The 138,794-nt window shown below is 37.3% G+C and overlaps 20 protein-coding genes and 2 non-coding genes across 31 annotated transcripts in view; 7 read left to right on the top strand and 15 right to left on the bottom strand.

Moving 5' to 3' along the window:
* The window catches only part of LOC103451928 (nucleobase-ascorbate transporter 6-like), a 5,440-nt gene extending 1,773 nt beyond the window's left edge, over positions 1-3,667 (top strand). For 2 of the 3 annotated variants that reach the window (XM_008391375.4, XM_008391374.4), the window contains exons 3-15: positions 374-471; positions 591-767; positions 862-962; positions 1,263-1,338; positions 1,455-1,514; positions 1,632-1,816; positions 1,911-2,007; positions 2,155-2,241; positions 2,343-2,401; positions 2,507-2,598; positions 2,667-2,744; positions 2,836-2,996; positions 3,118-3,667. In XM_008391375.4, coding sequence (XP_008389597.1) covers positions 374-471; positions 591-767; positions 862-962; positions 1,263-1,338; positions 1,455-1,514; positions 1,632-1,816; positions 1,911-2,007; positions 2,155-2,241; positions 2,343-2,401; positions 2,507-2,598; positions 2,667-2,744; positions 2,836-2,996; positions 3,118-3,336 — 1,490 coding nt within the window. In that variant the 3' untranslated portion in view covers positions 3,337-3,667. Of the gene's footprint in view, positions 1-373; positions 472-590; positions 768-831; positions 963-1,262; positions 1,339-1,454; positions 1,515-1,631; positions 1,817-1,910; positions 2,008-2,154; positions 2,242-2,342; positions 2,402-2,506; positions 2,599-2,666; positions 2,745-2,835; positions 2,997-3,117 lie in introns of all 3 variants that reach the window. The other variant, NM_001329020.1, reaches the window with a different exon arrangement.
* A 7,877-nt stretch (positions 3,668-11,544) lies between these two features.
* Positions 11,545-13,391, top strand: LOC103451926 (uncharacterized). Its single transcript, XM_008391371.4, has 3 exons — positions 11,545-12,659; positions 12,767-12,912; positions 13,008-13,391. The coding sequence occupies exons 1-3, from the start codon at positions 12,371-12,373 to the stop codon at positions 13,155-13,157; spliced, it is 585 nt and encodes a 194-aa protein (XP_008389593.1). The 5' UTR covers positions 11,545-12,370; the 3' UTR covers positions 13,158-13,391.
* Positions 13,270-15,660, bottom strand: LOC103451927 (protein PLASTID REDOX INSENSITIVE 2, chloroplastic-like). Its single transcript, XM_008391373.4, has 3 exons — positions 15,403-15,660; positions 15,214-15,312; positions 13,270-13,610 (listed from the first exon to the last, which is right to left on the bottom strand). Exons 1-3 carry the CDS (start codon positions 15,613-15,615, stop codon positions 13,416-13,418), a joined length of 507 nt encoding a protein of 168 aa, XP_008389595.1. The 5' UTR covers positions 15,616-15,660; the 3' UTR covers positions 13,270-13,415.
* Positions 15,661-23,588: 7,928 nt separating this feature from the next.
* LOC103451925 (cyclin-D1-1-like) lies at positions 23,589-27,354 on the bottom strand. The gene is made up of 6 exons (XM_008391370.4): positions 26,863-27,354; positions 26,399-26,485; positions 25,629-25,727; positions 25,264-25,465; positions 24,982-25,112; positions 23,589-24,869 (listed from the first exon to the last, which is right to left on the bottom strand). Exons 1-6 carry the CDS (start codon positions 27,106-27,108, stop codon positions 24,615-24,617), a joined length of 1,020 nt encoding a protein of 339 aa, XP_008389592.1. The 5' UTR covers positions 27,109-27,354; the 3' UTR covers positions 23,589-24,614.
* A 13,372-nt stretch (positions 27,355-40,726) lies between these two features.
* Positions 40,727-40,800, bottom strand: TRNAV-AAC (transfer RNA valine (anticodon AAC)). Its single transcript has one exon. It is a non-coding gene; the product is annotated as a tRNA-Val (tRNA).
* Positions 40,801-42,952: 2,152 nt separating this feature from the next.
* On the top strand, positions 42,953-45,698 carry LOC103451911 (uncharacterized). The gene is made up of 3 exons (XM_008391352.4): positions 42,953-43,332; positions 43,459-43,626; positions 44,964-45,698. The coding sequence occupies exons 1-3, from the start codon at positions 43,044-43,046 to the stop codon at positions 45,185-45,187; spliced, it is 681 nt and encodes a 226-aa protein (XP_008389574.1). The 5' UTR covers positions 42,953-43,043; the 3' UTR covers positions 45,188-45,698.
* LOC114820773 (U5 spliceosomal RNA) lies at positions 45,422-45,540 on the bottom strand. The gene has a single exon (XR_003768251.1). It is a non-coding gene; the product is annotated as a U5 spliceosomal RNA (small nuclear RNA).
* A 656-nt stretch (positions 45,699-46,354) lies between the features above and the next one.
* On the bottom strand, positions 46,355-47,802 carry LOC103451912 (protein PLASTID REDOX INSENSITIVE 2, chloroplastic). Its single transcript, XM_008391353.4, has 3 exons — positions 47,460-47,802; positions 47,283-47,378; positions 46,355-46,768 (listed from the first exon to the last, which is right to left on the bottom strand). The coding sequence occupies exons 1-3, from the start codon at positions 47,694-47,696 to the stop codon at positions 46,574-46,576; spliced, it is 528 nt and encodes a 175-aa protein (XP_008389575.1). The 5' UTR covers positions 47,697-47,802; the 3' UTR covers positions 46,355-46,573.
* Positions 47,803-48,145: 343 nt separating this feature from the next.
* On the top strand, positions 48,146-51,425 carry LOC103451913 (DEAD-box ATP-dependent RNA helicase 22). Of its 4 annotated transcripts, none has more exons than XM_008391357.4 (9): positions 48,146-48,651; positions 48,815-49,111; positions 49,269-49,382; positions 49,477-49,895; positions 50,095-50,413; positions 50,506-50,658; positions 50,840-50,891; positions 51,088-51,149; positions 51,261-51,425. In XM_008391357.4, exons 1-8 carry the CDS (start codon positions 48,370-48,372, stop codon positions 51,141-51,143), a joined length of 1,692 nt encoding a protein of 563 aa, XP_008389579.2. In that variant the 5' UTR covers positions 48,146-48,369; the 3' UTR covers positions 51,144-51,149; positions 51,261-51,425. The 4 variants fall into 4 exon arrangements, with proteins under 4 accessions (XP_008389579.2, XP_008389577.2, XP_008389580.2 ...); XM_008391355.4 differs by having other exon boundaries at positions 51,258-51,425; XM_008391358.4 differs by having other exon boundaries at positions 51,088-51,153.
* Positions 51,426-51,916: 491 nt separating this feature from the next.
* On the bottom strand, positions 51,917-53,294 carry LOC103451915 (cypmaclein-like). The gene is made up of 3 exons (XM_008391359.4): positions 53,094-53,294; positions 52,914-52,956; positions 51,917-52,288 (listed from the first exon to the last, which is right to left on the bottom strand). Exons 1-3 carry the CDS (start codon positions 53,190-53,192, stop codon positions 52,104-52,106), a joined length of 327 nt encoding a protein of 108 aa, XP_008389581.1. The 5' UTR covers positions 53,193-53,294; the 3' UTR covers positions 51,917-52,103.
* A 2,159-nt stretch (positions 53,295-55,453) lies between these two features.
* Positions 55,454-61,546, bottom strand: LOC103451916 (uncharacterized). Of its 3 annotated transcripts, none has more exons than XM_008391360.4 (18): positions 60,599-61,546; positions 60,262-60,529; positions 59,586-59,798; positions 59,154-59,212; positions 58,893-59,030; positions 58,702-58,776; positions 58,489-58,572; positions 58,327-58,388; positions 58,109-58,178; positions 57,641-57,716; positions 57,425-57,555; positions 56,870-56,929; positions 56,670-56,744; positions 56,475-56,579; positions 56,299-56,394; positions 56,126-56,206; positions 55,939-56,040; positions 55,454-55,845 (listed from the first exon to the last, which is right to left on the bottom strand). In XM_008391360.4, exons 1-18 carry the CDS (start codon positions 60,638-60,640, stop codon positions 55,777-55,779), a joined length of 1,806 nt encoding a protein of 601 aa, XP_008389582.3. In that variant the 5' UTR covers positions 60,641-61,546; the 3' UTR covers positions 55,454-55,776. The 3 variants fall into 3 exon arrangements, with proteins under 3 accessions (XP_008389582.3, XP_070667162.1, XP_070667161.1); XM_070811061.1 differs by having other exon boundaries at positions 59,586-59,805; positions 60,599-60,789; XM_070811060.1 differs by having other exon boundaries at positions 60,262-60,511; positions 60,599-60,789.
* A 736-nt stretch (positions 61,547-62,282) lies between these two features.
* On the bottom strand, positions 62,283-64,752 carry LOC103451917 (IAA-amino acid hydrolase ILR1-like 4). Its single transcript, XM_008391362.4, has 5 exons — positions 63,931-64,752; positions 63,556-63,681; positions 63,093-63,407; positions 62,871-62,999; positions 62,283-62,691 (listed from the first exon to the last, which is right to left on the bottom strand). The coding sequence occupies exons 1-5, from the start codon at positions 64,315-64,317 to the stop codon at positions 62,302-62,304; spliced, it is 1,347 nt and encodes a 448-aa protein (XP_008389584.2). The 5' UTR covers positions 64,318-64,752; the 3' UTR covers positions 62,283-62,301.
* Positions 64,753-67,013: 2,261 nt separating this feature from the next.
* Positions 67,014-68,583, top strand: LOC103451919 (peroxidase 6-like). Its single transcript, XM_008391364.4, has one exon. The coding sequence runs from the start codon at positions 67,197-67,199 to the stop codon at positions 68,412-68,414; it is 1,218 nt and encodes a 405-aa protein (XP_008389586.1). The 5' UTR covers positions 67,014-67,196; the 3' UTR covers positions 68,415-68,583.
* A 114-nt stretch (positions 68,584-68,697) lies between these two features.
* On the bottom strand, positions 68,698-73,087 carry LOC103451918 (chaperone protein dnaJ 16). The gene is made up of 12 exons (XM_008391363.4): positions 72,491-73,087; positions 71,739-71,862; positions 71,477-71,559; positions 71,263-71,374; positions 70,914-71,018; positions 70,755-70,805; positions 70,134-70,223; positions 69,897-70,005; positions 69,636-69,784; positions 69,504-69,557; positions 69,141-69,364; positions 68,698-69,044 (listed from the first exon to the last, which is right to left on the bottom strand). The coding sequence occupies exons 1-11, from the start codon at positions 72,625-72,627 to the stop codon at positions 69,146-69,148; spliced, it is 1,233 nt and encodes a 410-aa protein (XP_008389585.1). The 5' UTR covers positions 72,628-73,087; the 3' UTR covers positions 68,698-69,044; positions 69,141-69,145.
* Positions 73,088-78,294: 5,207 nt separating this feature from the next.
* LOC103451920 (zinc finger protein 5) lies at positions 78,295-79,269 on the bottom strand. The gene is given in 1 exon segment (NM_001329019.1): positions 78,295-79,269. A coding segment is annotated over 1 exon segment (792 nt). The 5' UTR covers positions 79,220-79,269; the 3' UTR covers positions 78,295-78,427.
* Positions 79,270-83,376: 4,107 nt separating this feature from the next.
* LOC103451921 (uncharacterized) lies at positions 83,377-87,483 on the bottom strand. Of its 3 annotated transcripts, none has more exons than XM_008391367.4 (7): positions 87,022-87,483; positions 86,601-86,737; positions 86,284-86,300; positions 85,593-86,152; positions 84,519-84,599; positions 84,066-84,128; positions 83,377-83,715 (listed from the first exon to the last, which is right to left on the bottom strand). In XM_008391367.4, exons 1-7 carry the CDS (start codon positions 87,073-87,075, stop codon positions 83,644-83,646), a joined length of 984 nt encoding a protein of 327 aa, XP_008389589.2. In that variant the 5' UTR covers positions 87,076-87,483; the 3' UTR covers positions 83,377-83,643. The 3 variants fall into 3 exon arrangements, with proteins under 3 accessions (XP_008389589.2, XP_008389588.2, XP_017192624.2); XM_008391366.4 differs by having other exon boundaries at positions 86,251-86,300; positions 87,022-87,482; XM_017337135.3 differs by lacking the exon at positions 84,519-84,599 and having other exon boundaries at positions 86,251-86,300; positions 87,022-87,466.
* Positions 87,484-100,764: 13,281 nt separating this feature from the next.
* LOC103451922 (protein JINGUBANG-like) lies at positions 100,765-102,379 on the bottom strand. Its single transcript, XM_008391368.4, has one exon. The coding sequence runs from the start codon at positions 102,242-102,244 to the stop codon at positions 100,937-100,939; it is 1,308 nt and encodes a 435-aa protein (XP_008389590.1). The 5' UTR covers positions 102,245-102,379; the 3' UTR covers positions 100,765-100,936.
* Positions 102,380-110,161: 7,782 nt separating this feature from the next.
* On the bottom strand, positions 110,162-111,628 carry LOC103451924 (metalloendoproteinase 2-MMP-like). Its single transcript, XM_008391369.4, has one exon. It carries the CDS (start codon positions 111,483-111,485, stop codon positions 110,355-110,357), a length of 1,131 nt encoding a protein of 376 aa, XP_008389591.2. The 5' UTR covers positions 111,486-111,628; the 3' UTR covers positions 110,162-110,354.
* Positions 111,629-119,271: 7,643 nt separating this feature from the next.
* Positions 119,272-119,607, top strand: LOC103452354 (probable esterase KAI2). The gene has a single exon (XM_008391850.1). It carries the CDS (start codon positions 119,272-119,274, stop codon positions 119,605-119,607), a length of 336 nt encoding a protein of 111 aa, XP_008390072.1.
* Positions 119,608-123,312: 3,705 nt separating this feature from the next.
* LOC139190761 (F-box protein At2g17036-like) lies at positions 123,313-123,795 on the top strand. The gene has a single exon (XM_070811230.1). The coding sequence runs from the start codon at positions 123,313-123,315 to the stop codon at positions 123,793-123,795; it is 483 nt and encodes a 160-aa protein (XP_070667331.1).
* Positions 123,796-126,362: 2,567 nt separating this feature from the next.
* LOC139190361 (uncharacterized) lies at positions 126,363-129,973 on the bottom strand. The gene is made up of 7 exons (XM_070810487.1): positions 129,421-129,973; positions 129,078-129,218; positions 128,627-128,992; positions 127,733-127,975; positions 127,383-127,475; positions 126,913-127,113; positions 126,363-126,806 (listed from the first exon to the last, which is right to left on the bottom strand). Exons 1-7 carry the CDS (start codon positions 129,742-129,744, stop codon positions 126,594-126,596), a joined length of 1,581 nt encoding a protein of 526 aa, XP_070666588.1. The 5' UTR covers positions 129,745-129,973; the 3' UTR covers positions 126,363-126,593.
* A 537-nt stretch (positions 129,974-130,510) lies between these two features.
* On the bottom strand, positions 130,511-132,235 carry LOC103452353 (uncharacterized). Its single transcript, XM_070811229.1, has 6 exons — positions 132,087-132,235; positions 131,823-131,869; positions 131,621-131,721; positions 130,920-131,039; positions 130,740-130,826; positions 130,511-130,618 (listed from the first exon to the last, which is right to left on the bottom strand). The coding sequence occupies exons 1-6, from the start codon at positions 132,233-132,235 to the stop codon at positions 130,511-130,513; spliced, it is 612 nt and encodes a 203-aa protein (XP_070667330.1).
* Positions 132,236-138,794: the final 6,559 nt, after the last annotated feature.

Below are 138,794 nucleotides of genomic sequence, written 5' to 3'. Positions count from 1 at the left end.
CAATGTCCATAGCTTTAACTTAATTCATTTTAAACTATAAGTGAGTTAAACCACTTATAAAGAGGACTTTAACAATCTGTTTGGGCGATGTGGGACTGAGTCCCACTCACAAGTTCCAACAGATACTTTGTTATGTGGCGCTAATGGTGATGATCATTTTCGCGTTAGTATTCCCTCGTTGAGTTATATGAATCTCTGTTAGGTTTCTGCTTTTGTATGTATGCTTATGTTCTATTTGTTGGGACACTTTTGGAGAAAATGAAAGTTCTTTCACCTTCATCGGTTTTTACTTATTTATTTATTTATACTATAACCAGCATTTGTATACCGATGTGATTATTGTGTGTGATTGTGGAATTATTTCTCAATGCAGCTGAAGCCATCCTACTTGGTTTCCAACATTACTTGGTGATGCTTGGCACGACGGTTCTGATTCCCACCTCTCTCGTTCCTCAGATGGGAGGAGGAAGCGTAAGGCTTTTACAATGATAGTAGCAATCAACCATTCTCGATCATTCTTCGCTCTGATACGCTGATCTGTTCCCGGATCATGACTCTTAGGTGTCTAACTAATTTCACCATCCTTATAGGGGGAGAAAGCAAAAATGATTCAGACTATACTCTTTGTTGCTGGATTAAACACACTGCTTCAAACATTCTTTGGGACTCGTTTACCTGCAGTGATTGGAGCATCCTATACCTATGTGCCAACAACCATTTCGATTATCTTGGCTGGTCGGTATAGTGACATTGTGAACCCCCAGGAGGTTGTTCCATTGGAATCTCACTAGTGCTTTTCAATTACTATTGTCCTTTATGACAACATAACAGCGTCTGACATGTTCTATGATGGATATCCAGAAATTTGAGAAGATAATGCGTGGAACCCAGGGTGCACTTATTGTTGCCTCAACTCTGCAGATTGTAGTTGGCTTCAGCGGTCTTTGGCGCAATGTGGCGAGGTTTGTTGAGACTCTGCCATATTAATAGTGTTAATAAATTCTTTTTAGTTGCGTTGTGGTATTTTGGCCTGGCTAATATTTTCTTCGGGGTGTTTTTAATATGTTCATTAGTGAGCACCTATGTTGATTGCATCTCTTTCAATGTTTGCGTTTTCATTGCAAACACCAAGTTACTTTACAATTTAGTGAAACATTCATCATGATATGGGTTGCGATTTAAATTTCATTTTTGTTTTATGATTCGCTAAGCCTATTAAACATGTGTTGTCGATTAATTATCAATTGTTTCTACTTGTCCAGGTTCCTAAGTCCACTTTCTGCTGTTCCTTTGGTCGCTTTGTCAGGATTTGGGCTATACGAGTTTGGTTTTCCTGTGGTATGCGTTTACATTTTCCTTTGTTGGTTACAAGATTACCTGTTAAAACGTTTATTTGCTTTCCCACCCTTCTTTTTAACTTTACTAGGTTATTAACTTTGGATTTGGATGTGTAGTTTGCGAAGTGTGTGGAGATTGGGCTACCGCAACTGATCATGCTACTGATATTTTCACAGGTACGCTTCGATCATTTGATATTTTTTTTCCTTATTTCTTGGTAAACAACATCAACTGTGGATCACCTCAGTTGAAATATTCATATGGAAGTGTATTAATCTAGTGAATTTTTCCAGTACATCCCTCATTTGTTGCGCAGTGAGACGCATGTCTTTGATCGCTTTGCTGTTCTATTTTCGGTGGTCATTGTGTGGATTTATGCTCATCTGCTTACTGTGGGTGGGGCCTATAAGAACACAGGACCCAGAACTCAATTAACCTGTCGAACTGATCGTGCTGGTATCATAGGTGCTGCTCCATGGTAATTCCCTTGTGGTGCTTCGTTCTCATAACTTATAATGCTTTATACTACGTCATTATGCATTTTCGATGCTGATTGTTCAACACTTTCTCAGGATAAGGATTCCATATCCCTTTCAATGGGGAGCTCCCACATTCGATGCTGGAGAAGCTTTTGCAATGATGGCTGTTTCATTTGTTGCTCTTGTAGAGGTTTGCATACCTCTATTCTTGTTCTCATTACTAAGATTTTTATAACTTCCCAGTAGTTATTGTCGATATGTTAATATTTGGAAGATCGAATTGATGTATCATTCCTTTTGATTTGCTTATCGTAATGTAAATTTTATGGTTGAACAGTCCACCGGTGCCTTTATTGCTGTGTCAAGGTATGCAAGTGCAACTCCGCTGCCACCTTCTGTTTTAAGCCGCGGTGTTGGTTGGCAGGTAATCACATATGATTTCATGTTTCATACTTAGAACTCCAAGATTATTCTTTATAAACTTAGCAAACATATTTATTCTTTATAACGTTATTTTGAGTTTAGGGAGTCGGAATTCTTTTCTGTGGTATATTCGGCACTGGGAATGGAGCTTCAGTATCTGTGTAAGCTTCTTTTGCACCCGTACATATCTAGAAATAACTTTTAGCAGTAGTTTACCTGACTATCTTCCCAATTGGCATGAAAACTGTTGTTGAACTTGTCTCCAGTGAAAATGCTGGTTTGTTAGCATTGACACGGGTTGGTAGCCGAAGGGTGGTTCAAATTTCAGCCTGTTTCATGATCTTCTTTTCCATACTTGGTAAGTGACTTACAATTCCTGCATTATATTTCTGCTTATATATGTGCTAAACAATCGTTGGTTTTCAGGAAAATTTGGAGCTGTCTTTGCCTCAATTCCAGCACCCATCATTGCAGCATTGTATTGCTTTTTCTTCGCTTATGTCGGTATGCGTTGCCAACTGATGAATCCGCTTCTGATAGTAGACCTTGGTGGGATGGTCACTTAATGTATTTCTCCATAATTTTGCATGAGCAGGTTCTGCAGGTCTTACCTTGCTTCAATTTTGCAACCTCAACAGTTTTCGGACGAAATTTATCTTAGGCTTCTCTATTTACATGGGCTTGTCGATTCCACAATATTTCAACGAATACACCCTCATTAGAGGCTACGGCCCCGTGCACACCGGAGCAAGATGGGTACGGAACAAAACCATTCCTGTCTTCCTCTAAACTCCTTAAAATTACTATCTTTTCTTGTTCGAGTCCCATGCCTCATGCAAGTGACTAGTGATTCATTTTTCCCCATGTTTTTTTGCAGTTCAATGATATGATCAACGTTCCTTTCTCGTCCGAACCATTTGTGGCCGGTTTCTTGGCAGTATTCTTGGACATCACGCTACACCGCAAGGACAGCGCTACAAGGAAAGATCGCGGCATGCATTGGTGGGATAGATTCCGATCTTTCAAGACAGATACAAGAAGCGAGGAATTCTACTCCCTGCCTTTCAACCTCAACAAGTTTTTCCCCTCAGTGTGATGATATTGAAACTGTCTCAGATGCTCCGGCATGATCTCATTGTCTGTACCAAACTAGAACATGAATCTTGTTTTCCCTCCTTTTCTTCTGTTTACTCTAAGGAAGGACACAACATATCATATATATGAAAATCTTTGTCCTACGCCTTCTGGCAGTCTCATCCAGACTCTGACTGAACTGTGTGGACGTAAAGAAGTAACATGGGCTTGTATTTGGCCTTAGGGTTTATAGCGACATAGATCAGTTAGTCAAGACAGTGTAAAAATAGTTATGTATCTTCTTGTAAGAAAACATAAAAAGAAATTCCCTTTTAAGGACTTCATTTATTTCATCAGCTTTTAAATACTTAATTGAACAAAACAAAAACTCAAAAATTCAGGACTTACCCATATGGACATGGCAATGCCACATGGCTCCTACCACCATCAACAAGAAGGACCTTACAGAAACTTTCATAAACTATAAACAACTTTGAAATTTTAAGAGGACGGTTCTATTTACACATATTTTTTTATTTTTCATAAATTTCTTATTAATTTTTGTTCTTGAGTCTTCTCCGGTTCATTTGATTTGATGATCATAAGAGGATGAAGGTAAAAAAAAGATAAAGTGGATATCACCACCCTTTTAAAAAGGAACAAGGAGTCCTGGATTTTAGTTCCATTCCACCATTATTTAGGGCAAATTAGACAGAAAAATAAGGGACTGGGACACTACACACTCAATGGGGGCCTCCAGCATTTGCCGCGTTGGTCATGCCGACAACCTCTCCTGCGCAAACCTCTTTGGATACGTCATATCTCTAACAGCTCGGTCATGAGCCCTGGTAAGTTGGGGGAGATTCTTGGCCACCTCGCTCTTCCTATACATATTCTTGGCCGTCACACCGTCACATATTTTCTATTATATGTTAGAATGATAGAATATCTCACGAGTCACACATATTTTCAATTATATTTTAGAATTTCTCTCTAGCCACACCTCTCGTCACACTACATATTTTCAATTATATGTTAGATCTAATCTCCCACGAGCCGAAATATAAACTGTAATAATCTTCGTCACATTCATGAAGTAAAAGAACTAAGAAATCCCAGTTGTATATTGGGCTTTGAGCTTACACTACCATGTACATACCTCTGTAGAATAAGCTTAGCAGGGTAGACAAACCCATTTTGTAAAAACAAACCAAATGGACGTTGTTTTCCTTAAAATGAGAAAAATTACATATAAACAATCTAATTATGTGTTTTGTCATATCACTCTTAAAAAAGACAAGTGAATCAGTATAAGTTAAAATCATTCCTCGAGATCATCAGACTACACTAATCAAATTTTCCTGCTTTATTTACTTCAAAAAAGGCATGTATACAAAGAAAGAAGAAAAAGTCACCAAGATTTTTAGGAAGAACGGATGAGGAGGTTGTTCCTGTTAAGGGAAGGAATCAGCCTGTTATGTTCATAATATGTCTCCAAAAACTAGGGCAGCCCCAGGTGTTGATGTGATTTAAGCAAAAGAATCAAAAGGGTGACAAGCTGGCCACCACAAAATGGTTGTGTCAATTTCTAGTTTCTCAACACCATGGATGGTATCTTTCTGCCTAATCAAATAATTCAATTTGATCTCAACTGTTCTTTCTGACATGCAGATTTATACCAAGGAAAGGAACCATTTGCACTCATAAATCATAAAGTTTGAAAGAAAATAAGGATAAAAGTGTAAACATCAACAAAAGATGCATGCAGCAAGACTGTTTCTGATAAGTCTCAAGAGAACATATATATGTTTATATCCATATTTATCCAATTATTCTTGAGAGTGTGACATAAAGAAGGAAAAAAGGAAAGGTGGTCGAACATTGAGACCTCTTTCAGTAAGTAAAATCTGAATGCTGCTAAACTAACTGCCACTGGTCATGCGTGTTGATATTTACAGATTTAAAAACTTCTTGAGTCGATCAACCATTGTTGACCAATTATGATTTCTGAAAATATGGCTTTAGCCCCTAAAACTTAATTTTCATTACATAAAACCCGACATAATTTTTTTACTTGATTAAAACCCATTGACTAGGCTCCACACAAGCAAATTCATTAACTATGTTTGACTTCACCATTGTACATTTTTTAATGCCTAATATACCCTTAATTACATTTTTGACCTATATAATTAATTGTATACGGATTAAAAGGTGGATTAATGATTATTGAAAAGAGAAATAAGCATTACTATTCATAATATATATGATGTAATTTAACAAATATGTGGGGAATCTGTAAATGTGCCTAATAGTTGTGCTAACATATGGAGAATAATTTACGTACAACATAAATAAATGTTATTTGCCTCAAAGTTATTTAATTTACATATTTATATAGGTAAATTATTTTACACACATATATAATAATAATATTTTACATATAAATATAGGCAAATTATTTTACACGCACATATAATAATAATAATAATAATAATAATAATAATAATAAAATGTGCCTTATATATATTAATACATGTAAAATAATTTATCTACAACATATAGAAATGTTATTTTATTCAAAGTTAATTACCTATATTTTACATATAGATATAGGTAAATTACTTTACACAGACATACATATGGTAACAATAAAATGTGTCTAACATGTGTACTTTTTTTTATCCAAGCCTAACATATGTACTAATACATGCAAATTAATTTACCTACAACATTAATTTACCTATATATTACATATAAATATAGGTAAATTATGTTACACAGTATAATAATAATGTGACGAATAGATATATGTAATGGTGTACCTACAAAATATAAAAATATTACTTTATTTCAAATACATATAATTATAAGTGGCTAAAAAACGTCAAGAGGAGTAATTAGAATTTAATGCCCATATTATGTGGGCATGATTGAAGCCAAAATTGGAGGGTTGTGTGTGAGAAAACGTTAGAAGGGTTGTGGCATATGTTGTAAATTATATGAAGTATTAGGTCATTTAATTTCTAATGTGGCAACATATTTGAATTTTGGGTTTATATTGGATGTTTAAAGATAGGTGGGTTTTAATCTAAAAATTACGAGTTGTATAGACCTATATCTAAAGAACCCTTATGATTTTAGAATTAAAGTTGTAAAAATGATAATACTGATCTGATTCGAACACATCAAAATAAAAGCTTAGTGCTTAATTAACAATATTGCTGCATCTTTAATAATTATTGGCTTGATATATATGGCCACCTTTGGAAGAAAAAAAATAATCTCATCCTCCGGTCCTCGTTGCTATTAAGATTTATTATCGTTTCGGAGTTAAAGTTATATCCACTAAGAAATTAAATAAGTTAAACTAGTAAATAAATATAAGTTTAAGGGCTCGTTTGAAAATGTCTTTAAAATGATTGAAATAGTTTTTAAAGAAAATGTTTATGGGTTCTAAAAGCATTTTAAAGTCTGCAAGAAACACCAGTTATGTGCTTTTTGTAGAAAACACTTCAAGTGTTTTTCTATAATTCACTTGCATTGCTATTAAAGATTAGTTCAAAAAAATTTTTTACAAAAAACGATTTCAACTATTTTAAAAGTAGTTCTAAATAACCCCCAGATCCACTAAGTGGAGTGCAATGATGCTGCACTTACACGGTCTAGTTGAGAACAATTAGATGCTACACTACTAGATTGGACCATTAAAGGAGAAGAGAATATAGGATGATTGATTAGTATAGGAGAACATTAGATGCTACACTACTAGATTAGACCATTAAAGGAGTAGAGAATATAGGATGATTGATTATTATATCATATGCTTTTAATAATGTGTTCTTCAAGAGTCCTAGGAGAACATATGACAAACAAGCACTCAAGTTTGGATTATGTAGATAAAAGCATCTTATTCTAAGATTTTATTGTAAATTTCGTTACCACTTATAACGTCATGAAAGCTGATATACTAAATACACTCCGAAGCTTGAGTTAGTCAAATATAATTAGAAAATTTTAAAAGTGTTTGGCTAAGTAAGATGAGATTACATTGTTAAGGCAAATAGTGAAATGTTGTGGTGTCGATGTGTGTCTTTGAACGTCATTGGGATGCAATTAGGGAAAGAATAAGCGTTATATTTCTTACGTGGAGGGCAACCGTACATCAATCCATGGAGTAGCTCTTCACTTCATGGTGATCGGTAGGTTGCTAGTCGACTAGGGTTGATCGTTGAACAATCGATGTTGATTTGGTGATCTTTTTGCTCATACGTCCATGCTATAAGGTCCCTTAACGATCGATCGCCAGAAACAGGTTGCTATGCTTCCATTTTTGTATATCAAGGGGACTTGGGCGGATCGACAAGGCGAAATTGAGCATGTTGACCATCGGTCAAGCAAGCGTGCCACCAACAACATGCAAGTGCATGACTAGCCCTCAATGTTGACCTTTGAACTGAAGGGCACCCAGGAAGAAAAAGACCTTTCCCATGGTCCTTAAATAGCATTCACATGCTTCCCTACGTGATCGTCAATGAACAGTGTTCCGTACAGTGCTTTTGCCACAAAATTCCCAAGTTCTTTTTTTTTTTCAAACTAGATAACTTTCGTTAATTAAAATAGCTAGTGCAAGATATGGAAAATTCAAAAGGCAATCTAAATACAAGCATATTTTGAAAAGAAAATACAACAGACAGGTCCAAACAGAGCAAATTACAAAAATCCTGATATCTGAAAGACTGCTGCCTCCACCACACCAGCTGCTTTGCCATCGCAAATCCACCACCACGACCAAGAAGAACCCATGAACAAATTGAATGAACAAAAAATGGGGGTGAGCGAGTCACCCGCGCAATAACTGCTCTTATCATCCTACCAAATAGTGCTAATAGCATTTTAACTATTGAAAATGAATCCTACATTGATTGGAGGAGGGACTTTTCATAGGCTTATAAGGGTTGATTTGGTATTGCTATGCTTTGAAAAAAAAATGTTTCTGCCGTGATGTGAGAATAAGCTCATTTTTGCTGTTTCACGTTTTCAGCATTTTTTCCCCCAAAACTGTGAAAGATAAGCTGTTTTTAAGTGTTTACCAAACACTTTTTTGAGCTCAGCTTTTTTTTATACCCATTTTGTATAAAAACACCTTAGTACCAAACCAGTACTAAGTAAGTTGGGCTAGTCCTATATTGCCAATTGATTTTATGGTGAAACCTCAACTTTCTTCATGGTATTAGAGCAAGATGTCCTGTGTGTGAAGCCAAACGGCCACACGACCTCCACGTCACCCATTGTGTTGTTCATGTGTTAAACTTGAAAAATTCGTCACACGTAAAAGACCGTGTTGAGAATGAATCACATATTAATCAGAGGAGGGACCTTGCATGGACTTATAAGTAAGTTGAGTTACTTTCCATATTACGAATTAATTTTATGATGAAATATCAACTCTTTCTATTAATAACTTCCTAACACTAAAGTGTGCCAAGGAAGAGAAGCACCCGATGGGCCTAGTAGTAGAGGTTGGCGGTGGATGATTGACGATGTGAAGAACATCTGAGGAAGAGAAGAGCTTAAAAGCCTAGAACTAAAACAAGCTCAGATGAGATGAGAAAGAAGTAGTTGAAATTGGCAAGTAAGGGGAGTTGCAACTGACCCCATCCCAAAATAGGAGCCGGGGGCAGGGGGAGGGGGTTGGGGCCTTTTTTTTTATTTAAATTTTTTTTTCTCGCTCTGCTATCTCCGTGAAAGAGAAGCCGTTGAGGATTAGGCTCGTTAGAGATAAATGTTTCAGAATGTTAAGAAAACGATTCGGTATACCAAATGTCGCTGTATAATCACTTGTATTACGATACTTAGTGTATCAAATTGTGTATCGGGCACACTGAAAAATCTATGCATCAGAGAGGGTGTACCTTCAATCATAAGCTTTTCCTAATTAAAATACAATTAATTATAGTTCCTCCGTAAAAATTGTACTGACTCCGTATTCGATCGAAGATGATCCTGATGCATGAACAAAAACGGAAACCAAGTGACATCAGTTACAGTTCCTCTTCTTTACTTAATTGTCCTTTTTTGTTACCCTAATGTCGTTTGGATCTTTGACACTCCGATTCGATCCATTGTTTAAAGAGCATAAATTTAAAAATTTAGTTAGAATGGATAGTTTGTGTTTAGTATTATGGTGGGGGGAAGAATGTGGAGAAAGACACATTGAAACCCATTTGTAAATAACAAGAAGAAAAGAACAAGATGAACAAAACCCTACACCAATTACACAAGACCCTGTCAGAATCCACTGGTTGTAGACAAAGGTTTAAACTTTAATTAGATATAAAAATGTATTCCTTAATACTAGACAACATTTTTAAGTTCATGATTTCAAAAAGAGTAATGTTACTCATACCATGTTTTTGTACCATATTTTCATACCACCTTAGGTGGCATTTGATGCGAACAACCATATCATTTGAATGAATCAGATTTTTAAATTTAGTTCATTATTTAATAAACTAATAATTAAGAAAAACTAGTTAATTAAATAATGATTGTGGTATACGAGAAGTCTTTCTTCTTCATTTCCTTGGGTTTTGTAAATTTTTCAAATGATGTGGCTGTCCACATCAGATGCCACCCAAAATAATATAGAAATGTGATATAAAAACATGGTATGAATAACATTAGTCTTTCAAGAATGTTTAAGGGCCAACGAAAGGAGGAACAGACATTCAGGACCTAATCTTTGCCTTGCCGCCCCCACAAACTGCAATCTATGAACATCAATATTATTAATTATTATTGAAAAATTTGAAACCCATCCACTTCTTATATTTAAAGCCGTCCAAGATTATAAGAAGTGAAGGGATTTATAATTTAATAAAAACCAATTATTAAAAATTAATGACTGTCACAACCAACGCCATAAGAAGTTAAGGCCATTTTGTATTTAAATGAATTGGGTGTCAACTCCTACATTGAACAAGAAATAGTCCTTTTTTCATATAATATTTGAGCAAAAATAAAAAATCTCCCAACACCTCGCATGGCATACACATACTGACATTAGCCAAAAGGGATGTTTATTAATCTCATGTTTATATAGCTTAATTAAACCAGATTTACATTAATTGTCAAAGACTGTCAGAAAGATTAACACTTGTCTCTTAACTTGGTCAGGATTTTTGCTCATTATCCAAGGATAAATATTTTTAATATACAGACCAGAAAATTGTACAATTTTCGTTCTTCATTTGGTCAAATTTTACGTTTGGCTTGTGTAGCTGATTTAGGGTTCCAAATCGACTATGTGACAACAATTGTAAATTTGTTATGTCTCGTGTCAGAATTTGCTCCCAAAATTTTAAACATGATTTGATATGGCAGTCGACTTCAGTAATCATCTTTTTCTGTGGGTAAGATGTGATATTTTCATCTTAATCCTTAATACAAAGAATTATAAGTTTATTAGGGGGTTGAAACGATTGTTTTTGTTGTACATGCATGTCTACGACCTAAGTTCTCATTCTTTGGAATAGTAACCATGACCAAACCATTAGAAGTCAAATTAGAAAGTGGGTTACATATTTTGAATTATAAACGAAAACTTACGACTCATTTTTATGTTTTAAGTAGTGAAAATATTTAGTAGGACAGTTTGAACAGTCGATTACAATATTAAAATATGTATTTGTATGGCGTCTATTATTACATGAATACAACCGAATTTATTTCTTTGTGAAAATGTCTGATCATTCGACTAATGAGGCTACTTTACCCAAATTTTTATCTTTAGGTATCATCATCATGCAACGTGATATGAAAATAATCACCTAGATTTTCGTAATTCTAATTGTGAGAATATAATTTTAGAAATAGAACAAAAAATAAAGATGAGCAAGTAGATAATTTAATAAATAAAATGAAAATTGCCAGTATGAACGCTCACATATCTAATTAAGTATTTTTAGGTATCACTTTGATCCAATCCTACTCAAAATTGCGTTGGACACTGAAGCTTGTACGAAAAGTTGTGCATAGTGCTTAATAATATTTCCCGCCCTAAACACACATTAGTGGGTTGCTTTTTACGCATAGCTAGCAGCCCCCATGTTGAATGAGTACTACCCTCCTCATACAGAATTTCAAAAGTTAATTACACAAAATAAATCATGCATGATTAGCAGTGGACGCAACGTGTATAAAGAGCTCCGATCGCTCTGAATTTTTCACATTCCGGAATCCATCTTTCCTCCCATTTTCTTGGCAACCAAACACAAAGTTAGAACCTCACCAAGATAGTGTGTGATGGGATGTCGTAGTCGACTGTCCATACTCAAAGCAAAAGAATCTTAGCACACGCACGCCCTGCCCCATCTGCCGCCTTGGTCACATAATACTTTTCTCACATTAATTAGTAGCTTCGGTTTTTCCTAAGTCCCTAAACCTTGACCCCGTCGATACCCCCGAGCGTGTCCTTCCAAACCACTACCATATAACATCTCTCCACGTGGCAGTAAACTCGCTTCGTAATCACCAAGCCGGTGCCCCCTTGCTACTAAGCTCATAATCACTGTTAGTACTAATTAAAATAATCGGCATTGTTGCTTGGGAGAAATTTTATGTTGTAACGGGAACACGAGTAGTACACTACTTGTTTTTAAGTAAGTGGTTGAAAATTTTATTTTTTAAGTTATTAACCTTTTAACACATATATCATACTATTTATATAGTGATACCATCTCGTGTGCCGATCATTGAAAAATCTCTCGTTGCTTGGACATGTTTCAGTGTCAATTAGGTTTTAAACTAAAGCACGCAGCATGAGTTGGTTGGGGAAGTGAGAGAGAGACGGGGAAACATGGTAAACCTTTGCTTATATCTTTGGGTTTGTGGGTTGTGAACTTATGGGAGGAGAGCTGTACAGAAAGTGACTTCCTTCTTCTTCCTCTTCTATTTCTTCTTCTATTTCTTCTTCTTCCTCCTTATCTCTCTATCTTCGTCGTCGTCGTCTTCTTTCGTAAGTTTCTGGAGAGAGAGAGGGTCTAGAGAGAGAGATGGGGAACTGTCAAGCCATTGATGCAGCAGCTCTGGTGATACAGCATCCGAGTGGGAAGCTAGAGAGGATGTATTGGCCTATAAGTGCGAGTGAGGTGATGAGGTTGAACCCCGGTCACTACGTTTCCCTCATCATTCCGTTGCCGGTTTCCGAACAAGATCACGAACAAGTAGCAGAGAATCACGAGGAAGAGCACGGCAAAGCGGTGCGCTTCACTCGCGTCAAGCTTCTTCGGCCAAACGAAACTCTCGCTCTCGGCCATGCCTACCGGCTGGTTACTGCTCAAGGTATGGTCTTTGTGTTCATGTTTTTTGAGGTTGTTGTCGGGTTGTTGTCGGGTTTTGAAAGTTTCTGTGTGTTGATGTTTGTGTTTTTTTTTGGGTGGTATTTGTAGAGGTTAAGAAGGTTTTGAAGGCGAAAAAGAAGAAACAGCAGCTCGAATTGCTCGAGAAGTTGCGAACTGGGCAAGGGAAGGAGAATTCGGGTTGCGAAGAGGCAGCAGCAGAAGTGAAATCTGATGAGAAGGAGAATAACAAGCATGTATGTAGAAGTTGAACAACCCTTCTCATCTGTTTGTATCGACAAACTTCTGTTATCGGTCTGTAATACTAATGCTTAGCTGTGTGGTAATTCAGGCTTCAAAACGCGAAAGGCACCGATCAAGGACATCATCAGCGAATGCTGCCGCTGCTGCCGCTGCTGCTGCTGCCGCTGCTGCTGCTGCCGCACTGAGGTCCAAGTCTTGGCGCCCCTCGTTGCAGAGCATCTCCGAGGGCGTAAACTGATCAGCGGTTTCCAAACTTCGATAGCGAACAGAATGCAGAGTAGACAATAGAGTGCAAAAATGGATCCCATGTTGAAAGCAATAATCCATCTGTATAGCAACACACAGAAAAAAAGCGCTGAATCTGACATTGTATTAGAAGTGTGAGTTTCCTGGTAGCCAATGGGTCTCTTCCCCATTTTTTTGTGTTTGAAATATAAATGATCTGGAGAAATACAAAACCAAAAGTTAAATTTGTGTGGATTACAAAAATGATACATCATTTCGGTGTTTTCGAGTTCCAAGTTTCCCAGTCTCGATCGAGGTAGCTTTGAGCCCATAACAGAGATGTTCTTGCAGCCAAAGGTGCTCCAGGTAATTCCTTCTCCTTCAGAGCAACCAACATATCAGTGAAAGGCTCTACCAACAATGTCCCGGGTCCTCCATACTCCCTGTGCAAGAATTCACTGAATATCTGGTTTGAAACAAGAGGTTAAATTAGTTAATTGAATTCTGAGTGATTCAAATAGTATCAAACGAGTGTGTTCTATCCTCTGCACCCGAGTTTTAATGCACCACATATTGAAATTGTAGGTAGGAATAAGACAACATTTGCCAGAAGGTTAACGTGCAAAGATGGAAAGAACTATTTGATGGAAGCTGTCTGGAAAATAGTACAGGGGAGTGAGGTCAGATTTTTGTCCAAAGGCTCAATTATTGTACTGTTTTACAAGTCAGGCAAAACTCATAGCCTCACTGGCTCACTCACACGCCATAGAAATTAGAAAAGAAAGGAAACATCCGATTCACATAAAAGGGTTGGCTTGCACCATAAAAGTTACAACTCCTTAGGCCCCCAGGCAAAACTCTTTTATCATACAATTGGGAAAAAAAATTAAAATTTGAAGAGGAATCCCTCATCCCTTTCCCCCTCCAGCCGCGCACGGCTTGAATTTGAAATTAAAAGGGGGAGAGGGATTCCAGATCAATATTTTCGGTGCCAATAAAACCATCATTCCAAAAGACATCACAACTTCAAAAATAGGGCTCGTCTGATAACCAATTCTATTTCGTACGTTGTTCATTACATTGTTGCCATACACACTTCGAAGGAAACATTTTTCCCCACCACATTGATTGCCGTTAAATCACACTAACGACAATCAATACGCCAGGTTATGTGGTGACCGAAAAAATGCACTCCTCTTAGAATGAAGGGTCAGTTTCAGATTACAGGTCCTTGTTCATATTTGTATATAATTATACACGTTAGTACGTTACTTGTGTAATAAAAGTAGACAGTTTTTCCAATCTTCACAAATCACATAGTACCAGTGGGTTGGAAAAATTAGGTGACTAGACCTATCCATAAGTGAGTCAGAAATCAAATCCAACACGCAGATCACCAGACCACAGATGCCATGAATGCTAGGACCACATGTCAAATAGGTAATCAAAATCTATGTCTCCACCGGCCACCAGGAAGTCCAGAATAATAAATGTAAACCAAACATGAAGAAAAGAACCCACTTGCTCTATGATGCAGAATCCGAATGTTCTCATTACCATATCATAATTATATTCTCTCTCTTAACTCCTCACTAGAATAGGCCGGAATCTGAAGTCCAAGCCCAGTAATTTTGCCCTAGAGAGTTTTGAGTGCACCAGAAGTTCACAACCAAGGCCTATTTCTTGTACTGGATGGGCCAGCTACTGCTCATAGACTCATGTACATATTCATTGTTCATCAACCTTTTTATTATACAAGCAAAATTGGGTAAGGGATCCAAAATTTCGAACTCGGGTCTTTAGTTGTAGGATGAATACTCTTATCTACTTGAGCTACGAGAGCGGGTGCATCAATCATTTGCAACTCCAAATTGGTGAAACAATGGCATTCTATTAGCTACCCTCAAATTCATAACTATGAGCCTAGAAGCTAACATGGCGGCATATGGTTTTGTTACGTTAGGACACAACTCCCTCAAATTACACGACTAATGTTATCATTTTTATCAGTCAACTGTTCACCACAGAAAACGGGAAAAGAAAACCCATTAGATATATGAATAACAAACCTCTGCACAGACGTCTACCACACTATGGAGGTCATGCCCAAAAGTCTCCTTCTCCTTAACTAACCTCCTGGAAAGCTCTGCCCTGAACTTCTGAGTCTCCTGCAACAAACAAGTCGAGCTAATAACACAACATAAACATGCATTCAGATCAACTCCACAAAAAAGGCATAAATTCTCAAGCATACTTACAGATTCTGCGAACTGGGGAATTGGGTCAGGATAAACATACTTCTGGGGCGTCGCCGCCGTGGCTCTCGGCGGCTTTACGGCGGAGTTTCTGAATATGGGTTTTAGTGGCGGACGAAGAATATGAATAACGGTGGACATTGGGGTTTTGGAGGGAGGAGTAAGTGCTGGGCTCGAAACGAGAGGGCCACAGCCACAGGGTTTGTGGAGCGCCATTGTTAAGGAGTACACAACGACATTCAGAATGGCGGATATGATTCTAACGAAATCAAAACCACTGCAATATTATTTGAATTGGGCCGGTTGGCTTTGTCGTAGAATTGTAATGGGCCAGCATTTTAAGATCGCTGGCTTAGGCTTGGGTTTCAGATCTTATGGGCCTCTATGTAAGTTGAGTTATTCCTCATATTACTAATTCGTTTTATGGTGGAATCTCAGTATTAGAGTGGGTTGTCTCACGTTTGAAGCTCAATGATTACATGCACTCCATGCCATCTCATTTGTGTTGCTCAAGTGTTTGAGTTGAAAATTCGCCACATGTGAAGGGCGTGTTGAGAATGAACCTTGCATGGATTTATAAGTAAGTTAAACTACTCTCTACAGTACCAATTGATTTTATAGTAAATCTCAACTTTCTTCGTATTGAGAATAAGCCCCACTTTAATATTCCATGCTTTGTTTAGGATTACTCTATCAATGACGTAGTCCGGGCCAACTACACAAGTCTTTCCACATGACAGTAGCAAAGACGAAATTTTTTTAGGGAAATAAAACCAAAGAAAAGATGTGTTATTGTGCGTACAAAATAAGTAGTAAAGTGAGAGAAGTTTTGGATACAAAAGGAAACTCAAAAAACTTAAAATAAAATGAAAATAACAAAGTTTTTACCTTTAAAATAATAAAGTTTTGGATCCTGTATGTTATTGTACTTTGCTTAAACCACAAAAGTTCTAAATTATTAGTTTACTACCGCGTTGGGAGGAGACGGTCAAATGGGAAAAGGCAATTAACATAGAGAGAAGTGCTTCGTATTAATCCCTAATGCTCATTAAAAATTGTGCCTACAATTAAACACGTTCATCCTCAAGCAATGTGAACTTTCTTTTCAACTTAATTTGCATTAATAAATCAAACATTCTGGAGGAAGCTTTCTGCTAAACAAAAGCATCCACCCCAATTAGCGATTGTTGGTCTATGGATAAGTTCACATCCAATTCCAAATCCTATACATTATGTTTTTTTTCCCTCATTTTTTATGATTCTTTTCGAAAATCAATATTTTGATAAGGAAGAGTTGAATACAAAATTTCGAGTGAATTCTTAATAAGGTTGAGATACAAATCTTCTATCATGCTCTTGACGTTTCGCTTTAAAGATTTTTTTGTTTCTTCTTTCCGTCATGGGTTAATGAAGTGGAATGCACTAGAATCAATTGTTTATATGCATTCACCCTTTTTCTTTTTCTTTCTGTAACATATTCCCACATGCAAAGACAGAGAGGAGAACTGCCATGCCACTTAAGAAGTAGCTAGAACATGTTCATGAGGATAAAGAAACTAAAACGAAATTAAAACAGGAAATATTTGAATTCTAGTTTTAATTGTCGTTAACCATGAGGGGTATATATTTCAATTTGCACCCAAGATAAAAGGGATCTATGCCTTTACCCCTAAAAATTTTCAACGACCACAACCTTTCACAGTTGGTGTTCTACACCTAAACATAATTAGGCAATGTTCTAATCTTGTCTGTGTCCTGGTTATTCTTTTAATGCAGTCTGAGCAGAAGCTTTCGGCTAACATCCTTTTCGGCTAAGGCACACTACTTACTAAACTCAAGTCACATTTTCCATTCGTACTTGGTTAAGTATTCTTTATGCAATTTACTTGTCTAGTGATTTATTAATTAGTCTCATATGTATGATAAGTTTCTTTTGTCACACTATATATGACACGTGAAATTGTTAGATTGTTTACACACATCGTTGATTAGGGTATTGAGTGAGACGATCGTTCAATGTATTTTTATGCAATCTACTTGTCTAGTGATTTGTTAATTAGTAAGTTCATTTTGGCACATAATATATATGACACGTTAGAATGTTAACATGCATCGTTGATTAGGGTTTTGACACAACCATGGCTCAACAAATCTTTTGTGCAATCTACTTGTCTAGTGAGTTGTTTAGCCTCATATGTGCGATAACTTTCTTTTATCACTTAGTACGACACTTTAAATTGTCATACTGTTAACATGCATTGTTGATAAGGTTTTGAGACAATCATGCCTCAGTACATGCTCGTTAATTTCAACTATAGCAAAAGACATTTTGTTTGCTTTTGATCAAATTATGACAAGAAAACAAAAATGTGTTCTGTTATGTGTACATATATAATTAATAAGATGCATATACATGATATGATCTAAACGAAGAGATGATGGCTGTTTAATGTATATTGATGATTAAACAGACGACCCTTTTGTCTCCACTCTTGAAAATGGAGGTCCAGCTCCAGGCACTATCAAAAAAGCAAAAGAAAGAAGAAAAATATCAGACACACACGCTCCCTCGATAATAGCCAACCGGCCATCGTACATCAGCTCCTACCCCTTTCAACTTCTTTTCGTGGCATCCAAAGAGTCCTCTCCAATTTTGATTTGATCAAGTTGTAAAAATAAAGCCAAACACATGCACTAGGCCTCCCCATACAGATACCACTTTTACATATATCTGCATGTCATCTGTTCGATTGAGCTGGAAGATCATTTTGAAGAGACACAACATGAATTTTACAGGTGTTGGAGGGGTCTTCGATCAAATTTTCTTGAAAAATTGGCTTAGATTACCAAAATCAAATTTCAATTTTGACCAATGACATATTGATGACTTATCGATCAAATATCGATAACATACTGATATACTAAAAAACTTATCATTTCAGCAATTTTGTCTGATTTCCCAATTTTCTATTTTAATTTGAACAATCTTTTCTTTTAATTGATTTAATTCTCTTACATGTATGGGGGATGGGGACAATGATAGTATTTCAAGGACTTGAGAATGGTGGTGTCTTGCATTCAGCATAAAATCAAAACCTGATATCTGAAATATTCAGCATCATTCTAGCTTTTGAACCCTTTAGTCTAAGGGGCCTGACTTTTGCAGAAACCCCACGAGCATATGGTTTTTACAACGAAAGATGACCTTTAAAGGATGAATATTTAGGGTCCTCTATCTTTGTCATTGGCCTCAAAAAGTTGAAAATTCCGCAAGAAAAAGAGTAGCTAAAGAGCAAGATTCTGCTCCCTACACCTCCAAACCTCTTACTTTTGAGCACTAAGAGAGAAAAAGAAATTTTGGCTTTAGGGTTCATACTTAGGATTCCTCACTTTAAAATCCCATTTTGTTTAGAGAAAAAGAAGCATGCGGACAAGTTTTCACCACTGAAAAATAAGAGGGTTGGGCCCTTGCAATTCCATTCCCTCATATACAATTCAAGATAAACAAATTACATGGCTATATATTGATATAATCGCTTACAGTTTAAGTGATAGGTCAAATATTTTCATTCTCAAAATGAGTGATCGATCGAATTTAATAGCATGAATCTTAAAACTTGATTTGTACTTGGGAAAAAGTAATAATCATTTGCCACTAGTTACTCTAATTATTTGAGTTGTACCCATGTGATCTCTAGCTCATTGATCTATGGTCTACAGTAATCTCAAGTTTCTCAAAAATTCAACAGTTGATGCATGATTGTCAATTACCACATCTAAATTTCAACATATGCGTGGTATATAATAGGTGAATGATAGCAACATGTTAATCATCCCCACACTTTACTGCTTGGCCTTGATCATGATGGGAGGGATAAATAATGTTGGAAAGAAATTGCCTACAAAATCCAAATTCACAGAGGCACCACACCACCACCTTCCTATTTCTATTAAAAAAACCAAAGTGTATAAAGAAAACAAAACAAAACAAAACGTTTTCACCTTTTTATCTCCAATGAGAAGGCGTCACGTCACCATCGTGGGTTCGATATACTGCCATCGAATTATACTCAAGGGACCCTGAAAAACCCTATTGCTCAAAGCTCATATGAGTTAGGGCACTATAAAAAGCATATGATATATTTGTATCTACTGGTGTAAACAGCACCATCTATGGCTGCTGTTGTGGAAAAATAAAAGTATATGATCTTGGATAAAGATAAACCATCTGTATTTATTTTGTGTGGTTAAAATTGTTTGATAGCATTGTCATTGCGCTCCACGATTTGTCCTATTTCCCGTCAGATTTATGTTTTAATTAAAGTTAAGTTTTTTTTGTCACTTTTCATGCATAGGTCTAGGAGGTGGGCTAATTGTGAATAAATTAGGTTTATCAATTGTTGATCACCAAACCCGCGGACCTGCATTTTGTCTAATGGGTGACCTTTTTGGTGGGGGAAGAAGAAGAATATGGATCCGAATTGGCATTTGGTGACGGATCCGTGTGGTCCAAAATTAATCTTCATGGCTCCCACCAAAAAAAAAAACCCTAGCTAGCTGGCCCTAATGAGGCAATTCCATGTTGCATGAATTGATTAATTAGCAAGTTCCATTCATAATTAATTATGAATTGATTAATTAGATTCATTTAATTAAATTAGAAAGTGGATTCCGACAGCATGGATCGATCAAGGGATCCACATTGTCGAAACAAACTTAATTAAATCCTTTTGTAAAGCAGCAAGTAATTAACTAGCTAAGCTTCATCAATGTGAATAAATTATCTAAACCTATGTTTTTCTTAACTCAGAATTTAATTTAGGGTTCTTTAGAAAATGGCCCTTGAAACTCTTATTTTCCAAACAAAAACCCACCTAATATTAAATATCCAAATAAAACCCAAATTTCAAATAGAGTACCATGTAGACAAATATGTAACCAATTATTATCACATATTTACAACTTATGCCACAAAACCCTAATTATGTCAATAAATATTATTACTTACCCTAATTATGATTAGTAATTAACCCCATATGGAAAATTTCACCTTTCTTGTATGGAAAATATTAGGAATATATATATATATATATATATATTAATTTAACCATGTTCATAAACAATTATGGGCACATTTTTCATATGAAAAAAAAAATCCTTGTACAATCAGTTATTTTGCATCAAATAATATTGTTGGATAAAAAACAATAAAGAACCAATTAATATTCTTTTATGTTGTAGGTAAATTATTTTACCTAGATTATTACATACGTTAGGCATTTTTTGTTTGTTATCATATATGCTTGTTAAAAATAATTTATCTATATTTGTATGTAAAATATAAGTAAATTAATTTTGAATCAAATAACATTTATTTTGTAGGTAAATTAAAATAGTAGTTCCATTATTTTGGTAAAGTTAAACAGTGCCTAAATTATTTCGTAAGAATTAAACCAAGACAAATTATCTCTACTAAAATAAAACAGTAGATATTCGACAAAAAATAAATAAAAAATAAAACTGTAGATACATTATTTTCTTATAAGATTAAACAATAGGTAAATTATATTGTAGGTACATTATGTTTGTAATATAAAAAAAAGAAATTGAAATTTATAAACAAAAAGTAGTAGATATATTATTTTTTAATCAAATTTCCTTTATTTGTAGGTGAATTATATTGTAGGTACATTATGTTTGTAATATAAAAAAAAAGAAATTGAAATTTATAAACAAAAAGTAGTAGATATATTATTTTTTAATCAAATTTCATGTATTTGTAGGTGAATTATTTTCATGCATTATTATATATATTGGCCACATTTTACTACTAATATATATGTGTGCAATAATTTACCTATATTATTATATAAAATATAGATAAATTTATTTTGAAATCAAATAACATTTTTTATTTTATAAGTAAATTATTTTACATGTATCATTACATATACAGGGCAAATTTATTACTAATACACATGTCCAAATAATTTACCTATATTTTTTAAATATAGCTAAATTATTTTATAGTGCTCTTTCATATTTTCATTTGGTAAGAAAATGACAAGATTAAATTAAAATTGTCTAATTTTATGCAAATTTGAAAAACAATTACGAAATCTTAAGGAAAGTATAACATTATTAGTTCTTTTTTTCCTTAACATACAATTTGTTATGACATATTATTATTTTAAACATTAATGCATTTTTTTCCATTAATCTCTCCTTTCAAATTTGCATAGAATTAAATGTTTACATTAAAACGGTAATTAGGGGTATTTTAGGCATCTGCAAAATGTAAAATGTGTAAAGGCAAACAAAATTAATGAATTTGCTTATGTGGAGCCTAGTCATTGGGTTTTATTCAGATAAAAAGACTATGTCGGGTTTTATGTAAAGAAACTTGAGTTTCAGGGGCTAAAGTCATATTTTCAGTTTAATTTATTTGTTCAACACTTGTTCATCAAATTTAAACTTTCAACTTTCTCAAACAAAGTAAAACCTGAATACACTGTAGAAACCCTAAATTTAATAATACGGTAGCATGGATGCTTTTTCTCAATGTCCTCGATGGATGATGGCATTATTATACCCTAAAAGGCAACCATCCAAGAGGAATTGGAGAAAATGTACTTTCTTTCCAACAATTATCACTACGTTGGTTGTTTTATTTCATGGTGGTCCATTTAAACAGCCATATTGACATAATTTAGATGTGTATGTGCAAGGGCGAAGCTTTAAATAATGTTTATGCGAGCACAACTAAGCAATGACAGATGCAAGTCTTCGTGAAATTTTAAAAAGAGTGTAGTGTCAATTTTTTAAAATTTTAAGTGAGGCATTTTGTCGAGCACTTGACCAATTCATACCCATTGTGTGCTTAGCCATTTTAAGTATATTTTAGGGTCAATATTGTACGTGAACAAATAAATAAGTTATATACGTATAGGGCTAGGAGGTCAAATTTATTAGACATACGAGAGATAATTCTTTTTCTTTAGCTACCAGAATAAACTATACAACTAAACAATATATATATTAAACCCGCCTTTTGGTAGTTCTAAATGAGGAACGAGAAATAGAGTTGATGATGATAGTGAGTTGATTATTATTCGTCTTGACGAAAAATAATTGCGATTTACTTGCTCATACCATTTTTTCACTGGCCAAAAACTGGGGCGCACGTGCCTTTCTGGCCTTAGTAAGTTTCGGCCCTTGTGTGTGTGAGTAAAACTAAGAAAAATAAAAGTGATGTAGGAAGATTTGAGAGATGATGGATACTCGATCGGTTTGCATATTGCCACCTGGAAAATTAATCGAGAAGTTGATGATAAGATTGCATGACTATGCATGCAGTTGCTTTAAATGCATATGGTTACCTTTTACAAGCCATATGATATGTACATAAGGGGCCATAATATATGATGCTACTACATGCAAAAATAATATACCCCATGTCGGGGATCTGTGACTAAATGACATGCTCTTAGTTGGCCTTTTTCTATTTGTAGTGAGAAGCTGTAAGTACTTAATTAAAAGCACCTTTTCAAGGCCTTGGCTTTTTCCCACCATATCATCTTATCTCAGCCTAGCGCCCACCACAGTATACACCCCACCTTGTTAATTTTCATATTAACGAACTGAAACCCTACTTGTTTAGCTGATCATCAATAAAATACAATTGTGAAGGTGAAATATCACTGCATATCAGGCAGAGTTGTCTGATATCTGGTAGAGATATTAGAACAGCCATGGGCCGGTCATGAGATAACTTGCTCTAATATCAAAGATATACATATGTATGTGTACAATTATATATATGTTTGTGCATACAACTAGAGATATCTCCACTAAACATCTATCATGTGACTTACTCAAAGTGACACAACAGATTTTTTCATTTGAGTGAACAACATCCATCACGTGACTTGCTCACAATGATTCATCAGATTTTCTAATCGTTGGTCACGAGAGGGGTTCATATATGTGAGGACGTGAAATCAAATTCTCTTAATATGAACAGTCACGCTCGATGAATGAACGGTCTTTATTGATCGCGGGACCAAATGTGGTCTCACTTTGCAGAGGAGCTAAAATCACTCACAAACTTCCACACAGAAAATAAACATAAAGCACCAAGCTGCAAATTGTGTATTGTCAATGATGTGCCAGAGAGATAGCTAGAGAGATACGAAAGAAGTATTGATGATATTTTATTGATGATGAATCAAATACAGCACACATGAAAAGGCCCCAAAGACCTTTGTATTTTTTTAGGACAATACTAAGGAGGTTTCTCCCCCTCGTGATTTTTTTTTCTTTAAATAAAAAAATCAAATAAATGAAGAGAAATAAAAAAGGCGTAGACACGAGTGACCATGCACCACCCGTGTGAACACCAGAGTTCATCAGTATGGTTATAGGCCCACTCAAGGCCAATAAAACAGGCAATTTCCCGCCAAAAATGCACACATAGACAGGTGTGCGCCACGCACTCTGCCACCAAAGCAGTGTGGGAGAGCACACACACCACTCAAAAGTCCAAAATGGGTGAAGCCACCGATCGTATTCAGTCTTCACCTCCACCCGTTCATTTGGTTTTCCCGTCAAAAAACGCACACAGTTGAGGAGTCAGAAGCAATAATCAACCTAGATGAGGAGAAAAACTTAAACAACGGCACACGAATCATATTATCTTTGTTCTCAAACTGCGTCGTAGCGCTCACAAAAGCATAGATTCTTGTATTCCAATTTCATTTGACTCCATATTGGTCTCATTCAGCAAAAACTGCTCAAACTTCAAAGCTGGATCCCTAATTTTGCCAACCCTTTCTTTTCTTTCCTTGTTTTCATGTCCCACCAACTTCAATGAGGCCTTTGAATTCAATCCCACTTCATTCGCGCTTCCATGACTCCACTATTTTTATAAATCATATCTCTTTACTAAAACAAATCCCCCTCCCTTGGGAATCGGCAAAGCCATTATATAATGAATAATGGCAATGCCCACCAACAAAAACAACAAATAAAATAATAAAATATCTCCAAAACTCACCAAACTCTTATACATACAGACATTATATATACTATAATCTACACAAAACCCCACGATCAGGTATTTTTAATCCCAAAACCCCTCCTAAAAATATGAGGTTTCTAGACAACTTTTGGACCACCATTTTCATTTCCCTTTTATTTATAATTCCCATATCCCCTTACTCGGAGTTTCCTTTGTCATCATCTACCCACAAGCAGTTATTTAGTTTCCTCCTTTTATATGATATCGGTGATGATGACGATGGCGAAGATAATGAGATCGATGACGAGGACGATGAGTCCGAACTCGACCTCATTCTACCCCTAACCGTAACTCGGAGTTGGAGTGGTAGCACATTGGGTGATGACTTTTTATTCCGACTATTTCCAACCACTAGATCTTGCATTAATCGATAGCATCCGATGATTTTCTCCTGCAAATTAATTAGAAAATGGATATATTTCGGAATTTGCAAATTAAAGTAAACATGTAGATTAGAATAATTTAAAATATCATGTTGCAAAGCAATCATAATGTGTACTTACTTTGCTTAGTCCATCACACCATGATTCGGCATGTTCAGGGTTTTCAAGTGACAGATTTGGGATTTCATCGGCTGCAGAGAGTATTGCTGCCGCAGCAATGCATGATGGCCAATATTCAAGAAAGCTAGATTCTACGGATCGACATAATTATGAATTCATTAACAACAAAAGTCAAGAATAACAGCTACAAGTTATCACAATGCATATACGTACGCACACCTACACAACTGTATTACGTATAGATATACAAATCTGCATGTAAATATTACGTACAGTACGTACCCTGGATATTGGATAAGATGATATCCGTGGCGCGTGAAATGAGAAAGCCAATGAAAGTTGCCGTTGGATCGAGCTTGCATGCAAAGAAAGCGATGAAGCAGAAGGGTGTTATGGATCGTAGCCTCCAATCCAAAACGCTCAGCACCAGAAGCTCCATCCTGCGGACTGTTCTGGGTTCGAATATAAACTTGGCACCTTCCACCTATGACACGTGTACATCTTACATTATAGTGACATGCTAGCTGTTTTATAATATTATTGCCATAACTAAACATTAAATCAATATTCCAACAAAAAAAACACATTAAAATCAATAAGTCTAGATTAAGAAAAAATTAGGGTTGATTACGTATAATAATTAATACCTGAAGATCCAACAGCGAAGGAACCAGAGGTTCCTCCATCTTAGCAGCTAAGGACAAGCAAGCAACACTTAAAAGTTGCATCGGCCACCCATTTGCTTGCTGATCAAACAATAAACATACAAAACGCGTATTATTAGAAAAAGTACTATCGTCATCATATGGACTTAATTAATTAAGATTCCTGTGTAATTTGTTGGTTTGCACTCGATACACAATGCTAGACGTATTAGCACGTGTCAGAGAAAAAATAACAAAGTTAATATTAAAAGGACATGTAATAATTAGTATCATTGTACTTTAATACTGTAGTAATTATAAAGTCAGATTAACCTAATAAAAAATTTGGAGTTTAGTTTAGAGGATCGTAGAGAAATTTTTAGTTGTGACGGGAACACAAGTAGTACATCATGTGTTTTAATAGGAATGATATTAAATTTTATTTTTTAAGTTATTAATTTTTTAGCACATATATCTCATCATTTGTTTAGTGATACATGATGTAACATACGAGGTATTGGTTATATGTAACATACGAGGTACTGGTTATAGTGAAAAAATCTCTCGAAATTGTAATGGAACAGTACGTACAACGAATCACCTACTGTCCACATTGTACAGTGAACTTTTTGTTTTGTTCGATTAATTTTACGTACGTTTGAAAAGTCTATACGTACTTAGAATAGTCAATAAAGTAATTACGTCTTTCACCAATAATTAGGATATAATCTTAAATATTATTCAGCTTAATCGCTAATGAAGATTAAATTTACCGGCAGGCGGTGGGAGTATAAGAACCGATCCAAGTAGTTAACGGAGAGATACGCCGTCAGTGGTTGAAACCCATAGTAACTTTGGACCTGCATACAGAACGTAATATTGATTAACTGATATTACAAGGGAAGTAATCCAATTGAGCCGCCGGTATTCGTCCGAAACTGAAAAGCAATTTACAGATAGATCCGGCGGCTGATAAACAGCGTCTTCGCCTGACGCTAGCAATGCAAGAGACACTATAGATAATAGATCTAAAGCTCTCACGCGCATGCGTTTCAAGAGAACTGATTTTTACACTATCCATTTGACTTGAATCGAATTTGATTAAGTTAATTCCATGTAAATGTCAGAAATAGAAAACGGAGGAGAAAAGGATGTGCGACGATCAGTTCGTTCACAATGGTCTACATTAATTATATTAAAGTTAGCCGCCGATTAAATAAATCGTTTGACGTTTTACCTTGAGAATCCATGCAACGGAGTCGGCTCTGGCGGTGACGTCGAGCGACTGAGAGTGGAAGCGAGACAAGTAATCGAAACCGGGGACGAAGTGGCGCTCCCCTTCGATGAATCCGGCGATGGATTCTTCGCTACACGCCGGAGATTCCACGTCCGACGAGCATTCCGGCGACTCTCCGGACAGTATTCCGGAGTTTTCCGCGCACAAGAGGTCCGAAAAACAGTCCGAGCTCCATACAGTCGACATGATGATGATGACGATGATGATGATCGCCGTCGTCCCTGATCGCTTGAGTCATTGGTTCCCCATCACTTATCGTCGTCGGAGATTGATCCGAGAAGTCGCCGGAATGCTTGTCTCTGTGGAGAGATTGTGTGTGTGTGTGTGTGTGTGTGTGAGAGTGAGAGAGAGAGAGAGAGAGAGAGAGAGAGAGAGAGAGAGAGAGAGTAAGGAAGATGAGTAAACTTGAGATTTTGATTTGGAGACTCTATCAGTTTCGATGGATATAAATATGAAGTTTTTGTATTTATTTTTATTTCTTTATTTTTCGTTTTCGTGAAATTTCGAGAGTAGGAAAAAGGAAAAACAAATAGTGATGTGATTTTTCCGGGAATTATGTGTGGTTCTGTTTATGGAGGAAAATATTATAATTACGTAAAGAGTGCGTGATGGCAACTGGAGTTTCATCACGTCACCCGTGCGAAACCCTTGCTATATATAATTCACAAGTAAATTATGATGATGCCGCGTGGCCCGTTTGATTGGTTGATAAAATCTAAAATATTTTATTTTTTGTCAAAAAAAAAATAATTTTGTTTGTGGGGAGGGATTTTTCAAGTATCAAGATATTGATGTCAAATTGCTACAAAATGTTAGGTATAAAATATTGAAAGTACATACATGGATTACAAAGACATGCAAGATATATTGTAAGTTCATACTCGAAAAAGGTCGTTATCTCTCGTACATGCTTTTATATTATCTCATATAATATTTTATAATCTCTTTTAATTGGGCATCAATCCTCTAAAATTTGGGAATTTCTCAACCGAAACATAGCCGATTAAGTTTTTGGTATCCTCCCATTTCGTTATTGCTTATGGCTATATATTCCGGATAATTAAATACTCTGTCACTTAAAGTATTTAGATTAAATTCAATTGTGGTCCAATTTTCTTTCGTAGCTATACTTTAGATTGAATCTCAAGACTTTAAGTGGAGAAATATTCATTACTCAAAGTATTGTAGATTTTTTCGTTTGCGATTTTTCATTTCAAAATCAATATTTTGTAGTTCCTTTGACGACAGTGATGGAGTATAAGCAAGAAGTTTGTTGGAAGTGTGTAACCAATTTTAGATCAACACTTCGCCAATTCTGGTCTATTCTCTAGTATTTTTTTTTTCTTTTAACAAAACGATATGTATTTTAAACTACTTTAATTCGTGTGTAAAAAAAAAAAAAAAAATGGATTGAAGAAGACAGACATTCTGCCCCAATCAAATGCTTTTATTATTTAGAAATAAAATACAATTCTAATTTTTAGAAAATAGAAAATCACAAACTGGTTGGTTTTTCGGTGTATGATTCTCTCCCCTCTTTTTTCTCCTCCCTTTCTCTTCTCTCGTATTTGAACAGTCATTGTTAAGTCATGTCAACATCTTATACTAATTTTATATAGAAAGAGAAAGACAAAATAGAGAATGTGAGAGGAAGGGAGGGAAGATGATGGAAAGAGAATGAGAGAGAATCCTAGTTTTGGAGTTTTAACGAAACGCTACCGGTACTGTTCATTTTTAACGAAAAACTACATTTTACCTTTCTCTGGTACTATTCACTACACATTTATTTATCATTTTTCATTAAAACTAAAGTTTTTTGGACTTTTCGTTAGTTTTTTTTTTTTTTTTTGTCTTTAAATTGTTTTATCCCCTCCCTTTAAACCTTCAACAATTGCATATATTAGTTATATAGTGTGCCCTAGAACGTGTAGCTAGTCACGTATGGAGGAGGATCAGGATTGACAGGACATAGAAGTATATTGGTGGACCTTGTGGTACGGTACTGTAATTATATATTACCATTTTTACAGTATCTAATAGGGGTGTGATATCTACACATCCAATTTTACTTCTCACACACCATTTTAATTTTCGACCGTCGGATCGGATGAATTGAAGAAGATCAACGGATATAAATTAATAAGGGTGTGTGAGAAATAATTTGGGGTGTGCGGATAGCACACCCCTATCTAATATTGGCCTAACTTTTCCGTTTAATCTAATTAAATAATTAAAGGAGATAATTTGGATAAAAGAAAAGGAAGCAATACTGCCCCAGTGAAAGAGAATGGGTCAGGTGGTACTGTGGCACTAAGAAACAGTAAAAGGAGAAGACTGCACACCAGTTAGACTTGGGATACAAGAAACCAAAGGATCTCAATGCGTAAACTCCTTGTTAATAGTGTTTGTCCTTTGTATTTAAGTTCGAATATACCATTTTTAATAAATTATATACAGTAAGAAATTATTGTGTGTAATAAAAGGGGGCAATTCTTTGTAGTAATCAGGTTGTTATTGGTTGGCAGCAAATTAATACATTCTTTTCCCTTCTATCAACACCCGCATCCGTTGGAGGATTAACTCGGGATTTTTTTCAACTTTAGGAAGAGAAACACCATTAAAATCAGAACTAGGTGATAAGAGGATAATCTGATTTGTACGATAACAAGAGAAGAATTATTATATGTGCCGATTATATATGTATAATATATTCTTAGTTCTGTACAAGTAAAGTCTATTGTAAAACACTGAATGCGCCCAAAGTTTAATTGTAACTTTTAAGTGGAGCATAAGAGCATGCAAGATGTAACATTGAAAAGATTGTGGATTTCTTTGATTTTTTTTTTAATTTTTTTATAGGAAAGGTGGATTTCTTTGTTTTGATAGGTCACAAAAAGAAGAAAAAAAAAAGTAAAAACGAAACTCTCTCTTTCTCTGTGACATCATGATTTAACTTTTTGAACTTGTAAAAGGTTGCAATGGTATAGGATATTATAGATGGCTTTTTTTTTGGTAGGTTACTTGAACCTCAAATTAATCTCACTTTTTCTTTGAAAAAAAAATATATAGTCACTTTGCACTCAGAAACTCGATTTTTGCTTTACTTTGCCGAGATTTTGACTATTCTTTCAAAATGTGACGGATGTGATGATGTGATAGAAATATTGCTTATGTGGCGTCTATTCAAGCATATAAGAGAATGGTATTTTGGTAAAATTATCATGTCTTGTTCCTTCTCTTCAATTTACTTCCATTACCAGTCGAATTAAACAATGATTCAGTCTCTAATTCATGAATGCTGATGCTCGCAACTTCATACTGCATGCCGAAATTCGTCGTTGAGTCTTCTTCCTTCACTTCGATTTTCTTCCATTGACAGTCGAATTTCAACAAATACTAAATTACACTATAATGTCAATACATTCTGTCACATTTTGACAGATTCTCAATAAAATGTTGTGAAATTGAATTTCAGCGTGTAAATTGCCAATATTTTTTTTAAAGAAAAAATGGTGAGATTAAGTTGGAGTTTAATGACATAACAAAAAATAAGCCTATATAGATTATAAAACGTCAATAATTAAAGTAGCCATTCTCGGACTGCCATGATATAATGGGAATGATTTTCCAATTAGATGTGGAATTATTAAATTACCTTTTTCATGTTGATGATGACAACCCCGTCCCATTCACGAATTCACAATTTCAAATTCGTGTGAAGGTGAAAAATTCTAGTGGCTTAATTCACAAAATGTCTAGATCAAGAGAGGCTGCTGCAGAAGATATTGTCCAACGAGAAATGCTTAAGAGACTTTTAAAAGTTGGATTATTTATTAATTATCTGTTACTTTATATTTTTAACAAAATATTCTACAATATGACATAAATAACATTAAAGTATAAAATGACATAAATTTATAAAAAAAATTACACTTTAAAAAACTCGCTGTAACTTTTCTCTTGTCAAACAGTATAAAATGTACGCTCATTCGCAGCAATAATAAAGGTATTTAATATTTATATTTATAATGTCCGCTCGTATTTGTCTCCGGTCAGAACTCTGAAGTCACTTGCCATTTGAGAACAACCAGGCAATGAAATTGTTGGGCCGGGTCCCAGCTAAACCAATTAAATATGATCTCATGTCAGCCCAGCTCTGTGGTTATTGACTAGTCAACAAATCAAGGTGGGAACTGGGAAGTACTGACGGTCAAAATATTTTAGATCCAGAAACCCTACCGCCAGTTGAAAACCAACAAGAAGTAGCCTAACGTTGGCCCTGCGGGTTAATGTGAAAGGTTGAGATAAAACATCTGACATTTGATACAGGTTTATGGACTACATTTGAATTTTAAGAACGTTAGGGTTAATCGTACACAAGCGCATACAAACCGTATATATTTGCGTGGGATGATTCAAAGTTTTTTTTTTTTAACAAACAATATTATTTGCGTTAAGGAATGAAGGAGTGGACTTAGTCTCATAATGAGTTAGCAATAATGTGGTTCAATTCGTCTTTAACGATAATCGAATTTAAAATTTTTGACTTGCAAGTGAAGAAATGAAAATGAATATTACTAAATTGTAGTACTATGTGAAAGATGATTCAGAGTTATGATTCAACACTATTAAGTAAGCAACCGATCATAGCATTGTTCTATACTCTGTCGAAAATGACATTAAGTCTCATCAGGTAGTTGGACTGCATTGTGTTTTCCATAACTACACATAATGGGTAAGTTGACTCCCTGCACATCCAACACTGTGGTTGCTTTGGCCATTTAATTGAGACTCATATGACACCGATATATGTGTGTGGAAACACAAACTGACACACACACATGTGCATATATATATGGGCTAGTACTTACGATACAAGAATAACGTTATATGTTTTGACATTATTTTATAGGACCAACTTTTTAATGTATTTTAATAACTCAAATTGACTATATTTTAGTTATGTATTTTTTTTGAAAAAAATAGGACAAATTCAAAAATGATTAAAACATTTATTTTGCTGTAAAGAAAATAGACGAATATAGTTCTACAAAGAAATATTAAATTTAATTTTACAATCATATGGTTTTAGATTTTAGTGATTTTATGCTCATTTGGGAAGTGTTTTTAAATGACTAAAAGCGCTTCCAGAAAAAAAGTATTTTTGGATTTCAAAAGCGCTTGAAGGCTTCCTGGAAGAAGCACCCGTTATGTGCTTTTTGCAGGAAACACTTTTAAGTGTTTTTCCAAGATTAAATTGTTGTAAACATTCATAGTTTAAGTATGATTGTGTAAATCCTATATAAGATTTGATTCTAGTTATCCTTTCCTATTACAACTTGTATTACTTGGAGGAGAAGGAATATCTTCTCTCCCTTTACTACTATAAATAAAGGCACAATGTAGGAGGGATAACAACACACACATTCCCCTACAATTCTACAAACACACATCTCTCTCCTCTCTCTCTCTGCCGCCGGCCCTAGTCTTTCTCCTCTCACGCACGAAATTACACTTTGGCATGATCGTTTGGGACATCCTGGACGAATAGCAATGCGCCGTATCCTCAAAACTTCACACGGGCATCCACTAACCCGAAGCTTAGGTTCGATCCATGAAATTGCATGTCAAACATGTTCTATGGGAAAGCTTATTACTAAGCCTTCTTATGACAAGATTCGTTCGAATCCTCCCATTTTTCTACAACGGATTCAGGGGGACATTTGTGGACCGATTCAACCTCCCTGCGGACCATTTAGATATTTTATGGTTTTGGTTGACGCTTTTACACGTTGGTCACACGTGTGCTTGTTGTCCACAAGGAACGCTGCATTCTCCAAACTGTTGGCTCAGGTTATCAAGCTCAGGGCTCACCACCCTGATTATCCGATCAAATCTATTCGATTGGATAATGCTGGAGAATTCACATCTAAAACTTTTGATGACTATTGCATGTCGGTTGGGGTTGAAGTTGAACATCCTGTACCCCATGTTCACACCCAGAACGGCCTGGCAGAGGCTTTCATTAAGCGTTTACAAATGATTGCTCGATCGTTGGTCATATGTACCAAGCTCCCGATCGCTGCTTGGGGCCATGCAATATTGCACGCAGCAAAGTTGGTCCGCCTGAGGCCTGTTGCGATACAACCATTTAGTGCCCTTCAGTTGGTCACCGGATGCGAACCCGACATATCGCATCTGCGCGTTTTTGGTTGTGCGGTCTATGTGCCGATCTCGCCGCCCTTACGTACAAAAATGGGGCCTCAGCGAAGGATGGGAATGTATGTCGGATATGATTCTCCTTCGATTATTCGTTACTTAGAACCTTTGACAGGCGATCTGTTTATCGCTCGTTTCGCGGATTGTCACTTCTATGAGACAGTCTTCCCGTCGTTAGGGGAGATAAGAACGTCAACGTTCCTAATGAACGACGCGAATTATCGTGGACGACTCCCACTTTGTCTCATTTAGATCCCCGCACCGCTCAGTCTGAAGCTGAAGTGCAGCGCATATTAGATCTCCAGAGCATGCCAGATGCTTTCACCGATCTAGCGCGCGTGACAAGATCACATATTCGAGCTGCGAATACGCCTGCAAAGATGGATGTACCAAATGTACGACGGACTACCCTCCTGGAAGCCCGGGACGCCAATTCTGGTGATCCACGTACATTAGCGGCTAGCCAATCATCTGCCCCTACACAAAAGCGTGGCAGACCCCTTGGTTCAAAGGATTCACACCCCCGGAAGAGGAAAACCACGGCACAAGGTCCTGAAGAGCCTACCGTGAATCCGACTATCGCTTACTCATTTTACCCAACTCATGAGGAAATTCTAGATTATGGAAGCGTCCTTGAAGAGACGAATCCTCCTCCCGAGAATCGTGAGATTTCGGTCTATTATGCTAGCTTAGATGATGTGTGGCGTAGAAATGAGATGATTGTCGACGATGCATTAGCATTTGCAGTAGCTACTGAGATCATGTTGAGCGATGACATTGAACCGCGTTCCGTTGATGAATGTCAACGTAGAGCTGATTGGTCAAACTGGAAACAAGCAATCCAAGTCGAACTTGATTCACTTGCGAAACGTAAGGTGTTTGGACCTGTAGTTCCTACTCCTCCACATGTGAAGCCCGTTGGCTACAAGTGGGTTTTCGTTCGGAAGCGTAATGAGAAGAATGAAATTGTGCGTTACAAAGCTCGTCTTGTAGCACAAGGTTTCTCACAACGCCCCGGGATTGACTATGACGAAACTTACTCACCCGTTATGGATGTGATTACTTTTCGATACCTTATCAGTTTGGTAGTTTCCGAAAAACTGGATATGCAGCTGATGGACGTAGTAACCGCGTATCTCTATGGGGATCTTGATACGGAAATTTATATGAAAGTTCCCGAAGGACTTACATTGACTGGTTCAAATATTTCCAAACCCCGGAACACGCTCTCAATTCGGCTGAGGCGTTCACTATACGGTTTGAAACAATCCGGAAGAATGTGGTATAACCGTTTAAGTGAGTATTTGACTAGTCAGGGATATGTGAATAACGAACTATGCCCTTGTGTGTTCATTAAGAAGTCACATTCCGGATTTGCGATTGTTGCAGTATATGTCGATGACATGAATCTCATCGGAACTCCTGAAGAGCTCGCGAGAACTGCTTCGCACCTGAAGTCGGAATTTGAGATGAAAGATCTAGGTAAGACTCGATACTGTCTCGGTCTCGAGATAGAGCATTGTTCGGATGGAATCCTAGTACATCAATCGAACTACACCCAGAAGGTGTTGCGCCGTTTTAATGAGGATAAAGCGAAGCCTTCGAGTACTCCTATGGTCGTTCGTACGCTAAATGCAAAGCGAGATCCCTTCCGTCCGAAGGAGGATGATGAAGAGATTTTGGAGCCTGAAGTTCCTTATCTAAGTGCGATAGGCGCTTTATTGTACTTAGCTCAATGCACTAGACCCGACATCTCCTTCGCTGTTAATCTTTTGGCAAGATACAGCAATGCACCAACACGCAGACATTGGACTGGCGTGAAAGACATCTTCCGTTACCTTAAGGGTACTACGGATTTGGGCTTATTCTATCCCTACGAATCCTCGAGTGATGTCGCACCCTATGCTCATCGGGTTGATTCTCGCCTTGTTGGTTATGCCGACGCTGGATACTTATCTGATCCGCACAAGGCGCGTTCTCAAACGGGTTATGTCTTTACCGTTGGAGGCACCGCAATATCTTGGAGGTCAACTAAACAGACCTCAGTTGCCACTTCGTCTAACCATGCTGAAATTCTCGCCTTACATGAAGCAACTCGGGAATGTTTTTGGTTGAGAGCAGTAGTGGGCCATATTCGAAGCTCCTGTGATCTTCATTCCGCCGTTAATGCCCCGACGACGATTTTTGAAGACAACGCAGCTTGCATCGAACAGCTCAAGAAGGGTTACATCAAAGGAGACAACACCAAGCATATTGCGCCGAAGTTCTTCTTTACACATCAACAACAAGAGCATCAGAAGATTGAAGTCACGCAAATCCGATCACAAGACAATCTGGCCGACCTCTTCACCAAATCACTACCGAAGGCGACGTTTCAGAAGCTTGTTCATGGAATTGGTATGCGTAAACTTTCTGAGTTGTAACTTTGCTATTTCTCTGTGGAATTATGTCAAACTCAGGGGGAGTATCTTCTAGATACTTGCTTGATCTTAATGTACTCTTTTTCCCTACGATTAGGAGCATTTTTCCCACTGGGTTTTTGCTACCTAACTAGGTTTTAACGAGGCACCCACCTTGGGCTGGTCATATCCCTGATGACGTCCTGTAGACGTTTCTTTTGACTTTGCATTTCTCACGCATTTTTCCTTAGACTATGGATTTTGTCCCTACTTGGGTTTTTGCCATAGCCTTAGGGTTTTTAGTGAGACTTACTACTTATGCAAGTTCCTACCTTATTGAGAATAAGCGTTGTTCCTTGGAATCAATGCCGACGAGTCGACTTCCTCAACTTCTGCATGATGCTGAATCTACCTTGAGTATTTACCCACTCAAGGGGGAGTGTTGTAAACATTCCTAGTTTAAGTATGATTGTGTAAATCCTAGATAAGATTTGATTCTAGTTATCCTTTCCTATTACAACTTGTATTACTTGGAGGAGAAGGAATATCTTCTCTCCCTTTACTACTATAAATAAAGGCACAATGTAGGAGGGATAACAACACACACATTCCCCTACAATTCTACAAACACACATCTCTCTCCTCTCTCTCTCTGCCGCCGGCCCTAGTCCCTCTGTCAGATAAAATAGACCACAACATAAATTTCATTTTACTAAGGATTTTCAAAAATATTATCTATAAAAACGTTTTTAGTCATTAAAAAACACTTTCCAAATAAGCCATTTAATTTGTAAATATGATTTTTAAAGGAAGACCTAAAAGATAGATTGTTCGAATCGTTAAAGTACATTGCAGAGTGAACCCTACAAAAAAATATGTGTTAAAACTGTGTGTATTCAGAACCTAACCATATATACACACATACAACTATGTTTCGACATCAAGCTTTGGAAGGGAGACAATGGCAATTAAAGTTGGCTTTTGATGGTACATGTCGTGTGGAGGGGATTGAGTAAACGATCTACAAAGCTGTATATATAGGTGTTTCGATTAAAAGAGATTGTAATGAGTCTCTGTCATTATTTATGAATAACGAAAATTCAATGGATATTAAAGACCAAAGAACGTTTGAATGAACTGTAAATCCAGACAGGTTCATTGATCATTTTACAAGTTGTAAGGCCGGTTCATAGAACCAGAAATTGTCTTCTTTCCTCTTTGATGTACAACAACTTTCGGAGCTTGTTGCTCGAAAGACTAGGCTAATTACAAAAAACAAAAAGCTTGGGGACTGGCTGTCATCAGTGTCATGGATGTGTACTGCACTTGCAATAGCAATGTCGCGCGATCGACTTTTTCCAATGTCAATGCTAACATTATCCCCCCTACTATGCATCACCATAGTCACGAACCCCATCATCATGACGTACCACCGTCGTTTACATTTTCACGTTAATTTCCTTATATTTATATATGTATGTATATAGGAAAAAAGGAACTGAGCAAGTAGCTGGTTGTAAAATGGTCACTGTGTGTGACCGGAATGTTAGGTGGCCACTTGAAGTTTTATAGACTTTTGTGAACTCGCTGCTGTGCATGCATGCCCCATATATGTAGCAGGTAGATGTATATATCTAGTTCACAGCCCTACTTTCCATGGCCCAACCCTCCCTGAAAAATTCAGCTCAATTCATCTGTCTTTTATCCAAAATAATTGAACCCTTGTTTTCTTCCTTTTAATACTTTTCTTATACGTACAGCTTAACAGTTATACAAATTTATTGTATGATCCAAAATGTCAGAAGACTTCACTCTGAAAGTAAGACTATGAGTTCCTATAACGCTTGTTACATGCATTACGTAACAAGTGTTAAAGAAGAAGATACATCCCAATGAAATCAGTATTATCAAGAATCGCCGTGTTTGGGATGAGAAAAAAAAAATCTGATGAGTTCTCTTGGTGTACCTTATTTCTTCTATGCACTTGGTAAAGGTTACAGCCTCAAAGGTACCACTGCTAGTCTGCTAGCTCTGTGTGTATGTCCAACTCTGCTGCCCCATGACATGTCCTAAAATTGTTAATTAAACACAAAGTGGGTTCAGCACTGTTTTTTTGCTTTTGATTTTTTTCTCCCTTTTATCTGCTTCGGCCTTGTATTATCTACCACTCTCAGACAAAGATTATTGGAGAGAGGGCTTTATTTTTCCTTTATTTTTTTTTTTTGTTAGAATGATTGAAGACTAAGCTAGATTTTGGATGAATAGACTCCATTGATGCTGAAATTAATTAAATAATTAGATCAAATCAAATAAAAATCAAAAGAGTTTGTTTTAGTGCCTTTGAATTCTGGTATCAGTTCCTTTCGTGGCTGTGCTTTTAGCTTTAGACTCTCAAACACAGGACCCATAATAAACTTCCCTTCGAACCTTTTGGTCCTTTTTTTTCACCCGATGATATTTTATTCTAAATTAAAAAAATGAACCTACTAGGATACTAAAGAAAGCGCACAGTATTTTAACCATTTGACTTAACAGACTTACCTACGTAAAACCATATGTTTTGGAATATTAGCTAGGTTTGTAAGAATTTTGATCATTGCTTAATTCTAAAATCTAGTGCAACTAATCATGATTTTGGGGAATATGTATCAATAAGTAAATGATTCCATAAGGACTCTCAAAATTAACAAACATGATTAACAATCTGTCTTCTTTGTGAAGTGGCTAGAACTAGGTAGTAGATTAATTATGTTACCTTGATTTATTTTAATTTATATTTGAGTTGATGGGGTCAAAGCCCCATACGCCAAAATAATGGATTCACAAGTTGCATCTTTGTCATGCAACTGACAAAACCGGCTTGTCCTTGATTACAACTCTTCTCATGTTTGATAGAAGACAATTAAATAATGAAAATTGCTAGTAGTGTTATAGTAACTAATTAGTTGTTAACTTGCTTGGTGGATATTGGATAAGAAAGATCAAAACTAGCTTCATTTGAAACGATTAGTTTTCAGTACATCATTGATATGTGAATGTTATTTTCATCAATATTACACCTCTATGTCATTCATATTCGACCAATATGTAGTCTATATTTGATTATGATTAGGTCAACAATAGAAATTTGATTTCTCATCGTTTTTTACCGATTTCAGATAAAAACTATAGAGCTAGTAGTGCTTCATTTGAAACGATTAGTTTTCAGTATATCGTTGATATGTGATGGTTATGTCATCAACATTTCACTGCTATGCCATTCATATCCAACCAATATGTCATTTATATTTGATTTTGATCAGTTCAACAACATATTTGATTTATGATCGTTTTAACTGATTTCTCAAATAAAAAACTAATAATTTGGTATATAGAAAAGAACAAAAATACTAGACTTCTAATTATGATTTATCAATATTTAGTATATGGATGATCAATCATATTCATACGTTTCAACTAAAACGTCAAACAAGTGATAATTAAAGATTGGAGAGCGATGGAAAGCTGTCACTCACCTAATCCTAATGCCAACAAGTAAACATGTTTGGAATGGAAGGTGGAACCATGACCCTCAGCCCCGGGGGAGCATCTTGCTCTATTTTTTCTATTGCCAAGTTCATGCTTGATGTTGACTTTCGTGTTGTTTGAGTAAATTATATCAATAATCCATCAACTAAAAATTCATTACTATTGTTGGTCCCTCAACTCATCAAAACGTGCAGCTATGATCCCTTAACTAAAAATTCATTACCATTGGTCCCTCAACTTTAATCCAACTGGAGAAATTGTCCTTCAACTTTAACCTAATTGGAGCAATGGTCCCTCAACTTTAACCCAATTGTAGCAATGGTCCTTCCAACATAACTCATTTCCACAAAATTCTGACGAAGTTGACGAAAATGACCATATCTACACATTTTGATGAGTTGAGGGACCCAAATTGTAGCAATAGTCATTCCAACATAACTTATTTTGGCAAAATTCTAACGAAGTTGACGAAAAGGACCATAGCTACACATTTTGATGAGTTGAGGGACCAAGCATAATGAATTTTTAGTTGAGGGTCCATTGTTCCAATTTGATTAAAGTTAAGGGACCATTGCTACAATTTACTCGTGTTGTTTCTACTAAACAGTGTTTGAAATATCATGTATATGTTCAATATTTCCATGAAAATATCTAAAAATTCAGGGAATGATATGGAAAGAGGGGGAACTTCACCTCATATCCACGATATTTCCGGAAATCAGTCAATTTCCTCGATATTTGTTATATTTTCGGGAAATATCTAGTGTTTGTAGACAATTTGCAAAAAGTTTGCAGGAAATATCAATGAGCCTATGCATTCTTTATTTTTTTAAATTTATTTCTTTATGGTATTAGCTTACTTCAATAAAGCTTGTGCTGCTTTTATGACAAATTTTTTAATGAAGTTATTTATAATTTATTCTTTCTAGTGAAATGCTTTATTTTATTACTTGTTGTTGTAAGGAAGTTTTTCTTCTCACATATCACATACTTATTGTTTACACATTGTCTAATCACTAATTCTTGATTCACACATGTGTTGTGGCTTCATATAACATTCCCTAAAAGATAATTATAAATTTCCATGTTTTTGAGCAAATTTTCAGCATTTCCATCGAAGGCAATTGATATCGATATACGATATATCCATTGATATTTTCACAAATTTGCCTATTGATATTTCCACTGATACTGATATTTTAAACACTGCTACTAAATAATGCCTTTTGATTCTCCGATGAGTCGACTTATGTTCATATCAAAAAAATAAATTTGAGAATAGAAAATATTGCCAAACAAGGTAGAGATTGCGAGGCCTGAGGGGTAGAAAATAATATTTTCCTTAACGTCTTAGACATTAACAAGCTTGCAGATGACGTTTTATCACAGTGCAGGAAAGTAATGATGCATATGTACTCTGGTGCAAATTCGATCTTTACTAATTCTCCTTCCTTCTATCAACTAACAATTTAATCTACAAACAATGTCGTTTGTCAAAAAACAAAAAAAAAACAAACCTTGAAAAAAAAGGCTCAATTGGTTGGGAACCGTATGAAAGTGCAACCAAACCCAATAAATAATTCGTTTGCTCTAAACCCAGCCCAACTGAAGACAGCCTCAAAAGAAACTCAAAAAAATTGATTTGGTTTCAAAATTCATGGCTTCGCCCGGGTTCGAACCGGAGACCTTCAGTGTGTTAGACTGACGTGATAACCAACTACACCACGAAACCTTGAGGCAATTTTTTCTCAATTTTATTTGTTAAATTATACATGTGGCTAATACCAAAGCGGTTGATGAACTAATCCATTTGCTCAGTAGCGGGAGAGCAAAGAGGAACAGGAAGAAGGGACTGAGCGGTAAAGATGATAAGCACCGGCAGGTTTCCACCTCCGTGCACTTCCAAATCCCTTCTCGCTGCCGCCCTCTCATTCCCACGACACAAATCCCGATTGGGTTTCGTCTTCCCGCACCATCTTCTTCAACTGCTTCCCTCCACACCGCCATTTTCAAAACCAGCTTCTTTCGACAAACCCACCACGCGCATCGCGGTTTTCTTGCCGTCCACGCCCGGAGAAGTAGCGGGTTGGGAGTCTCCGGTTTGGTTAGTATAAACCCTGCGGTCTCCGGAAACAAAACTAAGGACCCCATTTGTAGGGGTTTTGCTTTCGTTCATTTCAAGACGGAGAACGATGCAACTAGAACTAGGTATGTGTGGGTTTAGGGTTTATGAAATGGAATTCTAATTTGAGAATGCAACCATTGAATTGTACCCGAGTTTGAATCCCTTTAATGTAGATATAGAGTTTGAATCCCGTCATTGGGATATAGTAGTTTAGAATATCGTCTCTTTAAAAAAAGAAACATGAAGAAAGGTAGTGACTGACAAGATGCGGAAGTTTTCGGGCTATGTGGTGGATATGTGTGGTTGTGAAATACCAGATAGGGCACGGTTTTAATTATGAATGTTGAGAGTTGAGAATACTATCAAGCATATGCATATCAGCATTTACTTTTGAATCTTGGTTGTATGCATCGTGGTCTAAATTTTATTACAATGCCGGTTTTCTGTTATATATGAGTTGATTGGTTTTTCTATCATGGCAGATTCGTTGAGATGTTTTCTTCGCAGAGTGTTACATTTGGTAAAATTCAAAAGCAGATAACATGTGAGCTGGTAGATACGCCGCCGCTGAATTTGGATAAAATACAATCAACGAATAACCGTAGTGCTCTCCCACTAATTGTTTCTGGACTCAGATAATTGTTCCATGGACACATCGGAGGAGACTATCCTTGATGAATATGTGGGCTCTGATGTTGAGATTGATGGACCAGAACTGGAAGACGCCATAAAACAATCATCGGATAACCATAATGCTCGTCAACTAACTGTTTCTGAATTGGAAGAAGATCAGAAAGCTGCTTCTGACTTGGATGATTCTTCCCTGGACACATGGGAGGAGAGCACAGTTGATGAAAGGGAAAGTAGAAAGCTCCCCTAAGAAGAAGAAGCAGCTTACTGGCGGATCCTCCAAGAGGTAATCAGCTTCAGCTGCATGTTTACTGAAAATTTTCAGTCTGGTTTGTCTTTTAAGGACAAAATTAGTAAATTACATCAAGATTGTTTCTTGTGCTGTAGGTTAAAGGCGGAGGAGAAGGCTGTGCTCGCTGACGCGTTCGCAAAATATGGGTCCAAAGAAGCTGCTTTGGCTTCGGAGGGAGATAGCTAACCAGTAACCGAAGTTGACTCCAGGAAATCAAACGGTGAAGATTGTTTAAAAAGTCGGACTATTTAATAGATTGAACTAGACAAAACCCAAATTACTGAGGCAGGAATCAATACTACATAAATTTTTGAGGATCATTCAAGTGGTGAGGTGGGTGGGTAGGTGGACAAATGGTTTAAAATTAAGCGAGTTTTCTTCCATTATAACCAAAAGAAAGAATGTATGTACAACATTTTGGTTTATACATTAAAAACGAAAAAGGCAAAAAATTTCTGTGCAGGATGTTCCTACGCTTCATCATTTTTGTTGATAATGACAAATCCAAACCCAAACCCAAATATTAAAATTAGGTTAGGATTGTGTTTACCATCCAACTTGTCCAACCCGTCGAGTTGCACTCAAATTGAACCAAACAAATTTTTTTATTTATAGAAGCAATTTTTTTAAGAGTTTTAACGAAAAGATTATGGTACTGTTCACTTTAACGAAAAATCATATTTTTACATAAAAAAATCAAACATATACTATTCAATTTACTCTTTATTTTATCTTTATCGTTAAAACTCAAAGTTTTCAAATCATTTTAATTAGTTTTTTTTTTAACACAATATATTCACACAAAAAAAGAAGAGAATAAATTAGTTTTAAACAATTATTCTTATTCATCATCACAGTTGAGTGGGAATACAAACTTTGAACGACAGTCGGGGCCGCCGCTAAAAGCCCTAAAAACCCAGAGCCAAAGATGACGGCGGCAAGGCTGATCAGATTGCTGCCGAAACTTAGAAAAGCAAGAGCTTCACTTTCTTCTCCATCTCCTTCGTTAAAATATCTATTTTCTTCCAACTCACCGTCTCCCCGCGACGTCGTTTCGAGCACTGCCGCCAACGTCGCTGATCTGGGCGAAGATGAAGATGATGACGTGCCCGTCTACTCTAACCCGACTGCTTCCGCGGCGGCGAAGATCGTGCAACCCACTCTCCTTCAGCCAGGCGTCGTGGTATACGATGGGGTCTGCCATCTCTGCCATGGAGGTATTTCAGAAACCCCATTTCCCCTTTCTCTTTTCTTGTGCGTTTTGAGGGATATGAATTTCTAGGGTTTTCAATTTGATAGGAAATGGGAAATTGGGGTTTGGTCTGAAATGTTGTTGAAAACAGGGGTGAAGTTTGTGATCAAAGCGGACAAGTACAGGAAGATCAAATTCTGTTGCGTTCAATCGGAGAGTGCTGAGCCTTACCTGAGATTATGTGGTCTGGATCGGGAGGACGTTCTTCGTCGATTCTTGTTTGTCGAAGGCCCCGGGCTTTACCACCAAGGCTCTACTGGTTAGAATCTTTCAGCTTTCTTGAACTTTGTAATTGTGCTTTAGAATTCATATGATCGCATTGCGTATTACAAATAGTTAGCAATTTTCCATTTTGGTTCTGGGTTTGAAAAATTAGTTCATTGTTCCGTTTACCAACTCGGAGTTTATGAAGTAACAAACTAGAATTGGGTAATGCAAAGTGATATGAAGCAAATAAGGCTTGGTTTTCTTTTTTGTTTATACGCACAAGTGATATTCGTGGAGGGGGATTTGAACAGAAGACCTCGAGTGCAGGGGTATGCGCTCCTAACTAATTGAGCTACAAACCCTTTTGCAAATGCTTGGTTTTCTTAATATGGTGCAGTGAGGAATAATGCCAAGTGATTATGAAGTATCTTCATAAACAACCCGTACTAGACATCCATATTCTTTGAGTGTTGTTTCTGGATTGTACATGGGGAATCCATTAGATTGGTTTTTTAAGCAACTCTGTTTTAATGCTGTGTCATAATTTGTCGACGCTGTTTGGTAAATAAACTTGATTAAGGAAATTATGATGAAAGAATGTATATCATATGAGAAGATAGACACAAGATTGGAAACATGCTGCCTAAGGCCAGTTAAGTAACTTAGGTTTGTACTATTGAATTTACAGTTTATAAACTTTGGATTGTACGGAGTTCCTTTGGCTCGGACCAGTGTATGGATCATGGGTTATCTATTTGGTAGATTTATTCTGTACAGCTATGTTTAAAACAGAATGAACAATTTCTCTTCCCAGATATTAGGAGTTAGCTAGAAAACTTTGGTTTCTCGCTATTCTTCTATAAACACATATGTGATGTTAAACTGTCCATCTTGTATGTTATTCTTTTCCTTTTTGTATTAGTAACAGAAAATCCAGTCGTGTCGGAACCTTGCCATAGTCCATCTTTTCAAATCCAAGGATCTATTAATAGCATTAAGACTCCCTTGGGATGGTGTCTTTAATCTTCTAGGAATTCTTCTGTTTTTTTTTCTGATAGTAAATAGTAGCAACAAACTTATTGGATTTTCGAACTTTGTTGATCGAGAATACTAGTTCTATGTCTCCACAGAATACTAGTTCTAAGCCTTGTTGATTTAGACGAATTTTCTGCTCTCAGCTTTCAAGGAACAAGACTTTAAACATGGGAAGATTTTATGCATACATATTATACATTTACGTGAATGTCAATCATGTCAATTGCAATTGCTTTTCCTGTTGGCCTGCATCTCATATTTTCCCCCTGTAATTAGCTTCTTAAAATATAGTCTTAAGTTTTCAGTTTATGTATACAATTGAATTCCAAAATTTCATTTGATATGATTCTGCAGCTGCACTGAAAGTTTTGTCGTACTTGCCTCTCCCTTACTCTGCTTTGAGTGCTTTCATGGTGATCCCGACTCCTCTGAGAGAGATGGTTTATGATTATGTTGCCAAGCGGCGCTACGACATCTTTGGCAAGTCTGAAGATTGCTTAGTTTTGCGAGAAAAAGAGTTGTTAGAGCGTTTCATTGATAGGGAAGAGATTATGGATCGATCTCCACCGGATTTGTAATTAGTTTCCCCAGAGCTAACCATAATCCACGTATGTTTTGCTTACGAAATGTTGCATCGGTAAAAGCATTGGTCCTTGTCTATTCGGCATCATCAACAGTTACTGCTGTTCGGGGCATCTCAAGAAGAAAGATAGGCAGCTGCGAGGGCGCGGATATTCTCCGGTTATAGCCTCGTATCTTTCCACATTGCACTTGTCACATTTTACTATCAAATATTAGACTTTAATTTGTAGGGCACTTCAATATAGAAATACCCTTAAAAAATAGGCGTATGCTATTATTGGCGGTGCGCACACGGTATTCTTTAGTAAAAGGCGAAAGAATAGTTCGCTTTGTGCTCACCGCACAGCTCCATGAGTAAACAGTTGGCTGGAGAAGCACTATGTAGTGGCTCTCCAGTGGTTTGTGCGCTTCTTCTAACCGATGTGGGACATCGTGGCAAATTATTCCTCAACACTTATACTCTGTCTACTTCTATGTTCACCGAAATCACATAGGCAGTTTGAGACATTTATTAATATTTTGATGGTTTTCGAAAGGGGAATTGTTATTAGCAGTCCTAAAATCTCATTTGGCACTCCTTACAAGTGTAAATTTCTTTCTAAATATAGAAAGTTTGGAGTGCAAAATGAGAATTTTGGAGTGCCAATAACGATTTCCTTCTAAACGAACTTGTTTATTTCACAAATATACATCCATTAAGTGTCTTTTAAGCTTAACAACTGTCTATTTAGACCCTTAACCGTGAGTTCGTCCAAGAGAAAGAACGAACTATCAGTCTTCCATTAGTTGACAAAGATAAACATGATTGTATACAACCGGTGATTAAAAAAATTTACTTGCATGCAACTCCTTGCACGACATTAAGTGAGAGCGGCTCAAGAATCAACCGAAAGCCAGGCCTCTGTTGCTATGTTGAGTTTGCCCAAGATAGGCCGAAGTTTCACCATAAGAACACAGAAGATGTCCCACCTGACTAAGATGTAAAACTACACCCATGCTCACAGAGCAAAATAAATCAGCGAGTGAATTCATTTGCGGAGAACGATGATTTCGATTAAACTGGATTAAGCCTTGTACTTAGGAAAAATCATTCGAAACAAAAAGCTAAAACTAACTCGAAAATTTCAACAACGAATAACAAGTAGAAGATGATCATGGGATCATAAGGCAGAAGGGAAAGCTCTTCATTGATAGACCTCAGGAATACATTTTCACAGCATGATGTTACAACAAAAGCAAACTAACACACGTTCAAATTTCCCTTGCCATCAAGTTTTACAAGCACAACAGATATCGAAACTGCTTGACCAACTCTATAACCTAACCTTCAACTAGCAAACTTCAACGAAGCAAGCTCGCATAACATGAGCTTGAGCTTCCTGTTAATTTTCATCACCGCCAGTCCATGCGTTCCAGTCCTTGTCGACATGATTTTGTGCCCATTTGATTGCCGCACGAGCTGCTTGGGGGCCTCCAGGTAATCCCCGTTCATTTAGGGTATCGGCCATGTCAATGAACGGAACTACCAGGAGTGTCCCCGGACCACCATACTCGGTGTGCAAGAAAGTACTGAATATCTGTTCAAAGAACGATTCATCATAGGGAAAAACAGTGTAGTGCCCTTGTATTCTACGAATCAACAAGATTCTTCCCTAGATATGATATCGAAAACAAAGTATATAAGTCCATATACAACAGAGGTGGCTTCGAAAATCAAAGCTCCTTAACGACAATAGTTCAGGGCAAGAACATTTCTATAAGCAACCTAAGAACTCGGTCACAAAGTGGTTCTGTTATCCACAAACTGTAACGTGCAAATCCTGCATTTTGCTTTGGATGAACTTTTCTTAAACCCACCTAGCAGCTATGCAACTGCAAAAAGGTGCTTGGGGGGCGGGGATTTGGTCCGTTGTTGCGCATTTCAATAAGTTCATCAAACAGCGGCCAGAACATTAGTCTAATTTAATTGAAATAGTCCAGTCCGGGCCGAGCCACCCAACGAGGCAATGATGTAATGTACATATATTAAGCAAATTAAACAGCCTAAAAAGAAAATTAAGGCAAGTTTAAATCCAAAAGTGGTTTATGTACCTCAGTGCAGATCCCTACGATTTCTTCAACCGAGTCTTCATACGTTTCTTTCTTGGAGAGCTTATTCAAGAGATGGGTCCTCAACTTTTCTGTCTCCTGCACCCGAAAAATCGACAAATCGAATAAAAAATCAAATCTTTTGGGAAAACTAACGAGTAAAATTACACAGAAACTTACGGAATCAGCGAACTCGGGAATTGGGTCGGGAAATTTGTATTCCCCCGCTGCTCTGCATATCTGCTGCTTTCTTAAAGACAAAAATGGCGAAGTAGAAGAAAAGTGTATGCTACTGGTTGTTAAAACCCGAACCCTTGGAATCGAAGACGTCGACGAAGAAGGAGAGAGGAAGGAGGAGGAAGGGTGGAGCTTTGGAGGAGGCAGTGATAGAAGCGGAGTTACAGTAGCCCAGCTCATTTCTTTCCCCCTCCTCTTATCTAAAACCTCCTCTAAATCCTGGTGTCGTATACACTCGTGGAATTGTGGGATTTCGATTTCTCCTGAGGGCCTTTGACTGTTCGGAATTTACAGTTGAGCCCCATGACTGAAGGGGTCAGTGTGAGAGAAAGACATCATAAGACATGTGCTCTTGCGTCATTAATTTATCACGTGTCAATCATTTACTTTAATATATAGTATAAGTGACAAACATTACCAAAAGTTGACGTTACTAAGACTAAACTTTTGATAGGTGGCAATCAAGTGAAACTACACTACGTTGAGACGTTCTATGTCAATAAAAGAAAAACACATGAATAAAAACATGCATATGTACTTTTATTGGAAAAGAATATCAGCCTTGGAGGGACGAAAGCCATTATATTTTTTGTTTTTGTTTTTGAATAGGGAAACCATGATTTTCGTGTTACAAATTCATTCACTTGAGTAATGTTCTAAACTACTCGCCTGATTAGCAAATGATCCAACGGACCAAAATGCGTCAGTCACGAAACACGCCTGCTTGTTGCTGTCACCGTATACGCTCTTAAACTTCTCCCTCCATCTCCAAACCAATCTTCACACAGCAACAAGGGTTTATCTCCATATTCCATAAACCCTAATCCCCAAAACCCATCGCTCCGCCACAATAATGCTTCCGTTCTGTAAACTCTCCGCATCTCCGCCCAGATTACTGTCCCAATTCCGGCACTCCTTCTCTCTTCTCTCCAATTCTTCGTCTTCGTTTCGGATCAGCTTGCTCTGGCTCAGCCACCCTCGCCGTTTCGGAACTGCCACCACCGCCGCGTACCGGAAGGACGGCGGAGATACGTTTTTCACTGAAGAAAGCGTTTCGTGGACGTCCCTCGGCGTATCCGATAAGGTTTCTCAAGCTCTTTACAATGCCGGCCTTGGCCAACCGTCTCTGGTTCAGGTGACAAGTTCAGTCCTACCCATAATTTATTCTTTCATTTCTCAATTTTCTCCATTTGGGCAGTGAAAACTTGAACTGGGTTTTAGATTAGTGATCCCAATTTGTGAAATCGCTTCGAAATTTGAATTTTTATTGATACATTTTTTTTGTATTGGGATTTTAGGCTGCTAGCATACCATCTATACTTTCAGGGAAGGATGTTGTTGTGGCAGCTGAAACTGGTAGTGGGAAAACGCACAGCTTCCTTGTCCCTTTAATTGATAAGCTGTGTAATGCCAATGAGCACGATGAGTCTGCGAATGTTGCTTCTTCTGATCAAGGAGTGTCCCAACCCCGAAAGATTTCTCTTGTTCTTTGTCCAAATGTGACACTTGCAGACCAAGTGGTTCGGATGGCCAACGGTCTTTGTGGCGAAAATGGCGAACCACTTCTAAGTGTTGTATCTCTTTGTGGGAGACAGGTATCGATGTTATTGTTATTCGGTTTTGGATATAGAATGATGCACTTGTATGGTGTTACTTGTATTACTAGATGGATGTGGTTCACCTTCTCTTTCCCTGTGCCTATCAAATGTTTGTGATACAGTTCTCTCACAAAAAAATAAACTTTGATTGCAGGGATGGCCAGTTAATGAACCTGATATTATTGTTTCGACACCAGCTGCTCTTCTGAATAATATTGACCCAAAAAATTTCCGCCGTACGGATTTTATAAGGAGTGTAAAATATGTGGTATGTTTATTTCTCCATTCAAAATCACATATCTATAATTGCATGCATATAGAAAAAGGAATCACATGATTTATGGCCAATTTGGCATTGGCAGGTATTTGATGAAGCGGATATGCTTCTCTCTGGGGGCTACCAGAATAAGGTTATCCGTCTCATACACATGCTCCGGTTTGATGAAAAGCTATTGTCACGGTCAAGTGAAGAGAATCCATCAGAACCCACTTCATCACATTTCAGTTCAGAAGATGAAGACGATCTTCAGACTGAAGACATATTTGAAGAAGAGGGAGATTCTGAGAAAGATGGTGACGTACATGAGGAGGTTGAGGCTGGGCACGTAAAAAGTTTAGACTGGAGGAGAGTGAGAAAAGTTTATAAGCGCAGTAAACAGTACATTTTTGTTGCAGCTACTCTTCCAGCGAATGGAAAGAGAACTGCCGGGGCAGTGTTGAAGAAGATGTTTCCAGAGGCCGATTGGGTTAGTGGAAACTACCTCCATTGCCACAACCCCAGGTGGGATACCTTTTTTTTATCTACCAGTTACCGTTTATATTCTCCTTTGCTCCCTAGATAACTGCTGTAGTGGTGCTATATTGTGCACATTTTGCTGCATGTATGGGGATTTGTTTGGAGTCAATTCTGTTAATAGTAGATGTTTTAACATTGATGTGTTTGTAAGTGTTGTTAATTTGTTGCTTCTGTTATATTTCAGATTGAAGCAAAGGTGGATTGAAGTTACTTTTGATACTCAGGTGGATGAACTTGTAAAGGCTGTGAAACATGGAATTGAGACGAGATCCGCTTCTGGTCAGTGCCGAACTATGGTGTTTGCAAATACTGTTGAGGCTGTGGAATCGGTGGCAAAGATATTGATGAGAGCTGGGATTGAATGTTACCAATACCATAAAGATTGCTCCTTGGAAGACCGTGCAAAGACATTGGTTGATTTCCAAGAGAAAGGTGGCATTCTCGTGTGCACTGATTCTGCCGCACGTGGTGTTGACATTCCAAATGTATCACATGTTATCCAGGTGTGTCTGAGGTTTTTTTATTGTTTCAAGTATTCATCGGGTATTTATTAGTATGAACAGCGCTAACTCTTGGCATCAATTACTCATTTCAGGCAGATTTTGCTACTTCTGCTGTGGACTTTATACACAGGGTTGGTCGCACAGCCAGAGCTGGTCAATATGGACTTGTGACTAGCATGTATACAGAATCTAACCGTGACCTGGTTGCTGCAGTTCGTAGAGCAGGAGAACTTGATCTGCCTGTGGTAAGTATAAAAACATACAATTCGAAACAAGATATTCTTAATTATGATTCAACTGTTTTGCTTCCACCTAATCCTCAGTTTTAGACAATGGATTGCATATTGCTGTGTTTTTACTGCTCTGATTGACGATGGAGTCTTTTTGGTGCATCTTGGTAATTATTAGTTTGCTTTCTTATTATAGGAGACGGCATTTAGCAGGAAAAGAAGCTTTCGAAATAAGCTTAAGAAAAAAGGTAAAAGTTCAGATCTTCAACTGTCCAAAACTCAGGAATACAAAGTTGAGATAGAAATCAAGTGTACATGCTGAAAAGACTCTAGTGCGGTAGAAGTTCATTAGAATTTTGGTTAACTTATTCGATGAACTGTTATGGTTGGAAACAGATTGGTTATGATATATGGGGCCTGATTCTATCATTTTTGTTCTTATAGCTGCTTTGCAAAGAATCAAGGATTCATCATCGAATGAGGAGAGCGTTCTAGCATAAGACTGGGTAGGTTAGTAGGATAGAACTTTGCATCTTGAATAATTTCGTTATGATTTGAGTACGTATCGGTTATGATATACGGGACGGTACTGATTATGATGTTTATACTTTTAGCAGGTATGCCGAAAAATCACTCTCACAGATGTTGATGAGGATGTTGTAGCATAAGAAAGCTAGGTTGTGAGGAAACTGATGTAAAAAGAAGCACACTCGATTCATATTTATAGATATTTAACGTTTTACGACTATGCCATGGTGCTTCTGTAAGATTAATTGACAACATCTCTCTCTCTCTCTCTCTCTCTCTCTCTCTCCTGTGGTGATCGATAAGAAATAAAATAAGCTCGTAAGAGCCTTAATCTAGTTCATAAACTCCTTTTCTTTTGCCGAGTAGATGATATCACCGGGCAGCTTACTGCGTTCCGATTCTCTTGCCACCCACAGGAAATGCGCTCCACTTTCTCAGTCCCAATGCCAACTACTCCATCTGCTTCGGAGTCAAAGAAACCATGCTTCCGAAGGAAACATACAAGACCGATTTGGGTAGCTATGCTTCTAACCATCTGGTGCATTCTTCGCTGACAGCCTTGCATGCCTCTCAGCATCGGCTCGCTCCATATTATAGTGAAATCTGACTAAACTAATCTTAATGATAAAATTTGTGTCCCCCAACATGCATTCTAAAATTTACAAACTTAAGTTGTTAAGAGCATTTAAATCATGCTTCGCGTTTTGAAGTTACTCCAAATGAAATTGCATAACGAAATAACATGTATTAACAATTTTCGGCACATTGAAAACTCACTCTTGCAGTATCCATACACTTTTGCTAAATTAACGTACGTTCACATGCAAATACAAATAACGAAATACATATACAAAAACATCATACAGCATTTAAGTTTTCTGAAATTTATTTATTCCCGATTATTTAAGGCCGTAATTGATAACTAGTGGTAATTAAGGGCACTTGATGCGGTGGTGGTGAGTAGTCATATCAGTGTAGCAGGTCCCGCAGGCTTCTCTGTTGCCGGCGGTGCCGGGAGGAACACACTTGCACCTCATGCAGCAGGTCCCACATGCCCTCGTGCACACGTTTGGCCTCGAGTGCTTACTGCACCTCTGATTGCACAACCCTTCACAGTCTGCAAATTAAAACAAACACACATGCGAACCCAATTCATTAACACTAATTAACAATTGATCACTCTGTACTAAATCAATTGAATTAAGTCACGCACAAATATATATGGAAGTTTTAACGAAAAACTCATTGTACTGTTTACTTTAATGAAAAATCACATTTTTACACTAAAAACTTGAACCTGGTACTATTCAGTTTACCCTTTATTTTATCCTCGTTAAAACTCAAAGTTTTCAAACCATTTTTATTAGTTTTCCTATATATCTATGCACGTTGTTTAGAGCTGATATGCTTCTCGATTCGAATACTCCTTCTCACACAATTTAGATCAATATATAGTAAATAAAATAATTTACATACACTATTTTTCTCGTCAGTACACTAAATGCTATTTATCTTTTACGTTAAGAATATTCAATCCAAAGAAAACTTAAAAGATGAAAATACACACAATTGTGCAGAAGGAAAAAATGAGCGTTCAGAAATCATTTCCTAAGTAAAATATTGATTATAAAAAAAAGAAAAGAAAAAGCAAGTCATTGATTTTTAAGTTAAATTAACTACATGCAGCAATAGAAAGATTGAAATTTTGAAAGCAAACGAAAATTAATGCCATGCATGCATACTCAGGAATGGTAAAAGCCTTCTGTTAGCTCCTTTCACCACCGCCTACAAAAAACACATAAGTAATTAATAACTGGTAAGAAATACTTACAGAAGTCCCAGAAACAGAACCCAAGGAGAAAAAACGAAAGCAGTCATGCATGACTAGTGGCTGGTGAGTGGTGACTGATTAATTAGTTAACCTGCGTTTCATGGTCTTCAATGGTAGAATGTTCAGACGAAACCACCGCCATGCGGCCGAAGAGCAAAACCGCCACAACGAGAAGCAAGCGTGACGACATTTTTTTGAGACAGTATATATATTTACTTTCTCTGTTTAGCTTACTCACAGGCTCACAGCAGTCAAAACTAGTGTTTCTGAAAACTTAAGTCTTGAAGTACATAGAGAAAGAGTTCTCCCCTTTTGTTTATATAGTCGTTCTCCTCTTGGTAGAGTTACGTTATTGCCCATGTCTCGTGTACCGTATTTGCATGCGCCCATGTCCTGCTGTTCGGCATGTCTTGAACTAATACGACGCCATATCGGTGTCTGAACCATGACGCACCACGCACTTTGGTGACATAAAATATTTGTCGATATTTCCCAAAAAAAAAAAAAAAAAAAAAACTCGATTTCAATTACCACTTCAGTTCTTTGGCGTACGTGGCACCCAGCTAGCTTCTTGCTTGTTTAATCATTCATGAACATCGCATGCAGGTAGAATGCGGCTACTTCTTTCGATTAACTTGTGGCTTAGCCTTGACGGATGCATGCGAACCTAGCAGATCCACATATGACCCTGTTGGTGCTGGACCCTTTTAGTCGGGAAAAGCGTTTATGAAGGTCTTTCAGGACCTTTATTCAATATGTGTTTCATGAAATGTCTTTTAAGAATATCTCAAAAACATTTAACAGGACGTGTACCACACTGAACATATTGCTTTAGCATTTGTCGACATCAGTGAAGATGAAGATATGCCCACTAATTAAGTGCTGGATCTTCCGGAACTAGTATGCATGGCATGCACACGGGCATTACACTTTTCTTTATTCTGCTTAAATGTTATTTTTATCTCTTAATTCTGTGTATCGGTTTTTTCACTCCAAATACAAGAAATCAGTGCAGAAGTCAGTATCGATAAAACCAAGGGCAAAAGGAAGAAGGGGCCATTACATTTCCATGAGCACCAACACGCATGGGTCGTGGGATAAGGAAGGACATGGCTTGTTCATGGCCAGTGAGGGGATCGAGATTCTATGAATGCATGCATGCATGAATGAATGAACGAGTCGGTTGGAAAGCAGTACTGAAGCCCAGCTGGATGGAACTACTTATCAATAATAATAATAATAATAATCTGGTTTCGTATTCAGCAGAGGACAGCTCAAGTCCAGTTGGATGGATTGATATCAAGAGAATGAGAAGTCACTCTCCTTGTACTCGTTATAGGCGTCCGAGAAAAATCGATACATGAGGATGAAATTGTGTCGATATGTCAAGTCAATCTATATTTTGTACATCAAACTTTTTCATATAGTAATGCATCATTGATTTGAAATACCATAAGAGTATAACAGCTCTTGACACACTGCAATATTAATCTCATGTTGAGCTGGAGGAAGCCTTCACCTTCTTCTTACTAAACGGACGCCCAAAAAATTCCTGCATTTCTGTTCAGGACATTTTTTCAAGGGTGTTATTCACTTTTTTCGTACTCTTCTTTCTGAAAAATAACTTGCATGAAACGTGTTTGTCATTATGTAAATTTAATTTAATAATACAATATTATGTATTGAAAAATTTATTATAATGAGACGCTGCGATGATAGTGAGTGGGTTACATGTAAGTTCATTTTCTTGAAATAAAAAAAAATTGTGGGTCATGGGTAGGCACGGGAACTGAAACAGTGCGTCGTCGAAGTCTTATATTTCCAAGGGGAACCAGAGGCAGCAGAGTAAGCTCAAGTAAATGAAGGAGGTGAGTCTGGTGACACATTAGTCTGTATGGTCCATCGTAATATTATCAAAACCAGTCCGACTGCCACGACATGAATGTTGTTTCCAAGGACAGCCACGAACTCTGTTCACCGCTTCCACGTCATAAAATAGACAATATGGACAGTGGGAGACAACTTTCATGGCCTCATACACCGCCACCATGTCACCGGAATTTTCACATGTCATGAAAGTTCTTCTCGGATAGTAGCACTTTCAAATCGGTTCAAATATAATTTAAACATTATTTGGTTCCTTAGTTGTACACAAAATAAGACATTGAAAACACGAAAATATTATGTGCACGTGTCAAACTAAAATTTACGAGGAATGAATCAATACGGTGAGGAACCAAGTGTTTTTGTAGAGAAATGCTAAGGAAACTCTTAAAGTAGAACTCTCTATAGACCATGTCACCTCATAGTTTAACATTAATTCACATACCAACATAAAATATTACGCCAAAAACATGAGATGGTAAAGAGTTCCACTCCGTAGAGTCTCCTTGGTCCTTAGCATTTCTCATTTTCCTACAAGACGCTAGTCATCGTTTACACAAAAATCTATACAAAACTTGTCTGATTATTTATCAATTCATTTGACAGATACCACCTCCCACCCCCACCCCCAAATTCAAAAAAATAAAAATTTAAAACCTTTTAAGAACAAACAATGCCTATCACTGAAGAGCTAACTATGATCTCTCAACGTCAAAATTTCCAATTGTCAATTGTTCCTGGTAAGTTGAAGTTGATAAGAAGTCAAAAACTTCAACCAAGTGCTTGGACTTTCGAGTTCCTGCCGATGCTTCCAAGGGAAGGAATGAACCGCGAGAACGGTGTTGTTTCGAGTTTTTGCATCCACATTTCTGGTCTAAAAAGTAAGCCTGCTAGAAAAAAATGTTGATTTCCTTTTCACTCATCTCGTACACATGGTCTCTTGCATCCGTCAAAGCACTCTGCAGCACGATCCAAAACACCGTTACATAGCGAAAACAAAATGGCAAACATAAATGGTGAAACTCGAAGATCCTTGACGCCGAAGGGGATACCTGTCCGAATTTGGTGAGGAAGTTGCTGGCTACGTTCAGAGATGTAACCGTCACGTCTTCATTAGCCTTGAGTGCTTGAGCGATTGCGAAAGCCCCGTCGTCCTGAAAACAAAACCATTGTCAGATGGTGTGCAAAAGACCACTAACATGTGAAAGGGTAAACAGAAAACACAACGCCAATACATACCCTAATTTCGTTGAACCCTAGATCCAATGAAGTTAAAGCTTCATTAACCACTTTTAAGCTACGAGCCAGGCACGATGCACCCTGCATTTTTAACGTATAAAATAACATAAGATTTGAGTGATCATAAAGGGTTAAATGGTGTATGAAGACATTGATTATCTACATTAACGCACTTCATTTCGAAGTCCATTCGCCCGCAAGTCCAGAACACGGATGGTGGTGTTATATTTCAACATATCTGCGATGAACTCTGCACCTTTTGCACCAATCTGCAAAACAAAATTTACAATACACGTTAAAAGCTCAGATCTTATAAATAGATAAGCGCATATGCAAAACTATAGATTACCTGGCACCAGCCAAGCTTAAGGGTTTCTATGTTTCCATTAAATTTGAGAACTTCGGATAAAGCCTTCACCCCATCAGGTCCCATGGGATTGTAACCGAGTTCCAACTGAGAGAGGAGAGAAGTGTATGCCATTACATTCATGAATAAAAACGGAAAGATAGAAGAAAAGGTAGAGGATAAAGATTAAAGACTTACAAATGTAATGACGGAATTATCTTTCAATGCTTCAGCTATTGCAGTGACTCCCTTGGCATGGATGTTGTTTCCCCCCTGTAAGAACGATCCCCATGTTTACTAAACTAGCACGTTAAGGACACCGTTTTTCATTTTTAAATAAAAAAAAACACAGATACATTAAAAAAAATGCTGCTAAAAAAGACACATGCTCTTCTCACCATGTCTATGGTTGTTATCGTCCGGTTTTGCTTCAAAGCATCTGCAATTTTTTCAGCTCCCTAGATATGAACAGGATTTACACATCAGCAAGGAACTTGACTTGGCTTTTTAAGTTACAGTCTCTAAACATGCCAATGAAGTACTGTTTAGTCACTTCGTATGTTTTATAGCACAAACAATGTACCAAATTCCAGAATGGAAATACTAAAACTAAGTTCAAACTTCTTTTTTCTGTTTTTTTTTTCGGTCGGTCAAATTCTCTGTTCTGTCTTAAGACTGTCAAATGCCAGAAAATCCAAACAGTGATAGCTGTAGCAGTAGGATGGTTCAATGCAAGCTGATAACCTTGAAATGAAAAACATATGATTAATGACTTCATTCATCATAATCGACATCTTTTTGGGGTACACCATCATAATCTACTTTGTATACAAAATTCCCAAATATTCTAGATTGGCTATTGAGTAATTTTCACAATTGAAAAGGAAACCAGACAAACTGTGAGTTCAGATAATTGTGTAGCAGAAGTGATCAACAACTTGAAAATACTATACCTCGTCCCCTATATCATTCATGTAAAGGTTCAACCATAACAAGTTCTTGGTCTTTTTGATATATCCACCAACATGGAAAGCACCTTTTGCAGTAAAAGAGTTGTTGCCAATGTCCAGAAGTGTAAGTTTACCTAAGAAAATATTCATATGAGATAAACTGCAGGAAACCGAAAAAGTCTGACAAAAAAATGGCAATTAATATAGTGAAACACAAACCTTTATGTAGTGATAAACCTGACATCAAAGCATTCACTCCTTCATCTCCAATAGAATTTCCATGCAAATGAAGTTCCTGCATATATATATATCATAGCTATTAATATCAGAGCCCTCTCAAAAACTTAACCAATTCTGTTGCAAGCTCATATATTTTTATGCAGCAACATTGTGGCAGCTAAAAAGAAGAAATATAACCGGCGTTTCTTGGAAACAATAAATAGGGTTCCATCAATCTTTAAAATTGCTTAAGAGTAGATTTTTGTTAACTTTTGTAACTGAATGTCTTCCTCAGGCTTATTATTGTATGAAAATTCACTTATCTAACTTATTGTATTTCCAGTTAACACAGATGTAAAATACCTTGAAAATTTATGCAACATTCAGAGTCATCATCAACATAGAGTAGTAATTTAATTTTGTCGCATTGCAAAACAGAAAGAATAGTGGTAGTGAAGAGACAGGTACCCTTAAAGACTTGTTCCCCTCAAGTCCTTTAGCTAAAGCATTGGCCCCCAGGGCGCCACCATAATTGCCACTGCAAACAAATAAAAGATTGTCAGAAGAATTTCTTTAAAAGAAGCCAAAGCCATAGCCAAGCAATACGCACAAACAAGCGTTACATAAAATGATAAAAACCAGAAAGTTTGTATTATATGAGAAAAAAAAAAGGGAACTTGACTAACTTCAGATGTATATTCCGTAGTGTGTTATTCTCAGCAAGAGCTCCAGCAAGACTTGTAAATCCCTACCTCCATTTTGTAAATTATAAATAGAATCAGTTTAGAGAACTATGACTGAACTCATTGAAGATTATTATCTTAGAATATCTGGAAGCCATTCCTTACAGAGTAGTCGATCATATTGTTGTTAAGTTCGAGAACACGTAAGGTTGAATTTTTCTTCAACATTTCAGCAATAGCCCTTGCACCCTGCACAGTGAAATGAACAGCATGCATCTTAAGTGTACCATTCATGAACAAGCCCTTCCTCTTCCATCTTTTGAAAGCACATGAATGCAGTCAATAGGACACCAGCTTGAATAGAAGAAATAATCTAACCTCATCCCCTATGTCAGTACTGTTTAGCTGGAGCTTTTCAATACCATCATTATTCACCAATACATCGCATAGGCACTGTTGTACACCACACAAACAATCAGCTCTCTAATTTAGGAAAGCACAACAATGTACAATTGTAAGTTGTGCCTGAGGTGGAGCGAAAAATGTTAGCGGGAGGAATTTGTACTGACCTTAGCTCCCTCATCTCCAATAGGGTTTCCAGAAAGATTAAGAGTTTTTAACATGACGTTAGATTGAAGAACACCATCAAAGGCTTTCATTCCAGTTCCAGTTATTCCATTTGCAGCAAAACTTACTTCTTCAGCAGTCTGAAACACAATAAAGCATGCAATTATAGTCCACAGTAACAGTTTCTTAGTAAACTAAAAAGATAAACAAAAATATATATAACAAAAACAGAGAGCTTTAGTGTCTGACTGATGAACTCAAACCTGATTGTAACCCAAGCTCCCTGAAAGAAAAAACAATCCTTCATCTCCAAAGTTACGACCTGTCAAAACAAAGCATTGCCAAAACATGCATGAGTTATAACATTTAGTTAGTAGATATATTAGAACCTTCAAATGACTGGCATACTAAACCCGGTTTGCCTCCAACAAAAAGGAAGGTACAATCAATGAGGAAGTTAACAAACAATAATAAACCTCTAACAAAAAAAATTATCAATACAACATATGATTTCAAATATCAATTGTTCCAGAAATTAGTGCAATTACAGTTGGTATTCGGATAAAAACTAGTATAAATAAGGAAAAACACGAAAATAAAGCAGAATATGATTTATTTATTTTTTAGCTGGCTAGTGTTCTCCAAAAGGCTGGCAAAGATAGAGAAACTACGTTCATGAGTGCTACAGCATCTACCTGACAGGTCAACACTTCTGAATGACTTAAGTTCCTTGGCAAAGTCACTGAGCTTCAGCTTGGACTCTCTTTCAATCTTTGCACCCAGACCCGATAATAAATTCGTACCAGCGGCAAAAGACCATTTCATTCCTTGTGCGGGCGTACTGCTCTCTACCGATGAAGTCCTCTGCCGCTTCGGAACAAGGATTTTCTCCACCAATTTCCACAAAACTGTCAGCTGAAGACATAAATTAGTGCACCAACTTGAGCGACATGGCAAATATAATGACGAATCAACAATGCCGGACCACAAATGACTGATAACACAAGCACAATAAAGGTATCTATTGATTATGACAAAAATTTAAAGCAAAAGCCATTTTCCAGTAGAAATTTTCTAATAAATAAAAATAAATGCATCCTCTATTCGACATTTCAAATTTTCAACCAAGTTAAAGTTTTCAAATTTCTATCCAACATTTAACCAAATTAAAGTTTTCCAATTTCTACCCCACATTTTAACCAAGTTAGAGTTTTCAAATTTCTATCCAACATTTAACCAAATTAAAAAATTTCAATTTCTACCACGCGTTTTAACCAAGTTAAAGTTTTCTAATTTCTATCCAACATTCAACCAAGTCAATTTTTTTGCTGAAGAGACGGTAGAAAAAGGAATTGAAAGCAAAAGCAGTACCAAAAGTGACGGCGAAGAAGGAGGCGACGGGAACGACGAAGGAAGCGAGCTGCTTGACGGGAGCAACAGACAATGAGCTACCACTCTGTGATTCTCTGTACACTCTTCGAGCACCGGATGGCCTCGAAGCAGCTTTTACCGCCAAGCATCTCCTCCGTCGCGGAAGGATAGGAGGTAAAAACACGCCCTGCGCACGATACCCGAGCCGAGCACTTCCTTGACCTTGGGATTCGAATTGAGATTGCAACCTCTGCGGCCGCAGTAGTATCTTCAAACCCAACAGGAATTTCAGCACTCAAGTAAGAGAGAGAGAGAGAGAGAGAGAGAGAGAAAGTACCTTGGGATGAGAGCAGAGAAAGATGGCGGAAGTGGAGCCCATAGGGTGAGAGTGAGTGGGAAGTTAGAAGGGCATGGAGATATATGTACGGATACGGCTATGGAGGGTTTGTTGTAGTTGCAGAGAGCGAAAGCTGCGGCGGAGACTCTGAAGATTGTTATCGAACAAACGAGCGAGCAGACGATCACTCTATCAACTACCAATACACCTTTCCATAACTTTTGCTTCCGCTTCCTGAAATTTGTTGGGCTTTCTGCCTTTACGGCCCAAAACCCACAGTCTCAATTTTTTTAGATACCCAAAATGATTTAATAAAATTTCAAAAATACCCTTCTTTTCTTTTTCTTTTTTTGTAAATATAATTTTCTCTAAACACCTATTTTGGCCAATCAACAAAGATCTGAAGAATAACTACTTAGTTTGAGCCTACAAAAGGAAATTTCATTAGAACACATAACAGAGGCGTGAATGGGGGAATACGATACCATAAGAAGGAATAGAACTTCATATTCTACTACTTGAAGGAGGAGGTATATGACAATAGCCAAGTTTACGATAAAAGAATTGGACAATGGTATGTATTAGAAGTTTGAAGTCACTAAGTCTTTTATGGTAATTGTATATGTAGGTACAAGAGTTTCTTTTAAATAAAATTACTAGGTGTCTAGAGATGAAATTTGAGTGTATAAAGAACCATTCTTTCTCTAATTTTTTTACTAGTCAAGTCCAATCGATAATTCATCTATAATGTGTACATTGTATTTGCTACTATAATACCGAAACATTATCAATGACATATTGACAATTGGCCGATCTAACCCCTTCATCTTTTATATATAGTCTCAGTCCCTGTATTGTTGTAAGCCATAAACCAAATAGTCATGGCCTCAAAGGCAACGTATGCTCTGTGCTTTGCCCTACTAGTTGTGATTGCTACTGCAGCTGACATGCCGGGTATGCCCGGTATGGCGCCCCCCCCCCCCCCCCCCAGCATCACCCCCCTCTGGCAGCAGCTTCACATATCCATCCATGGTTGTTGGATTCCTCGCTTTCGTTGCCGCCGCGGTTCTTGTCTAGAGGGAGGGAGGAAGGTTCTGATCGGCTCTACTATTCTTAGTCTTTTGTTATCTGTATTATTATGTAATTTGGGGGAATTTCACATGTCATGGTTTATGTTTTGCTTTTGTGATTTTGGTTGACATGTTGGTGTAATAATGTATGCTCTCTAAACTTGTTCAAGCATTGATCATTGAATCCTTCTACCGTAAAATAAAGGTCTAAAATAATAAAATCTGGAATGTGTTAACTTGTCATTATGAAAAAGTAAACATAAAAGGGAAAATCTCATTTACCATCCGACTGATGTGATTAGACCTGACAACTTATCGTGTTTTACTAAATTCATATAACGTGTTTTGAAAAACCCAATACTGACTCGTTAACTTATCGTGTGCAAACATATAAATAAAAATCATGTACATATCAATGGAATTGTATTGTGTTGACCCGAACAACTGCAAATTTAATTGCCATTTTTGCAAACTTGGTCATCAAGCAAGTAAATCCAAATGAAGTTAGTTTGTGATCATTGATCCTTTAAATCATAAATCACAAGATCCTATACTCAAGACACTCTGGGTGAATCGAGATTTTTTTTTTTTTAACTTTTAAGGATGACACAAAATGAACATATAATAAGGATTTCAGAAATTATGAAGGTGCAACTTTACAGTTGAATCTGATAGGAAAGAATGGGCAAAAGCTGCATGTATGGCAGCCCCAATGGGAAACACATCCTCATCGATGATGTAGTTAGGACTATGTGGTGCATGTATGGCTCCTATCTTCTCATTTCTTGTGCCTAAAAACAGCATGAATCCAGGCACCTTGTCTAAGTAAAAAGCAAAATCCTCACTCCCCATGGAGGTATGAGCTAGTTGTATGTTTTCTTCTCCTACTATTTCGCTCGAGATTCCCCTTACTTGTTCATAAATTCTCTCGTCGTTTACAGTAGGAGGGATGGTAGGATGTTCCTTCCCTAAAAACTCGACCTCAGCGGAGCACCGGTGCACGGCTGCCTGCCCTTTTACAACCTGTCAGCAAGAATGAATTTCAGTTGTCTGTTTACGCTTATCTGGACGCGGTTACAGTTTGCTAAACAAACAATAAGTCGGACATAATAAATCAGGTTAGCGTTTCTTCGATTCTGTTTATTTCATATGCAATTTTGAATTTTGATAAAAAGTTGGTAACCGGTTCTATATGTGCCTACCTCTTCGATTCTATTCATGAGTCCCTTGAAGTTCTTCTTGCTAAAAGCTCTAAAAGTACCAGAAATTGTAGCTGATTCCGGGATGACATTAAAGGAAGACCCCGCTTTAATCACAGAAACAGAAACCACCTGCATTAATGTTCAAGCAAAATCCTGCATCCTCTTCAAAATAATCACAGACGAAATTACACAAAAAAAAAAAAAAAGGAACAGTATACATACCTGGGAATCTAGAGGGTCTGTTTCCCTCGAGACGATGCTCTGCAAACTGATTACAGATGTTGATGCTGCCAAAATCGGATCAATGGATTGCTGAGGAATTGCTGCATGACCCCCTTTCCCGTGAATTTTCGCCTTGAAGCTCCCACAACCGGCTAGAAATTCTCCAGGCCTCAATCCAACAACGCCAGTCGGATAATCAAGCACTATGTGCATCCCAAAAACTGCCTCCACATTATCAAGCACCCCTTCTTCAATCATGTCCTTTGCGCCTACACCGCGTTCCTCAGCCGGTTGAAATATAAGTACAACAGTTCCCTGCAATAATCTGATAGATTTAAAATATGACATACGTGCGGATAAATTGAGTGGTTAGCGTCACATTAATTAGTTAGCTTTCAGCGTTCGAGCGCCTGTATATATCAGCAAATGAGTTTTTATTAATTAACTTAATATTTCACTTCACCTGTAATGTGTCTTGCAGTTGTTTTAGTATTTTTGCAGCGCCAAGAAGCATGGCGACGTGGCCGTCGTGGCCGCAAGCATGCATTTTTCCCTCCACTTTGCTCTTGTTCTCCCAGTCCACCATTTCCTATACTCATATGCAGAAAAGTGCTGTCAACATGACAGTGCTTTTTTAAAAAGCATCAATTTTTTTCAACATTCCACTTTTAATACCTTGTTACAAACACTTTGATTAAAAACCAGTGACAAGGAATAAAGTAGCAACAGAATATATATCTATCAATCTGATCAAAACCCAACAATTTAAATTGCCTTTGAGAAAAGAAGGTTAAACAAACAAAATTAAATTAAATATAGTGAGAAATAATTAATTAACCTCAATAGGCAAAGCATCCATATCAGCTCTCAGAGCAACAAAGGGAGGAGAGCCAGAGCCAATCGTGGCTACAACGCCAGTTTTAGCCACAGGCCATTTATAAGCAACACCGAGTTTTTCGAGCTCCCGGCGAATGAGTGCACTTGTTTCGAATTCTTCATATGAAAGTTCTGGGTTCTCATGCATTTCCCTCCTCACACTTTTCATCCAATTCACTGTGCTGGGTTCATTGGCCAGCCTAACTATCTGGTCTTTCACTGAATAAGTCTGATATGTGGAGAACGAGTTGAGATGATCGGTTGGGTTACTTTGGAGTTTCAGAGAAAAGCACAAGGGCATGGCGATGGAGATTATTAGGAACAAAAGTTGCAGAAGAAGAAAGTCCATGTTGCACAAATTGCAGATGGAATAATGAGCGAGTAGCTTTGCTAGGTATAGTCAATTATATACACATATATATATACACAAATTAAAATTAAAATGATACAGTGATTTTAAAGACTTTTCAGCTTTGAAATGAATGAAAATGACACCAGCACCGGAAAAAAAAACGGAGAAAAAGAAATGCTCTTTCGTTGAGGAAAATCAAAACTTCAAAAGCTTCTGAAAGTAAAACAAAATATTCCTAATTTTACTCGATCTGAAAATATCAGAGATTATGTAAGCGTGGATTATTCTACTTGGTAATAGTAATACGGTTTCTTTTTCTTGTTTCTCTGACTTTATCCGCCATCGGTCGGCTGAGGAATTGAGTGATGCCTGGGGTGGATTGGACCCGACCGCATTATGTGGAGCAGATTGGAACAGCAGGGAGATGCATGCAACTGTACTGACAAGTGACTACCTACCTAAAAGGGCAAAATAGGTCACGTGTTGGAATTTAGATTAGTAGACTACTCAAATGTAAGAGAATTTTCGTGTTGAAATTGAGGGAATTGGATCCTCTCCTGGGCCCAAGGAAAGATCTTTCTAATCAAGAAATTTGGTTGGTTGGATTTTTATTTAATGACTATAAATAAAGAGATATTTTTAAAGTTATAATAATTATAATCGTTTGATGAAAATCTAACAATCTATGTTCTTTGATTAGGAGGATCCTCTCCTTGGGCTCAGGAGATGATCCAATTTCGAAATTGAGACATTGATCGGCCGTGTTACTATTTTATTTAAAGGGAATACATCTATGACATATTTTTTTACATAATTTTGTACATACATTTTTGTAGAGCTTATTTTGTACTGTATTTTATTGATTTGAACATTTTATTTTTTAGTTCTTTTTTAAAAGATTATGTTTATTAAAAATCACTCAAATATAAAATTATATGACTGTTGAATTAAGGGTTTACAGAATCTTTGTAGAATTGTATTCGTCCATGTTCTTCACTACAAATAAATGTCTCAATAGTTTTTTATTTGTCTAATTTTTTGCAAGGAAAATTCATGAATGATGTTTTAAAATATAGACGTTCAGGTTGTTAAAATACATTAAGAAGTGGGTCTCACAAAAAAAGTGTGTAAAAAAAATTATCTAAAAAAACGGTGCCATGAATCCGCCCTTTACTTAAATTATAATGTACGCATATATTTTACTTTTAAATACATGAACTATGTCGATCATGGATCATATTATAGATAAAGTAATGCTACATTTACTACCTATTTGTATCATCATTGTACCATCTCTTTAATAGAGGCAGAGTTTGCCAACGCATGTATGTCTCATCTCCATTAGAGAAATGGTATAATTGATAGTACAAATATGTGATAAGAGTAGCATTTTTGTTAGACATAACATGTGGAATATTGCTATGCAATGTAACAATTGTTCCCTAAAAATATAATTAAAAAACGTGCATTACATGGATTGGAAAAATCGCACGGAATTTACCTGGAAGAACATATGTAAGTTAGCCTAACTAATCCAATACGCAAGCAAGATGATGTGTTAATTTGTAGGGTTTTCAATCTCTTGTTTCTCTTAATTTCAGTCATAAAAAAACGTGCGATATTTTCCAGTGCATCGATCATCCGATGAGTCAATTGCCAAATCTTAAGTTGGACTTTCTTTCAATTTGCATGTGAAGAATCTGATTCACGTGCGCATTTTATAAGAGAAAATCGTCTGCCCCAGGTCTATTTCAACAATTCTCAGGTGTCACGGCAAAAGAATAAACCACGGGTTGCATATTTAACAACAATGAATCATGCACCATTTTCTTAGATTTTTCATCGTCTATACAAGTCATCCTCCTAATATGTAAAAGGTTCGAAATAAACTCAAAACCAAAACTTATCATCACAATTGTATTTAGTTTCAGTAATTTTCAAATTCTATCACAAAATACATGTATTGTGATTGTATATCTGTTAGAATCATCGTACAGTTCCAACTTTTTTTAAGGAACTTTAATCAATGTATATGTGTGAGTACTATAAATTATAGGGAGTCTTAACGAAACACTTATGATACTGTTCACTTTTAACGTTAAAGACATTTTTATTTTAAAAAGTTCATCCTGATACTATTCACTTACAACATCTTTTTGTCATTTTGGTTAAAACTCAAAGTTCTTAAACATTTTTCATTAGTTTTCCTAAAATTATATCATCTATCTCAATGTTGTTGGAAAATATTAGTATTTTGGTTTTGCTTGTTAGTTTAGGACTTGGGTCTAGTCCATCATAGTTAGGGTTTTTTAGGTTTAGTTTTCTACAAATATAGTTTGTTATTTAGTTTAAGGAACAAGTCATTCACAATGTAACATCTTAGAGTTTTGTAGCTGTTTTGATATTCTTATTTGTTTAATAATATTCTAATTTTTAATCTTATTCGTGGCGCACTCTAATATCAACTATGGTATCTCATTTTCTTAAATAGAGGTAAGATCCACATAACTTTATTTGTCAAATATTCGCACGTAATTGGGTCTTATATTTAGTGGAGAGATAATGAAATGCATCTTTTAAGAGCATTCATTTTTGCGAAGAGTTGGAATTTGAATGTATTACATTGAGTGCAGGAGTTAATACTTTTAACCACTTATTCAATACGTCATTCTTTTACTCCTACTCAATTTTTCTTCAACTTTTGATTCGTTTTATTAAAGAGTTGAAAAGTAAACGTGGACCAAATAACAATTCCGCTTTGTCAAACAAATTGTTGGGCCTATAGACCTATAATCATAGTGCACCAAAAATGGGGACTTGCTGCGAAAATAGAGGGAGTAGAAAATCATGCCCCCTCGCGAGTCCAACCCAAATCCATGCCCATAGAACAGAGTCGACCGCATGCATGCACAGCCCTCCCTTCACCTGTAATTCCTCTCTTCCACAGAAAACAATTCGCAACACTCTCTCATACCTTCTTCTCCCCACCCTCCATTCCCCACCCCGCACAAACACAAGAAGGAAACCCAACATACATTCCCCCCATTGATTCCTGCACTTCTCCATCTCCAACATCCCTCTCACTACTAACCATGGCATTCCATTCCCATGCCCTTTTCTCCCTTCTCACCCTAGTGTTTCTCATTCCCACCCTAACAGTGACCCATGCCCAACTCTCCGAAAACTATTACGAGCAAACATGCCCCAAATTCCACGAAACCGTCCACCATGTCGTCGTCGAAAAGCAAATAGCCACCCCCACTACTGCCGCTGCCGTCCTTCGCCTCTTCTTCCACGACTGCGTCCTCGAAGGCTGTGACGCCTCCCTCCTCATCGCCTCCAACTCCTTCAACAAGGCGGAGAGGGACGCCGAGATCAACGCCGCCATCCCCGGCGACGGCTTCGACATCATCACCCGTATCAAGACCGCCCTAGAGCTCCAGTGCCCCGGCATCGTCTCCTGCTCCGACATCCTCGCCGCCGCCGCCCGCAACCTTATCAACATGGTCGGGGGACCCCACTACACCCTCCTCTTCGGCCGCAAGGATGGCCTCGTCTCCCGGGCCGATCGCACGGAGGGCCACTACGCCAAGGCCAGCATGACCGTCTCCGAGCTCATCAACCTCTTCGCCTCCATCAACCTCTCTGTCCAGGATCTCGTCGCCCTAAGCGGGGCCCACACCATCGGCTTCTCCCACTGCAGCGAGTTCGCCAACCGCATCTTCAAATTCAGCCCGACGTCGGAGATTGACCCCGCCCTCAACCGCATCTACGCTGAGGGGCTGAGGAAGCTATGCGCCAATCACACGACCAACCCCGGGATGTCGGCGTTCAACGACGTCATGACCCCGGGGAAGTTCGACAACTTGTATTTCCAAAACTTGCAAAGGGGGCTAGGGTTACTGGCGACAGACCATGCCCTGGGGACGGATCCTCGTACGAAGCCGTTCGTGGATCTCTATGCCACCAACCAGGCAAAGTTTTTCGAGGATTTCGCCCAGGCAATACAGAGGGTCAGCTTGATGAACGTGAAAACTGGGAAGCAGGGCGAGGTCCGCCGCCGATGCGACGCCTTCAACGACCTCAAGACTTGAACAACAAGAAAAGAAAACCTCAGCCAAATTTGAGCTCACCTATTGCTGTTGTAACCGATGTAATTTGTATTTTTTTATTTTTTTTTGTAAAGTTTACAAACACGAAAATGTTGCATCTCCCAGACATGTACCTGCAAATTTTGCAAGCAATTGAGCGTATCTTATGAAATTGCAAGCTTACAAATTCATAAACAAAAGGAAAACTGCTTCTAACGTGATGTCTGTTTCCTATGGCGAAATCGCGGGTACAACAAAATAAACTTAGCAAAGAACAGTTGGGAGCTTGTGCAGAAGCAAATACAATCCTGCCCTACTTTTTCATTCCTTAATCCAAAATGACTAGTACCCACGCAACGAGTTCATCGAACAAATTGTGCCAATTTACATGTGTGATTTGATGACAATGCCGACGGAAAAGGAACAGGATAAATAACAAGCGCATTAAGACAAAAAATTAAAGAATTTTACATTAACAATGAGCTGCCGTCATCATGCCATGCTTGACTAATGGAGCCAAATCATATGCTTACGCGGGTTGTTTAACGCAATTCTGGTCACCTTGTACTTTGCTTAAATGGATGCCAAAACCACCAGAACCAAGAACTGGAAAGAGATTGCCTGATTGATTCCCTGTAGCATTAGCATACAGAGCGCCTCTTAAAGTAAAATCAAGGTATCATCGATATGGAAGGCTGCAAAGCTAATAGAAGAAATTATGACACTCACCCCGGTCAGCAAGGTTTTCTTTTGTCAACCTTTAAGTGAAGGTTGAACCATTTGCTCTTCTTGGATCGATCTCTAAACGAAGGTTTCTTATCTCTCAACTGACCATCTTCTTTGACCTCCTTAGGCTGACCCTTATTTCTACTCCTACTTGAACTCCGCTTCATTGGAGGAGCAATAGTATAAGAGGCATGAATTTCATTCCTCTGCCTGAGAAGCTCGTCAATCTGAGAAACCCAACATAAAGAGGGGGGAAAAGGAAACAAAATGAAAACAATGGAAACTGAGTGTTGTTCAAAATTATCAATATGCTTGAACATCGACATCCAAATGGAGTTCACATAAAATAGGTATAAAGAGTTTCACCTCTTGCATTTCTTGTGTGTATCTGGAGGTCATCTCTGTAAATTGTGCTAGAACCTGTCAACAAAGCCATGCGAAAATCAAGGTGAAGGTATTTACAATTTACAAAGGGCATATGCAGTGTCATGTACAGACCTCTCTGTACTCAGTTTCAAATTTGGACAACTCCACTCTTTTTGAAAGTATTTGAGCTTCCACCGCCCTTAAACTTTCCTTTTCTTCTGCAAAAGGTCCACAAGAAAGAACTTCTATCGTGTAGCTTGCACTTTTAAAAAAATTGTCACCTACAATCAAATTTGCGATGAAACCAAGGTGATAGTGAGGTTTAGCAGAGTACGGTATAACTAATAAACATAATAACCCGGACATACAAGTCGTTAAACAGAAGTAACAAACCATAAACAGCAAACACATGGGTGCCTGCTTTTAGTTCGGTTAATTCACATGGCTGAAACCCATCCAGCTTTTTGAAGAATGCAGCATCAGGATCCTTTGCACTGGCCATCTAGAGCCAAAAGATTTCCAGAAACCATAATAAGAACAATTAGGATAACAAACCTGAAACCATATCAACAAAAACTAGAAACATGGAATTCAAAGATAGAATTAATAATTACAACTCCAACAGCTCACCGAGTTGGATGTTTGATCCAATCGATATACAGGGAAACCAAGAAAATACATCCCAGCAGATGTAACCTTCCCTGTTTTTGCACTATCCTCCTGCACCAGAAGTAAATACAAATGAGCAACTTAGACAAACATGATAAAACAGGCGTATGCCCCAGCCAACATTATAGACATGAGAAGTTGGTAGTTAGGACAGTATTGTCTAGAATGAAACTAACAGTGGCCATAACAATTATTCATAAGAAGCATCGTGGAAAGTTCCCAATATAATATTGCAGCTGATATGCAACTGTAATTCTTACGCATATATTAGTCAGTAATTGAAAATACTAGCACTGTAGCCCCACTTTCATTCTCCCTTCCATGCCTCCAACTCCAAAGAAAGATCAATTAGGAAAGAAGATGATATTAACATGCAAACCCTTGATTTTACATGACTTTAGCTAAAAGAAAAACCATGTTCTTATAAGATAAGAAATCGTCCCACTCTTCAATTCGTCCTATCTGCCACCTCGCTCTATATCTATATTATATAGTTCAGTCATAGGAAGAAGCTTATTGTGGTGCCTGGCTACACTAATGATTCATAACCCAAACAAAATTAAAGGTGAAAAGTCTTGCTACCTGTAGGCAAAGGCTCAATCCACCCGTCTCTTCCTGATCAAAATATAATAGCTACAAAAAGACAATTTCGTCCACAAAACTTGATAAGTTAAAAGAGCAGAACATAAATGAATAGTTACTTTCCAGGTAAACCATGTGTGAAGAGATCTAAGATTTAACCTTGAACTTGCTTTTGTCCGACGATTGCACTTGGCACACAAATCCAGCTCTTGCTTCCGCTTCCGTTATTGTAACAGAATAGAAGTGAGCACATTGCTTTTCAACCTGTTAAAAGACAGAAATATAAATGAATAAATAAAAAGGAAAACTAATGAAAAGGGCTTGAAAACTTTGAGTTTTAATGATAAGGACAAAATAAATGGTAAAGTGAATAGTACCAGGATTGACTTTTTAGTGTAAAAATGTGGTTTTTCGTTAAAGTGAACAGTACCGGGTGCTTTTCGTTAAAGTTCCCTAAATAAAACACTATAATTAAAATAATAAACCAGGCCAAAAAAGGATAGCTTACCTTTTTCGTTATAGAGTGCCCCAATGGAAGTGGACGAGCAGTGACCCTGCCATTTAGTGCCTCCTCCAAGACAGTAGCTGATACGGTGGTCTTTATTGGCACTCCAAGTTTACTGATGCGTAAAACATTGTTACATCATCAGGAATTCTTTCATAAGTTCAGAGAAGAGAAGAAAATTCTGAAGAACAAAAAGAGCAGAATAAACCAACCAAACCTAAAAAGGGCAGCAAAAATAGTATTTACAGCACCCAAACTTGAAAGATCTAGCTCCAAGTCGTGGCTTTCTGTTTCAACAGCCTAGACAACCAACAAAGAAATCATGTTCAGCAAAAAATATTCATGTTAACCAAAAGATGAAATGCATCGACATAATCCAATAGTTCACAAAAGCCCTAAAGTGTGGGATGAAAATTTTGACTCTGATTAAAACAAAGGTGACTGAATATCACAACAATAAGCACCCCAAAAATTCTCACCTGAAAGCCGGCAGTGTCATACTGACGCCGTTTGTCTGGATCAGACAATATATTATAAGAAAACGTGACCTCCTTGAAGATATCAGCTGCTTTAGGGTCATTAGCATTTTTGTCAGGATGGTACCTGAATGATACATTGTAGCATTTATCAACAATTTTTCTCTCTTTTACTCTGTTAGATTTGAACCCATTCAAGCCACCAAACTACCACACGGAATCACGGACCAAGGCCCAGCACATTTTCAAAATCCTTTACATTATACAAGATTATCAAGCAAAAACATATAAGAAACTGCAATCTGATGCCTCAAACTAACCCATCACATAAAACTGAACATTCGATTTAAAACCATATTTTGGATACCAAGCGCATTGACCTCACGCAGCAATGTACCTAGGAAGATTCCATCTTTCTACTGTAAATCCAACACCTAAACATCTGAAATTCATGCCTTCGTCTTTGTTTGCATCTAAGTTGCATTTGACTTTGGAATACGCAAATTACCAGCATTTATTTCAATCCAATTAACAACAAGAATCTGTGCGGCTAATTTCACACTCTGATATTCTCAATTACATTAGCTACAGCTCAAATTTAGGAAATTAAATAGAAATTAGCTTCAAAAATTACAGCAGCCACAAGCTCGAACTCATCGAAAAATAAACAAACAAAGTCTAACAAAGTACCTCAGAACTCAAAAGCTGATAAAAAAAAAATCGAAAAATAGGAATAAAATGGAAGATGAACATACTTGAGAGCCATTTTCCGGTAAGCACTTTTGATTTCCTGGTCGGTGGAATTCCTATTGAGGCCGAGGACCTCATAAGGGTCTCGCCGGAGCTGCTTCTCAGCTTCCTGCTTCTCCGATTTCGATCGGCTGCCCTGCATTTTGGAAATTGACGGCCGATTTCTTCACAAAACCCTAGAAATTGCCTCTCGATTACCCCCGAAACACCGAATTCACGACTCCAGGTTGAAATTTTCCCTCATTTCAAAGAAGTGGCGGAGGCAAATCAGCTGTTGCACAGCACCGGAGCATCAGGAAAACCTAGAAAACCAAGAGGCAGAGAGACTCCATGCACATCCAACCTGGAGCCTTGCAGGAGAGAGCAGAGAGAAAGAGACAAGAGAGATGGAGGGAGGAATTGGGTGTCATATGGTTATTATTGTTATAAAGAAATGTGAACTCCTCGCAAATTTGAAAAGCTGGGGTTTGCTGATAACGCACGCCGGGGTGCGTATTACGCACGGGCAAAAGTTGACGTCCTTTCCTTTGCACGGTAGCGTTCGCACGCGATCGGCGTGTGTGGTGTACAAATCCCGCTTGTTTTATGTTCCCTTTCAAGATTGAATTTTCTTAATGCGACTACTGAATTTGTTGAAAGCAATCACAAATTCACAATCACAATTAGGTGTGTTGAATGTGAAATATCCGTGATGTCATTTTGATGGACAAGAATTGTCTGCCCTCCTATTTTCGGTGCCCTTCCGTGCCTTTTTGTTTGTGTGGTTACAGTTAAGTCACGTCAACATTTTATATTACTATTCATTTTTATTTTATTATCTCTATAAAAAAAACAATTAGGAGGGCACGAGAGGGTACTGGAAGTGGGAAGGCAGACAATCCTTGTCCCATTTTGATAATATTTCAAGTAAATAACGTGTCGTTGAAAAACAATTAAATTGCATAATAATTTTTAAATGACTTGGATACCTCAACAATATAATCCCGTTTTGTAAGTAGATTTCTTGCATCAAAGGAAGACAATCATCACTAAACAAAAGACTAATCGATATTGGTATAAATTCTTGATGTTCAGCCTCATCGTTCGTTTGTATTATGATATTTTTCATCTGATACAGACGATAGTAAGAGATGGAGATTTGAACTTAGAATCTTGCCTACGAGGGGAATGTTATTGGCCAACTAAGTTACAAACTCTATGCAAACTCACATTATTGGTGAGAAACTTCTAGGTCTCAAGGGATTGAGGTCAAAATGTGTAAGGATTTGATTACAAAACGTTATAAATGAATTAGAAATGCACCACTTGAGTATCACAAAAACTAATCAATTTTAGTATAGAGAACTGTTATTAGCACTCTAAAAATCTCATTTCACACTCCTCATAAGTGTATTTTTCTTTATAATTATAGAAAATTTAGAATGACAAATGAGATTTTTGGAGTACTAATAACAATTCCTTTAGCATAAATTTATTATGTTTCGTTTTATGACATGTGCCAATACAATTGATGACTAAATGTACAATCAAAGATCGTTTCAATTGCAAAAATATTATGCACACTATACGTCGGTGCATACTTCTGCATAATAAATTAACAGTCACACAAAACTTTGTAACTTTTTAAGAGTGCGCGCTGCGCACCAAAAGCAAGATAGACACACCTCTTCTTGAGGCTCATAGAGAGCTGGGTTGGATCATTGCCTCATAGGCATAATCAAAGCTAAAAAGGCTATTAAGGTATTCAAATCGCAATCAGTGGGGTGGGAATTGAGTTAGAAACTTGACCTCACACTTTTATAGATTATTTATTAATTATAATTAAAAATTTATCGTATAAAGTTGATAAAATATTTATTCTTCCTCTTTCTGGGGAAAGTTTAAATTATTAGTATGATTTATGGACCCTTCAAACTCAAGCATATGATATCATCATATGATCCGCTTGCTTCATACATTGAAATATAATAATATATAATCTATCATCACCCTTTTTGTTGAAAAAAATTGAGAGTGGAACATTTTCCTTTTATTTATTTATTTTATTATTTATTTCTGGAATTAGAAATGCCGATATGATTAAACATAAATATGACAGGCTTGAAATTTCTTGTTGTCTGCAAATTACTGATTCGTGTGAAACTGCAATTTTGTTGTTTATCCGATTAATATTTTCTAATTTATTTTGGTTCCAAAAATATAAGTACAACGGTTTTGAAAATTCTTGCACGGCCTGTTAACTTGATACGAAAATAATATGTTTCGGGTCAACCTTTTAATGAGTATGATTATTATCGAGTCACACGTTAATGATAAATTAACAAATCAGGTTGTTATCAAGAACCAGTTAAGATAATGGATGTGATACAAACACAACCCGTTTGTAAGGTCTAGACATTAGTCATGTCAATTTCTTGTATGACTCATTAACTCGACATGAACTAACACAACTCATTAACGAGTCAGATCGTTATTGAATTACTTGTTGATAACACGTTAACATAACGAGTTTGACACAACAAAAACTATTAAAATAAAGGATATGACGACAAACACGATCTGTTTGTCAGGCCTACGTAAAACAAAGCAATAGGTATGAATGTGTGAGATATATTTGGGCAAAGTATCGGAGTGGCACCAATAAAAGGTGTTAGGAAGCAAGAAAAAGTTTGATGAGGGTGGATGGCTTGCACAATATACGCTACATGCAATGCCCTGCAAATTTTAATTACTTGAGCATATATGTATGGTAAGAAAATCATAACGACAACTGAATTCTATATGCAGCTGAGAGAACAATGGAGAGATATAATATGAAAGTTTATTGTCATGACAGAGAATAAAAGGTTAAGTAACAATAGCCAACATCGGCTAGCTTCATGATGGATGCGTATTTACCTACTAAGAAATGATAGATACTCTTAATTATTTGAGTTATAAGTTGCGGTATTTTTTATTTTATACGTGCGTTTGGCTATTTCTTAATTATTTATGTGCTTGGGTGGTTTAGTTAGAATTTTGTGGGTTTAGTTAACAAAGAAAAAGGCTAGCAGAAGAATACGAGTTGAAAGAAACATAAATTGTGTTCTCAAATTTTGTATGGTTTTGTTATATATATATATATATATATATATATATATATATATATATATTATATACACATACATTTTTTTAATTTTTTATGAGCTTTAGCATGAAGGTTTCTTTCTTGTATGGAGAAGTCAAACTGTTAAGAGGGTGACCCATTGCCTAATCAAGCACTAAGGAATCAACTACTATCACTAAATAATTAAGCAATCAATTTTGTCTTATTAGAATTAATCTAATGTGTTAGTGTGAGAAAGCGAAAATGAGAGATGTAATGTAACACCTTCTCATCCTTATCCACGTCGCATTGATCCATTCTTTCGATAACTCCGGAAAAATATATCATATGAAACGGCGCATTTATCTATACATTTATATTATGTGTTCAGTTTTTTGTCTTTTTATTCAGAAGATAAACAAAAAAAAAAAAATATATATATATATATATATATATAAACACATCTCTTTAGCTTTTGACACACTCACGTTTAATCTTGAGTGTTATTTCTGCTTGACTTATTCAATACCAAAAATCAAAAGAGACGTGTGAGAGCCTAAAATACTGTGAAAATCATCTTCTAAAAATAAAAACTCATGAGACTAGTTCGTTTAAGTTGTCCAGGCCCACATTGTAGCAAAAAGGTTTTTGAGGCCCACCAGAATTTTGATACCAATTTAAAGATTTGAGGCCCATTAGGTTATCATTCCCAGTTTTTGTATTTGTTGGGGTCTGGATTTCATTCAAAAACTTGAGTGTTAACTTTATATGGACCATATAGACCACATTCAAGTTGAATATTATTCGTGTCGTCAATTAACTAACTGGATATTTTAGTCATTTCAACTTTGTCAGCCGAGCTAAAGCTCCAACGTCGACACCTCTTCTTTATGCCCAGCCGCACTCATGACTCAATTGTAAATTTCCTTCATAAGGATAGTACTAATTAGATTCTAACAAGATGATAGGAGCTAATTGGACGGCGAGCAAGGTACTTTTTCTTCTTTCGACCATATTAAGAGCCTCAACAAGATTTTAGCAAGGTCATGTTGGTGCTTCGTATCTTCTTACGGGTTTTTTTTAATAAAAAATAAAATAAACACAAAATACGGGATCAAAACCGGTAAAATTGAAACCACGCCACGACACTGAATTTGATATTTGTGACCAAACGTATGTACCATAAATAACACAAATGCTTATTTATTTAATTAATTAACAACTTGTACATACTTATTAAGATATAAAATTGCATTCGTTAATACTTAATAAATATTAGAAGAAAACAAAAGGAAAAGGATTCGTACGTCACGTGGGTGTTTTTATATGCAATGTGCATGGAACGCGTACCAGGCTTAGTTTCTCATCTCGTACGTACGTAACTCAATTTTAAATGCATAATTGCATTACTTAAGATTAAGAAGGCAATTAAGTCAACTATAGATAATTAATAATTTAATATATATGCTGCTTTAGGCACTAGTGTGAGCATATCTGCAATTACAAAATAAATTAGGTGAGGAGGGTTATTGGACAGATCGACTACCACCACTACCAGTTTTAAATTTTATTAATTAAAAGCATGATTAATTTTGGGATTTAGTTTTGATTAATTTACAACTATATGAACTATATGATATGATCAGACGGACGGAAAACTTCATCGTAACCGTGAATCCAACTCCAACTTTTTATATTAGCAATGACAAAATGTCAAAGAAAAGCCATCGAATCAAAGCCTTTTATTTGCCACTAGAAAAAGCCATCAACCTTATTTCAGTGACAAGAATAATTCAAACAAGTTGTTTATAATTAATTGCAAAGGTTGTTCAAACTACCACTTATGTTAATAATTAATTAAGACATAATTAAGTGTTTTTAATTACTTAATTAGTAGACGACTAAGCAGTGTTCTTTGTTTATTATAACATCCATATATTCCATGATCTGAATTCAAGATCCTTTCTAGAGTATTATGATTCTACTGGAATGGGTCAAAACCAATAAATTAGAAGAAAGAAATTACAAATTATCATACATTAACCTAGTTGTTTAGAATTTTTTTCGGTGTAATATACAAATATGCAATGTCACTAATCCATACGTTATAATATTGTACGTAGACGGCAATTGATATGCTTCATAGATCTGTTAGAGAAATAGACGTTTTATAAAATGAGAGTGTTGCGAAAACACCACAATCGCACTAAAAAATTTGTTGTTATGCTATTTGAAATATTTCACTTCGAAGTTTTTTATTTTTGTTGAAAGAAATTACTGTGCGGCGCACGATTTTTGTTTGTTTGTTTTTGCTTTGTTGTCATTAACGGAGATGAAGAACTTCTAGCGATAGAAAAGAAGTATTATTAGACTAAGACCTAGTTCATCACACTTGAAATTAAAAGAAAATAATTTTTGTAATTAGTTGACTCCTTGAGTCATATATAGAAAATTGAGTCGGATATCAAGTGACTACAATCAACTTTCACTTTTACACTAGGTTTTTTTGAAAAATTAGATCTGTTTTAGGGATGCTAATCTAGATAGTTCAGAAAGAAAAAGAAAACCTATATATAGCACGCACGTAACAAATAAAGAATATCAGGTTTTCTCCATATCAACATATCAAATTTAAACGATAAGAAAAAAAACCCCTTTAACATTACAACTTGAGAACAGAATTAAGTGTAATATCCAGTTATATATCCACGTACACAAGAAATCTGAATTTAAATTCTGAGTTAGTATTCAATCCATATATTTTTTTTTGTTTCAAGTTGGAAGATGTTAAAATAAAAAAATAAAAAATCTCAAACTACTGGAGAAGAAATGGCAGCGTTTGTAATGAACAACCATGCTAAACCTCACTTCTAGAAGATCTCTGAATCTTCGCCGGCGAGCCGAGCCCTAACTGAAGATCTAACGGCTTACAGCTCTGATGAGTCGAAGCAGACAAAGGGGAAGGCATGAAGACGACAGGCCTGCTTTCTCCCGATCTGTCCGTTTGCGTCAACGTAAACTTATTAGGGTTTGTAAGATGATCTTGTTCCCCTGTCTGGGAAGAAGGAAACTGCTGCTGAGGTGGCATGGAATACCAATTGGAAACCTTGGAGTGGGACCCGCTCGACGACCCATAATTTTGATCGAACGGGATGAAACTGATCCGGGACTCTTCGTGAAGGGTGAATGGATGGTCAGAACTGAGATACGAGGAAGGGTCGTAGAACCACGACGGTGCCGCTGTAGAACCATGGTGGTGGAAGGTTTGGAAAGGCTGGAGGTAACTGTTGATGCTGGCTTTTCTGGCTTGAAGCTGGAGCCTTTTCTTCTTCATTCTCTCCTTTTTGTGTGCATTTTGATGTCCACCGAGTGCTTGTGAATTTGCAAACTCCTTGAAGCAATATTGGCACTCGAATTTCTTGTCATCTGGTTCACTTGTTGAGCTCTTCTCATTCTCTCTAGATCGTTCCAATTTTATCGGATGTGAGACAGAGTTCGATGAATTTACACTTTCATCCCCACCACCTTCTGCTGATGACCCTCCTCCTTTGATGGAGGCTTCTTCATTCCTACGTGGATTCAGTTCAAACCCGAAAAGCCTGAGCTTCTTCTCAACACAGGATCCTGCGGAATAGGTTTTCGATTGCATTTCTAATTTTGTAATGTGGGGGAGGAAAAAATATAGGAAGAAGATATTTTGAGTGGTTGTTTTGTAGGGATTAGTTGTTTGGGTTCTCTTCCTTTTATAGTAAACGCTATGGGTTCCAACGATGCATTGCATCTCAAATTATATTGGTTTTTTTAATGCTCATGAATGGTATTAAGAAATGCACACCAGGCGCCAATAAAAAAGACAGAAAAAAGAAAAGTCAGATCGGAGAAGCCGTCTCATGCAAATATCAGTTTTTTAATCCCTTTCAAATTAAGTTAGATGTAGAACAGTAGGAGTAGATGCACACTTGGAAAAGTATGCAACTTTTCTCCAATATCATCATCAAAGGATTCATACTGTACGTTTTCATTGTTAAGCAAGAAAGAAGTCTATTTGTTTGGTTCTGATTAATTTATGTGCGTTTTCATTGTTAACATGAAATAATCTATTTATTTATTTATTCGAGCAATTTTTTAATTGAATTTTTGAACTCTGGGGAGAGCGATTTTAAAATTTTGACATATAAGAAAGATATATTGCGTAATCAACTTAGTTATGCTCAAGTGTTTATTCATTAAACCAGAATATAGCACTTAGAATATATAAAACATGCCAACATAAACCCCCACTTGAGGCATTTTAAAAATGTTTTTTTTAGCCAAAATGGCTCAAAGATTGACATAACTTCTCACTTTGGTATTTGACATTAAAACCGATAGAAATGATCATTGAGTTTGTCCACCGTCAATCATTTAGTTTTTCTACGAAAAATCTCTATTAAATTGAGGGTACTTTTTGTCCAATCAACCCCTCCACTTGTTTTTCTATTTGAATGAGATTTTTCATAGAAATACTAAAATGATTGACGGTGAATAAACTCAAAACTATGAAGCAAGGGTTAATTGCACGTGATTTGTTGAAATGGAAAATCTTTTCGAGGATAACTTCTATCGATTTTTAATGTCTTATATCAAAGTAAAGAATTATATGTCTTTTAAAAACCTTTATTCCATGCTTAAAGTTACAATGAACATAATTAACAAAAGTCAAAGAAAGATGGGAATTTTTAAAAGAAACAGGAGGTTAACTTTGCAACAACCAACAAAATCTTTTTCACTGTACTCAAATGCATATCTTAGATTATGTTACAACGACTTAATGAGTCATGAGTGGATTCATGTATTGTCATCTACCCAAGAACCCTAATCATAATATATTTTTTTTTTTAAAGCGCATTAAAATATAGTTTATTTTACAGGTGTTGGTGCCCAGTCCCATCCACTCCAGGAAACCAATAATGTAATTAATATACAATTCTGGGATCTGTAGCTTTGTGATTAATCAGCTCTAAAATGAAGCTTCTTGGTAATTAGAATGATTATCCTAAATCAACAAACACAATTAAAATATGTGTATTTTGAACATGTTTCTGAATTAATATATACTTAATAGGAACATAGCAAGGCAGATTAGTTGCTAAACAAAGGGAATATTTAAGAAGTGGGCAATGAGGTCAGCATATATACTAATTAGGGTCTTGGATGAGATCTGGCCATATCTTGTGAAAGCAGGCAAAACCTTAATTTTTTATACCCAAAAAACATATGTTTTCAGGTGAAGCAAGTCATCATCTAAATATTATTTTTATGAATTAAGAGAAGCATTTGGGGTGGACAGGTGTTCTGTTTGGACCCCAGATTTTGTAGCTTTGGGTTATACAGATTTTATAAACTTATATTGTGTTGTTATTCCGTTGTCTTTACTTGAGATCTTGTTCATGGTGGACTTAGTCTTCTTCCACCAATTGATATTTTTCTCATGCTCATCAAATTCTCTCTCCTATTTCTTTCTACTCTCTCTCTCTCTCTCTAAAATCGTATTCTCTTGTTACTCAGTACTATGGTCTAAGGTATTCCTTCTCATTTGTAAGTGAGATGTTTTATGTTCGAATCTCGTAGATGACGATTCGATACTAAATTATGTTGTCCATTGTGTGGCTTCGTCGAACTCTCTTTCCTCTTAATCTAAAATATATCGGTGTGCTCAATCAAAAAAGCCATATTCTCTTTTTCTAAATTCCAAATCTTTTTTCCTGCTTTTGGGAGAAGAATTCACAATTCCAACCAGACATGCTGTCATCAAATCATTTTCAATAGTTTGTGGAATAAAAATCAGACCATAGAGAGATGGTGGGTTGGTTTTGATTGATTGATTTCATATAATTCCATTTGATTTGTCCATAATTCGGTTCATGTTTGATAACTTGATATATGATCACAAATGGTGGCCCCTAAACCACCCTATTAAAAAAAAACACCTATTTCCATCCACTACCCTATATTGCTTTGCTTCCCCTTCTGGACTACTTCCCAAACTAATATTCTCTCTTATCTTAATAATCTACAAAGAAAACCAAAATTGACTGAGGCCAAGTAGTTCGTCATGAGAAATAGTATATGGATTACCTGTTTAATTAAAGATCAGGACTACTAAAGTTAAATGAGAGAGTGACAGTTTATATATGTAGTTAATCGGATTGGATGTTTGTCCTTTGAGGATAAAATTTTCCATAGACTTGGGATGTCATGCTGACGGGAATACACTAATTAAAGGTATTTACACATTGTTATATGAAAAAGTTAATAACAGCATATGATTCGTTTATAATACTGCTAACTGATGTTACAGTTGCACGAAAGTTCTTTTCATCTTTTTCTATGTCATCCAATGTATACACATAATTACGCACAAGACTTTCTATAGCTGGTACAACTGAATTTGAATCCAAAAGCCACCGGAGTACAAAGGAAGTTACGTGGCTACCTGCTGCATAAACAAATTAACCAATGCATTAGAGATTAAGTGCCTTTTGGTTAGAAATTTGTCACCCATATTTTCATATAATAATTAATTCAAGCATTACTTGGACATAGTTCATGAAAGTAATGGGAAATTGGGAAGCAAGCCTGAGTCCAAACTGATGCCGCCTTAGTCATTTCAAGGAAAGAGCCAGGTGTGGGAAAACTTATCTTCATATAAGTGGTCCACAACAGTATAAACACATGCCTTTATCATTTTAAACTATTAATTGTATTCCTAGTTAATCTTGCATTAGGGTTTGAAGAAAAACCAGTACTGATAGTGATAGAAGAAACTTCATATGATTTGAACTTTGATCAATATGATGAGCAGTAGAATATGCACCAGCAGAAATAGGTATTATTTTTTGTTTCGGTACATAGCTTTGTAACTATGTTTTTAAATATGCTTTTAGAGTAGTTATGTTGAGAGTGAATTTCACGTAGCAGAAATAATAAATCTTGTATGTGCTTATAAGATATCGGGCTACTCTCACCCAACTTTCTCTATGGTATCAGAGTAGGTTGTCTTATATGCGACGTCCAACAACCATACATAGGCTTAAAAACTCGTCTCACGTAAGAATGCGTGTAGATAGTGAATTCCACATCAAAAAAAGAATGGACCTTGCATATGCTTATAAGAGATTTGATCGGCTACCCTCCATGATAACAATTATTTTATAATAAAACTCCAATTTTCTTCAAGGAAGGTTGACTTCTTGCCATTTTTCAGCCGCAGGTTATCCAAGTCCAAATATTAATCTGAAAGTACTGCCGACATCTTATGTGTGTGTATATAGTATGCAATAACTCGTCTTTACATAACGCGTTCAACTTCCAGGTGCTTGGTATGTATATGATTAGGATAGATGGAAGCCAAAACTAAATTAGTTGGGGCATTTGAATATCTAGCATGGAGTTTCTTATTTTGAAGTCTGTCACAGCTTCTGATATTCTGCACCTTAAACTGCAATAGTATTCTAATTGCTGTGGGTATGTCACTACTTTCGAAAGGTTAAAACTGCATTTTGACAATCAAAATCGCTTCTCACAATGTATAGTATGTAAATGTTAAAAGTGCATACAGATTATAAAAGCGTTTCCTAGGAGAAGCAATTCGAAGTTTCTTTATTTATTTAATTTTTTTTTTCAAAAAGCCATTGAATTTTAATAAAAATTTCCACATATTTATAGTAAAACGAAGTTATGAGCAAAAGTATTTATAAAAAGTAGTCTTTAACAAACTCTTACAAGGTGGTGTATTATCATATGCATGGAGTTGTTGGTGAAAACTTATAAGCAATCGAATTTTCCAATTAAAAGGGGGAAAAAGAGCAAGGGACAAATCATTCTACATCTCAAAAAATTTCTGGTACCATCAATTACTATATAAACCAACAACGATCTCTAATCCAAAAATGTGGCAACTGGTTGAAGGGCCAGTTTATAACACCTCGATTGAGAGCAAGTACATGCTGATCATTTCATAAAGAAAATAGCTCTCTAATATGCGCTTTCAATCACCAAACAGTAACTGATGGCCCCAAAATATCTTGGTTTTCAACGTATATTTGTAGTTGATGGCCGCTTGGAACGAGGCAGGAGGGCAAGAAGAAGCTTCTTCCTAGGTCCCTGCAACAAAATCGATCTTCATAAGAACCATCAATGCATTATATTTCGAGCAGGTTACCTCTATATTCTAAAACGAGAACCTCTAATACATTCACAACCCACATCCAAAGGTCACAAGGCAACACACAGACACGCACCCAGACTGCTGACGAGGGGCCATATACATAAAGGTGGGGATTTGAACAAGTACCACAATAGACACTTTACTAGATGGTCCAATGCATGCAACAGAATACTACTCGGAAAACTAATAAAGTAGGATTAAGCAACAAAACCCATAAAACACCTAAGTTGGACATCATTTAAAAAGTAAACTAGAAAAAAAAAGAATACGGGGGAAAGGCAAGTACCATAGGTATTCCCAGCTCTTTGAGATCATTTTCTCCCATCTGCTTCAATGCAGTCATATCAATCTGTGTAAGATCAGATATATCAATTATAAGTTGAATCGGAGAGAAGCTATTAATTTATTTACGTCCATAGCAAGCACCAAAACTCCAAAAGTTAGCCATATGGGCAATTCTGATAAAGGTTAAAACACTTCCAAACATTATTTTAGAAGCACGTGCTGTTTCACTTATATGGTTTAGAAACAATGCTTATAAAACAAGTGGCGCTATGCATAAAAAGTGTGATGCCGAAGAAACAAAAAAGGGTTTCACTGAATGCAAAACAATCTATAAACTTACGAACGGAAAAAAATGCATTAGATAAATTATAAAACTACAGGCCAAATGCTCATGAATTTCAGGTTTATTGTAACCAACGAAATAATTAGAAAACAACGATATGAAGCAACATACTTCCTCAGCCTTAAAAATAATGGCATATTTTCCCAACCCCAGCGTATGTAGCAAGCCATCTACAGTCTGTTGTTCATCACTCTGCAAACACCAAACACCCAGAAAGTTCCTAAGCCCATAAACTGAGGTGGTTATCAATCCAAATTTGAAACATGTCAAATAATACACGTTCTATAGCAGAATATCACTTTCAGGTACAGACTGAAGAATACATAGTTTAATACATAGCCAACATTTAGGTAATTATAATTACAGAGCATAAAATCATATGTATACAGCCATAGAAAAGTACTTAATTTCCTACTGCTTCCAGGAACCAAGGCTAAAAAATAGCTGCCATAGACACAGGTGAGACACGAGCATGGCACAATTTCTCATGTCATTAAAAATTTTAACCTTACAACTACTAATGAATATTTTGGTGGTCTTCAAAAACATACCACAAACTCTTTAAACTGGTATCTGCTTCGAATTTATGGCTTGACTGGACCTCTACATCTAAAACCACATACCATGATTACTCATCCTCCAAATGCATGGCAACATAAGGGCATGGACTAACAAATTCCATTTTGCTTTCTTAGTAGTTTTGTCAGTATTTCAGACTATAAACTAACAAATAGCTTTTATGGTGATGGACCAATTTTCTAGAAAACAGCACCAACTTTTAATAGGTTTTGGTATTTTAAACAAACTTACCTCTCCAAATTCAATGATCTAATTTCAGCAAGAAATTGAGTCACTTAATCTATCTAATCTTGACAAACTGCCTAACCACTGTTTTCTTTATCATGCAAACAGAGCAAGTTTTTGCATCATGTAAGATAGAAAAGGTTCTAATTTTGTGTGTGTGTGTTTTGGGGGGAGGGAGAGGGAGGGAGCTTTGATACAGGCATGAAAATGATGACGATAAGATCAGCATTGCTGAAAACACAATTTGGCCCTATAAGCATAGACAAGTTTAAAGAGTTTATTCTTAGACATTCAATTCAGTTACTATTACATACAGCTACAAATGCAGAGCATATTTGGATATACAATTGAAGAAAATAGCGAAAGGCAAGTAGCATGTACCACATATGAACTTTTCTGTACAATGCTGCTCAGATGAGGAATTTGGCTCAAATGAGGTGGGGGTGGGGCCACAGGCTTCGCAGATACAGGAGGCAATGGAGAACTGGACATGAAAGGAGCTGTACTTGCAGGCCTTGTAGCATTTAGAACATCTTTGCTCATATATGGAACCGATCTGACATCATCAAATGCCCTACTTACTGGCCTTCTCTGCAATTCTTCGGGATTCCTCGGAGGGGAGAGACCCCTAGAAGTGACTACAACTCTATCTGGGGATCTTCGTCTTATATGGTCCAGTGTCCAAGGGGAAAAAGAATTTCTTAATGAATCCACACGAGGCAAATCATCTGCCCTTGAAGAAGGAATTCGGCCCATAAAGCTAGTCTCTTTTATTTCGGAATGGTGCTGACCTGGGTCATGGCCAGTAACAGGGCGCTGAGCTGCCTTTGACAGCTTTTCACGGAGGTCCCCATGCCTATGACCATCATCACTCTGAGCTCGTCTAAACTCATTTTTTTGCATGAGTTTAATTCGAAGATCACCTTTACCAATGTGTGCATCTTGGAGATTTAAAGGTAAAGGTTAGAAAAAGGAAATTAATTCAGAAATACAGCAATGCAGCAATTTTTCAATTGCTCTGGAGTAAACTTATTATTACCATCATAGCCATTGGAACTCAAACTTGACCTACCATTGTCTCCTCGCTGGCTGCAAAAAAGGTATGATGATAAATTAAACTGAAATTATGACTTGTTTAGGGAATTTCTGACACACTGGATGTAAGAACTAAACATATAAAATCCCCTTAGCTCTGTTTCCAACTCATACACAAATTTTGAAACTTACACCAATATTTCAAGTTAACTCGATAGACATGTTATTCAATTTCATATCAATAGTATAATCTATAGGAACACAAGCACTGAGTCAGACATGACAATATTTCCAAAGCAACGGTAGCTTTCAGCAGCGGATAAAATTTAACTTTCTAAGTAACAAGGGTCACACCGTTTATTGTTGTGTAGGCTTCCGTGCGACAAAGCACCGTCTACATTACTTCCTAACCTATCTCTAACAGAACGCTTGGTCCCAGCCGCAGGTATATGATCAGCTAATGAAGACCCCGAAACAGACCTCTTCACTACCTGTCAAATGGTGATACAAGTCATTGCACTTTCAAGAACAAGAAAACCAGGAAGAAAAAAACCTTCAAACTCTAACCAATTGTTGATATATAATCAAGTAAATACAAGTAAATGCATAAAATTTAATTACTTTACTTCATGTTTCTATGCTTTCTCTTCACTAACTCAAAAAGTATGCTTATTTAGTTCTATAAATCCCCCAATATACATACCCATACATATATACACACACAGACACAAACACACACAAATATATGTACAGGAGAAAATGAGAAATTGGATACCTGACCACCGCGCCCAAGCGTAATGGTGACTCGGCCCCTCGAATTCCCTGACATAGTTTCAAATCAGAAACCCTAGGTAATCAATCAGCTAATCAAGCTTTTACTGCAAGGCATCACCGCCGCAGAAACCCTAATCCGATAGCCGATGCCAGGCAAAGCGAAGCTCGGGGAGATTGATTGATAAGCGCCTGCTTGTCTGCTTGTCTGGGGAGCAATTAGGGTTAGAGAGAGAGAGGTTGGTGTTTTTTGGGTCGAAAATTCGAAATGAATCGAAAACGATGACGCAGCGTTGCAGAGGAATATCAAAAGGCCGGAATCGGGAAAATCAGAGAGAGATTGGTGTTGTTATTGATCGGCCAATACGAGCCGTCTGATTACTGGCGCACTCAAAGTCTCAATCTTTCCTTCCACAAATCAAAACCTCCATTTTCAGTGTTTTGACCCCTTTTCAAATGAAAGGCTAAAAATTAAAAATTGAAAATGTCCGTTTTAGCTTAAAAAGTCATAATAAAACAAAAAAAATTAATGAAAAAAGTTTGAAAACTTTGAGTTTTAACGATAAGGACAAAATAAAAGGTAAAGTGAATAACATCAGGATTGATTTTTTAGTGTAAAAATATGTTTTTTCGTTAAAGTGAACAGTACTGTAAGACTTTCGTTAAAGTTCCCTAATAAAAATGGTCTCTAAGTTTGTTCACCACCAATTATTTTGGTTCTTCTGTTAAAACCAAAATGATTTGATAGAAATTGAGGTATTTTTATCATTTTATTTTTCTTCGATGAAGATTTTCATGAAATGACCAAAATAATTGATGGTAGAAAAACTCAGAAACTACTACTGTTGATTTCTAATCTCAATGATTAAAGTGAGGAGTTATGCAAAATTTAAGGTGAAGTTATTCAAAACTTGAGGAGCGAGCCCTTATTCTATAAAAGGGACTCCCTTACCATCATTAGAGAGCATCGCCGCTTGCTGAGCAACCGCCTCGCCGCGATCATCAAATCTAGCCCATCATTTATGTATTGAGGAGCAAGCCCTTATTCTATAAAAGGGACTCTCTCACCTACAAAGCTCTAATGATGCAGAAAAGGGAATAATTTTGAATCTCTAACGATGCATTGAAGCTTTGTAGGTGAAGCTTTGAAGCTTGAGTTTTTGTAAATGAAGCTTTGAAGTCGGAGCTTCATAAATGAAGCTTTTTGAAGCTGGAGCTCTCGAAACTGGAGCTCTGTAAATGAAGCTTTCGAAGCTGATTGACATGAGTGATGCTTATGAATGTTTATATGAGTGATGCTCATGAATGTTGGCATGAGTGATGCTCATGAATGTTGACATAAGTAATGCTCATGAATGTTGACATGAGTGATGCTCATGAATGTTTATGTATGATTGACATGAGTGATGCTCATGTATAATTTTGGAGTACTGGACGTACTTTTGATCACCTAGTTGGTGATAATAGCAGCAGGCTACCGAATAATTTTGAAGTACTGGACGTATTTTTGATCACCTGGTTGGTGATAATAGTGGCAGGCTGTCGAATAATTTTTGGAGTATTGAACGTACTTTTGATCACCTGGTTAATGATAATAGCGGCAGGCTGCCGAATAATTTTGGAGTACTAGATGTACTTTTGATCACCTGGTTGGTGATAATAGCGGCACGCTGCCGAATAATTTTGAAGTACTGGACGTACTTTTGATCACCTGGTTGATGATAATAGCGGCAGGCTGCCGAATAATTTTTGGAGTACTGGACGTACTTTTGATCACCTGGTTGGTGATAATAGAGGGCCTGGCTTTTTTGGGCATATGGGTCTTCACCCTCTACATAACATTCCAGCCCATTATTTTGGGCTTGCCGTTTTTATTTTTATTTTTATTACCCTCTGATGGGGTTATACAAATGTTTCCGAAAAGATAAGAAAAATAAATCATATCATTCAAAAATAAATCCGACCCTCTGCTCAATAGGTCACGCCTATAATTCACTTTTCTGCATGCCATCACCACCGCAATTATGTCTGCTTCTTTTGCTTTCTGCTTTTACTTTCTGCTTTTGCTTTTGTTTTTGTTTTTGTTTTCGGCCTGGTTGCTGCTGGGACCTTGTAGTGGGATGGCATGTGCTCTCGCAGAGGAAAGCCTCCCTTTATTCCTTGCTTTTGCATGTGGGTGTTTATTCCTTGAAGTTGCTTTTCTGGTGCACGTGGAAGTGCGATCCTCAATTTTTCTCGAATGGTTATAAGATCTGATCCAGAGGTTACCTGCCAACACCCAAGAAGCACACCCGTTGAAGTTAAGACCACCATGTCCAAGACAATTTTCAAAGGGCAAAAACCCTCTGCAATATTCCTAACGGCAGCTGCTTCAGCTTTATAAAATGGACTCCCTCACCTTCAACGCCACAAGCCAAGCCAACCAAGGCAACATAAGCCACAAGCTGAGCAGCCTCGCAACATGTGCTACTTCTAGTTGAGCATCATTTCAGATTGGGCACCGCCTCATATCGAGTATCGGTTGTAGACGACATCTAGTTACTTCGGCCCACACATGGACTGAATTTCAAGTTTCCAGCCAAAAGACTCTCTTGACTGAAGACTTGGGGGACTACTGTTTATACCATATTTAGGGCCTCGTATTTAGATCTCGTACAAATACTCGGGGGACTTAAATGTAATTATGTGATAAAGGAATAGGCAAATATGTAACAGGTGAGGAGTCATTTTTCTATAAAAGGACCCTTCACCCTCACAATAGGAAAGGCCATTTCTTAAGGCTCATTCGTCCTCTCAAAGCTCTCACATTACAGAGCTCCATCACTCCCCTCACCTCTCATATAAATACATAATCAGTGTGGACGTAGCCCAACCCTTAGGGTGAACCAAGATACATCTTGTGTTATACATTACTTGCAGATTCACGGTCGGATTTACGTTGTTCCAAGACCTCCGGTTTTGTGCATCATCACAACTGTTTATTCTTATGCTTGAGCCATCTGATCTCCTCTTTGAGACTTATCACTTCAGCCGCCAATGATTCAACCTGGCGGGTTCGAGCAAATAGGCGTTGGGCCATATTAGACATAGAACCTGCACACTGAACACTGAGAGCCAGAGAATCCTTAACAGCAAACTCATCAGACCGTTTGTAAATTAGTCTGTTATCTTTGGGAGTGAGAAGGTTCATGGCCACCACCGCAGCGGTCATATCATTATTCATAACAAAGTCCCCAATGGTAAGAGGACCAGTAGGGGATAAGAAGGATGAGCGCCATATGTTGTCTTGAGAATGCATGGCTGCCTCTTCACCAAAGTTCAAGTCAAAATGACGGTCGGATGGGCCAGACATTCTCAGAAATGATGAAGGAGAAATGAGGTGCAATAAATCTCTAAAGTAAAGGGAAAATTCCTATAAGCAATAACTCTCTGAATGTACTTCTTGCACGCAATTGGTGCCCTTATAAAAGAAAGGGCAACATGGTCGTTGGTTCAAAAATCGAAGATGCACCACTCTCCGGATTCTGAAGAGGCACCACTTTCCACACGCAACATCAACTCATCGGGTACCACAGATAACCTTGCCAAAGATCTCTGACAAAGTTTAGACACATAAATTTTGAAGGTCCAACTACCCTACTATTACCCACAAGGGTAAAGGAACAACATCACTGCTTGATAACTAGAAAGTCTCAATATGTGTTACCCTCCATGCTCCGTGGCAAGGCAGATTGGCAAAAATGCCCAACCTTTACTCACATTTGAGAAAACACTCCCAACAAGATTTCTTGCTCAAAAATCGAAGAGGCACCGCCTTCTGAATCTCGAGAGCCAGACTCCCAACAAGATTACTTTTTAAAAAATCGAAGAGACACTGATCTCCAAATTTCAAGAGTCAGACTCCCAACAGGATTGCTTTCTTAAAAATCGAAAAGGCACCGCTCTCCGAATCTCGAGAGCCAGACTCCTAATAGGATTACGTGCTCAAAAATCGAAGAGGCATCGCCCTCCGAATCTTAAGAGCCAAACTCCCAACATGATTACTTTCTCAAAAATCGAAGAGACACTGCTCTCCGAATTTCGAGAGCCAGACTCTCAACAAGATTGCTTTCTAAAAAATCGAGAAGGCACAGTTATCTGAATCTCGAGAGCCAGATCCCCGACAGGATTGCTTGTTCGAAAATCGAAGAGGCACCGCTCTTTGAACTTCGAGAGCCAGATTTCCTTGGATAAAGCTTATCCGCAATCTTCACACGCAACATCAGCTTTCCAGATACCATATACCACTTTTTCAAAGTGCTATGACAATGTTAAAACACGTGAAGCTTGCAGCTCCCACTACATTGCTATGACCAAGAAGGGTAAAGGAATAACACTACTACTTGTTGTTAGGGAGACTCCAATATATGTCGACCTCCATCTTCCACAACCAGGCAAACCTGAAAATAAAAAAATGCTCAACTTTTCTTCACATCCGAGAGGGCACTCTCAGCAGAATCTCTCGAAATACTCAGCTTTTTTTCCTCCCGATAATACTTCTGCAAACAAGCCACATCAGAGCAAGAGTATTTCATATCATCAGGGTTAAAAGCAAGAGTATCCCATATCATGCTTTTTCCCTGTCTTTTCCTTTGGCCTTGTTCTTACCTACAAAACAAGGAGAAAAAGAGCAATTAGTCAGCACTTGGAATTAAACTTCCAGTCAGGAACTGACTGCCTGGAACCTCTTGCCTGATTATTTACCTGGCATTGCTCTCGAGTACTCATCTTCAACATCTTATGCTTTCAGAGAAGATACCACATCTACCTGAAGAACAGATATGGCAAGTGAGAAGGATACAAGGAAGCATAAAGAGACAAGCGTAACAGAACACGTGCCGATACATCCACTACTTTGTCAAAAGTAAAAGTATCCTATATCATCAAGGTCGAACGTACTTTAGATTTGATGGACTTGTTTTGACTTTCAAATTCTTGAGTCGGCCTTATACTCTGGAGGAAATTAGAAAACCTTCCAGCCCAGTTCAAGAATAAGCTTGTGGAAAGTTATTTCTTCAAAAGAAAAAGTATCTCATATCATCTCTTCTCCATTTGCTTCTCCTTATCCTTGGTGCTATTTACGACACAAGGAGAATGAGACAATTAACCGGAAGCCGAAGTCGAACCTTCGATCCAGGTTGCTTGCTTGGAAGTTTGATTGCTTACCTTGTCTGTTACCTCATTCGGCAAATCTCCTAGCTTGGCGACTTGGGGGACTCCTACTATAGGGTTTGTATCGCACTTGACCAAGCCCGAAACTACAAGTAAGATTCAAGTGAAATTGATACATTACCTTGTGCATCTTCATCGGTTAAAGATACCACCCCTGGATGGAGGAAAAGTACTTCCAGAGAAGATGCCACATCTACATACGAGACAGATAAGGCAAGTGAAAATGATACCACACTTCGGTACTTAGAAGTTTCATGATTACTCAATAGTTTGGATCTAGCAAGTCCCCAACCGAGGAACTTCCCTCACTCGGGAACTTTGGGGAGCCCTGTTTGTACCATACTTGACCAATCCCGAAACTACTAAGCACCGGTCAACGTTATACAGTCAATGACTCAGAAAAGTTTCCATCCAACCAAGAGCCCAATCATAGCGTGACACGTGTCAACATCAGAAGCCAATCATATCGTGACACGTGTCAACATCAGAAGCCAATCACAACACGACACGTGTTAATGTCAGAATGAAACTAGAAACTCTCTTCTATAAATAGAGATCATTCTCTCACAATATTTCCTAATGTCATTTGTACTAAATCATTCACTTGTACTCACTAAATGAGAGCTTGAACCTATGTACTTATGTAAACCCTTCACAATTAATGAGAACTCCTCTACTTTGTGGACGTAGCCAACCTGGGTGAACCACGTACATCTTGTGTTTGCTTTCCTATCTCTATCCATTTACATACTTATTCATACTAGTGACCGGAGCAATCTAGCGAAGGTCACAAACTTAACACTTTATGTTGCACCAAAATCCTCACTGATTTTGTGCATTAACAATACTAATTTAAAGCTCTAGAAGTTACGGAATCTCACCGGAGAATTCCAAGAAAATCGGCCAAACTTCGTCCACACGATCCCGACGTCCAAAACCTTCAAACGAAGCAATCCGAGCTTCCTTGGGACCTTACTAAGCTCGCTATGAGCTTGGATTGTCCTAAAACATAACCATTTAAAAGTTTATGAATAGTGCTCAACTCGGAGCTTGAATTTTCAACGTGATATTGAATGAGTTCTTACCTGAAATGGGTACCTTTGAACTCGTATGGTCCTCACGAACACAATGGTACTAATTTTGGCCACAATCCGTGAAGTTTCAAAGGTCTTGGGTGCTTGTCCGTACCATTTCGAATGAGAGAGAGTGAAACCGAGAAAGAAAAGAGAGAGCACGGGAGAGTGAGAGAGAGAAACAGGATGTGTGGTCCAGATTTTTGGGTCACCAATCAAAACAACCCATTTTCCTTACTTCCAATTGGTTCCAAAATAATAGGAACTTAACACATTGGTCCTCAACCACACATAGTCCCACAATGCCACAAACGCTCAAGGGCATTTTAGTATTTTCACATCAACGATAACTAAATAATGTACATTTTCGGGACGGGTTGTGACAGTGCCACTGATTCACTACAATATATTTAGGTACAGACATTTATGTACACTAATTTAGTAAAATATATTATGATACGATCATTTAGTACACTAATTAGAGGAAGTAAAATAAATATAATGAATTAAAATGTGTATAATAATAAATAATTTTAATTTTAATGTAATGACATTAAATAAGATATCTATTAAATATTAAAACAAAAATATAATATAAATTTGAATTAAATACACATTAGAGGACTAAAATCAATATCCAATCTAACATCAGGTTTTTATTGAATTTTAATCTTCTTTAAGAATTAAAGTTCAAAAACTCTTTTTTATAACTCTATCAGAGTTCTCCCGTTTCCACTCTTCGGACTCATTAAGGGCGCGTTTACGTAACCGTAATCAAAATAGAGGAATTAGATTGAGGAGGAGTCAGAATCGGATTCCTGTTGAAGCTGTTTACTTAAATGTTCTGGAATCGGAGTAAAAATGAAACGAAATTCATATAATTTGTTTACCAGTTCACCTGAATAAGAATGAAAATTAATATGATTACTAAAATCCGCTTAATCTAAATAATAGAAAAATTCATAACTTTTTAATACAATTTCACACACATAAATACATACATACATATACATATATATATATATATATATATATATATATATATATATATATATATATAGTTTTATTAGAATATTAACAATTCCCGTTGGAAAATATTGGAAAATATTGGTTGGCTGGCACCATTGAAAAATATTGATGCATTTTTTTACACTGAAATAAGTCTCCCAACAGCTTTCTAGAACCCACCGTTCTCTACATCATCATTTTTTTTCAATTTTTTTTCAGTTCCTTTTCACTTCGTTCTCTCTGTCAGTTCAGCACTGTCACACTCGCCACCGTTAATACGATGGCGTCCTAAGTGGGAACCCGGGTCGGGTGCTTTACCGATAGCTTGAGGTGGTACCATGATTTCCGAAGCACAGCTTCCGCATCAGCCTTTTGTTTGGATTGCGAGAATTTGGTATCCATTTTCCGGGAATCTAAGAGAAAGCTTGAGTGGTGAGACTTTCAGACGTGAATCTCTCAGTACGCTGATATTGATGGACCAATCATTTAACAGAAAAGCCGTACAGGTGGTGTGATAATGTCAGCTCATCCGGTGGTGGGTCGTCATCAATTTTTGTCGGTAAAACAGCTAATAGAACGTCCTATCTCTCTCTCAGTCTCTCTAGCTATTTTTCATTCTCTCCGTCTAAGCTTTAATTTTCTAAATTCGACAGGCGACATATTGTTGAAAGGTAGCAGCAAACCTTCCATAAATGCAGCAACATACCCAGTTTCATGCAGGTTCGAAAGGTTTGAGGGGCGGAATCCGGACTTTCAGTGGCGATTTTAGACGAGCGAAGGGGCGGTCCCTCTGTAACTTCGTCAGTGGGTGATAGGTCTTGGCAGTTTGGGAGGTGGTGAGGTGGTCTGTGCAGGTTAATGGTGGGGATGGGTGTGTGCTTTGGGTGGTTGAATCGTGGGAGGCAGATGGGAGAAGCAGGGCAATTTGTGTAGAGAAGTTTGATTCCGGATGTTGGCTTTCTTCAGGAATTCAATTACCACCTTCAAGTCAGTGTTTGGATTCAGGGGATATCAAGAATTCAATTACTGATTTTGGATGGAGTCCACTAATTTTTTCATTCCCAAAATTTGGTATACGCCGGAATCACTTGGAGAAGAATTCAATTCATTTTCTTCTACCTCCATTCCGGTTTGGTAAACACGCCATAAAGCAGCAGGATGACGACCGTATGTAATAAAATGATTCCAATTAACTAGTTAGCAAAACTATTTAGCTCACACTAATTGATGATCATATCATGACGCAATTATATGATCATCACCGGAGAGCAACAACCGTGAGAAAAGGAATCATGACATCATGCATGCAGTCATCGGCTTGAAGAACTTAACTAAATATATATTAGCTAGCGTTAGATGCATGTGCATGGAGTCACATCATCATCATCATCACCATCATGCTGTACTAAATGGAGAAAATATAAGCTGGAAATAGAAGGCACATAGTCAGTCCTTCAAAAAATGTCATGATTAAGAATCCTAATTAATGATTAATACTTCCTTAAGTATACCTGTAAACTGTGCTAGGATCTATATTGAGATTTAGAGGTCTAAAATGTGGAAATCACGTGAACCATTCATGTTTCTCCTTTTCTCTGTAAATATGTAGAGATGGAAATTCGATGAATCAAGATTAATAAGGATCGACTAATTAAGCCAATCAAACCTTCACGGTTTCCAGTCCAAGTATTAGGTCAGAAAACAAATTTGAATAAGATACGTTGAGGCCCCTAAACGAAGAACAAGTAACAAACCCTAATGTAATCAATATATTGCGGATCCAGCTTATATGATCACTCGATGGATGTGCAGGCATACGCGACAGCTCTCTCGAAAATTGAATCCAATAGCATCCAACAGGTGACAAATAACAACCATAGATTCATAGATCACAATATTCATTTGTAGGAAGAGATCAATCGAGAGAGAAATTAGAGAGAACGTACATAATATATTCTTTTACAGCATAAGCAGCACACAACACAACATATATGGTATATTAGTTATTCAATCAACCAAACTTTAAAGCTCAAAACATACATATACATACATACAAATCCAATTAAGAGACCAACAAATTAAAAGCAATCCATCGTTCATATAGAGACGAAAACTTTCAACCTTGCGTAGAGATTTGCTTGATCTAGCAAACAATCGGACCACAACGCTTCAATTCCCCAAGAGATCTCAAGAGAAGAAAGAAACTAACATCAAAATCTGCTGCTAGTCTATATCGATCCAAGAAGAAGATCAGGGGAGAAAGCACCCTAGCTAGCTAGCTAGGGTTTCTTCTTCTTGAGTGAACCGATATCTTCTCAATCTAGTAGTGGTCTGACCTCTCTCTGGCTTTCTTCTTTCGCTTTCTTTGAGTGGAGTTGGAGGTGGAGGGTGGTCTTGGTGGGGTTGGTGGGTGGTTTAAGGAGGAGCACTGGTGATGATGATGGGAGTGAGGAGGGGTTAATGATGAGAGGAAGAGGGGAGAAGAAGACATGATGATTATTGCTGAGCTTGTTGTGGTTATTGTGTTTTTTTTTTTTTTTTTATGCGTTGAAGGGAGTGAAGAGATTTAAAGAGAAAATTTGATGGCTGATATCTGATATTACTTGTTGTTCCACATGGATAGGTAATTATCACAATGCTATACCATCACACTGTCGACTTTCTCTCTCCAAACTCCAGAAAGTTTTTGATCTAATAACCCTTTTGTTGTATTGTACTTCGACCACCTAAAAGGCTAAAAGAGAGGCGATGTTTTTTACTGTACAGAGAAGAGAGAGAGTAGGGCACCGGAGAAATGTGCTTGTGTTTTTACCTTTACAATCTTTTGCCTCTTTTTCTGTTAATTTTTTTTTAAGATGGAAATATTACTTAATTAATTGGACATTGCTAGCTTTGTGCTTGTGAAGTAATTTTTTTTTATACTGTTCCTTAATTTGTTTTTCTTTTTTTTTTGTTGGTAGATATTTCCCTTTTCAAAAGTAAATTGTTAACGCGGGTTTCTAAAATAACTCTGCTCCACTCTTGCCATATGTCATCATTGTGAGGGAAAACTCTTTGACTTAGGACTAGGTCAACATTGTTGGATGGAGGAGACTCTTTGACACATGATAGACCACCTCTTCCAAATGATCAGCTCTCTAATGGCCTACTCTCTAGTGGTCGGTGTTGTACCATATAAGGGTGCTCCACTGAGACCACTAGACTAGGATGCTCTACTGAGACCACTAGACCAGGGTGTGCTACCAAGACCACCAAACAAGGGTGCTCTACTGAGACCACAATATTGCCTCTCCCGAACGCTCTATTGAATGAATACCCGTTAAACTAGACTAGATATTTGTTGGTCTAGATATTTATTGGGTGGATATGAAGAGGTTGCATCTTGCCCGATGAATATTTGTATCTGTCGGCAAACATATTTTAGGACAGCTTTTGTGTGACCAAGTTTACCTGACGGAAGTCTGTTGCCTTAATTGCTTCGCGACGAACGTTGTCCTTAAGACATGAATTCTTTTTGTCTCCTAAGTCGTTTCTTTTTGTAGTGAAAGCGCACAAAAATAAAAAATTGAAATAGAAAAACAAAATGGTTATTCAACGAGCCTTTAATTACTTAATTTTCTATATATTTACCTTTTATTAGATATCTGCTACAAATTATTACATTCCAATTCGATTCAATATATCTACGTTGTATAAGTTCTATTACATATTGGGCATAATTTGCTCCTATATGATTATGAGTCATGATCCGTATATGGTTAGAAAACAAAGTTTCATCTGTACAATGAAGGTAGAGTTACAGAAATGAGAAGGACTGGTTAAAAGGCAGATAAAATGACTGAATCACTGGATTTTATCTAATATATATTAATTGTCATCTTTGCCCTAATCATGAGATGTTGATTGCGGTGAGAATAATTACAAAACTGAATGATTATGGTTAGGACCATAGGAAGCTGAAGATAATTAAGCAATTGAAAGGAGCTGGATAAAACAGATCCAGATTAATAGCTCAAGGTGATGATTTCAGCTCCTGATTGAGGCCAGTTCTTCTGTCATCTCATCGATAAAAAATGACCAGATACTTAAGTACCTTTTGTTTCCTTTTCTTTCTGCTTGCTAGCTACGAACTTGTACAAAGTTGAAGGGGGTAACTTAATTAAGTAAAACATATGGTGTAAGGGTTAATTAGGTTCTACAATGCAATTAACCCCGTTTTGTTAAATTACAGAGATTTAAGAACTTTACAAAAATGATTGAAGAGCAAGAATGTACAAGAATTTTGGCTAAGCCATATATAGAAGGGGAAGCATCAGCATGTGAGGCTAATTAATCGACTTCTCATATATATAGCTACATAACTTTTTGCTGAATTTAAAATCTTCCAGAGCTACAAGAAGAAGGTGATCATCATGTTAATACATTTACCACGGCTATGATTATGATTCCATTTCCTGGGCCAACCCAAAAAGTCATACTCTTTGGAATCAAATTTAATTCTTTTCATAAATTTGGGGGAGCCATGGAGTAGCATACTGCATAAAGATTAAGAGAAATGTTAAGGGGCTCCACAACATGTCGGGCTCCACAACAAATTTACTCCAACCCTAGCTAATTCTTTCTTTCTTTTGTTGAACTTCAAAACCAGTTAAACCAAAAGACTACAGTTCCTTTTTTTTCTTTTTTTCTTTTTTGATTAAAAATAGAGCTTTGAACCATGCATTTCTGGTTTATGCTTACCCGTTATTATATTCACCCTCATCAATGGACTAAATAGAATAATTTCTACAAGGGAGGAAAAAAGAAAGTTATAAAATGGACTATTTCATAAAATGGACAGAGATTTATGACCGTTATGATTACTTAGCCATAAATTCAATTATTAAGGGGCCAACGATCATATGCTCCAGTCCATATTATGAGCCGTCCCACACTAGTCAAAATCCTCTCGTGAGTATAATCTTTTACATAAGATCGCACCAGTGCAGAAGTATTCATCTTTTTTGTCTCTTTACTGTGTTTTCCTTTGCTTATGAGGAAATTTTTCTTGGTAGATTTGGAGGTGGGGACTAACTAGTCTCATTCCTCATCTCAATCTTTAGGACAAAAGAGAGGAATTTGCGGTGCAATGAGAATGTGGGTTAAAGTTGGACATGATTGTTGTGTGGTAGAGATGATAACGTAGGAAGTGTGACTAGGAAGCGACTAGGAACCGAAACGAAAAGGAATAAAAAGTCAAACCACTTGTTGACTTCATACCATACTTCTTTTTTCCTTCTTTGTTGGCTGACTCGAAACGTCTTCTCAAACATGTCCGAAAACAAAGCCAAACAGCCCAAAATAAACAAAAAAGAAGATTTGAAAAAGAAAATGAGAATGTGAAAATAACACACAAATAAAACTCAGCAATAATTGAGCCACTAGGTTTAATTAATGTTTGTCCTCATAAACATAAAATATATGGCACCAAACTGCAGTTACTTAAATTTGATATACAGAGGATTAATCTCTAATAAGTTAAGAAGTAGGTTAATGTCAAGGTTTAAGGAACTTTGTTATGAACAGGAACGTAAGCATCACTTGTATAATTAATATTATTAATCTTTTCTACTATTATATGATATTGTGTTAGGTTAAATGGTTTCTCCGTCCATTCTCAAACAACTAATCGAATATTATTTTTCAACACGTACTTACGCAGGATTTGACAGATTGTGGACTTCTTCATTTGCAAAATATATTTCAAATATTTAAACCTACGTTAGGTAGGTTGAACCGAAGGTTAGGTGGAATTTTGAAAGTGGTGATTTTACTTTATCAAATATAGAAGTATTTAAAAACGCTTAATTAGCTTTCTTCATGTAATTAAAAGCTTCGAATAGAAGACATTGTATATGGGTGCAGTAGTATGCTAGCGTTTCAACGTGCATGACAGCTGATGGGGGTGTTTCAAGAAAATGGGGCAATGGATGTTTGACATGTTTTCTAAAAATCAAGTAAATATGTTAGGTAGACTAATTTTTTAGACCGAATTATGTGATGTTTCGTTAATAAGAAATAAGCACGTTAATTAATACTTAAATAATAATCAAATTATTAATAACTATGTCATATAGTTTACAAAATTTGATTTAAATAGTTGATTTCTTTAGCATCGTCCAAAAGTTCATGAGTAAAATAAGGTATCTTTAAGAGGAATATTATCAATTGATTAGATCGGGTTATCACATTGTCTACCAAAATTCCATCTCGAGAATCATCACATGTAACAAAGAAAAGGAAAACTGTACTACTTATTAAAAAATTAGGTTCAATGGATTCTAACCTAATTTCAAGTAATTCATCACTTGCTTAGAAAAGTAATCATTAATAATGTGATGAGTAAGTTTTTTGTTTTTTTTGGAAACATGTGATGAGTTAGTTTGGTGGAAATAGCAGCATTATGTACATGTTAATGGCAAACGCAAACTTTGTAGTACTAGTTTTATTTTCTCGATCGTTTTGTACAGCTTTGGAAAGCTATATACATGAGGATTTGTTCTCACTCTAATAATATGTAGAACCAAAATAAATAAATAATTGTTTAAAGTCCAAAAAAAAATATTGTAGAACCTAAATAAATACAAATTATGAAAAGGGAACCCGTATTTGCCAGACCTTAATATAACAATCCAAGCTGCCACTATAAACAGAATAAGAATCACCAGAATAATCAGAATCAGTATTATCAACAGCTGCAGTCAAACACTTCACCGGCCGCCTGTGACCTTCCAACACAGCCAAACAGCAATAACTCCTATTACGATAATCGCCAACTAGCCCTGACGATAATCTCCTCCAAACCCTAACACTATAATCTGCCGACCCACTACACACCAAATCTGCCACCACCGACAAACACAATACCGCCTTTGTGTGTCCCCTCAACGCACCCACCACCACCATGTCCCCCCAACCGCCGTCCTCACCACCATCTCTTTCCCAAACCAAAATCGACCGGTCGCAGGCACCGGAGTACAGCACGGACCCGTCGGAGTTAAAAGCCAAGGCATTCACAGCTGACTTGTGCTTCTCTAGAGTTCCAACAAGCCTTACTGACATTGACTTGTCTTTCTTCCACGTCCACACCTTTATTTTCTTATCCGCGGCGCCGGTGTATACAAACGTTCCGTCACGTGATAAAGTTACGGCGTTGATGGCGTCGTCGTGGGCGTTGCCCACCGACTCCAAGCATTTAAAATCGGAAGTCCGCCATATTTTGAGCGTCCGGTCCCATGAAACGGAGTAGAGAAACGACCCGTCGTTGGATATGGCTAGAGCGGAGACGGTGTCGACGTGGTGCACCCAGGTGCACTTCTTGTGGCGCCGGATTTGCACGTAGTTCTTGGAGAAGAAGAAGCTTGTGGCACGGTCTTTTAGAGTTGGGAGTGTGGCTATACATTTTAGTTTTTCATGCGTGTCGGTCGTGTTGATTTTCCAGACTCGGATTTTATGGTCTTGGTGAGCACTGAATAAGAGCTTGTTGCGGTCGTCCCCACTCCCAACAACCACCAGAGACTTTACAGTGCTGGGAGTGGCTACCACCTTGTTGTACTGTGGATTTGAAGGATGTGATAGGATACTACTCCACGCTGTAATCTGGCCGTCGGATGAGCCACTGTATAAGAAGTTTCCAGAAAGGGCTAAGGTACAGATGTATGACTGGGATTGGAGGGTGGCTATGCAGTGGTGGTGAACACTTGGGGATCGCATTACTTCTAATTGGTTGGATTTTGATGAAGGAGGAGAAGGAACAGAAGGGAGACTTGGCTGGGACGATAGGGAGGAGGAGGTTGATGACTCAGAGTGAAGACCGGAGGTGGTGGAGCTGGAGGTTAAGGATTCTTCAGTAGATTCTTTTGTGTGACAGGGCAAGGGGAAAGGAACAAGTCCCATAATAGTGAAAAGGAAAATAGAGAAAACGTAGCTATAACTATATGATAGAGTTTACATTCTTATACAGAGATCGAAATGACCTGAAACGTAGAGAAGCTTAATTTGTCGATCGAGTCTCGAAATGTGCATGTACCTTCTTTTGAGACGCTAGGTTATTATATATATAATATATAATTTCAAGAGAAAGCCAGGTTCTTCCACCAAAAGTAGGTACTGGTTTAGGATGGCAGTGAGATGTCCTATCGTATCAATTGGCCGTGCCTAATAATTGGTCAAGGATTTATGGGTTCACGTACGATTTGATGAATGCCACTGGCTTTGTTTGCTGGTGCTACAGCTGAAATAGAAGTTATTGGAAAAATATGAAATTAAAAAAAAATATGAAATAAATTTTGTGAAATCGAAGTTATAAGAAAAAATAGAAGTTATATGAAAAATTTTGTAAATAAAAAATAATAATAAAACTGTAAAAAAAAAAGCCGTTGCATTTGAATTTTTTGTTAAGAAATCATATCGGTTATAACCGACAGAAATAACAAAACATTCAAAAAAAACAAAAATAGGCAGCCCTCCAGCCCTCTCTGATTCCGTGGGACCCTTTTAGATTCCAGAGCTCTTTGGCCTAGCTCTCGGTTGGAGACGGTTTTCGGACTATTTTCAACCCTCTAACCCTCTAAATTCTTCCGTGCTTTGGATTGTTTCTTAAGAAACACTAAAATCAACTCATGAACGCGTGAGCTGATCTTTATAAAGGTATTCTTCACTGAAAAAACAAAAAAAAGATTATTAGATTAGTTTGCACTGACGCACGATTGATCTATGCCCTCGTCTAGAACTGAAAAGGTTGAATAATCTGGTGTACGTGGGTCCAGTGCTTTTCTTCTTTCAAACTCCTGAACTAGTCGACCAAGTAACATCATCAATATCATTTCACATTGTTTTTTTAAGTTTCCGCTGGTATATATTTTCTTCCCCAGCTGCCGAACTTTGGCTCATTGAGGACGACCAGTAGTACCTAAATGCAAAAGAAATTAGTTACCCTTAATTTCGTCAAAATTGAAGAAAAGGAGAAGTTAAGATCGAAGGTTCCATATATGCTATAGCTATAAGATCAGCTGCGGGGATGCCCAGGAGTCATATATTACATGTAACCAGGATTAGGGATCATTCGTCGTAATTATTATTATTTTTTTTTAAAAAAGGCTGATTGAAGAGAATGATAGAGAGTCAAAAGTTAGTGTTGACCCTAAAAACTACCGAGCCTACGTGGCGTGCAGGTCGAATAACTAATGAACTAACTACGTTCTTCGGTTGTATGCAGGCTTGCCAACTCGTCGGCCGAGCTCGGCCGAGGAGTAAAATATGTTGATGTTGCGTTGAGCGCACTGTTGACTTCTTAATCTTGCGACTGCGGCCGAGGAAGGAACACGTCTCGGCCTTCGGGTTCTAGAGCCTGAAGACAAGGCTGCTAGTTTTGCAAAGTTCACGGATCGTTGGCACCGGGTTCGGTCACAGTGATTATATTCGTGAGAATATAAGCATGCTGAACTAACTCCAAACTATACGGACACAAGTACTCAAAGGAGATATATGTCTTGATGGTAAACGTGGTTCGGCTGTCAAAATGCCGAACTCTAAACCCTACTTGTGAATAACCAATCATCAACAACTTGGCGTTCAATGTGTCGAGCTCAGTAATTTGTAACACCTCACTTCGCCGAGAAAGCTAATGAGATGACCTCTACCAATAAGGATTCGAAAATCCTTCTCGGCCGAGACTTGGATAGATAATTAGTCGGCCTCGACGCAGTGCTGTTTATCCAAACTGAAGGTGCTTTGCGGTCGGCTGATTCTACGGCGGCAGTGCTGTTTATCCAAACTGAAGATGTTCGCCGGTTGCCTTCATAGTGTTGTTTATCCAAACTGAAGATGTGTTGGCAAAAAAGAAAAAAAAATCTCAAGGTTGTTGAGAGGTTTCGCGTAGAGCGAGAGTTTGCGCAGTGCAGTTTGTGTGTTGAGTTGGAGGGGCATTTTCCGTTGCCACTGCCTCTGTATTTATAGGGACGAGTACGCAATTGATAAACTTTCAAGTTCCACCACGCTACTAAGACTCTTTCACCGTTTAAACGTCAGTCAAATCATAATCTCTTTAGTGTAATCCGCATGCATCTTTATCATGTGCCCATCCCGGTTTAAACAATATTTCATGATGAGGCCATGTGCTTGATGAGATGTGTTTCTATCTCAAATGGGACTCTAGGTTGATAACAATGAGCCACGTGGGCTTGTCTCTACTTCAGATGTTGCATGCATGCATATCTTCATGCGATCTTCATTAATTCACATGGAAATTTACATTGATGAGATGTGTTTCTTCCATGTGATGCCATTTGACAAGACTCTTGGCAGGATGCCACGGATATTCGGTCCCACCATAATCTTTATTCAAGCATGCAAACTTACCTTTTGCCACATCACATCACCATTTCCTTATCCCATCCGTAGGCTAAAGCCTATCATGACCATCACATCCCAGCCATGCCATGTGATAAGAGTCCCAACTCGAACTGTGTTGTTTACTTCCATATCGCAGATATAGTTTGCATCTCATTTATCTTGGATAGGAAAACGTTAAGATAATTCCTTATTAAAAGATAATTATTATGATAAAACAATAATAATATCCTTTAACAATAACAAAATTATCTTCACTTTCTCATTCAACGGTCTAAAATTCTGCTTATTCAACGGCCTCAATTACTCAGGCCGATAGTGTAAAATCGGGTGCAAACAGTTAGTTAATGTTAGTTAGAGTTACTGTAGTAATCATTCTTTTACCTTTCTTTTGTGGTAACTTTAGTTGTGGTAACTTCAGTTAGGTGTTGTTATATATACTCTGTAAAATTATTATCTTGAGTTAATGAGAAAAGATTTCATTTCCTCAATATGGTATATCTCGCCACAGTCTAACAACCTCGATCATTTCCCAAATTTTCCCACCTACCAAACAGCTTTACTTCCACTTCCCTCTTCTCAATTCTTGCTCAGACTTCTGTATCTTTGATCTTTAATGGCTGTACATTCTTTCGACTTATCTTCTCCGATGATCGCACCTTCTCGATCTCCTTCTGCAATCGTAAATCCGAACTTTTCTCCCTTTCTCTCAAACCCTAATCCTTCATTTCAGGCTTCGATCAACTCGATTACGATCCAAAATATTGGTAGTATGGTTCAAACAAAGCTTAAACGCCACAATTATCTTGTTTGGAAATCTCTTTTTGATCCGATCTTCCACCGCTATAAGCTTACCGGAATCATTGATGGATCTGAGCCACCACCGCCTCAATTTCTTGTTGATATTTCTGGTAATCTCACATCTCTTCCAAATCCAGCCTTCAAGCAGTGGTATGAGAAAGACCAGAACATTATCATCTAGATAAATTATACTTTCTCGGAAGATCTCATTCCGTTCACTGTTGGCGTCCAATTTGCTCGTGAGCTTTGGTAAAATCTTAAATGTCAGTTTGGTGGAGTCTCTCGATCACACATTCATCAACTTTGCTTCAACCTTCAATCCATGACTAAAGGATCTTATTTAATCTCTGAATATCTGCAACATATCAAGGAATTTACAGATGCTCTTGCTGTTGCTGGAGCGCCAGTTGATGACAATGATCTTCTCCTCATTATTCTCAGTGGTTTTCCTGATGAATATGACTAGTTTGTGGACCTTGTTCAATTTCGTTTGGTTGATACCACGATTGATGATCTTCATGGCTTTCTTCTCATTAAAGAGATGACTCTTTCCAGAAAGAAGCAAAATCAAGATTCTTCTTCCAATGAACCGTATTAAGCTTTCAATTCCATCCAGGCATCCAATCAACTTCCGCTGCTGCCTACACCAAATGTTCCTCAGGTGCAAACTTACAATGCTCAAACTCAGGCAAACATAAATAATGTTTAGAGAAATAATTCACAGCGTAATTATTCCAATCGCACCAAATTCAATCGTTATAACAATAACAATCGTGGTGGCAATCATGGTTGACATTACTACAACAACAATTACAATTCTCCATGCCCTGTTCCTTTTCAAATTTGTGAGGATCCTGGTCATCTTGCTATCGATTGTTCTAATCGTATGAATCCAAACTTCCAAGGGCATATTTCATCTACCAAGCTCGCAATGTGTGCCAACACCATACATCTTCTTCCCCCACCATGGTTGCTTGACTTTGGTGCAAGCTTTCACATGACAAACAATGTTCGTAACCTGGAAAATCCTCAGCCATACACTGGTCCTGACAAAGTCTACATTGGAAATGGCCAAGGTTTGCCAACTCTCCACTCAGGCTCTTCGTTTATTCAAATACCATATGCTACCTTTAAATTAAATAATGTTGTGCTTGTTCCCCATCTGAAACATGATCTTATCTCTGCAAATATGTTTTTTTTGGATAATTGGTGCTCCTTAACCCTAAATCCTTTTGACTTTACTGTCAAGGATCTTACTACGGGGATGATACTTTTTAAAGGTGTCTCTATCCCTTCTATGCGTCTTCCTCCACAAGAAGGTTCTCTGCAAATCCTGCAATAAAAGCAACTACTCAAATCTGGCATTAACGTTTGGGGCATCCAACGTTCAAGACTTTTCGATCTATTATATCAAAGTCTACCTTGGATATTACTAATAATGTCAATCAGTTTCATTGTTCAAATTTCATCTTAAGCAAATATGCCAAATTAGCTTTTCATGATTCTATATGTACTACTTCTAGAGCTTTAGAACTGGTACATGCTGATGTTTGGGGACCAACACCCTTACTCTCTATGAGTGGCTATCCATTCTGTGTAATTTTCGTTAATGATTTCACGAAATATACTTGGTTGTATCCTTTGAAGCATAAATCATATGTCTTTCATACATTTGTACAATTTCAGGCTCTTGTTGAAAACTTATGTGGAACCAAAATTAGTACTTTACGATCTGATTCAAAGGGTGAATTCCTCAGTTCTACCTTTCAGACACATCTTGTTCAACATGGTATTCAACAACATCTTAGTTGTCCCTACACCCCTCAGTAAAATGGCTGTGCTGAAAGGAAGCACGTACATGTTGTAGAGACAGCTATAACCTTATTTGTTGCATCAAAAGTTCCTCATCAATTTTGGGTGGAAACCTTTCTCACTGCAGTTTATCTTATCAATAGACTACCTTTTGTCTCCAAGCCTTCACCATGGGAACAACTCTTCAACAAGTCACCAGACTACATTCACTTAAAAGTTTTTAGGTGTACATGCTACCATTGGTTAAAACCTTATACCAACTCCAAACTTAAGGCTAAGAGCAAGTTATGTGTGTTCATTGGTTATAGTTTAGTTCACAAAGGATATAGATGTCTAGATTCTTTAACCAATAAAGTTTACATTGCTAGACATGTTTATTTTGACGAAAGCTTATTCCCTTTTCATCAATCTACCTTTATGTCACTACCTACATCCCCTTCCACAACCACCACTTCATCATCTTCCTTCTTTCTTACCTTTCCAAATTTATATCCCTTATCAACCTACCAGTTTCCCTCCACTTCCCCTCCCAATTTAGTCTTGTCCCCATTACCATCACACTTTGTATCCTTACCTATACCACCCACAGAAGTCACTTATGTTCCTTCACCTTCCATTAGTACTTCTCCTACAGTACCCTCACCATCACATCCACCAATTCCCATTACCTCTACTCATCCTATGCAAACTAGATAAAAATTTGGGATCTATAAACCAAAAGTATACACTGCAACAAAACATCCCTTGCCATCTACCCTGGATCATGAGGATGTCCCTTCTACCTATTTGCAAGCCTCTAAATTTCCCCATTGGAGAACAGCAATGCAAGATGAATTTAATGCCTTGCAAAGTGCTGGAACTTGGGCACTGGTTCCACCTAACCCTTCTCAAAATCTAGTTGGGTGTAAATGGGTATTTCGAATTAAAAGAAAGCCTGATGGCTCTGTGGACAAGTACAAGGCTAGATTAATGGCCAAGAGGTATAATCATCAAGAAGGAATCGATTACAATGATACTTTTTGTCCAGTGGCAAAGCCAGTCACCATCAGAATCCTACTCACTTTGACAGTTCAGTCTAATTGGTTTTTGCATCAACTGGATGTTAGTAATGCTTTCTTACATGGAAATTTGAAGGAAAATGTGTTCATGACTCAACCATCTGGATTCATTAATCAAGATCACCCCAATCATGTTTGCCATTTAAATAAGTCTCTTTATAGATTGAAACAAGCTCCAAAGCTTAGTTTGATAAGCTACAGTCTGCATTAATTTCTATGGGATTTTGGGCCTCTCAATCAGATCATAATTTATTTGTCATTCACAAACCAGTTCTTGTCTATGTGGATGATATACTTGTGACTGGACCTTCTTTAACTACTTGCAGTGATGTGATATCTTAGTTAAGTGTTCAATTTGCTGTCAAAGACTTAGGAGATCTTCATTACTTTCTTGGGTTAGAAGTACAAAGGTCTTTTGCATGAATTTTATTCATCAGTCTAAATATGTATTAAACTTGTTAAAAGGACAAAAATGGATAAAATAAAGCCCTGTGTTACTCTTCTAGGTTCTGCCAAACTTGACCATACTGGTGCATTGCTTGAAGTTGAAGATCCTACAGGATATAGAACAATTATTGGGGCTCTTCAATATCTCACTTGGACAAGGCCTGATCTTTCATTTGCTGTTAACCTTGTTTGTCAATTCACGCATTCTCTAAGAGATCAAAATCTTCAAGCTGTAAAACAGATACTGAGATATCTCAAAGGTTCTTTTGGTCATGGTTTATGGTTTCCAAAGGTTCCATCCTTTCTTACACTCAAAGCCTTTTCTAATGCTAAATGGGCCGGTTGATTTTGGGATAGACGATCAACTGGGGGTTTCGGTGTGTTTCTTGGCCCTTCACTTATTAGTTGGAGTGCAAAGAAGCAACACATTGTTGCCCGTTCATCCACATAAGCTGAATATAGGTTTTTAACTCATACAGCCGCAGAAATCACTTGGATATGTCAATTGTTTACTGATATTGGTTTTCAGTTATCTGTTTTACCTTAGATTTGTTGTGACAACATCTCTGTGATTACTTTAGCCTCAAATCCTGTCTTCCATGCTTGGACCAAACATGTCGAAATTGATTACCATTATATTAGGGAACTTGTTCTTGCCAAGCTTCTCACAGTTCAGTTTGTATGTAGTCAAGATTAGCTCGCTGATATCCACACCAAATCACTTCCTCAACAATGGTTTCTTGATCTGAGATCCAAGCTTTCACTTCAACCTTCTCCGTTTAGCTTGAGGGGGTGTGAACAGAATAATAGAGAGTCAAAAGTTAGTTAGTGTTAGTTCGAGTTACTGTAGTAATAATTCTTTTACCTTTCTTCTGTGGTAACTTTAGTTGTGGTAACTTTAGTTAGGTGTTGTTATATACACTCTGTAAAATTATTATCTTGAGTTAATGAGAAAAAGATTTCATTTCCTCAATACTGATTAAATCAGCGTTATCTTGTGTTAGCTTTCATTTAAACATAAATTTAAGAATAGTGTTAAAGAAAAAGTAGAATATGTAATAGCACAAAAATCAGATTATTTAAGTATCTATATGAATTAAAGAAATTAACAGTTAATGATCACAAATAATATCTTTCTGATTAATGGTCGATTTTTTAAATTTATTCGAACGGTTAAACGCTCACTACGCAAAAAGAATAAATGACTTCAATCATAATATTTGTAGGGCTAAATGATGTAATTATCAAAGAAAAACATTTTGTTACTGAAAATGAGAGGACCAATTATTGGCTCGGTGGACAAGTCACGAACAAGCAAACATTGTAAGGATATTGGTGGAAGAAATTAAAAATATGATTTTCTTTATAAAAAATAAAAAAACTGTATATTCAACTGTAAATATATACTGCTGACAATATCTGTTCGTCCTAACCGTATTCAACTGTATCTGTGTACGGTGCCAAATCCAAACCAAAAAATGTAATAAATAATAGGTAAATCTAATCCTAGTCAATAAACCAGAAATTAAATAAAAAAACTAAAACAATAGTAACAGAAATCCAACTGCCAACAGGACACTGGGGCCCCGCAAACGCTGAGTGGAACCCAGGTGGTCCCCTGCAGCAGACGTGTCCCTTGCCTGGTTGGACGGCGTAGACGAACTAGTCGTGCCGTCGTAACTGGGATTGGCGCCGTACAGCGATTGGATTCCCAAGACGTCGTCGTTTGCTAGCTCAACCTTCTTCGTCCGCGACGCGATCGTCGGGTACATAATCGCCTCCTCCACCGACGAGTGCCCCAACCCCAACAGATGCCCGATCTCGTGCACCGCAACGGACTCCAGATCAACGGCTGACGTCACGGAGGTCTTGCTGATGTCACCGGTGATGACCCAGTTCTCTTCGGCGTCCAAGTGGAACCTCCCGCTCGGCGGCGAGAACGCGTGCGCAAGAGTCCCCAAAACCCCGTCGAACGGCTCGCCGTCGCCGTGGTCGCCCTTAAAGAATCCTATCTTGATGTCCGCCGAGTCGAAAGAGGTAGTTTCTGTAAAAGTCAACGTCGTCGCCTCCGACCACCGTTGGAAGGCGCCGACGAACACGGCTTTTACCGTGTCGGAGAGCTCATTCTCTGACACGAAAGCGTAAGTCAGGTCGCGGCGGTTCTCCGGCCAGACGGGCGTGCCGGGGAAGAAAGAGTAGTGAGAGACGGTATGGAACTTGGTGGCGTTGTACGACGCCGGTTTTCCGGAGTTCATGGTGGTGGTGCCGTTGACTATGTCGGGGTTGCCGCATCGGGGTTTGACGAGGTGTTCGAGGGTGGGGCCGTCGAGCTCACCGGTGACATTGAGGTTGAAGTTCTTTTGGTAGGTTTTGAGGGCGGCTTCGAGGTCGTCGTCGAACTCGTCGGTGAGGTTGGCTGTAGGTAAATTTGGAATGTAGCCAAAGCGGTTGAAGTACTTTTTGAGCTTACCGAGGCCGTCGACTTTTTCGCCGGCGTGGCAGTTGCCGAAGTGTTTGAAGGCGTCCCAAGCACCAGGAATGGTGGCATTTGGGACGAGGTAGGATGGTATGGGGGAGATGTTGGGGAAGAAGCGAGCTGAGGTTTGTGAAAGTGATGAGAGGCATAGGGCAATGGCGAAAAGGTGGAGTGGAAATTGAAGCCTCGTCATGATTTAACTTTAGGTTTTTTGTTTTGTTTGGATTTTTTGTGGTTGTGAGGTTTTTGAAGATTGATTTTTAAGAGGGAAGTTTGGAGTTTGAGAAAGTAGGAGTGGAGATGGAGATATTAACAAGAAAGGTTAGGGGCGGCGAAGACTTGGAGTAGGGTTGAATATTTGTCCAACTTGGTGAATATGTCTTTAGAAGTCTTTGTCAATCAAAATTAGTAAATTTAATTGCGTGTTTGATTTTTATTTTCTTTTAGGTGTGGGTTTCAAACGGAACTTCGAATGCTTGTGTGATAGAAGCTTCTTTCTATATTCTTATAGGATTTTATAGCATGCTATAATGTATTTTGTATTCAAATGCTAACGGTTACATAATTTATTAAGAACGTAACGAACATGATTTGACGATAAAAAAACTCTATACACTAGAATTTGATAAAATATTCGACATTATTTTTAAGAAAATTAAGTACGCACAACTTTTAATAATTACTACACGGATTTTAACCAATACCAGCATGATTCTAATCAAGCATCGCTATCCAAATTAATTTTTATCTGATTCTACATATCTGTATTGATTAAAATTAAAATGATGGATACAGTATATGTGTGAAAACAAAAAGAAATAGAAAGAAAAAGGAAAATGAATGGAAGATGGATATATGTTTTGACTTGGATGGTTTAATTTAGTGTTGATATGCGAATTGAAAGTGAAAAACGGTCAAAGTTGGGGGTTGAACTGCTTTTGCACTCCTTATCACGTAACGATCGATCCACGGGAGGAGTTGTGGATGTTGTTGAGCTCATAAACGGACTTGGATTCTCTGCCCTCCAATTTCTGTGCCCTTCTCGTGCACTCTTGTTTTTATGGTCACGGTTAAGTCACGTCAACATTTTATATTACTATTTCTTTTTTTTTTATTATTTTTATAAAAAATAATATAAAATATTGACATGGCTTAACCGTGACCACACAAAACAGAAGGGCACGAGGAGGGCACCTAAATGGGAGCGCAGACAATCCAAGTCCCTCATAAACGTCGACGTGGAACAAAATAACTGGTTAAGAAATGTACATCTGGTTGGCCCCATCCCCGAAGCTTCATCTTTCTATATCAATCATATTCTCTGTTGGTCGCGCACACAGCCAATCATGTTATGGGGGTCTTTATGTCGGTTAACTTGTACAACTAGCAGTTGGTACGTATTTATATGTTTTAAATGCCACATAAGGTGGTATGAAAATATGGTACAAAAATATAATATGAATAACATTACTTTTTATAAAGTCATGTTAATTACAGTAGCAAGTTCATATATTACAAACAGTCGTTCATGCAACAGTATCTTTGTTTATTTTGATTAGTCTATCGTCTGCTGCACTTTTGGGATATAAGTGTCCCAGGCAGCACAGTTTGGTTCTCTCCATTTGCACGTTGGACATTATTAAGGAGTTTGTTTATCTGCACACCAAAACTGATAATTTGTTTCCCCCTTTTTCAATTTCTTCCGTTCATTGCGAAAAAACTACCGAGTAATTTCATTCTCTCCATTCGTGCATGATAATGCGCGAAAACATATGCGGAAAGGTTAGTTTCTAAAGTTATCATTTTTTATGATATTGTTTGCAAGGACGGCCACCCCCACCAAGATGTATCTTAGTAAAGACTTGTCCTAGGTCAGTTTCCTGTTTCTTGTGCTGTCTTGGGGGATAAGTACATGTATCTTTCCAAAAAAAAAAGTACATGTATATTTCTAAATTCCTTCTTCATTTTTTTTTTGCTGAACAAATATATAGTTAGGACATGTACCAAAGTGAGAAAGCAGCCATTTGCATTTGGCTAGTTCAACCACATATATAATTGGGGGGACATTCGACGTTGTGTGTATGTACATCTATATCCTTAAATCCTTGTCCGTTAGGTATCGTTTGGTATGCAGATGGGACGGAACGGGACATGACAGAAACAAATAGGAAGAAGAAGGAGACGGAGATGTTATAATTTTGTGTTCCACGGATGTAGAACGAGTCGTTCCAAGGGGTGAGGCGAAACGAAAATTCACCCAAATTTCGTCCCGTGGAACAGCGCGTTCCACCCTTTATAGGAGCACCAAACGTGGGACGAAATACCTCGTCCCACTCCGTTCTGTCCTGTCCCACGTACCAAACAGTACCTTAGAGACTGACCCTGTATCAAAAGGCATAATACTACTTTCACATTGAACCAGTCAAACTAGACCGCATGAGAGAATAAGAATATACCATGGAGTGCGTAATGATTTTTTTAAAGTATCAATAACAACTTATTAAGTAAAAAAAAAACAGTAATATTAGGTAGACTAAATTTTTAGAGTCCAGATCCTTGCCGGATTCTCTTTGTGAAGATTCTGAGGATTCGTAAATCATGTTTATTCATCGTACATTGTGCGATCAAAAATTATTTTAATTTTTTTACTTAAAATTAAACATAAACAGTACCTGACAAAAACTGAGTACACAATGTAGGATAAACGAACATGATTCACATATCCTTAGGATCCTCCTCACAAAGAGGATCATATGCAAATCAAATTATGTGTCACTAATAAGAAATAAGCACGTTAATCACAATTTAAGTAATAATCCAATCATCAACAACCACATCATTTAGTTTACAAAATTTAGTTTCAAAATTTGGTTTCCCTAGCATCACCCAAAATATAAATATATATAATCTAATCTAGATTGATTTGCATAATGCAATTAGTGGGTAGTATCTTTGTCTTCAACCTAATTGTTTTTCAATTTTAAATGCTCCTCCTCTAGTCTAGTTTAGACTTGTAGTATCGCTTCTAAAATAAAAAAATTAGCCAAAATTAATTATTGAAAAATTAACAAATGTTTTTATTTTTTTGGCGAAGGGTAGATTACATTACAACAAAGTACAAGTACAACACAGACCCAAATACAATTTAAGCACACAAAAAAAGATGGCCTACAAAGACACAGCCTTTGAGCCCAACCTGCACAATAAAAACAACACATAAATAACCCTAAATTAGGGCTCTTGAAGCTGCAGCCGCCGTCGCCAGAAATCCACACAACGATTAATGCGAACCATCAGCTCCCACGAGCACCTGAGACCACACCAGCAAGAACCCCATAACTAAAAAACGAAAAAAACCGCATCAACCTCCAAGGACCAACAAATCAACTGCCACCACAAAACCGACGAAGCACGTGGGAAGAGAGGTCAATTGTCGAATCAAATTAAGTGCTTATTGTAGCCGATGATTGAAGATGATTGTAGTATATATGTAATGTTCCATATATGTCATTAAACAAACAGGAAACCTTTAAAAGAAGAAATCCTCAATTTTTTTTTTTATAAAAAATGAAGATTAGTTATATAGCTCACACCATATCGAACTTTAACGATTCAGACCATTTATTTTTTAAGTTGCCCCTCATAAATCATTCTTGCAAAATATTAGCCAAATCGGAGATATTTAAGATATCTAATTGAATTCAAAGAAATTAACTAATACTCTGTAATATAAGAAACAATGAAATTTTATCTTGATAATTAAATAGGTAAATTGTTTCAAATTGAAATGAATTTTTACAAGAATTATCTATAAATCGAAACTTACAAAATAAACCGTTCGAGTTATTAAAATTCGATGTGAAGTAAACCCCACATCTAATCCCCATTTTTTTAAAAAAAAGTGAAAATCTCTTTGCATAAAATGCCTGAACTAAGCCAATATGAACACAAACAAGCCAAGGAATTATAAGAAAGGTCAAAAGTCTTGATTTCCATCATAATTCATTACTTTATTACAACTGTATGTACATTCAGATAAACATCATCCATTACGTTATATACATACATGTAGAAAATGGAACCTTTCACATCAGTAGTCCATATTTGACAACTTCCACGGTTCCTAATCAAATTATTTCTTTTTTCTTAATTCCCAGAAGGTTCCAAACCTCACTTATTTAAATTTAATTAATTGTTTTCCTGTAATTAGAAAGAACCCTATCTTGTAATCAAGCGAGTCGTTGTCACATGAACAACGTGTTCGCCTTTAAAAATACATGGAAGGACCGCGTTTTCAATTCAGGCTACCACACAAACCGTATAATATGTGGTTATATATAGACCTCAATCCCTCCCAAACCAAAACCATCATTATTTTTACTTACTAAATTGGAAACAATTACTCAGCGAGCAATGGCAAGCATCCCGAACCACGAAAACTCATGGGCAGACCAGTGGGACTACAACCCCGATCCTCTTCCGGCTTCCGACACCAAGAGCTCCGGCGGCGGTGCAAAGGCGAAATATGGTAAAAAAGTGGAGGAAGGGTTTGGGAAGACGAAGGCAGTTGCAGCAAACGGCATGAATAAAGTGAAGGTCGGGACTCAATTTGGGTTCCACTGGATCAAGGACAAGTGCCAGAAGACTACCGGAAAACAGTAGGGCTACGTACATAACTACACAGCTTGATCGTTCTTTGATTTTTGTGACCTTTTGTTTGTTGTTTTTGATGTATATTTTGTACACGGATTCGATTGTTTATACTCTGGTTAATAAATGATTTTTTTATTTGTATCCGAATAGGAGTAAGAATTTATGGTTTTTTTATACAACTTTTTACTCAGTTTATGATTCGAATTCTTTTTCTTATATATTACTACTGAATTTAAACTAGTCGAGGCCAAACAAAGCTTTGTTTCTTGGTCACAAATCGACTTAATTAGTTGATTCATGATACATAACAATCTCCAGTACTTTGGATCAAATCACAATTTATCCATCCACGACGACTCGTTTGAACCCGTTGTTTCTAAGCGCCATCATTCAATTAGTTGGAAAACCTCATATACAATTCCACCCATCGGACCCATCCGTTGTTTAACAAGGTGGTTCAATTGAGGACGATATAAACACTATACCGGATTTCATACTGATTTCACCTTGAATATTTGTCCAACTTGGTGAATATGTCTTTAGAAGTCTTTGTCAATCAAAATTAGTAAATTGAATTGCGTGTTTGATTTTTATTTTCTTTTAGGTGTGGGTTTCAAACGGAACCTCGAATGCTTGTGTGATAGAAGCTTCTTTCTAGATTCTTATAGGATTTTATAGCATGCTATAATGTATTTTGCATTCGAATGCTAACGGTTACATTATTTTTTACATCATTTGTTAAGAACGCAACGAACATGATTTGATGATAAAAAAAAACTCTATACACTGGAATTTGATAAAATATTCAACATTATTTTTAAGAAAGTTAAGTACGCACAACTTTTAATAATTACTACACTGATTTTAACCAATACCAGCATGATCCTAATCAAGCATCGCTATCCAAATTAATTTTTATCTGATTCTACATATTTGTATTGATGAAAATTAAAATGATGGATACAGTACATGTGTGAAAACAAAAAGAAATAGAAAGAAAAAGGAAAATGAATGGAAGATGGATATATGTTTTGACTTGGATGGTTTAATTTAGTGTTGACATGCAAATTGAAAGTGAAAAAGGGTCAAAGTTGGGGGTTGAACTGCTTTTGCACTCCTTATCACGTAACGATCGATCCACAGGAGGAGTTGTGGATGTTGTTGAGCTCATAAACGTCGACGTGGAACAAAATAACTGGTTTTGAAATGTACATCTGGTTGGCCCCATCCCCGAAGATTCATCTTTCTATATCAATCATATTCTCTGTTGGTCGCGCACACAGCCAATCATGTTATGGGGTCTTTATGTAGGTTAACTTGTACAACTATTAGTTGGCACGTATTTGTATATTTTATAAAGCGATTTTAATTACAGTAGCACGTTCATATATTACTAACAGTCGCTCATGGAACAGTCTCTTTGTTTATTTTGATTAGTTTATCGTCTTCTGCACTTTTGGGATATAAGTGTCCCAGGCAGCACAGTTTGGTTCTCTCCATTTGAACGCTGGACATTATTAAGGAGTTTGTTTATCTGCACACCAAAACAGATAATTTGTTTTCCCCTTTTTCAATTTCTTCCGTTCATTGCGAAAAAACCACCGAGTAATTTCGTTCTCTCCATTCGTGAATGATAAAACAAAAGAGGTCTTTTGTATGCGCGAAAACACATGCAGAAAACCTAGTTTCTAAAGTTATCCTTTTTTATGATATTTATTTGCAAGGAAGGTCAGCCCCACCAAGATGTATCTTAGTAAAGACTTGTCCTAGGCCAGTTCCCTGTTTCTTGGGCTGTCTTTTGGTTTTTGGGGGGGGGGGGGGGGTGGGTTACATGTATATTTCTAATATATTTTTTTTGGGTGGATATATATGTTAATTAGGACATCTACCCAAGCGAGAAAGCGGCCATTTGCATTTTAAGAATAAAAAAATAATTTGGAGACCAAATGATTTTTTTTTTTTTAAGTGTCAATAACAACTCACCAAATAAAATACACCTAAATATATATACTCTAGTCTAGATTGATTACGTAATGCAAGTAGTGGGTATTATCTTCATCTTCAACCCAATTGTGTTTGAATTTTAAATTCTTCCCATCCCCTTAGTCTAGTTTAAACTTGTAATATCGTTTGTAATAAAAAAAATTGATTAGCAAAAACTAATTAATGAAGAATGTTTATACCATACTTAGGGCCTCCGTATTTAGATCTCGTACAAATACTTGGGGGATTTAAATGTAATTATGTAATAAAGGAAAAGGTAAATATGTAATAAGTGACGAGCCCTTCTTCTATAAAATGACTCCTTACCCTCACAATTAGGGGGGTCTCCTCACTTCCAGAGGCCAATTCTTAGGCCTGAGATCCTGACACTCTCTCCCTCACAATCCTCTCAGAAATACAATATCAGTATGGACGTAACCCAAACCTTGGGGTGAATCACGATACATCTTGTGTTATTTACTTTTTGGGGGGGGTGGGTTACATGTATATTTCTAATATATTTTTTTTGGGTGGATATATATGTTAATTAGGACATCTACCCAAGCGAGAAAGCGGCCATTTGCATTTTAAGAATAAAAAAATAATTTGGAGACCAAATGATTATTTTTTTTTAAGTGTCAATAACAACTCACCAAATAAAATACACCTAAATATATATACTCTAGTCTAGATTGATTACGTAATGCAAGTAGTGGGTATTATCTTCATCTTCAACCCAATTGTGTTTGAATTTTAAATTCTTCCCTTCCCCTTAGTCTAGTTTAAACTTGTAATATTGTTTGTAATAAAAAAAATTGATTAGCAAAAACTAATTAATGAAGAATGTTTATACCATACTTAGGGCCTCCGTATTTAGATCTCGTACAAATACTTGGGGGATTTAAATGTAATTATGTAATAAAGGAAAAGGTAAATATGTAATAAGTGACGAGCCTTTCTTCTATAAAATGACTCATCACCCTCACAATTAGGGGGGTCTCCTCACTTCCAGAGGCCAATTCTTAGGCCTGAGATCCTGACACTCTCTCCCTCACAATCCTCTCAGAAATACAATATCAGTATGGACGTAGCCCAAACCTTGGGGTGAACCACGATACATCTTGTGTTATTTACTTTCTTGCAGATTCACAGTCGGATTTACGTTGTTCTAAGACCTCCGGTTTTGTGCATCAACATTTGGCGCCGTCTGTGGGAAACGACACGAAAAGTTGTGTCGGTTCTCTTTCATTTTTTCCACCTCCGTCGTGGATCTGCAAAACCTAAAAACCAAACCAACAAACAACAGAGAGAGCAAGAAGAAAGAGAGAGACATAATGGGAATAATGGAAGAAGCTCATAACGCGCGGGTCTTAGGGTTGGGTCAGCAAGTTCTAGTCTTGGCCCACAGTTTTGGCACCAATCAATCAGTCTGGAAACACCTCGTCCCCCACCTCGTCCACGAGAACCGCGTCGTTATGTACAACAACATGGGCGCCGGAACCACCAACCCTGAATACTTCGACTTCGAGCGCTACTCCACCCTCTTCGGCTACACCTACGACCTTCTCGCCATTCTTGAGGAGCTTCATGTCGAGTCATGCATCTTTGTCGTCCATTCCGCCTCCGACATGGTCTGCGTCATCGCTGCAGTCACCCAACCCTCGCAAAACTCTCTCTGAACCAGCCATGGCCGCGCTGCAGTACAACTTCAGTCAGGAACCAAATCTCCAGATCTCCTCGCAGCAGCGCCATTGTCGAAGTTAACACCCTCGAGCAAGCCAAGCTCGCCGAAGACGCCAGCGCTTACTCTATCATCGTCTTCGACCCATTTCACAACCCGAGGTCCGTCTACGACGAGATGACCGAGCGCCAGCTGGGGAAAGAGAGGATCAAGGAGGAGATTATTGCGGGGTTTGCTTGCATGAAGGCGGGCTCTCAAAACGGAGGAGATGAGAGAGCTCAAGCTGGAGCGGGAAATCACTATGCAAAGACCCTTTAGCGAGATCTTCATCGTCGTCTGCAACCACGTCGTCCAGGACCTCTAGCGGTTCCTGGTTGGTGGGTTCTATGAGGCCTATTAGGAGCCGAAAGCTCCAAATTCAAAGAGGAGTGAGGTGCGAGATGGCTGCTTCTTCCGATGCTTCTGCTGCTGCGGTTCAGTCTGTCGTTTCCAATATCTCCGTTCTTGAGCAGCTCAAGACCTTTGCAGCTGACAGAATGATGGACTTACCGCTCAGATAAGATTCTTTTTTTTTCTTTTTTATTTTACTTTGTCATCATTACGTGTCCCACCCCGAGTGCATGGACAGGACTCCATTTCTGTTGTCATCATTACGTGTCCGACCCCAAGTATTTTATGATCTTTCTTATGCTTTCCCACTGTGGGAGTTTGAGTCATATATTTTGCTGTCTGGTCAAGTTTTGAATGAGTAGGGTAACACCACTGACAACGAAAATGGTGAGAATGTGCTCGAGTCAGAGGACCCCATACTCAAGAAATCGGAGAGGCAGTGGAAACATAATAGAAAAAGAAAAAGATGATGTTATTAAAGAATATTTCAGAAAAAGAGAAAAAGAAAAGAGCAAAGCAGAAAGTGAAAAGAAAAAGAAAGGCTGCATGTGAGTATGTTTGCATGTGAAAAGGAAAAGCATGGATTTATCCCTCAGACAGCTCAACCACTCCCACAAAAGCAAAGCAGAAAGCAAAAGAAGATAAAAAGAAGCAGACATAATCGCGGTGGTGATAGCATTATGGGCGTGACCCATTGAGCAAAAGGTCAGATTTATTTTTTAATGATGTAATTTATTTTTATTATCTTTCGGAGACATCTGTATAAACCCCATCAGAGGGTAATTAAAAAAACGGCAAGCCCAAAATAATGGGCTGGAATGTCATATGGAGGGCGAAGGCTCGTATGCCCAAAAAAGCCAGGCCCTATGACTCCAAATTTATTCGGCACCCTACCGCTATTATCACCAACCAGGTGATCAAAAGTACGCCCAGTACTCCCAAAATTATTCGGCAACCTGCCGCTATTATCACCAACCAGGTGATCAAAAATACGTCCAGTACTCCAAAATTATATATGAGCATCATTCATGTCATTCATACATAAACATTCATGAACATCACTCATGACAATCATACATAAACATTCATGATCATCACTCATGTCAACATCCATGAGCATCACTCATGTCAATCAACATAAACATTCATAAGCATCACTCTTGTCAATCAGCTTCAAAAGCTTCATTTACAAAAGCTCTAGCTTCAAAAGCTTCATTTACAGAGCTTCAGCTTCAAAAGCTTCATTTACAGAGCTCTAGCTTCAAAAGCTTTATTTACAGAGCTCTAACTTCAAAAGCTTCATTTACAAAAGCTCTAGCTTCAAAAGCTTCATTTACAGAGCTCCAGCTTCAAAAGCTTCATTTACAAAAGCTTCAGCTTCAAAGCTTCACTTGCAAAGCTTCACTACAAAGCTTCAGTGCAGGGTATACAAATACCGCCTCCAAACAACCGCCACTTCAGCCCATACATGGATTCAATTTGAAGTCTCCAGCCAACAGACTCTATTGACCAAAGACTTGGGGGACTACATTATGTACCATATATTAGGCATCAACTGGGCCTTATGAAAAATACTTGGGGGACTTAGCCCATTATTCATGTACTGAGGAGCGAGCTCTTATTTTATAAAAAGGACTCCATCACCTTCATTAGAGAGCATCGCCGCCAGCTGAGCAACCGCCTCGCTACGAGCATCACTCTTAACCCATTATTCATGTACTGAAGATCGAGCCCTTATTTTATAAAAGGGACTCCCTCACCTTCATTAGAGAGCATCGCCGCCAGCTGAGCAACCGCTTCACCGCGAGCATCACTCTAGCCCATGATTTATGTATTGATGAGCGAGCCCTTATTCTATAAAAATGACTCCCTCACCATCATTAGAGAGCGTCAACTCTAACCCATCATTCATGTATTGAGGAGCGATCCCTTATTCTATAAAAGGGACTCACTCACCTTCAATGCCACAAGCCGAGCCAACCAAGGCAACATAAGCCACGAGCCGAGCAGCTTCGCAGCATGTGCTACTTCTAGTTGAGCATCATTTCAGATTGAGCACCGCCTCACATCGAGCATCAGTTCAAGATAACATCTAGTTACTTCGACCCACACATGGACTGAATTTCAAGTTTCCAGCCAAAAGACTCTCTTGATTGAAGACTTGGGGGACTATTGTTTATACCATACTTAGGGCCTCCGTATTTAGATATCGTACATGTACTCGGGGGACTTAAATGTAATTATGTAATAAAGGAAGAGGCAAATATGTAATAAGTGAGGAGCCCTTATTCTATAAAAAGGACTCATCACCCTCACAATTAGGAGGGCCTCCTCACTTCCAGAGGCCAATTCTTAGGCTTGAGATCCTCACACTCTCTACCTCACAATCCTCTCAGAAATACAATATCAGTGTGGACGTAACCCAAACCTTGGGGTGAACCACGATACATCTTGTGTTATTTACTTTCTTGCAGATTCACGGTCGGATTTACGTTGTTCTAAGACCTCTGGTTTTGTGCATCAACAAAGAATTACAAATGTTTATTTTTTTTTATTTGACAAAGGGTAAATTACATTACCAACAAATAACAAATTACATTACCAACAAATAACAAGTACAACAAAAACCAAAATACAATTTAAGCACAAAAGAAAAGATGGGCTGCGAAAACATAGAAGACAAAGCCTAAATCCAGCCTTTGAGCCTAACCCGCACAAAAAACAAACAACACATAAATAACCCTAAACTAGGATATTACACCGGCAAGAACCCTAGAACTGAAGAAGAAAAAGGCCGCATCATCCTCCAAAGACCAACAAATCAACCGCCGCCACGAAACCGAAGAAGCACGCAGGAAGAAAGATCAATTGTAGAATCAAATTAATTGCTTATTGTAGCCGCTGATTGAAGATGATTGTATACATGTAATGTTCTATATGTGGCATTAAACAAACAAATAAGCCAATATGAACACAAACAAGCCAAGGAATTATAGGAAAATTAATTTTATTTGAACCTAAATAACATTTTTCTACACTCAGCTTACTCTCTACACCCATATTATTTTTTACTAAACTAAAAATATCTCTTTAAACCCAAATTTATTACCTAAACTACCCTCATAAACCCAATTCAATATACAAATTTATATTTACACCCATTCAAAAATTAAAAAAAACAACATAAATTCATTAAACTTTTAAACTTTCTAGGCTAAAATATTTTCTTATGCAGTAACGTACCTGGAAACTGATTGCATCTCCGCTAGCCAACCACTCGTGCAACGGTCACAAGAAGCCCTTGGTGGAGTCGATGGGAGACCTACTCTTAGTTGATAGACATTCGGATTACAACCACAAATGTAAAACTGTTGGCCACAGATTTAGGATCTTCAAGTTGGAGGCAAATGAGAAGAAATGGGTTGAGCTTGGGGCGGAAGTTTTGGATGATCGAATATTGGTGCTGGGGGATGACGGCTGCTACTTCGTGTCTAGTCGGGATTTCCCTGGATGCGAGGGGAGAAGCATGTATATCAACAAGCCTTGGAATGAGAAGTCATATAAGCATGAGCTAGCAAGAATGCTATCCCGATTCGGAGTGTTCAACTTAGATTCTGGCAGCAGCAACATCTTGCGGCTAGCGGATCTTCCAAGTTCCGAGAACATGTTTTTCCTGTCCCCAACTTGGACTTGGCCTGCAGACAAGCCATACTCTCGCAAACACGATCACGGGGAAGATTCCAGATCAACTTCAGAACCGACGACGAAGAGGAGGAAGATCTACGTGTCACTATAAGCGGTGAGATACTTGTATTAAAAAATTAACTTAAAAAATAAAATTTTCCTCCATTTATATAATGACACGTGAACACAATAAAAATTTAATTTTCCTTCATTTATATAATGATACGTGAGCACAAATGGTGTTTTGGGATGCAAACAAGCACCGGCAGAGAAAAACAATAGAAGGGATGGTAGTAGGATAAACAAAAAGTGATGATACTGTTTAATGGGTTTATTGATAAATTTGAGTTTTATTATTAATTTCATTTTGTACTTAATAGTAATTATGCAATCCGGTAAAATAGAGAATTAACAATTTAAATTTAAGTTTGGGGTAGAAAAAAGTTACATGGTTTAAATAAAATTTCCTTTATAAGAAAGGTCAAAAGTCTTGATTTGCATCATATATATTTCTATCATAATTCAATACTTTATTACAATTGTATGTACATTGAGATAAACATCATCCATTAATTTATACACATACATGTAGGAAATGGAACCTTCGACATCAGTAGTCCATATTTGACAACTTCCACGGTTCCTAACCAAATGATTTCCTTTTTGTTAATTCCCAGAAGGTCCCAAAACCTCACTTATTTAAATTTAATTAATTTTCCTGTATCTAGAAGAACCTCACTTATTGTAATCAAGCGAGTCGTCGTCACATGAACAACGTGTTCGCTTTTAAAAATACATGGAAGAACCGCGCTTTCAATTCAGGCTGTCATACAAAGCATATAATATGTGGTTATATATAGACCTAAATCCTTCCCAAACCAAAACCATCATTATTTTTACTTACTAAATTGGAAACAATTACTCAGCGAGCAATGGCAAGCATCCCGAACCACGAAAACTCATGGGCCGATCAGTGGGACTACAACCCCGATCCTCTTCCGGCTTCCGACACCAAGAGCTCCGGCGGCGGTGCAAAGGCGAAATATGGTAAAAAAGTGGAGGAAGGGTTTGGGAAGACGAAGGCAGTTGCAGCAAACGGCATGAACAAAGTGAAGGTCGGGACTCAATTTGGGTTCCACTGGATCAAGGACAAGTGCCAGAAGACTACCGGAAAACAGTAGGGCTACGTACATATACAGCTACACAGCTTGATCGTTCTCTGATTTTTGTGACCTTCTGTATGTTGTTTTTGTTGTATATTTTGTACACGGATTCGATTGTCTATACTCTGGTTAATAAATGATTTTTTGATTTGTATCCGAACAGGAGTAAGAATTTATGGTTTTTTTATACAACTTTTAACTCAGTTTATGATTCAAATTCTTTTTCTTATATATTACTACTGAATTTAAACTAGTCGAGGCCAAACAGAGCTTTGTTTCTTGGTCACAAATCGACTTAATTAGTTGATTCATGATACCTAACAATCTCCAGCACTTTGGATCAAATCACAATTTATCCATCCACGACGAATCGTTTGAACTATCCGTTGTTTCTAAGCGCCATCATTCAATTAGTTGGAAAACCTCATATACAATTCCACCCATGGGACCCATCCGTTGTTTAACAAGGTGGTTAAATTGAGGACGATATAAACACTATACCGGATTTCATACTGATTTCACCTTGCTCTGATGCACAGAAACAAAGACATTATAAAAAAACTTAATTAACTAATTAACCTACACAGTATTAATCTATGCGTATTGCTGAAGCTCTCCATACTTGCACGCTTCTGCAACAAGAAATATAACATAAACAGCCTACGAAATTATGAAAACCGATTTGCTTATTTAACAAGAAAACATAATTTCAAAATAAACTATTTAATCTGTTGGTAATTAAGTTGGGCATGTTCTTGTTGACTTATCGTAAAAAATTGAACCGTCTTTGACCCCGGACAAAAAATGTGGAACCTTCCAAGAAGGTTCAACGACGTCAGTTGTTTAATTGTGTGTGAGAAGAGAGAAGGTTCTTCTGTTCCTTTGGGACACTTTCTGTTTTCTGTTATGTGATTACTTGGAATACAAGCAAATCTATTCACTCCCAAGAAAACTCTTTTTCTGCATTTCAACTGAGTGTGGATGGAATCGACTGGGCCAAATCGAACGCCGCAGCCAGATCAAGGGTACAGCAGCAACCAAGACTCGGCTTCAGTTTCCGAGACCAAGACAAGCTCCGGTGACGGCTCCAAGGTTAGCCATACTAAAAAGGTGGAAGAAGGGCTTGAAAGAATAAAAAATGTGGCATCAAATGGTATGAATAGGGTTAAAATAGCAGCTCATTTGGGCATTAAATTGGATCAAGGGCAGGTACAAGTCGAGCCGAAAGCAGTAGCAGCAAGCAACCATTGAAAGAAGTTACCCACAATCCTTCGATATTCCCCTTTTTAATTTAGGTTAGTTGTGTGTGTCGTACAGATTTGAGATGTTATAGTTGGTTGATTTCTTCGTTTCCAAGTCATGCTTTGATTCATTTTGCTGTTGAAACTTGTTTCTCTTGGGCATAAACGGAAGTGTGTGAGGAATGTATGCCCGGTTGCATGATAGAATCTCTCCGACTACATGTCTTAACGCAAAACAAATAAATATCTTGCACAACCAAGTCAGACACAGTATGTGCCAAAAAAGCAAACTATACAAACCATTTTGATATAACAAAGTTTGTAAACATATTTCCTTCCTTGATCCACAAATTATATACATTTATTTAGCTAAAGAGAAACAAAGAAAGAAAATGCTCGGCTCCTTACTCATATGTCTTTTGAATTTTTTCTCAAGACACCAACAACTGGATAAGTTATGTCATACATGCCTATGTGGGACGTACAAATCTTGAGGGAATTCAGATTTAGCATCGGGTGGGTCTGTCGTAAGTAGGAGGCAGGGAAGGGCAGTGCTCGTTCATGTTAGCGTATGGCTCTAGGGTGTTATATAGAGGTAGTTCCATCCGGTATTCACCAAGGATCTGGCAGAACGGGAGCTTTTCGTCCTTACCGTTGCACCAACTTGGCAAGCGGGTTTGGTTATCCTCAAAAATCTTAAGCATGTATGCATCACGAATCTGCGAGCAAGTGCAATAAGATGACTTAGAGTGAACTTATGTACTAATATTGGCATGGTGCATTTATGAAAGCGAATGAAAACAAATTAAGTGCAAAATGACTTACAGTGAACTCAGTAACTTGTATAGAGTTGGAAATAGGACCGAAAATCCCGGCTTCTTTATACATTGCAAGAATAAAAGCAACACATGTGGTCGATTTTCCATCACTATATACCCATTCATCTTGTTCAGGAATTGTAAGCAAGTGATCAAAGGCCATTTCGCGGCTTTCAACCTCAGCTAGAATCTCATACAGGTCCAAACCCTACAAGGGAAAACACAGGTGAAAATTGAGAAACAATTCAATATGAAGCAACAACAACAACAACAAAGCCTTTTCCCACTAAGTGGGGTCGGCTAACAATTCAATATGAAGCATGCAGATAAAATACTTGAATAAACATAAAAGATAATTAGAATTCCTAAGCAGACCTCTTATCTTCCATTTCTTAAAAAAACAAAAAAGAAGTAAATGGACTGGCGTACGATGTGAAATAACATGATATATAGTAACCTCAAGTGAAGCACAGTTACCTCTGTACCAAGCCGCTTGTTGAGAGCCTCATTCCACATGTTTGCAGCATACGCAGGCTGTATTCTGGTCCACATAGACATGACAGAAACAACCTGAAAACAGGAGCTTCCATTTAGGATAAAAACTTAATAAAACCAAACATGCTACATCCAAAAAACCATACATACCTAGGTAGTACAAGTGTGGATACTAATCATAATATGCATTATGAAGCTTGTGTGCGCATGTGCAATAACAATATAAAATAAACCGACATCCAACACAATGAGACTGCACTTCATTTACAAACAATTTCTATAATGCTTATTGTACTAGACCCTATAAATTTTCAAAGAAGTAAATGCCATACCAAGTGAGTATCAAGAGGAGGAGGAAAGTTGTCGGCCATGGTGTCAATCCAGCTAAATATCATGTTGTGATAACCATATGGCTTCCCTGACATGCTCCGAGCATATTCCCATGCTGCAGTAGAGTTGAATTTTGCACGCAACTCTGGATGCAAGGGAAGCAAGGCTATTTGTGGATTAGAACTATCCTTGAGTGCCAACTCCCACCACTCATCCCATGGAACCACTGCTATAATCTCTTCACCCTGCAATATTAATACATTTAAATTACAAAAAGAAAAAAACTAAGCACAATAACTCTACAAAAAGAAACGAACTGAGCAAAGTTGAAGATAATTAAGAATCTGTGCTAGGTTGTCATCTATTTGATTCTGTCCCTAAACAAACGCTCATCATATGCTTATCACTATGATCCTAATTCAACTATCACCACTCTTAGCAATAACCAAAACATTTAGCTTAATTTCTCTTCCAAATAAATCCAAAACCCACGAAATGAGTTGCTTCCATAAGCTTCAACTCAATGTACAATTGGTCCTGAAACCGTAACTTGTAGAAAACTAGGGCAATACCAATTGAAAATAAGGGATAAAAGGCAACAAAAAAAAACCTACACCATAAAATCCAGACCCAACAAGCAAAAAAAAAAAACATGAAATGTACATGGTGATCTTTATTTACTAAAGCTATATACCATAGGGTGGACTTGTGCCGCACTATCCTCAACATTTTTTCCTTTATGAGCTACAGTACGTCCTTAACCCAATTCAAATTCATAACACTGTTTGAACACAAGGACAGTGCAACCTTTAGTACTATAATATACTGAAAAAAATTGTGACATACTACTCTTTATATTTAACTACTATGTGCTACAAAGGTCCTCAATGTGATACCCTTTCATTCTCATGTCCGGATTCACCAACCCATAGATTGCCCATCTCATCCTTCAAGCACACTGCTGTATGGCCAGCAAATGCTCCCGTTACCCATTTTTCCAAGGTCTCAAATCCACCCCATCTACCACGGATCTTTGAAACTGCTAGAAAATCACCAGAATGAACATCTGCGGGATTTATGGTTGTTTGCCACGGCTGAGAACGTTTTTCAAATGTTGCACCCATGTGCTTCTTCAAAAAATCCAAGTTTGCATTTTGGCCCCATGCAGTGTTAGAAAACAGAGGCAAAACATCTATCAAAGACAGCATTGTCCCCAGCATCCCTGATGGCATGAGAAACACAGAGACCCCGTGCTGCTTTACCTGCTCAACAGTCATCACAGTGTGTCAACTCGAATCAAATAAGTTTTCCTAGCTTATCGAAACAGATTACAGATGAATTTCATACATATTCCAACTCTGCAGATTCTTCCCACGAGTTGAACTTCAAAGTATGTTCTCGAGCAGAGAAGTAATAATCCCATGTAATACGATACGGTGTTGCAAAAACATAAAGATCCATACAGGCCCAGCTGTGTGCCTCAGAAGTCTGCAGATTAAAATTTGATAAACCATCCCCATTAACAATAAATTCTACAACTTAAAGTCCAAACCATGAATACCATAAACTGATTTCAGCTTGCCATTTACGCAGTTGAAAACAAAACCAATGAAAAATTGTAGGAAATGCATTCAATTACTCAAACACTAACAAATTTCAAAATTTATAGAACAAAAGCAAAAGATTGAACCTTTAGATATAGAACGCCACCTCCCAAATCGGGTTTGCCCCGATCCCCTTCGGTGAACTCGAGCCGGGCCTGGTTACCGGAAAAGCAAGCCCCTTCCCATTGAATCGAGCTGTTATCAGGAGTCACCGCCCCAATAAAAGAAGGCAACAAATCCACAGCACTATGGAAATTGTTGAGCACCGGCCACGATATCTGCCTTGGCAGAACCGGAAGCACGTCCTTGATCCTAAGGGGCACCTTCAGAGCGTCCCCAAACCCAAACCCTAACCCTAGCAAGCATAACAGAAGTAATAGCAGCCGTGGAGTGGGGGAAAAGAGAGACATTGATTGATGGTTGGATGGCTAGGATTTTCCGGTAGAGAGAACCCTAACCCTAGAATTTGGGGACGTGAAGCGAAGACGTCGGTCAACAATGGAGTTGAAAGAGGTGGTGATTATCCATGTTGGTTCTTGCTGGAATTTTTTGGAAATTATTTTTGGAATTTTGGGTTTGTTTTTGGATTTTCATTGACCGACCTTGATTTTGTTTTGGCTAGTTCGGACGTTTCAACGTTCCACGTAGGCGGGAGCCGCGGGAATGCTGGCTACGTTCTGTTACGTCCGTTGGATGATTAGTATGAAACGACATCGTTTGGTCCATAAGTTTACTGAAATCCTTAATCGTGAAAATCAAGAATAACTTCAATCTTTAAAATTCGAATATCGTGAATAACGAATTCGATACCAAATAAGGCTGCTCATTTTGTGGTTTTACTGAACTTTCCCTCTCCTCAATGAAAAAATATTGATGTACTAAAATATAAAAAAACACGTTATGTTTGAAAACTTTTTCGTAAAATTATTTATAAAAAAAAGCACGCACACATTTTTAATCGAAAAAGCTAAAGAGAAACACATTTTTAATCAGCAAAGTTCTAACTGCATACAACAGATGTATACATCATGAACTGAACGTATATAATTGATGTCATACAAACTGACCACCATTTGAAGAGAACGTCGTTACGAAACGGGTCTCATCTACCTTGATAACTTGCCCTCCTTTTCGTCAAGAGACGCGCCGGCGATCTTTAAAACAATGCATATGATTTTAGGCCGACCAATTTGACATCCCATAGAGGAAGCAATTTGAGTGGAAAGGAAGAACAAGAACACTGTCTTCCACCGCCATCGGTTGCCTGAATGGATTTAACTGAATCTACAAGGCAGAGGCAAGAATTTTGGTATGATCAGATTAAGCAGTTGCGGTTTAATGCAATACTATAATAACAGTTGAGTAAGGTTGACGCACAGGGATATTGAGAGGATGGCCAAGTTACGCTGCTTATGCAACGAGCTCCAAGATGACAAGCTTCTTTGCAGTAATCGGAAAATACCGCTGGGATGTTCATATCCTTTATTAACCCCTGAAACACACAGCCATGCAACCAACTAAATTAAGAGAAAAGGATTAAAATAACGGAACCAAAACAAGAGATGATTAGGTATCAAAAACTGACAATAGTCGGTGACCAGCTTGAATACGCAGCAATTCCTGCATTTGGAGCAATGACTGAGGGGATGAATCCTACACACATTTGAGAAGTCATGAGAAACCACAAAATGGAAAACCGATAAGGCTAAAGAGACAAGAATACAACCTTAGTTATATCCATGTAACGGTCATGATAAAAGCCGCTTCTAAGGTGCAATGTAACTGCTGAAGGTTCACTAGTATGTACATCCCCACTGACAGTCTCACTTGAGGATTTACAAATGCAATCTCAATCAAGGCAATGAGCATAATCGATTAACGCGACCATCTCGCCATCCTAGCCATCTCAAAAAGTAGAGGCAGAATCAAATATGAATGAGAGATCATTTCTCCACAAGAGTGCAAACACAATTAAGCAATCCTTGTTTTATCTTCATGAGTGAAGTTCAATAAAAAAGGAATGTATATGAATACCAAGCAAAAGATCATATCAAACTATAGAACCAACCTATGCTGTGGAATCGAAGGCCCAACAAGCTCTATATGCATGTTCATGTTAGGGAAAAGCACACGCAACTCTGAGAAGACAGAAAGCTGAAGAAGCTCTTTCTAATGGTAGTAAATCATACCCAACGGAGAAGCTGATTTTATACACAACTGGTTACAAATTGTTCGGGTTTGATTTTATACACAAATTCTAACACTCAACTAAAACACCTATCATACCCAATGGAGAAGCAATGCAACAGGTGAATGCAGCGGGATGGACCTCCGCTCACAGTACTCCTTCCAACCGGTTAAACACTCGGATATCGTAACTGAAGGCTCTGCATGTTGATATTATAAATAAAGGATCTGCAAGTGTAAGTCATAAACCGATAAACATCAACTTCTCTTAAATTATCTTATAAGATGAACAGGACGATACCAGTACAAGGGCAAAATATATTCGAGAGATCCCAAGAATTATTTAACCTGCAAATGGTAAGATTAAGATATAACGGACCGGAATTAGAATCAATGTGGAAAACAATAGAATACAGAGAAATTCAGATGTACCAGGTAGACCATTTCTACAGAAATTAAGATTAACCCAAATTGCTATTATCTTAAATTAAATCTAAAACCATGATTACGATTGCATGATTTACTTAAAGCACAAAAAATCGAAGAGAGAGAGAGAGAGAAGTACCTGGTGAGATACGGAGCAGTAAGCGACGGCTCCACGGCGAGCACATCGTCCGGTGGGTGGGCCCGTGCACCGAGTTCCCAGTCCCTTGCCGGCACAGTCCATCGTTTTCGCAGAAACTCTGCTCTTCCTCCGTTTGAACTTGGATACATTTATACGGTGCGGAGTCCGGCCCACGGACTTCGTATTGGACAATCCTGGGCCTTTTGGAGTCTACCCGTATTTTTAATGAAGTTTGAAGCCCATTAAGGTTTTGTTTGAAAATGTTTCTTTCCTGAATTTTTTTTTTTTTTTTTTTGTTAGAAAGCGCTTTAACTAAAAGTACTCTATTTAGTAGCAGGATTTTTTTTTATTAAACTTCAAAAGCTTCCTAGAGCAAGTGTATCCTTTAAAAAAAAAAAAAAAAAAAAAAACCCTTTCAAATGCTTGGTAAAACTCGGGAAAATAACCTTTTGTATAGAAAGCTGTGTTCTAAAAATCCCCGTCTAGCGCCGCCTAGGCCCTAGGCGGTTGACCACCATCCTGATTAATACCTAGACATTTGAAAATTAAGAAAATGCGCCTAGACCTACTGAGGCACCCATCTAGACCGCCTAGCCCGTCCAGACTCGTCTAGACACCCTCCTAGGTTGTGACTCACTTAGATATAAAATAAATAACTTTCATTTTTCATTTTAGTTTTTCAATAAATTGTAAGAGACTTGTTTAATACTTAAAGGAACACACATTATATATTTGTTCTTCATGTTTTCATTATGTTCTCATAACTCATAATATATATGTCATTCCATTTTGTAGTTTATTATGAAATCATATATATTTTAAGTATAAACAGACACTTATTTATACAAAATATAATAGATTTAATTTAATCCGCTTAGTCCACCTAGCCGCCTAGGCGCTAGGCTCCAGCCCGCCACCCGACTAGCACCTAGCGTTTTTTAAAACCTTGATAGAAAGTACTTCAGGAAATTACACAAGAGCATTCCGTGTTACTAAATAGGGTGTCTACTACTCTGTGTAAATTAGGGTTACAGGCATTCTAACCCATTTTAGTAGAAGAAGCACTTTTTAACATCTGAAAATGCTTTTAGCAATTCTAAAAGGTGGAGTAGTAGTCATTTTCATGCCCTTTTATGAGGAAGATGAGTCAATAAGCAAAATATATATCCCACCTTCTAAGGGGCCGATTTTAGTGGCTGTTACAACATTCTTTTAAGCTTTCGGTCATTTTCTAAGAATCAAACCCAACTGCTGATTTGAGTGATTAATTACTTTAGTAGTTTAAGCATGCACAGACAACACACTAACTTTTCCCACCAAAAACTAAACATTTTGTATTAAAATCAAATGAAAATATATCCAATTATCATCATTATAGTAACAACTTCTTAGTTCTCACAAGTGCCTTCATGTTTGGTACAAAAATTCTGTGCGTCCGCTGTATTGTGCTGAGTTTTTATGTTTAGAGAATTAGGTAATTGATAGTGTTTATTATTTTTCGTAGACAATTGATATTTACTTTACACTAATCTAACTTACAAAAAAAAGAGTTTGAACTCAAAGTTATAAGAAGAGCACATCCATCTCAACCAATGTTTGCTTGGCATGCATTGTTTAAAAAAAAATAGTGATCACAAGTCAACAAGGTTCTCCGTTTTGTGAGGATCAAGGAAAAACGTCTATCGTACACAGCTTTACTTTTACTTTACAAAAAAAAAAAAAAAAACTGTTTCCACGACTGAAACCCGTAACCTTTTGGTATGCGTTGTTTATCCAAAGAAAATTGCTAGCCTACGGCCTACCTGATGAGGTTTTCACCGTTAATTATTCAGCAGCACCTTCCCTAAACGCCATTAGAGTGATCAGATTCCATTTTCCTAATCTTATTAAATAATAATATTTTATATTCCCATAGTATCCCATTCCTCGGTTCAGTCAATTGTCCCCCTCTCAAATACTTCCTTTGTGGTTGAAAAATAGAAAAGGTGTTCTCATTGCCTGTTTGGTAAGGAGATATCCATCGCTCGTACATCCAAGACAAAAATGCCCCAAATCACTCTTCCATCTACACTTAATATTATCATTTAGTAATATTTTTCTTCACTTATAAGTGATAAGTATTAAAGTCGATTCTCGTCAAAAACAAATTCAAACTAAATTATTATGACCAATACATTACAAGTTTTAACCACTTTCCAACCCCTTAATATAGATAATACAGAGTATTAAAAAACTCACACTCCTGCTACAAAAAAGTGAGATGCCATATCTTTAAAGAAAAAGAAGGATCATTCATAGCATGATTCTATCTCTTTTTACTACCAAAAGACACGTATAAAAGTAATTTCTATTCCTGCATCTCTTTTAAGTATTGTGAATAAGATCCGTAAAATAAAAACGCTTCTCATTAGGGCAGATATTTTACGATGGAGGTGTAACATACATCATGTATGATACATTTTCCTTTTTGATGAAATATATGATACATTTTGATAGATTGCAAAGAAACGTATTTACCATATGGTTACTAACGCTAATATATGACATTATTTTAAGGCTTAAATGTGAAAATGGTCCCTGTGTTTTAGTCATTGGATCAATTTAGTTGTTGTGTTTTCAATTTGGCCAATTTGGTCCTTGTGTTTATCTCCGTTAGCAAATTAAGGACATTTCCATCTAATTCATGTAAAACAAAATTTATAAATTATTATAAACTTATTTATGAAATTTTAATTTATTTGATTTAAAATATTTAAAATTAAATAAAATTAAAAATTAAAAGAAAATTTATTCTCCTCCCAACTCTCCGACCTCCTGTCTAACATTACCCCATATCTTTTCTATGTCACAATCTTAATCATTTTTCATATTGGAAGTTTTATTTCTTATAAAAGTTATTTCTTATTGATTGGCATGTTTCTGTAAAGACAAAAGGTAATTATTTCTCATACGATTTTTCTTATTAGTTTTTTAAAACAGATTGAATGAAATGTCCTTAATTGGCTAACAAAGACAAACACGAGGATTAAATTAGCCAACTCAAAAACATGGGGACTAAAAATTGGCCATATGACTACAACACAATAACCATTTTGACATTTAAGCCTTATTTTAATGTCATTTAAAGGTAATTTTAATCTTTCCAAACTAATGTGAAATGAAACGAAAATTATAAAAGATAGTGTTATTTATATATTCATTTTTATCTTCCACACACTTTTGTTACTCTTTGGGCATTGATCTTTTTTAATCCATTCGATTTGACGGTCAAAAATTGAGAAAGTTGTATGAAAAGTAAAAAAAAAGTGTGTGAATGACACTATCTATTGATCTAATGACTAAAAAATCAACGATCATGGATCACAGTATATCGTATGTGTCGATCCATAATAAAGAAACTTAATCAAACAATTATAAGTAAGAGTTTTGAGTTCAATTGTGATTCGTTTTCAACCTTAATTGCGTATGCTCCACTTCGTACATCTAGTTATGGTGAACTGACATACAGGCTATCCATTACCTTCCATATTCTAGCCCATATCAACCCAATCCGACCCGATGAATGTATTTGGGACAATGCTGAGTTGCAACCCCACACTATCAACGGTCTGTTGATAATCATGTAAGAGGAATGGTAACAGACTCTTTTAAAATTGAGATTGTTTAGTCACTTAGTACTACGGTCTAGTGGTATTCTTGTTCACATGTAAGTGAGATATTTTAAATTCAATTATCGACAAATAGGAATTTGAACCGTATTATTACTAGTCTATTATGAGGCTAAGCCCACCCCACTCCCCCTTAGTATTGAAAAACTTTTTATATACTCTCTGACACAGCACAGTTTAACGTCAATTTTTGTAGTAATATCATAAAACATTATATCAAAAGCATGAAGTGACATGATATAATCAATAGAGAGTCCAGCATTTTTCATCTTGGAAAGGTGTTAGGGCAATATAATTTTGTGGGACCCAATTGATTCCCTAAAGTTGAGATTTAAGTTGGACAAAAATGAAATGTAGTGTTATTTTATTGGATCTAATTGTAAAAAAGAGCTTGTTTAATGGAATGCTTTTCATGATTACAAAGTCAACCTATTCTTTTTAATAATACGTGGCAAGGGGAATATTAGAAACCTTTGTATATGTTTCTAGTTGCCATAGAAGATTTCAAGCCATAATTTTTTATTTTTTGGGTCAAATTCAAGCTATAATTCTAGACACCATAACAATAAAGTTGGTGTAAATGCATGCATCCACCTAGCAGTAGTTGTTGGAATGCGTCCTCAACAATTTTAAATGAGTAGAATGTAGGTTTTATTCATAAAAGGAATTAAGAAGAAGGTTTATGGTTTATGAATTGTGAAGACTTGTTAACTGTGTTAACATATGATCCTTTTTTACTTTCAAAATAGTACAAGCCAGACAAAAACCTAGAAAGGCCCAATAAAAGACAAGGTCCAAAGAAGAAAAGGAAATCCAAGGCCCAATGGAATTGGAAAGAGGCATTTCCGAGCACTGTAGCAGACCGCTTATCAGTCTAGTTAGACCAAGTAACATAAAACACTTTTCCGACTGACAAGAACACGTGAGAAGACTGACAACGTTATGGCACAAGACTCTAGGAACACGCCTACTCAAACACCAATTAGGCCATGTGTTGGCCACCAATCAAATGTAGAAGTGTAGGACATGACATAAGGTGGTCGAGCCATTGCTCGAAAAAGACATTATTGACTACTCATGGCCTAGCAAGTCGCTTGACATGTATTGACCTAGAAGAGTGTGCGATCCCGACTGAACGACTGTCACTTTGCCGCTGAATATCTGCTGATGGGTGAAAAGGTTGTCAGCACACCAGTCTACATAGCTAGCATATTAAATGCTAGAAAAGTAAATGTAGTGAGCCCAAGGATTTTTGGGTTCAGTGATGGCCTATATAAAAGGGTGAGAACCTTTTGTAATGGGGTCGGACGATTGAGAAGAGAGAGAATACTAGTCTTTAGTCGAGCGGTTACTTGTAACCTTCAAATCAATATAATACGAATAACACAGTGGATGTAGTCCAGTTTTGAGGGGTGAACCACTTAAATTTTGAGTCTATTTATTTCATAGCTTTGATCCAAGCCCACCAAGGGCTAATTGTTCTAGTTTTTTTTTTTAAGGGACAACTGGTGGCAAGTCACGGTTATCTATCCCTTCCGGGGGCCGAGAAAACTCACAAAAGTATTTCAGCTTCCTCCTAGCCACAAGTCTAGCTTAATTGTTCTAGTTTGTTAACCTACAAATTTTAAACGTTAACAAATTGTCAATATGTGTATCGACAATTTATACCTTTAACTTTCGTATCATAAGTTTATGAAAACATTACATACGAAATTTTCTTATTGTAAATGTATGGAAACATAACACGTATTGAGGTTGGTTCAGTAATAAAGAACATACCATTTATGTTATATATAATATATCTATATCACTGCAACATTTTCTCTTGTTATTACCCAATACTGATACGAATTTGTCCTCTAATAAGTGACAGACAATCTAAATAAGAACTTTTGCAAGTGTACAGACTAACAATCGTAACTTAAGATTTTAATGTCTCTCAACGACTATCGATCGATGTTGCAAAAGATCTTACCATACATCGATGGCCAATCCACAATAAGCATGCTCAAGAGCAACTGTGATCAGGGGCGAACCGACTTAGGGACAAGGGGGGATCAGCTAATCCTTCGAACTTCGGTGAATCTTCATAGATGATTTGGGTGTTGTCCCTTTGAAGGTTGGGGTTGCCCTTCATATATGGCCTCCACAAATGCTTGATAAAATGTGTTAGAGAGGTGCTGCCCTTTACAATCTAGTCTTAATATAATTTATCTTTGGCTTATTTGTTGGTTGTGATTACAATTGTAAGAAGTAAAAAAAAGAACCAAGTAAAAGACAATCCAAAAATGCAAAGTAAATGAAATGGTAATTTTAGAGAATGAACAAGGCATCATCATTCTTGGACAAACATATTAATGTGGTGCAATGATATCAATCAATTTGTTAGTGTGTTCAAGATAAGTGTGTTCACAATGTTCTTTTGTTACACATTCATATGGGAGCAACCTTGAAATATATTAGTTACCCACGCAAATGAGGCATTAACAGGTGTGCAATATGTCTTTGCAAATGACTTCAAGCTTACCAAGACTTGATAAAATGATGATATACATGTTATTTTTGTTTTAAAAAATTTGCACGCTGCGCCTGCTATTCTTACTGACCCTCATAATAATATTTCCTGAATCCGCTACTAACTGTGACTAGCACAACTCAAATTGAATTATATTTTGATTAAACAATTTAGTTTGGGGTAAACAAATGAACAAGTGTGTACCAAACTCTGGGGGTGAAATTATGTCACAAACCAGAATCGATTGAGATCCAGCGAGGTGATCAAATTGCTTGTAAGAATACAATTACCCAATAATCTGCCCTATTTAGCGGTAATAATAAAATAAATAAATATATACATATATGTGTGTGTGTGACCATGGAAGAAAATATCGATAATATCGGCGATATATCGCCGATATTATCGGTTTTTCCCCAATCCGATGTTTTAAGTGATATCCAAGGGGTTTTCGTCCAAATTTCGTGATATTATCGTAAAATTTTAGAACTGTGCAAGTCAGAGACGAACGCCGGAGCTTCTACA

Source organism: Malus domestica, chromosome 13 (assembly GCF_042453785.1).
Source record: "Malus domestica chromosome 13, GDT2T_hap1".
NCBI lineage: Eukaryota > Viridiplantae > Streptophyta > Magnoliopsida > Rosales > Rosaceae > Malus > Malus domestica.
This window is presented reverse-complemented; position numbering and strand designations above follow the sequence as displayed.

What these genes read in the sequence shown, in the direction of transcription:
- LOC103451924 (XM_008391369.4), bottom strand. Translation starts at nt 111,485, where the DNA reads ATGACGAGGCTTCAATTTCCACTCCACCTTTTCGCCATTGCCCTATGC.
- LOC103451912 (XM_008391353.4), bottom strand. Translation starts at nt 47,696, where the DNA reads ATGAGCTGGGCTACTGTAACTCCGCTTCTATCACTGCCTCCTCCAAAG. An exon ending in TTCCCGAGTTCGCTGATTCC is followed by an intron (nt 47,379 to 47,459) that starts GTAAGTTTCTGT and finishes TTTCGGGTGCAG; the next exon opens with GAGACAGAAAAGTTGAGGAC. An exon ending in TCGTAGGGATCTGCACTGAG is followed by an intron (nt 46,769 to 47,282) that starts GTACATAAACCA and finishes TTCTTTGAACAG; the next exon opens with ATATTCAGTACTTTCTTGCA.
- LOC103451922 (XM_008391368.4), bottom strand. Translation starts at nt 102,244, where the DNA reads ATGGGACTTGTTCCTTTCCCCTTGCCCTGTCACACAAAAGAATCTACT.
- LOC139190761 (XM_070811230.1), top strand. Translation starts at nt 123,313, where the DNA reads ATGGGAGACCTACTCTTAGTTGATAGACATTCGGATTACAACCACAAA.
- LOC103451916 (XM_008391360.4), bottom strand. Translation starts at nt 60,640, where the DNA reads ATGGGCTCCACTTCCGCCATCTTTCTCTGCTCTCATCCCAAG. An exon ending in CGATAACAACCATAGACATG is followed by an intron (nt 56,745 to 56,869) that starts GTGAGAAGAGCA and finishes TCGTTCTTACAG; the next exon opens with GGGGGAAACAACATCCATGC. An exon ending in CGAATGGACTTCGAAATGAA is followed by an intron (nt 56,207 to 56,298) that starts GTGCGTTAATGT and finishes TTAAAAATGCAG; the next exon opens with GGTGCATCGTGCCTGGCTCG.
- LOC103451927 (XM_008391373.4), bottom strand. Translation starts at nt 15,615, where the DNA reads ATGGCGCTCCACAAACCCTGTGGCTGTGGCCCTCTCGTTTCGAGCCCA. An exon ending in TTCCCCAGTTCGCAGAATCT is followed by an intron (nt 15,313 to 15,402) that starts GTAAGTATGCTT and finishes TGTTTGTTGCAG; the next exon opens with GAGACTCAGAAGTTCAGGGC. An exon ending in TGGTAGACGTCTGTGCAGAG is followed by an intron (nt 13,611 to 15,213) that starts GTTTGTTATTCA and finishes GTTTCAAACCAG; the next exon opens with ATATTCAGTGAATTCTTGCA.
- LOC139190361 (XM_070810487.1), bottom strand. Translation starts at nt 129,744, where the DNA reads ATGTCTCTCTTTTCCCCCACTCCACGGCTGCTATTACTTCTGTTATGC. An exon ending in CTCCTCTTGATACTCACTTG is followed by an intron (nt 127,476 to 127,732) that starts GTATGGCATTTA and finishes TCCTGTTTTCAG; the next exon opens with GTTGTTTCTGTCATGTCTAT. An exon ending in ACAAGCGGCTTGGTACAGAG is followed by an intron (nt 127,114 to 127,382) that starts GTAACTGTGCTT and finishes TTTCCCTTGTAG; the next exon opens with GGTTTGGACCTGTATGAGAT.
- LOC103451913 (XM_008391357.4), top strand. Translation starts at nt 48,370, where the DNA reads ATGCTTCCGTTCTGTAAACTCTCCGCATCTCCGCCCAGATTACTGTCC. An exon ending in TATCTCTTTGTGGGAGACAG is followed by an intron (nt 49,112 to 49,268) that starts GTATCGATGTTA and finishes CTTTGATTGCAG; the next exon opens with GGATGGCCAGTTAATGAACC. An exon ending in CTCCATTGCCACAACCCCAG is followed by an intron (nt 49,896 to 50,094) that starts GTGGGATACCTT and finishes GTTATATTTCAG; the next exon opens with ATTGAAGCAAAGGTGGATTG.
- LOC103451919 (XM_008391364.4), top strand. Translation starts at nt 67,197, where the DNA reads ATGCCCATAGAACAGAGTCGACCGCATGCATGCACAGCCCTCCCTTCA.
- LOC103452354 (XM_008391850.1), top strand. Translation starts at nt 119,272, where the DNA reads ATGGAAGAAGCTCATAACGCGCGGGTCTTAGGGTTGGGTCAGCAAGTT.
- LOC103451926 (XM_008391371.4), top strand. Translation starts at nt 12,371, where the DNA reads ATGGGGAACTGTCAAGCCATTGATGCAGCAGCTCTGGTGATACAGCAT. An exon ending in CCGGCTGGTTACTGCTCAAG is followed by an intron (nt 12,660 to 12,766) that starts GTATGGTCTTTG and finishes TGGTATTTGTAG; the next exon opens with AGGTTAAGAAGGTTTTGAAG. An exon ending in AGAAGGAGAATAACAAGCAT is followed by an intron (nt 12,913 to 13,007) that starts GTATGTAGAAGT and finishes GTGGTAATTCAG; the next exon opens with GCTTCAAAACGCGAAAGGCA.
- LOC103452353 (XM_070811229.1), bottom strand. Translation starts at nt 132,235, where the DNA reads ATGTATCCAAGTTCAAACGGAGGAAGAGCAGAGTTTCTGCGAAAACGA. An exon ending in ACTGCTCCGTATCTCACCAG is followed by an intron (nt 131,870 to 132,086) that starts GTACTTCTCTCT and finishes TACCATTTGCAG; the next exon opens with GTTAAATAATTCTTGGGATC. An exon ending in TATATTTTGCCCTTGTACTG is followed by an intron (nt 131,722 to 131,822) that starts GTATCGTCCTGT and finishes ATCAACATGCAG; the next exon opens with AGCCTTCAGTTACGATATCC.
- LOC103451911 (XM_008391352.4), top strand. Translation starts at nt 43,044, where the DNA reads ATGACGGCGGCAAGGCTGATCAGATTGCTGCCGAAACTTAGAAAAGCA. An exon ending in CTGCCATCTCTGCCATGGAG is followed by an intron (nt 43,333 to 43,458) that starts GTATTTCAGAAA and finishes TGTTGAAAACAG; the next exon opens with GGGTGAAGTTTGTGATCAAA. An exon ending in TTACCACCAAGGCTCTACTG is followed by an intron (nt 43,627 to 44,963) that starts GTTAGAATCTTT and finishes ATGATTCTGCAG; the next exon opens with CTGCACTGAAAGTTTTGTCG.
- LOC103451925 (XM_008391370.4), bottom strand. Translation starts at nt 27,108, where the DNA reads ATGTCGACTGTATGGAGCTCGGACTGTTTTTCGGACCTCTTGTGCGCG. An exon ending in CTTCGCTGTTGGATCTTCAG is followed by an intron (nt 25,466 to 25,628) that starts GTATTAATTATT and finishes CACGTGTCATAG; the next exon opens with GTGGAAGGTGCCAAGTTTAT. An exon ending in CATCTTATCCAATATCCAGG is followed by an intron (nt 25,113 to 25,263) that starts GTACGTACTGTA and finishes GTCGATCCGTAG; the next exon opens with AATCTAGCTTTCTTGAATAT.
- LOC103451921 (XM_008391366.4), bottom strand. Translation starts at nt 87,075, where the DNA reads ATGTCAGGGAATTCGAGGGGCCGAGTCACCATTACGCTTGGGCGCGGT. An exon ending in TTATTTTTAAGGCTGAGGAA is followed by an intron (nt 84,129 to 84,518) that starts GTATGTTGCTTC and finishes GATCTTACACAG; the next exon opens with ATTGATATGACTGCATTGAA. An exon ending in AAGAGCTGGGAATACCTATG is followed by an intron (nt 83,716 to 84,065) that starts GTACTTGCCTTT and finishes ATTTTGTTGCAG; the next exon opens with GGACCTAGGAAGAAGCTTCT.
- LOC103451918 (XM_008391363.4), bottom strand. Translation starts at nt 72,627, where the DNA reads ATGCAGGGCAGCCGATCGAAATCGGAGAAGCAGGAAGCTGAGAAGCAG. An exon ending in CGGACAAAAGCAAGTTCAAG is followed by an intron (nt 70,806 to 70,913) that starts GTTAAATCTTAG and finishes GTCTTTTTGTAG; the next exon opens with CTATTATATTTTGATCAGGA. An exon ending in TTGAAACTGAGTACAGAGAG is followed by an intron (nt 69,558 to 69,635) that starts GTCTGTACATGA and finishes CTTTGTTGACAG; the next exon opens with GTTCTAGCACAATTTACAGA.
- LOC103451915 (XM_008391359.4), bottom strand. Translation starts at nt 53,192, where the DNA reads ATGTCGTCACGCTTGCTTCTCGTTGTGGCGGTTTTGCTCTTCGGCCGC. An exon ending in TTGAAGACCATGAAACGCAG is followed by an intron (nt 52,957 to 53,093) that starts GTTAACTAATTA and finishes TGTTTTTTGTAG; the next exon opens with GCGGTGGTGAAAGGAGCTAA. An exon ending in AAGGCTTTTACCATTCCTGA is followed by an intron (nt 52,289 to 52,913) that starts GTATGCATGCAT and finishes TTTAATTTGCAG; the next exon opens with ACTGTGAAGGGTTGTGCAAT.
- LOC103451917 (XM_008391362.4), bottom strand. Translation starts at nt 64,317, where the DNA reads ATGGACTTTCTTCTTCTGCAACTTTTGTTCCTAATAATCTCCATCGCC. An exon ending in TGGATGCTTTGCCTATTGAG is followed by an intron (nt 63,682 to 63,930) that starts GTTAATTAATTA and finishes ATATGAGTATAG; the next exon opens with GAAATGGTGGACTGGGAGAA. An exon ending in CAGACCCTCTAGATTCCCAG is followed by an intron (nt 63,000 to 63,092) that starts GTATGTATACTG and finishes ACATTAATGCAG; the next exon opens with GTGGTTTCTGTTTCTGTGAT.